General features: G+C 39.5%; 1 protein-coding gene and 1 pseudogene across 4 annotated transcripts; one reads left to right on the forward strand and one right to left on the reverse strand.

Moving 5' to 3' along the window:
* Window positions 1-9,121: 9,121 nt before the first annotated feature.
* sp3 (spermathreecae) lies at window positions 9,122-90,251 on the reverse strand. 4 transcript variants are annotated; one of them, XM_065230053.1, is made up of 10 exons: window positions 89,819-90,251; window positions 88,793-89,728; window positions 88,382-88,574; window positions 87,983-88,310; window positions 87,852-87,922; window positions 79,830-80,057; window positions 79,506-79,745; window positions 44,300-45,361; window positions 44,090-44,231; window positions 9,122-10,757 (listed from the first exon to the last, which is right to left on the reverse strand). In XM_065230053.1, exons 1-10 carry the CDS (start codon window positions 89,913-89,915, stop codon window positions 10,650-10,652), a joined length of 3,405 nt encoding a protein of 1,134 aa, XP_065086125.1. In that variant the 5' UTR covers window positions 89,916-90,251; the 3' UTR covers window positions 9,122-10,649. The 4 variants fall into 4 exon arrangements, with proteins under 4 accessions (XP_065086125.1, XP_065086126.1, XP_065086128.1 ...); XM_065230054.1 differs by lacking the exon at window positions 79,830-80,057 and having other exon boundaries at window positions 89,819-90,250; XM_065230056.1 differs by lacking the exons at window positions 9,122-10,757; window positions 44,090-44,231; window positions 44,300-45,361 and adding an exon at window positions 79,131-79,416 and having other exon boundaries at window positions 89,819-90,250.
* An 11,865-nt stretch (window positions 90,252-102,116) lies between these two features.
* Window positions 102,117-105,042, forward strand: LOC135708101 (uncharacterized; annotated as a pseudogene).
* The last annotated feature ends 3,513 nt before the right edge of the window (window positions 105,043-108,555 follow it).

A 108,555-nucleotide genomic window follows, 5' to 3' on the forward strand; every position in this document is an offset into this window, starting at 1 on the left:
TCTCGGTTTGGCTTCCTCCTTCAACACTATTTCATGCTCAATTAACGTGGTCCTGCCCAAACGGTTCTCCGTAATACATGGAAATATTTTGACTGCTGCCACTAGCTCTACTCGCTCTTCAGGTAATAAATCATGCTCCGTCTCTACCGTTTCGGGGGTCGTCTTTGATGGTTCTGGCAATTCGAGAGCTGGAATATCCAAAGTGTCGTCCGGTTCTGTTCTTTTGATTTGTGGTAGCGTCTGTATTGGTAGCAATGCAAAGTCGATGATTTCTACCTCTGCATGCTCGACATTCACCATGGCTACCTGCTCGAAGCCATTCCCCCCTAGCATCATTAGCTGGATTCCAAACGCCTTCCAGAAGTTGTACACCAGAATCATTTTCCGACAAATCTGTGGAACAACTAAAACCGGAATAACTTTCGTGATCCCGTTAAACTCGATCGGCAGCTGAACGAATCCCAGACACTCATGGACCGTCTTGTCCGCAGTAACTATTCGAAGTGGACTCTTTCGCATAGTCCGACCGTTCTTCGTAGCTATGTCGCTGATGCTGGTTACGCTGAAACTTGCTCCGTAATCCAGTAAAGCGTCGTAGTCCGTTTCAAAGATGCGAACCATCACGTGAGGACACCTCTCCGTGTTCACGCTTTTCTCGCAAATTCTCTCATCAGAATCTTCGTGTTGATTGGGTCTGGGAACCTCCTTCTCTTGTGGAATGTTGTTGTTCCCTTCCCCACATTCCACGTCTAGTTTTCCGACGTGCCCTGACGATCTGCCCTGGGGTGATTTTGGCACGTAGCGGATGTTTTTCCCGGTGAGCCACACAAGTAACAGAACAGCTTTTTGGGTTCCCTACAATCCCTCCACAAGTGCCCCTTTTTGCTACAGTTCCAGCAAAGAGATGTAAAACTGTTCCTAGGGTCTTTTTGGTCAGTGTTAGTCTGTCTTGATGGTGGTTTCTGGCCATCTTTAGACCTTCTGTCTCTACCGAACTTATTGTCAACCGCATTCACCTCTTCTGAGTCCGAATACGAAGACAACGATCCCTGATTATCGTCGTCTGCCTCGATGTTGAGTATATTCGTCGATTTCGCCGTACCTTCTCTATGGTGTCTCAATGTCGGATCATTCGGATCTATACGATAAGCGTAATACTCGAGCATGCGTAGGTTCTCTACATCTCTGCACGCCAGCCTAGACCTGTAATGAGGCCGCATATTGTCCCACACTATCTCATATAGTCTCTCTTGATCCAGAGGACAGCTTAGCAGCTTATTCAGACGCTCTACTTCCATCTTAAACGTTAAGAACGTCTCATTTCTTAGTTGTTTCCTCTCATAGATTTTCTGCCTGTTTCCTTGGTCTTTGTTGGGATTCCCTGACATATATCGGATTTTTCGCTCAAGGATGTCGCCCGAAATCCGATCCATCGTAGCTAACCTGCGAATTTTATGTAGGAAATCTTCCAACGACCTCTGACGTGAATCTCCACTGAACGTTAAGTGCCATTTTTCCATTCGTCGATCTGCATTTATAATGTCCGTTTCGGCTATCCGATGTGGAGGTCGATCTGGCTGATAACCTCGCCTGTTTCTGCCTCCGTAGTCGTCTAACCTATCGATTGGATCAGGCCGATGACCCGGCGGTGGGTAATCTTCTCGGTTCCTGTCTCTGCCATCGTCTAATCGATTACTCGATCTGTTGCCAAAGCTGTCCAATTTATCGAACGAGTCAAGCTGATAGTCAGCTGGTGGATACACTTCTTCCTGCCTGTCTCCACTATCTCTTAATTTATTATAAGGACGATGGGATGCTTGGTTAACGTGATCTCTGAACCTACTACCCCTTTGTTCACGTTGTCGATGATCAGTCTGGTACATTTCGTCTACTTTACGACCTCTGTCCTCTAACTGATTCCATAAGTGTTTTTTCGAGTCTAGAGAACGATCGTCACGCCATCTGTTGCCTTCGTCATAACCGCTTCCAGCCCCGTCAACCCAGCAGTGCTTGTAGTTCCCTGGACCAGTGCCGATCATGCTTTTTGTTTCCTTGGGCTGCCTCAGTGGCTCCGAACGACGGTTGTCTTTCATCGGTTGTTGAAAAGCGGCTAACCCTTTTGGAGTGGCTTCTACCCTATTTTGCTGACAACCACCCCTGGGATCCATTGATTGCTCTCGATTTTCGAGTTTCTTGTCCAAATTTTCTTCTGCTATCTTACAGACACGATACAACTCTCTCTCCAGCTGAGATTCTCTTCCTCAGTTTTTCTGTTTCCTCCTCTTTTCCGGTCAGCGTGGTCTTTGGGATAACTCCTAAATTCTTCTTCACTTGTTTTTGCTGTTTTTCATGCTCCTCTTCTTGTGAGCTCTCCCCTCCTACTGCTCCAGTTTCATCTTCTACCTCATTTTCTTGTTCTTGTTCTTCATGTTCCTTCTCATTTTCATCATCTGTCTTTGTCTGTCTTTCCTCTGATCCTCGCTTACTACCAAATCTGTTCAATAACTTCCTTATTTCTCCTCCAAGCCTATTACGTAATTGCTCTCCCCGTGGGTTTCGAGAAATACTGCCCTCGACCCTAAGAGCGTAATACTTTAACCGTGACATGCATCTCTCATCATGCCCGCCTTCCAATTGCTCCGCTATATTCTCAATTTTAATTGTAATATAATCAAATTCTTGATCGATTATGCATTTTCCTCTATAAGTTTTCTCCTCCCTTACATCTTCATAAAAAAGTTTCCTCAGCAACCTCTGCTTTACATCCAAACCATCCTTAATATCTACTTCCCTGCCCCTAATCATCAGCTCGTAATCAACCTCCTCATTTGTCAGGTAATCAGGACGCGGAAATTTGTAAGCCATTTTTTATTAAGTTATTTCACCCTGTAGGTTACAAATACCAACAAATAGATACTGAATTATCTGCAGAAAAGTTGAATATTTTTAATCAATCCGAAACCACAGCACCTAAAAAACGTAACACCACAAAACCTCACAACTTCATCAAGAAACGGACTCCAAAGAACACATTAATCATAAACAATTTCCAGATTGATTTTTTTTACATTCAACTAGGGGAATTTACGTATTCTCGGCAACCTAAGCAGCAACCTTCTTTCTATAGCCTTTTTCTCTAAGGAACGCACACATATGCAGTATTGGTTTGTATACAATCTTTTGCTGCCAGCTGCTCTAACTATTTCAGTCGAAAGAATTATCAAAAACTGTTTTGAAACGCTTTTACAAAGCTCCAATCTTCTCTAGTGAGAGCGAGTATTGTCGGCAACCAGTTTTTCTTCGGCAACCGTTGCATTTGAACTGCATGTAAATCTGCTGTTCTATTATCGGCAACTCGAAATCAGCTACAATTTGTAGTGCGTGTGTTTCATTTCAAGAAAACCTTGCTAGATTGGTTTTTCGCAGTGGTAAAAATATAGTCAAATTGAAACTGAAAGCATAAAGAATCGTTTGCATGCATTCAGCGAAGTGTTTTCGTAAGAAAATCCAGTGAAAATAGTGTTTCAATTTGGGTTGCCGAAAATAGTCTGGCATGCCGAAGCCGTCATTTCCCCTACCTACACGACAAATAAGAACACAATTTTAAATATTTGCTCCATACATAACGAAATCTACATAAGACCTTTTAGTTGGGCGCCAATTTGTAGCCGACACTGGTTGATCTAGGTTCAGCCTGCGGCTTAAGCGCCACTCCGTTAAAGGAGAACGCAGGCCACGTTGAGTTTGCCCGGATGAGACTGCCTCAGGGCGAGTCCAAGTGAAAATCTTCATAGAAAGAAGAGATCGAGCCAGCTTGACTACTACCGAATTTGATCGAGTAGAAACCCCTATTGCGAAACAGCATAATCTCTCACAACATCGAAATAATTCTGAAAAGCTCCCGGTAAGAAAATACACAAACCCTAAACGACGTTCCACGTCAAGTTCTCCTCATCGGTAGCTTCACTTAAATTCCGCCAGAGGCGCAGCCGCAGCAAAAGAGGTACGCAACATAACAGTCAAATTCCGACCACGCGGAAGACAACAACATAATTACACGGACCCGAAACAACGTAAAAATACTTTCTTCCTCTCATTCTAATATTTGATAGGACTGATCAACAACATAACTTCGATTTCAAATCAAAACATTTATTTACGAACGGAAAACGGTAAGTTGATTTTTATTGTTTTTAAACTAAAGCATGCTTTTGCGGATCTGTTGTGATTGTTTGTATTTCTACTCCTTTTTATTCTACTTCTCTATACTTCTAGCCCTATACTTGTGTGCGTTCGGTACAACTACCTCCTATCTGTGCTGTGCTCTTTTCTGTCTTCTTGGATAATCCCACGACGATGCAGCAAGCGGGAAACGACGAAGCTTGGCACCCGGGTGTCTATTATTAATGGGTTGGGTGGGCGTCCATATCTGACGATACGTGCGCACGATTAATTTGCCTACACCCAACCATTAAATCACACTCAACACAGAAATTGGAACGGACTCACCAGTTGGTTTTCGCCGCTGCTGTTATCGGCAGCGACGATGATGTTCAACCGTTGGACGGCCAACGATTTCCACGTGGGTGGACGGTGATCTCACCAACAATGGCAGTTGGTATCCACCAAGCCCCGATACGCGATGAGAAATTTGATCGCTTTCCACTGCACAAGGTGACGGTTGCCGGGATCTTTCGCCCCGGGAAAGCAGGTGATGTCGTCGAAAGTTGGATGTAGTCGTCGGCTGTTGAAATTAATATTAAGCACAAAGCACAAATGTTGTTCGACGAGCACATTACCTGGCCTAGATTGTTTTTCAATGCACACAAAGTCTAACCTATGCCGCACACTACATTTAGTTTGATTTGCTATAACTAAACAATCTAGTCTAGTCTAGTCTACACATACACAGCCAGTACTTGAAAGAATCCTGGAAAATGATACATCTATCATTTTTCTTGTCATTATTAATGCTTGCTGCACATCAAGGATGTGAAACAAACAATAAAGCGGCCAGGCCTACTGTGTAGCGTTAAGTTAATTTTTGTGGAAGTGAATGTTTACCATGTCTACTTAATAAGTATAGACAGTGGTTAACATTTAATCCACAGGTAATCAAAGAGCGGGGACATACCGTACCAACCGCTCCGTATGCAGGATTTGAAAATAGGCTATATAAATCGTTGGGAGTGACAGAGCTAAGAAAGTTAATGTACACTCCTTGATTGTCCGATCTCCTGGGATGGAACACAGGTATTTACCCCTTGTGTTCGAGCGTACAGTCCTCCCTCCGTACAAGCGTGGACGGCACCGCCAACCCACTGCCATCCCTCAATCGATCCAGCCGACCTCAGTCGAAGGACAACAGAGAGCGGTGTGCGGACGTAACCTACAAGGAGGGAATGCTGTATTCGCCTAGGTTATAGCGCCCTTGCTCGCTACCATTTTCTTCTAGCGGTTGGGACCTGAGCACTAACTCTTGTCCTAGCCCTATATGGCATATGGTTATAGCGCCATTACTCGCTTTCTGAAAAGAGAAGAAGGGAAGGGAAGGAGAGGAAAAGGACTTGGGAAAAGGAAATGCGGAATTCCTTTCCTCATTAGTATTTGTATCGTCAACTTTTATGAAAACTATATAAATCATTCTTCCTTGGTCAGAGGTATTATTACGACATTTGAATAAGATTGTCTTATCATTTCCCTAATAAAAATAACCATAAAAGAGAGCTTAACGACGTGTTCGGGGTATCATCCAAACCCTATGTGGGATGGTTTACCTATCCGAGATACAGTTCGTTTATGGTATTTGTTTATTAGGGTTGTTATTCAAAATTTAATGTTATAATGATCAACATAGCTTTGGATTATCCAATATAAATCGGTAACACTGTCCTGCAACCGATGTAGGAAGCACCAAAGAATATATATAGACAAATCTCAAAAACACAGTTTTAACTGATAGTACTTTATAAACATCAAACTGTCCAATATTGGATCCTGCCAATTATAAGCACCAGAATAAATTGCAACGGACTCACCAAATTGATCCATGAACGATGTCCTGTTACAGTGATCTCCATACTCAAGAGTTGGTTGACTGGGCTCGAAAATAGGTTTTCCTATTCTTAGTATCGGACAAGCGAACCAAAAATCCTGTATGGCCAATCAGTTGATTAGTCAGATGATGAAAGCACAATTGTGGCTGAATGGATTCAGGCTGCTAAACGGAGAATCTGACCCACTTGTAAGGAACACAAAGAGCCCCAAAGAACAACCAATGGTGCTAGGTTCCGAGATGATCAGTGGTTTAAGAACTCTGGGGTGGCAAATAGTTGAAGGAACACTAATTACAACTTCACAAAAGTCTAGAAAAAACGGAGCAAAAATTGACGGCTGAAAATTTTCTAAGTCTCTCTTCGAGCACAGCTCACTACGATCTGATTTGCTATAACTAAACAATCAACGATAAATTAGAATTTAAGTACAAGTAAAACCACGTTGTTTTCACTCACTATACAAAACTATACATTAACGCGAACAAAACGACACACTTCCACTGTAAACTGCGGTTCGGACGAAAGTGAAGCGAAATCGTGACCCTCAGATTAGGGAAGGTGACTCTCTCTTTCCCCAACTTTCTCGAAGGTTTCCCTGGACTCGGCCTTGGGAGAAACTACGCAAGGTCGAGTGGCGTTACTCGCGAGACATTCCAATTTTAACGTAAATCAGCTAGTGTCGTTTCGCTACTGGCATAGATTTTGGCGTATGGATTTGATATATTTCGTGCTAATTTTATTTATGTCTAATTTAATATTTACAGCATGGAGCGACGGCTACAGTATGTTATTGTTGTATGGGCACCCTTTCACGCTATACAAGCAAACAGGATCGAAGCCATCCAACGAAACTTCATAAGATACGCTTTACGTGTACTGCCCTGGAAAAATACGGCTAACTTACCACCTTATGAAAAACGGTGCAAGCTGATTCATCTAGATTCGTTGGCAGCAAAGAGGAAACTACTACAACGACTCGTTTTGTTTGGATTTCTCAACGATGATGTGGATTGCAGCTCTCTTTTATGCCAAATATCCATGTTTCTCGAGACAACTACGCAACTACACGCTGCTGTCGCAACCTGTTAATCGCACCAACTATGGGTTAGTAAAATTAGTAAGTCTATTTATAGACAAAGGATTTGACACTTACCCTAGTAAATTATCTGTAAAACTTTATTTTGAAGATCTAAAAAAATAAATAAATCAGCACCTGGACTAAACGAATACCAGTCAGCTTCCACAACAAACCCATCCTTTGGTCTCCAGGTTCGTGCAGGCTTCGTAAACTGTCTTAATTCTTGAATCAAGGTATAGTTGATTTGGTCAATACTGAGATATATGGTAACAATGGCACATAACGAAAAGTCTTGGTTGACCGCTGCATCTAATGCACTCCAGGATCCCTTGCTATAATTGTCGCTTACACGGACCCTCTCCGCTATGGACAATAATACCAACAATCAATACGACTAACGATTTTAAATTGGCTCACTACTTGACTAGCCTATTGGTCCCAAGCAAATCGATTAACGTATCCCATTCTAGTCAAAATTCTAGTACTACACAGCAAAAAAAGTTATTGAATATTACATCGAAACTGCTGCAACCAGGTCAATCCATCGGTTGTGTAATATCACATTGTACAATGTACATCGATTTTGCGAACAAAATTACATCCATTGATGTAATATTGTATCAGCGTTTTGTTATTACACAGCAAAAAAATAATTTTGATATCACGTCAAAGTGGATGCACTACAATCATGTAGAAAATATGGTGTAATATTACTTGCTAAAAAGGACAAAATTATCATTAATACAATGCATGAACTGACATTACGCTGCTTTTACTGCATTTGTTTATTTATGTGGTCATAAAAATTACATGAAATTTTCGACATGATTGTAGTGCATCCACTTTGATGTGATATCAAAATTATTTTTTTGCTGTGTACATCATTATTTCATACATCAGCTTGAACTACGTTCATCGATATTACATTTTTTTTTGCTGTGTACACAATGTTTGTTTTGATTCGCTATGAAAGTTTGACAAATAAAATGAGGGGTTCGTGGATTTTCCTATGTTTCAAGGGGTGAATCGATTAGCTTGGGACCGAAGAGAGTACCAGAGCTGAGCCAAAAAGTTGAGCTCGTTTCTTCGGGACCTACTAGCATAGAGGTAACTCTAAGACTAGAAGGTCTCGAAATAACGTGCTAAACTTTTTGGCTCAACTCTGGTACTCTCTTCGGTCCCAAGCTAATCGATTCACTCCTCGAAACTAACCCCTCATTTTATCTGTCAAACTTTCATAGCGAATCAAAACCAACATTGTGTAGTAGGAGAATTTCGACTAGAATGGGGTACGTTAATCGTTTGCTTGAGACCAATAGGCTAGTCAAGTAGTGAGCCAATTAAAATCGTTAGTTTCGTATTGATTGTTGCTACTAGTCTTAGAGTTACCTCTATGACAATACTGCGATGGTCAGCACTATGGAAGTCATATGACACAGCGTTTGGAGTGCTGATGAAATCATGAACAATATTATTGTGAACTTAACTTAAATTCCAACGTCCAGGAAAAAATATTTACTATTGTTGAATATCCTTGGGAACGGTAGTTATGAAACCATTCCTAGGCCCATAACCTCTTAGCAAAATGAAAGTCTAGTCTAGCTGGTTATGGGTTTGATTGACTAATGATTATTTATTTCAGAAAATAAAATAATGCTACTACTGTGCGTCAACAGATCTAAAGTCAATTGAACGCCGACTATGAGATCGGGGGTGAGTTGAACATACTCACTTGAACAGTGGACCATTAGGCCAAAATACACGGTTCAAGTGAGTTCCGGTTTACACAGGAAAAATAAAAATAAAAATAAGAAAAGAAGTTACCAACACTGGAGAAGACATAACGAACACAACAAGGAATATCACTTCCAACGCTGCTCGTTAAAATATCAAATGAATGTATTTTTAATCGGGTTGTTTACAAAGAGTTTGAGTACACTCGAAGGATTTCGGATCGTTTTAGACTATAAATCACTAAATATCTCGTCTGCAGCTACGATCTGGGTATTGCTTTTGGATTGAGTTACATACTTAGTTGGTTAACTACATATGATATAGATTTGCTAAAGCGATCGGAATTTACTAAAAAGATTTTCCCTTCATGGATCGGAGATTTGTTTTCATACGGATCCAGTTCCCTTCAGCTTTGTCACATAGGCTTACACAATAATGTCAACATTTTACACGGTTACAATTACGTAGATCAGAAATGGCTGTTCGAATTTGTTTTATATCAAATGGTGCTTCAAAGTGGCAAGTATCTTTTGAAATGTAGCCTAGCCCTATAATGAGTGCATTCCGCAAATTTTACTACTGGTATATGCTACTGGTAACGCCAAATCGGTAATGCCAAAGGTTCCAATTTGCTAATAATTAATCAAGCTGCTAGATTACTACATGCTACATCTGTTATAAAATGGAAATATTATCACATTTTACCATTTCTAACACGTTTATTATTGTTACTATTTTCTGTAGTTGTATAATAATGCGTTTTATAATTGACTTTGGTAAATACTCCATTCTAACGAAGCCATGTCAAGATGTGGATATATTCCTATATTTAATAATAATAAAAAAGAACCTCAAACAACATAAATGAGATATAAACTTTCTTGAGAATATTGCGATAGTAGTTCAGTAAAGATTTATAAACGTATTCAGCTCTAAATTGGCACGCTAAAATGTTGCGCATAGGGTTAAAGCTACTCGTCGTGATGTTCGATACAGATATTAAACAAACTATAAACTCCTTAACTGCCCATGAACAGTTCCATTTTAATAGGAAACCAAGCAAGTATGGGACTAAGTTAGTTAATTAATTAGCAAACTAAAATCTTAATATTTTTTTTGAGCTATTTCGAAATCTCGTTAAGATGCAATAGTTGTGTGTATTTAAATTTCATAATACCTACAATAAATATTGAACGCGCGCGCATAAACTGTCATCTATTTTTTTAAATGAAAATCCTGGAAAAATATCAAACAGGCACAGCAATCAAAAGTACTAATGAAGCCACATAGACATAAGCTGACTTTGATGGATAGGTTGCTGCCATTGATAAGGATACGTGGTAGCGAGTGTCTCACAATTTATCAGAGCTAAATACAAACAGCATGTTTCACTCCTAAATTTTACCAACAGGAATGGTTCAATTTTGTTCATACTAATAGGTTATACAATTTATAATAACAATACGAGTAGTTTAGATCTTTGGTCTAATTTTAAACAATAACACAATGATAACCCGTCTTTGCTAAGATTTTGCTTGTATACACATCTTTGATATACTGTTTCAAATGAAAGATCGAGACAAGAACGCAAAATATGCATTACAGAAAGAGTAAGGTACCATGTAGGAAGGGCGCTCAAATATGAAGATACATACGAGGGATAATTTCATAATACAAAGAATGAAAACAGAAGAATCACTATATACCTAATTAATGCTGAGTAAGCTCTTTTAAAGCGCAATTACTTATTGTTACAATGATTATGGCTACTTCGTGTCTTCTTACAATGCTATCAATTTGGTACGACATAGAGCTTTGTCCCATTTTTCCTCCAATTTTCGGATTTCGGCTGTTGGTGTCTCGGGATTGCGTGCCGGAAGCACTGGTGTCTGCAGAATATGGTTAAGAAGAAAGCATGCTGTACATGAGAAACATTTAAAAAATATGGATGGACCGCCCCTCCGCAGCCCCTTACAAAATCAAAAAATGAAATACAATTTCTGATCGATTGGAAGCCGAAATCGGTTATTAATTGAAGAAGTGGGAGAATATCTATTGCTTAACCCACCGTTGTTGTACTTTGTACATTACATATGAGTTTTACATTGCCATGTTATTGCTGAGTTACCAATCGATCTGAAACCAACGTGTATTCCTCAAAAAACTTGTTTTGAACTTAACAAGCAAAACTTTGATTACAGTAAACCCCCGAAAAATGCGGATAATAGGATAAATTTAAATGGAAACCGCGTAAACGGTGTCCATACTACATGGGATTTGACTTAATTGGCTACAACATGGAGTATCTCGAGATCCTGACCAGATAGAAAGTTGCTGTTTCCAAAAAAGTTGTTCATGAGATCATAACTGTTTCGCTGGTGGACAGTAGTTCAGAATTTTCTCACTACGTAGCTAGCATACACATTTTGAAATTATTACCGTATTCGGTAATTTTTTACCAAACTTTCAATAGGACCCGTACAGAAGGTGGAATCACAAAAGGCTGAAGCACAAAAGGCCGAAAATCGAAAATGCCGAAAACCAAAAAGGCCGAAAATTTATCAAAAACTGTATTTGTAGCGAGTTGCGCAAGCAGTTGAATGTGTGTAACTAGAACGTTCAGCAAAACGGACCAAGAGCAATATCGCTGCTAATGACGATTTCCGATTTAAGAATACCTCCCATATTGAATTTCATCTTGAACGAAGCCATCATCGTCATTGCATACTCAAACATCCGAAAAAGTAAAGCTAGCTATCACTTTCTCTCTCATTCAGCATCCGAAGCACGCTATGTCTGAAGGCAAGTGCAACATTTATGTACCTCAGTTTTTTCTTCACAGGATGTTAGTATTGATCTAACAATCAAAAACTATTACGAATTGAGCAAAAGCAGTTAAACAAGGTTCAGAGTTAATTAAAATAATCTTAATGGCATTAAAGAAGTTCTCTTTGACTCCCAAGTAAGATCCATGTTGATTATGTTGACTTTGCGCAGAGTCAATTAATATTTGTTGGTATCGAAACATCTTTTTTAATTTCTCTTTCCTCATAAGAGTATATTTATAGAATTCCACACATATTTATTGACGAATTTCCATGTAAAATTCCACATGATTTTCATGCAAACACACATGAACAGAACCCACCCAGAAGCACACATGAAAGTTATGAGTCAAATGAAAAGTATGTGTGGTTAAACATGGCTTTTATGTGTATACATATTAAGTATGTGTCCGACACATAGATATCATTTGTTGATCACATTGTAAAAATTCATATGTGGGACACATAAAAACAATATTTTAAATTTTATCAGTGTAAAAAAGAAAGAAACGAGCAGGACAGCCATACGTAATCATTATAGATACTATAGATTCCATAGATAAGCGGAGACACAAAAAGTTGTTTTGGCAGCCATGAAAAATAAAAATGATCTTACTGGCATCCGTGAAAAAAGTTCATGCCATCATAGAGCTCTTCGTTGCCCTAATAAAAATGTTATAATTAATTTGCTTAACGACGTGTTCGGGGTATCATCCAAACCATTAGTGGAATAGTTCAACCATTTGGGTTATCGTTCATTTATGGTATTTTTTTATTAGGGTGGGCAGTTTTGTTTTGTTTCGTGCGTAAAAGTTCAAAATGAAATGCAAAGCAAATCTTTGCAACAATGTATCGAGGAATGATTTGCTTTATCTTTCCTTCTTCCATTGTCCACGAAATAAATCGGAATGTGGAGTGAGGAAAGCGTTTTGTGCTCATAATATTGCAATACTTCTCCCTCAAACAACACCATGATGACGTCATGCTTGTTTGGCTACACTAACTGACAGTTCGTTTGGCTACATTATACTTTTCCTCCGCTTATCTATGGAATCTATAGTATCTATAGTAATCATAGTAGGCATTGATTTTGGTCCTGTTGCGAGCGTTTTTTATGGATGTAGGGGTGAACAGGTGGGGCATAGTGAGCATTCCGTGTACCAGCTTGGACTTCCGGCCGTTCGGAACAAATTGGTTGGTGGTAGGATCAATATCATAATGATATTGAACCTACTGCCAGTTGATTTGTTTCATGCAGCTAGAGATCTAGGGCCAAACTACGGGATGCTCACTATGCCCCTCTTCCCCCTACCGTGTAGAAAATCTGGAAAAAATAAAAAAAAAACTCATGAAGAAAATAGAGAGTTTGATTCTTGTACATCGAAAAAGCGAAACGGTAAAAAAATCAAGCCATTTTAGTAACGACGACTGTAGAAATTTTTTTACCGGAGTTCAATAAAGGTATCCGAGGTTAGCTACTCTTGCCCAGTGAGTTTAGGTAGACTATTAGTAGAATTGCTAAAGCTTCATTGCAGTTCCCATATTTTGTCTAAGGAAACATTGAGGAAGGTTCAGCGACTTTCTAGGAAATTCTACGAGTATGGAAATTCTAAAATTCTGTAGTGAATTTTAGGAAAGTTCTTCAAACTTTAAATAAGTTCCTTCAAAGAAGCACAGAAATTCAAGAACTTTCAGATAAGTTAACTGAACTTCAGGGAAGTTCTACAAACTTCAGGAAAATTCTTCAAACTTTAAAGATGTGCTTCGATCTTCAGAGAAGTTCTATAAACTTCATGAAAATTCTGCAAACTTCAGGGACGTTTTGTGAGCTTCAGGAGAGTTCAATGTCCTCCTGGTAAGTTCTACGAACTATAGCAACATTATATGAATTCAATGATGCTCTGTAAAAAGATCTTTAAACGTGAAGAAATTTTTGCAAACTTTAGGATGATCTGTGAACCACAGGGAAAATTTAATAACATTAGGAAAGTACTAAGAACTTTAAGAAATATCTAAGAATTTCAGGAAAAAAATGCCAAACTCAGAGCCATTCAAAGAACATCAGGAAAGTTTGAAGAATTGCATCGAAGTTCCATGAAATGAAGGAAAAACTTATAAACAGGGCTTTGAATTTGAATGTAACTTCTATAAGCTGCCTCATCGGGTCGTTGGTGGAACAACTGCCAGTCCATGTCTTAGAAAACAGGTATAATAGAGAGAATTTCTTGCGATATCTCTTTCTCTTTTACGCTTCCCTTGTGATCGAGCGCATGAGCAGGCTGGAAGGGCGTAAAAAAGAGAAAAAATTATCGTGTGTACGGCTCACGCATGTTACATTGTCGTTTACCGGTATAAAAAGGAGCAGTTTATAAAAACTGAGGTTCACAAGTATCCAAAAAAATTAAGTTAACAAGAAGTTCAAACCAAACTCGACAGTCAAAGTTGTGCGGGTGTGTAGATATTTGTAAGTAAAAACACCGCAGAAAAAAAAGAAATTCGATGCAGGTTTGTCCTGCATTCTTAGCTACGATTACCTATAATTACCGATAAGTATCGTTACTTTTTACTTTAAATAGGCTATTTAGTACAATCAATTAAGTAATTTTTAACGTTAATTATTGGTAATCGATGATTACCGATAATTTAGGTATTTGCACTTTCTTCGAATATCGGTCATTTCTAACGATATCTAGGTATTCTTTACCAACTTTGAGGTATGTGCATCTTAGCGTGTGGAAAACGTCATGCATGTAGTGAAAACCGGAGACTTCAGAATCTCTACGAATCGGCAGACGAAAGTAAGGATCAACCAGGCAAAACACTAGCCGAGGCGAGGGGGGCGACACATCTAAATCTCAAGTTTAGATGCTCAACAAATCTCACACTAGCGAATCAATCTTCGAAAAATCTTCTTTCATTTGTCGCATCTACTTGCATCGCTCATCATCTTTTGGCAGGAAATCTTCAGAATCGTCATCAATCTTCTTTCTATCTACTCAGCGTGCGCGCAGCTAGCCACAGCAAAACACAATCTTTTTTGCATCGTAGATAGAGTCGTCCCCCTCGAGCCGAGGTTAGTTTTTAAAACATCGCAGTAAGACCAATGGGTTTAAATTTGAAACAGTCAGGAAAAAATAATCTATGATTGCTCACGAAAATTTACTCAGCATTAAGAAAGATCTCAATCTGAGTTTTAATAAGGTCAGTATGTGTTGGGTATCGGCTCTTCTTCTTCTTCTTATTCGCATTTCAAGCTTATTGCTTAGCGCATATTAGCTTCTTGCGTGCTCTCAACTTAGTGTTCTAAATGCACTTCCACAGTTATTAATTGAGAGATTTCGATGCCAATACCAATGCATGAATTTGTATATTGTGTGGCAAGCACAATGATACTCTATGCCCAGGGAAGTCGAGAAAATTTCTAACCCGAAAGATTCCCTCGACCGGACCGGGAATCGAACCCGCCGCCTCCGGCTTGGTAATACCGTGCCTTTACTGACTAGGCTATGAGGCCCCTATCGGCTCTTACCTCCTTCGATTGGCAGTGGATATCATCCGCCGACTCCAACACTGCTTGGGGGGCGAGACCGGTTGGTTAATTACCGCCTGTGTTCTGGTTGGCTGCTGGTAGTTTTCCTTGGGGAAGTGAGGTGCGGGGATACTGGACGTAATGGCGATTGGATTTCCTCTGGTCTCTTCGGAACCATCCGGTTGATGTTTCTCCCAAATTAGTACACTGGGCAATCACTTGGTTTGGCAAACTCGCGACCCAAGTATAAAACTACATTTATTCCCTTTACTACATTTACTACACAGAACAACAACTTAACTCTAACATTTTAAAATGTTCGTCCCCGATGGGAGCATCGACCGTCTTCAACGGCTACCGAAACCAACTAAATTCAAACTCGCTATCTGGTCATCGCTTGACCCATGATCGCGTAGACCAAATCTCCCTCTCGCGCTGTACAAATCTCCGTCCATTCGGTCCATCCTCGCTTCGAACAGTTTTCGCTCGTCTCATCTGCCGCTCTCGATGCCGACCGACCGTAGGTAGCTGGATGATGATGTTGGCTGCTATCCCTTACGTCTGCGCTGCGGAGACCGGACAATAGACCCATCTCGACTCGTAGTCCATTCCCTTTGTTGCCTGCAGATCAGCTGTAGCAGCGACGGTGGTTAACAGCCAGGGATGTAGTGCTCTGGGTGGTTCAGTATCGGACAGTATGTAACAGTTATTTTTATAACTTCCCATTTTACATAAGTTTAGACTATACTATTGTTATATTACAGACGCTAAAATTGGCTAAACCTATGAGACAACAACCTTAAGGCCGTGGAAAAAGCTAGCCTTATGCTCCATGTCCTCTCACGCAAAGGACGACTGTCCTGTTAAGGAAGATCATACGAAATTTAAATGTTCAAATTGTGGTGAAAACCACAAATCCAATTTTTGGGAATGTAACGAAATCCTACAATCTCGTTCTAAGCGACAGGTGGGAAACGCTCCACGTTTCCGACCAGGTACAAATTCCACTGCTGTTAACAACGGTCAGCGAGGAACAAATTCTACATTCGTACCCGTAGGTACAAATATCACCCCTGCTTCAAATTCTTCATCTATACCCACTCTCTTCGCTACTTACAATGTTCAGCGAGTAAATGGAGCTAACTATGCTGCTATTGCAGCTGGTAGAAATCAAAATACTAACCAACGTAATTCTAACGGAAATTTTGAAAATTTTGACTTAGGAAGCATTACTGCTCCTAAAATGGAATGTTTACAGAAATCATTAATAATTGAAATTATTACTGATATGCTTAAATCTTACTCCATGATTCATGCTAATCAAACTGGAGTAAAATTTGCGAACAATATTGTCATGACTTTGAAATGCAGTAATGGATTTTAAATCATTAAATGTTTTTAATTGGAATGCTCGATCTCTTAAAGATAATGAAGACGAGCTATTTAACTTTTTGAGAGTTTATAACGTGCATATTTCCGTTATAACTGAAACGTTCCTAAAACCTGACCATAAGGTTAAAAGGGACGCAAATTATTTCATTTATAGAAATGATCGTCTTGATGGAGCCTGTGGTGGCGTTGCTATCATTTTTCATAGACGAATCAAACATAAAATTCATTCTTCATTTGAAACCAAAGTTTTTGAAACTTTGGGAGTTTCTGTTGAAACAAAATTTGGACAACTTACGTTTATAGCTGCCTATTTGCCATTCCAATGCGTAGGCCAGCAAAAGAATTTTCTCAAGGGTGACCTTCAGAAACATACCCGTCATAGGTCATACCCTTAGTACCAAAAGGCGAGGTTAAATTCGATTCAATTATAATAGACGACGGTCTTCAGCTCTTGATCCGTCTTAAAAATGTCCGTAGGAGACAATATCAAAGAACACGCGATCCTGCCATTAAAGTTAAATAATGTTTCTAAATTAGACCCCAGTTCCAAACCCGATTGATTATCTGAATATTTTTTCTCGGGAAAATATTTTTGATGATTCCTGGGGGACTGATTTGGACGAAGTAAGATCTATAACTAAAAAGTTTCATAACATGAAAGCCCCAGGCGATGATGGAATTTTCTATATCCTCATCAAAAAACTCCCAGAGAGTACCTTGTTTTTCTTGATAAAATTATTGAACAGATATTTCCATTTGGCATACTATCCTAATAAATGGAAAAATTCAAAAGTTGTTCCAATTTTGAAGCCGGATAAAAATCCAGCTGAAGCCTCAAGCTACCGTCCAATAAGTTTGCTTTCTTCAATAAGTAAACTTTTTGAAAAGATAATTTGAAATAGAATGATGCTTCACATCAATACGAACTCAATTTTTGCAGATGAGCAGTTTGGATTTCGCCATGGGCATTCAACTACTCATCAACTCTTAAGAGTTACCAATTTAATTCGTTCGAACAAATCTGAAGGCTGTTCAACTGGAGTTGCTCTTCTAGACATAGAAAAAGCATTCGACAGTGTTTGGCATGAAGGTTTGATTGCTAAATAGAAAAAGTTTAGTTTTCCACTCTACATTATTGAAGAGTCCTGACAATTGCATTGATTATTTGAATCAGTGTATGACTCATGGTATGATTGCAGAATCCATCTATACCGACTAATGTCTGCATCAAGTCGACCCTGCCATAACAGTGTGTGCGTGTAGCACAGTGAATGTGTGAGTATTGTGATACTCGGGTAGATGGTAATGAACGTACGCGAGCATACGAGTCGGGCACTTGGATCAAAGCGTGCGTTGTGAACAGCAGAAACTTAGAGGAACTCTACAATTTGGTGCAGCCGAAAAAGGATTATGGTGAGTATAACTGGAATAAAAGTCGAAACATTTTTTTTTTTCTCGTTCGTGAAAGAAGAATATTTGTACCGAGGCCTCGAAGTAAATAAATTACTGAATTCCGTGCGCGTTTCTTGTGGAGAATAAAATGCCATGTGGAGGCAGTGTTTACCATGAGGAGAAAGTAAAAAGATTTAACTCAAGATGGATTCTGCAATTATGAAATTAGTTCAAAATTATTTAACTGACAGAACTCTGCAGGTAAACTATCAAAATTACAAATCTGAACGACTACCTGTTAGAGAAGGAGTTCCTGGGAGTAGCATTCTTGGGCCTATATTGTATAACATTTTCACTTCGGACCTCCCAATTTTCCTCAGGGTTGCCACAAATCTTTGTTCGCTAATGACACAGGCCTTTCCGCTAAAGGATGAAGTCTTTGTGTTATTTGCAGCAGACTACAGAAAAGTATAGATATTTTGTCTTCTTATTTACAAAAATGGAAGATTTCTCCCAACGCTTCCAAAACTCAACTTATAATATTTCCATATAAGCCTAGAGCTTCCTTTTTGAAACCTAGTAGTAGTCAGATAGTCACTATGAACGGAGTTCCAATTTCCTGGTCAAACCAAGTGAAATATCTTGGATTAGTACTTGACCAAAAATTAACTTTTAAAAATCACATTGAGGGCATTCAAACCAAATGTAACAAATATATAAAATGTGTGTATCCTCTTATAAAGAGTACAATAACGATTACAATACAATTTTCATACTACCGTACTCTAACGGAACTATCAACTATATACTTTCATCTCCTCATCTATAGTATAAAAATTACCACAAGTCTGTTATTTGAAATTAGCATCTTCAACTATGTAATTAAGTGAGTACCGAGCCTCGATCAAGTTCACCACAACGAAGGTCACCCACGCTGCGCGTCGCTTCCCTGTCATCAGTGTAAACACCTACACATATATCGCTCGGTGGTAGTAGTATAGGATTATCAGATAAGTTTTTGTTTTCGCTTCTTTCTTTCCTACATCAGTTAATTTTTCATTTTGTGTTTCTGCACGCAAACCAAAAATCTATTACAAAGAATGTTAGTTCCATTTCCTATCATCCTCTGTTCATGAACATCGCAGCGAATGTTAGACCTTGCAGGCGATGTAATGGTTTTTTGCCTTTTTTATTTCGTGTTCTGTCTGTGCTTTCACCTACACAAGCAAGCATTTGCCTTGATTTTTATGTATAACATTGTAGAACGACGCACACCCTTGCCTCGAATCTCTCCAGCAGAAAAAGCATACTAAGTCGAGTGTGAGAGGAAATGAGCGCTTCTTGTTTGCTTTTAGGCTATCCTTATTCAGAAGCATGGAGAGAGCAGTGGAGAAAGCACAGGTCTGATAATCGCAACGTTCGTTGTTCAAGTCCAGTCGGCAACCTTTTTCCTATTTTTTTTTTCGACATAATTAATTTACCTCACTAATACACTCTACATTTTTCGGTCTCCAATTTTCTTGCATTGGACCGCAGCTAGGTATATCGCATCTTCGGTTCATGCGGTCTCCACTTACATCCTCTGATGATGAATCCCACATAATTGTAAGTGAATCTTACATCCACCGGTTGGGTGTGTGTTTTGTGTATTGTGTCTGTGTGAATTTGATAATTGCTAGTACGACAAAATGGAAGTTTTATCGGAAGACGACATGGATGACCAATCATCTCAGCAAACTGATGATGTTGTCGTCTCAGTCTGTCAATGGGCAGGCTAAGAAATGCTCCCGATTACGGGCCTATCCGAATGACTCGACTGGTCCATGGGTTGTCTACTTTCAGACCAAAAACAAACCTTTGAATGTGGTACAAATTTCAAATGATTTGACAAAGCCATTCTCGGCCGTGATCGAAATCACGAAGGTTAGATACAATAAGCTTCGTGTTTCCGTCTCTAACCTTAAGCAAGCTAATGAGATTGCTGTCTCCCAGCTCTTTACGCTCGAGTATAGAGTGTATATCCCAGCTCGTGATGTGGAGATCGAAGGTGTAGTCACCGAAGCGAGTATGACCCCCGAGATCTTGGAGAAGAAGGCGGTTGGCCGTTTCAAGAACCCCTTGCTTCCCCCAGTGAAGATACTGGATGTCCAAAAACTGGGCTCAGTATCTGTCAGCGAGGGTAAAGAGTTTTACCCCCACAGACTCGTTTCGTGTGACCTTTTCTGGTTCAGCCCATCCTCACTACATCGAGCTGGGAAAACTTCGACTGCTTGTGCGCTTGTTCGTTCCCCGGGTCATGAACTGCCAAAACTGTAAGCAGTTAGAACATACCGCACTGTGGCAGCAAGGCACGCTGTTCCAAATGCGGGTAGAAGCATGAGGATGGCGCCTCTGCAGCTACTGTACTAAAATGCGTGTACTGCAAACGACAAACGCGGGGAGAACCTAGAACGCTCTCTAAAGAAACGTTCCAGGCGGTCTTTTGCAGAAATGCTTAAGACAGCCAAGCCATCGACCAACGATGCAAATCGCTTCGCTCTTTTGTCAGATGACGAGTCTGACTCTGACTTGGCTGAGGAGGGAGTTCCTTTCAGTTTTCTGGAAGTTTCTTCACGGAAACGAAAACGCATTCGTTCACGGATAGTCGCTGATCAGGAACCTCAAATCAGCTTGCACAAATCAAGGAGTGGTCGAAAAAAGAAGACTTCTACTCCTCCTGGGGGAAAAGGATGTTCCTTTTTCCCCACTCCCGGGAACATCCAAAACTCCTGATGTTCCATTTTTAAGAACAGAAGCCCCTTCTTCATCTGGGTTGTTCTCATTTGATGACATTGTGGACGGTATCCTTATAACTTTATTTCCATTTCGTCAAGCCAGTGTAGACTACATACAATGATTATTACAATGTTTACTTACATACTATGCATTCATTCTATTCTGTTTTAGCTTAGTTTTTATTTGCTGCTTGGACATAGTGATGTCAATAGTTCCGCAATGCAAATTATATAGGCGCATCATTCGATTGATTGGGCTATTTTTTACATAGTTTGTTCTGTAAGATTTTTCTGAAAATAAATTCCGTGTTCTAAGATATCGACAAGGTGTGTAAAAGTTTAATTGTGCGAGAATTTCTGCCGAATCTATGCGCATTGAAATAATGTCGTTCATGAAGAAAAGCATTGCAAATTGGCGGCGCTCCTTAAGTGTTTGTATATTGATGAGCAAGCAGCGCGCTTCATAAGATGGTAATGGAAATGCAGTCCAATTCAATTTACGTAAAGCATATAAAAGGAATTGTTTTTGGACAGATTCAATGCGTTCTTCGTGTATGGAAATGTATGGATTCCATACTAGGTGGCAGTATTCCAGAATTGGCCTTACATATGTGGTATATAAAAGCTTAATAGTGTATGGGTCTTTGAAATTATGACTGAACCTTTTGATGAACCTTTTGAGGATTGCAACGATTTTTGCCTGAAATTATTAATTATTTTGTTGGACATTTGTTCTAAAGTCTCAACATTCGAAATTCTCTGTACCTCGGTAGTACTGTACTGTACTTCAAAATCATCTTCAAAACTTTGTTCTGAATCCTCTGAAGTGCTATTTTCCTGGTAGTGCAACAACTAGACCATACTGGCACAGCGTAAAGCATGGCCGGTCTAAAAACTTGTTTAAATATTAGAAGTTTATTCGTCAGGCAAAGTTTGGATTTCCTGTTTATAAGAGGATACTAACATTTTATATATTTGTTACATTTGGCTTGAATGCCATCAATGTGATCTTTAAAAGTTAATTTATAGTCAAGTATTAACCCAAGATATTTAACTTGGTTTGACCAGAAAATTGGAACTCAGTTCATAGTGACTATGTGACTACTACTAGGTTTCAAAAAGGAAGCTCTAGGCTTATATGGAAATATTATAAGTTGAGTTTTTGAAGCGTTGGGAGAGTTCTTCAATTTTTGTAAATAAGAAGAGAAAATATCTATACTATTCTGCAGTCTGCTGCAAATAACACGAAGACTTCATCCTTTAGCGGAAATGCCTGTGTCATCAGCGAACAAAGATGTGTGGCAACCCTGAGGCAAATCAGGGAGGTCCGAAGTGAAAATGTTATACAATATAGGCCCAAGAATGTTACCCTGAGGGACTCCTGATCTTACAGGTAGTCGTTCAGTTTTGGGATTTTGATAATTTACCTGCAGAGTTCTGTCAGTCATCATTTATTGATTTAGTTAAATAATTTGGAACTAATTTCATAATGTAGAATGCAAAATTAAACTTTTTAAATTTAGCAATCAAACCTTCATGCCAAACACTGTCGAATGCTTTTTCTATGTCTAGAAGAGCAACTCCAGTTGAGTGACCTTCAGATTTGTTTGAACGAATTAAATTGGTAACTCTTAAGAGTTGATGAGTAGTTGAATGCCCATGGCGAAATCCAAACTGCTCATCTGCAAAAAATGAGTTCGTATTGATGTGAAGCATCATTCTATTTCAAATTATCTTTTCAAAAAGTTTACTTATTGAAGAAAGCAAACTTATTGGACGGTAGCTAGAAGCTTCAGCCGGATTTTTATCCGGCTTCGAAATTGGAACAAATTTTGCATTTTTCTATTTATCAGGAAAGTATGCCAAATGGAAATATCTGTTCAATAATTTTATCAAGAAATACAAGGTACTCTCTGGGAGTTTTTTGATGAGGTTAAATAAAAATTCACCATCATCTGGAGCTTTCATATTATGAAACTTTTTAGTTATAGATCTTACTTCGTCCAAATCAGTCCCCCAGGAATCATCAAAAATACTTTTTCGAGAGAAAATATTCAGATAATCCCGAGCAACCTGATTTTGAATAGGACTAGTAAGACCCAAACTAAAATTATGGGAACTCTCGAATTGCTTAGCAAGTTTCTGAGCTTTTTCTGAATTTGTGATCAAAATTTTACCACTTTCTTTAAGCGCTTGAATAGGCTTTTGAGGGTTTTTCAAAATTTTTGTTAGTTCCTAAAGGGTTTGGAACTGGGGTCTAATTTAGAAACATTATTTTCAAAAGTTTTGTTCCTCAGGGCAGAGAATCGCTTTTTAATTTGTTTTTGCAAATCCCGCCAGATAACTTTCATGGCAGGATCGCGTGTTGTTTGATATTATCTCCTACGGACATTTTTAAGACGGATCAAGAGCTATTATAATTGAATCGAATTTAACCTCGCATTTTGGTACTGAGGCAGCTCTTGCTTCAACTATAGAAGTAGTCAGAGATTCAAGAGCATAATTAATTTCATCTTTGGTTTAAAAAGGAATGTTTGGATCAAAGCTATATTCCATAAATGTTCGATATTGCTCCCAATCAGTATGGTAATTATATAGAGCTGTTGAGATTAGAAATTATTTCTTAGGATATTTCAAAAGTTACTGGAAGGTGATCAGAACCGAAGTCAGCATGGGTAACCAATTGGCTACAAAGTTGACATGAATCAGTTAAGACCAAATCAATAGTGGAGGGATTTCTTGCAGAAGAAAAGCATGTTGGACTGTTTGGATATTGAATAGTGTAATAACCTGCAGAACAATCATCAAACAGAATATTACCATTGGAATTGCTTTGAGCATTATTCTATGAGCGGTGTTTTGCATTAAAATCACCAATAATGAAGAATTTAGACCTATGACGGGTAAGTTTCTGAAGGTCACCCTTGAGAAAATTCTTTTGCTGGCCTACGCATTGGAATGGCAAATAGGCAGCTATAAACGTAAGTTGTCCAAATTTTGTTTCAACAGAAACTCCCAAAGTTTCAAAAACTTTGGTTTCAAATGAAGAAAGAATTTTATGTTTGATTCGTCTATGAACAATGATGGCAACGCCACCACAGGCTCCATCAAGACGATCATTTCTATAAATGAAATAATTTGCGTCCCTTTTAACCTTATGGTCAGGTTTTAGGAACGTTTCAGTTATAACGGAAATATGCACGTTATAAACTCTCAAAAAGTTAAATAGCTCGTCTTCATTATCTTTAAGAGATCGAGCATTCCAATTAAAAACATTTAATGATTTAAAATCCATTACTGAATTTCAAAGTCATGACAATATTATTCGCAAATTTGAATAGCATGAATCATGGAGTAAGATTTAAGCATATCAGATATTCAATTAATGATTTCTGTAAACATTCCATTTTAGGAGCAGTAATGCTTCCTAAGTTAAAATTTTCGAATGTTCCCTTAGAACTACGTTGGTTAGTATTTTGATTTCTACCAGCTGCAATAGCAGCATAGTTAGCTCCATTTACTCGCTGAACATTGTTAGCAGCGAGGGGAGTAGGTATAGATGAAGAATTTGAAGCAGGGGTGATATTTGTACCTACGGGCAAGCATGGAAAATTATTTGCATTCATTTCATACATTCATTTACATTCATTTGCCTCTAACTTTTTTCATCAACAGCATTCCGCAAAATGATGTATGGAACTTTTATAGGTTTTATTAATAACTACAACTTTTCGTCATAACTTAAATCTGTATCTCTTATGCATCACGAACTAGAGCGGGCAGAACTTGTTACTGTTTTTAAGTGAATGTAAAATATATTCACTGAAAAACAGTAGTGGCTACTGTTCACTCTGGTGCGTCATGCATAAGAGATACGGATTTGAGTTATAAGCAAAAGTTGTAGCTAATATAAAACCTACAAAAGCTCTATACATCATTTTGCGGAATGCTGTTGATGAAAAACGATAGAGGCAAATGAATGTAAATGAATGTATGAAATGAATGCAGGAAATGAATGCAAATTATTTTCCATGCCTGCCTACGGGTACGAATGAAGAATTTGTTGCTCGCTGACCGTTGTTAACAGCAGTGGAATTTGTACCTGGTTGGAAACGTGGAGCGTTTCCTACCTATCGCTTAGAACGAGATCGCTTTGCGAGTCTTAATTCCCAAAAATTGGGTTTGTGGTTTTCACCACAATTTGAACATCTAAATTTCTTACGATCTTCCTTCACAGGACAGTCGAGTATCAATTTTTGGTTCCGTGACATCATCCCTGGCACTTACGGCACTGTGTGAGGTTTTGGAAATTTTCTCCAGTCTTCCTGAAGTGTTCCCACTTCACTTGAACATGGAGCATAAGGCTAGCTTTATCCAAGGCCTTAAGGTTGTTTAGTTCACTAGACTTGAAGTGAACTAAATAAAAATCATTAGAAATCCCGTTGTGCGAATCGCCAGTGCGGGATTTCATTTTCATTTTGATTACTTGGACTGGCACAACTCCAAGTAATTTTGCCAGGTCATTTTTGATATGATCCAGAGATTCACCACTGGGCAGTCTTTTCATGACAACCTTAAACAAGCGTTCAGTTTTGGTGTCGTAAGTAAAAAAAATTATGCTGCTTCTCAGTAAGATAATTGAGAAGTTATTTGAATCCGTCTAAGGTTTCAGCCAATACACGGCATTCACTCCGACGGCCAATTTGCAGTGAGAACTTAAAATTCACGAAGTTCAAAAGTTCCATGCGAAGAGCATGGAAATTGGAAGTCGTTATCACAATAGGGGGAATCTTTTCCTTCTTGGCATTAAGCCGGGAAAGTTTACTAGAATTTTTCCTGGATGGTAGATCATTCTCATCATCCGTGAGCAAATCAAATTGATTGCTCAAATTAATTTAATCAGAAGGGGGATCAAGAGATTGCCCTTTTCTTTTGCGCTTAGGCGCCATGGCGGCAATAATTTTTTTTATCCAAATCGACTTCCAAGCAGATTACTATAAGAATCTAAAGGATCGAAGAAGAATTTTCCAAATCGATATCCGAGAAGGATTACCTCGGGAAGGGTCTAAACAAGGATCGAAGAGGAATAAGAGTCAAACAGGGTAGAAATTTTACAGATATATTGAGCACTGAAAAGTACTGTTTAAATTTGTTGTAGCTTTAGGCAGGGTTGAAAATTCTCTGAGAAGAATCACCCGGGTGCGAGAGATATCATTCTCTGCGGTAAATCTCTGCTTATCTCCTCGGAGATTTTTCGTGGCACCACTGGAGAGATTGTTAGACACAACACGAGAGAGTGAGAGAGTTGACAGTTCACTGTTTGTCTGTTTATACACTCACTTCCGAAAAAGAAGAGAAAGATGGCAGCGCAAATGCGTTATTGTTTCTCCAAAGATTCCGGCAGCGCTTGACGTGAGGGGACGAAGTGCAAACTGTTTTTCACGAAGAAAAAAGTGCGGTTTGACGACAGTACCGGTGGTTGTGAATTTTGTGCTTTGCAGAGCAAATGGAAAAACATTCAAAGTAAACACGGTATTCAACTTGAAGCGGCATCTCGTCAATATTAATCGGGTGTTCTGGTGTTGCTAGATCGTTGCTTCTCTCTCCACTGTCGCTGCAGCTGCTGACGGCATTCCAAGTGCCTTCCTTTCGACGACATTCTCCACGTTAAAGACGTCTCCCTTCGCACTGCCTCGAACCTTTGACAGTCGAAGACCACATGCTCCGGCGTTTCATCCACGTTGCCACGCTCCGAACAGAGGGGTGACGCTGCGTGTTTGAACCGATTCAGGCGCTTTCTGAAGCAGCCGTGGCCAGACAGGAACTGACTGCGGTAGGTGGAAGTTGCCGTCTCCGTGTTTTCTGTTCACCCAGGTCGAAAGAATCGGTATTAGTCTATGTGTCCATCTACCGTTCTCCTTCGTGTTCCACTCCTGTTGCCACTTAGCCAACGACTCCACTCTCACAACTTTCCGTACTCTTCCGGCTTCTCTCCGTGTCTTTTCAACTCATCACCCTGCTTACACTGGGTAGAATGGCATCCCTGACTTTAGGTAGTAGTAACACTTCCTTCAGTTAAAAGCAAATAGATTCACACGGCAAGAGAGCACGATGCGGACTGTGAACCGCTCTACTTTGATATACGACCTCTGTGATAACTTCAATATGACAATTCTTAACAATGGAGAAGTAACACGTTTGGCTGGTCCAGTCTCGAATGGAAGTAAATTAGACCTCACACTTTGCTCTAACTCCCACGGTAGTGATCACTTGCCGATCAAAATTTCGATTACCAGTAGGTTCAATCAGGGTTGCTTCCACTCACTTGGTATAAAACAATGTTTTTCGGAATTATGAAATCATCAGATGATATAATGATATGTTGTACCGTAAAACGGGGTAACATTAATAGTTTTTTAAAGTATATTCGGCGGTATAAATCGGCGGCTAAAACACATATCATCAAACTGGAACGTATCCAGACTCGACTCATACGATGAGTCTTGAAGTGTTGGCGGGCATGTTGCTACTCTCTGATCGGTTTTCGGGCTCCTTACCCGTTGTGAAGTTATGAACCCACTGGTATTCTAAAACTTTGAGAAGCTTCTTGAGCTAAACCCTCAAACTCGTTTTATATAATTGTGCTACGTGTACATAACACAGCATAATCCTCATCGTGTCTGCTTCTCCAACTTCGGCAATTCTGTTCATTTTGATTTATCCATGACGCAAGAGATTCGCGGAATCCCAGAACATCATCGTTCCATGATTGTTCCGTCATTATATACTGCAAAGTTTTGCCAAGTTGATTCCGCTTGATCGTTCTTCGCAGATGGATAACTAATAGAGGCGTCCACTGGATTTGGTATTTTTAACGAATTTCATAGTGCCTCTCGAATGCTTCAAGCTCCTTGTTCCGAATATATTGCTGAGCTGGCGACAATACATTTTACTCTAGAAACTATAGCCTCACTTGCACCAGATCACTATTTCATATTTATGGATAGTCCCAGTTCTGTCGAAGCTATTCGCTCCATGAAAATACGAGAGCTTCTAAGTGCTTTATCTTTAAGATCTTTTGCCATCACCTTTACATGGGTCTCATCTCATTGCTCGATTCCGGACAATGAGAAGGCGGACTCGCTCGCAAAGGTGGGTGCTATGGAAGGCGATACTTACGATCGACAAATCGCCTACAACGAATTTTTCTTCATTTATCATCAAGTGTCACTCGTCAGCTGACAGAATAAATGGAGTGAAGGGAGTTTAGGACAATGGCTACATTCGATCATCCCTAAGGTGTTGATGTTGAAGAGTCCTTGGTTCAAGGGGTCGGAGGTGGGTTGAGACTTCATACGTCTGATGTCTCGCCTCATGTCCAATCACTATTCGTTAAACGCTCACTTGTTCCGTGTTGGGCTGGAGGATAGCAGTCTCTGTGAATGTGGACAAGGTTACCAAGACGCCGATCACATTATTTGATATTGAGCATCGTGGAGTCAGATCTAAGCTGTACGATTCCCTTCGGGCTCGAGGTAGACAACCTAATGTTCCAGTTTGGGATATTTTGGCTCTACGCGATCTGGAGTTTATGAAACTCATGTATGTTTACTTTAAGAATATTAACCTTAGATTGTAAGTTTGATAAACCTTGTGTTTAGTTTGAATTTTGTACGTGTGGGTTGTTCTTTAATGTTTGTTTTCAAGATGAATAGAAATAAGTTCATGTTTTAGGATTAATTAAATATTTGTATCGTAAACCACATTTGAAACCTCCTTCTCCCTTTTCCCATAAAAAAATTGTAAATCTCCACTAACCTCGAGAAAACCGCGAATATTCGGTCCAGTTCCTTTAATTTTAAATATAAAACATTAATAACGTATAACGAAAATGATGACTCGGCTCTGTTAAGTTTATTCAATTGATCATGTACAAATAAAGTAGTTAATAAAAAAAACTTAGAAAAACCCGAATCGGAAAAGCGACTGGACCGGTGTGGGCGCGAGTTTTTTCTCGGCCTTTTGTGTATTCGGCCTTTTGTGATTCGGCCTTTCGTGATGCGGCCTTTTGTGATTTACTAGTATCCAGAATTTAATTGTGGCTCGAGATCCTGAATAGGCAGAAATTTACTGTCTTCAGTAATGTAGGCCTATTCATTGATACACAATAGTTCAGATTTAATAGTTTCACTACGTAGCGCTAGACAGTTAGGGTAGGATGGTGCAAAACGCACCGTTTAAGCAAAATCGTCAATGGCTGGCGAATGGAAGCTAAAATCAAGAAGAAAGTAATGGCGTTTGGTTCATTACCATGTTTTCTACAAAGATCAAGTGATTTAGAACTACAAAAGGATGATTTTCCATGACTTTCAAGGTATTTTTTAAATTGCTTCCAAAATGATATCGGGGCAAAACGCCTGATTCATGATGCAATATGCACCACAACATTGGGACAAGACGCACGACAACAATGGTTAAAACGCACCACAACATTGGGGTAAAATGCACCCCATGGTAAACAAACCATAACCCCTGCAAGTAGATAATGCAAAGGGATGCGGTATTTCAAATGATTATTTCTTTATGTTACATCAGAAATAAGGTCTCAAAATCCCAATAGAATGTTAAACTGTGATTCATCAAGTAAAATATCTAAAAAATATACGAAACGTAAATTTTTTAATTTTTTTTTTTGTGGTACATGATGATAAAAGCTTAATTTACAGTCGATGATTTTAACAACTGTGTCCTGTTTTGCACAAAATGCATTTTTTTTAAGGAATCAGTAGGTCAATACATGATTTTATGATCAAGAATTATTTGTTAAACCTCCAGTTGAAAACAATCACAAACCGTTACCCGGAAAATGCATCTGAGGAAAAGTTATCGCTGTTTTTCTATAAGTGGGCATTTTACCCCAGGGGTGCATTATGGGCTGTTCTCCCTTACTGTATTTGGCAAAGTTGTTAAGGGAGTCAATACCTGCTGGCTGGTGGACAATACTTCAGAATTTTTTCAATACGTAGCGCTAGTATACATGCGCAATTCTCGCATATGCTATAGATCGAGATCCTGACCAGCTAGAAAGTTACTATCTTGGGCAAAGTTGTTCAGTGAGACAAGGTCTTTTCTGGTCGACAGCAGTTCAGAATTTTCTCACTGTGCAGTGATAGTATACAGGTGCCATCCTCATATATGATATAGCTCGAGATCCCGAACAGCTAGATTGCTGTTTTCGCAAAGTTGTTTATGTCAAAGCCTTTTTTTTTTGGTATGCGGCATTTTATGCAAATCTTTTTGGTATGCGGCTCTAGTGTGCATAGAAAATCGGAAGATAAGCTCCAATGACAACTTCACGTTCAGGTCCCAAAAAATTAACAAAAGTTTCACTTCAAAGTGTATGAGCCATTTTGAGGATGCTTTTCACTGATTGAAACGACGCATCTAAACGCACTGAAATAAGGGTTGCCACTGTTAAAACACAAACTGAGTACTTTCTAAACCGGACAGAGGTTTTCAGCCTTTGTCACGGCTACACGAAAGCAACTGGCAATGGGAAACTCACACTGTTGTACAGGAGTCGTGTTACAAAGTTGACGCGAGTAACCAAAGGTTAAGAGAAAAAGGTTGGGTAGGTACCTACGTATGGGTTAATCTTATTTTTTTTTTATAATGCGTTTATTTTTCCAGGCTCATTTGCCATAGCTTTGCGGAGCCGATATTCATTGTTTAGATTACAAAATTTCTTAAAACTAACTTTAGTAAAGCGGGGGCCGATTACTCGCGGCTATCTCGAGGTTAGGGGTAACAAATTGTAACAAATGGATGGCAGGGTAGGGATTGAGAACACAAGGTTTGAAGAACAATGTGCTCTTGATCTCGAACTAAGCGACCAACTGATGAAAAAGACAAACATGGGGGTACACCGATGGGCAGCTAACAACTTGGGGGAACACAAGATGACACTAACTACTAAATCCTCCGATCTATCCGTTTTAAAAACACATAAATTAAATTGCAATAGTCGAGATCTCGGCTCGCCAAGATGTCTCTAACGGGCCGCATAGGTTGTTTTCCTCGGGCCATGAGGGATGCGAATAACTCGGATCTAGCAACACAATGGAGGGTGCATGACCAAAGCACGTGGTCGATATCGTGATAGCCACTACCACAAGCGAACAAATTGCTGCCTGCGAGCCCGATTCAGAAGAAATGCAAGTCTAACGAGTAGTGATTGGACATGAGCCTTGATATGACATGTATAAAGTCACGGCTCATGTCCAATCCTTTGAAACATGGCTTGTTCGATACCTGTGGAAGAATAGAATGTAACCATCTTCCCAGATCACTCTCATTCCATTTTTGTTGCCAGTTGGTGAGGACGTGCTGACGGGTAATTGAGAAAAATTCCGCAAAGGCGATTTGTCGATCAAAAATATCGCCCACCATAGCGCCCACCTTAGCTAGCGAGTCCGCTTTCTCATTACCCGGAATTGAGCAATGAGATGGGACCCAAACTACCCAAGTAACATTGCTAGTTTTATAGAGGTTTTATAGCACTCTACAAGTCTAAATCATGGTCTATAGAACCCTCATAAAGCCGAAATTGTTGCTTGGATAAGGTGATAGTATAGGAGCAGTTAGATAAAGTACTAAATTTTGCTCGGATTTCGGTCAGGAAATACGAGGAGTGCTTCATCGGCCTCATTGATCAAATAGCCTCCAACGAGCTAAGGCTATCTGTAAAAATAAAATAGTGATCAGGTGGTAGTAAGGCAATTTGCTCTACTGCGTAGAATATGGCTGCTAGTTCCGCAACGTATACGGAACAGGATTTTTGCAGTTGATATGAGGCGCTATGAAATTCGTTGAATACTCCAAATCCAGTGGAAGCGTTTATAGTTGACCCATCTGTGAAAAAACTCTTATTGTTACTAACATGGTGGTACTTGTTTGCAAAAATTAAGGGAACAACCATCGACCGATGGTGATCTGGTATTCCACGGATTTCTTGCAACATGGTCAGATCAAAATTTACCGAGAAACTATAAAAGTCTTGGAGGCAAATACGAGAGGAATTGAATGAAGAAGGGCCAATCTCCAGCGTCATAGAGACTCATCAATCTTGTTGAGGATTTCTGTCGAGCAGCTTCTCAAAGTTTTCTATTACCAATGGATTCATTACTTCACAACGGATAAGAAACCGGAAGGACAGTTCAGCGAAACGATCTGTCAGTGGGAGAACACCCGCGCGTACTTCGAGGCTCATCGTATGCGTCGAGTGCATACAGCCAAGCGCGATTCGGAGGCAACGGTATTGAACCCGTTGCAGCTTCAGGATATGTGTTTTTGCCGCGGATTGAAAGTAGAAGCTACCGTTTTCTAGATCCGACAAGATGGTTGTTCGATACAACCTGATCAGATCTTCCGGGTGTGCTCCCCACCAAGTTCCGGTAATTGTACGAAGAAAATTGATTCTTTGTTGGCATTTTTGTTTCACATACGCAATATGTTTTCCCCACGTGCTTTTGGAATCGAACCAGACACCTAAATACTTGAAATATATACTTTGAGTGATTGTTCTACCCTTTAGTTGAAGCTGTAACTGTGCAGGATGATGCTTCCTAGAAAAAACAACCAACTCAGTTTTCTCCGGAGAGAATTCGATACCCAGCTTCATAGCCCAAGTAGACAAATTGTCTAAGGTATCTTGCAATAGTCCTTGCAGGTCCGGTGCACTTGGCCCTATAACGGACACAACCCCGTCATCTGCAAGTTGTCTTAGCGAGCAATTTTCATCAAGACAACCATCAATGCCTTTTACATAAAAATTATAAAGAAGAGGGCTTAAACATGAGCCCTGGGGGAGACCCACGTAACTAATTCGTGAAGTTGTCGAGTTTCCATGAGAAAAGCTCATATATTTCTCAGACAACAAGTTGCTCAAATAGTTGTTCATAATTCGTGAAAGCCCACTATCGTGGAGTTTATCCGAAAGGACATCGATACAAACAGAATCAAAAGCCCCCATAATGTCCAAGAAAACTGAACCCATTTGCTGTTTGTGCGCATAGGGCCCATACATTAATTATGTCACGCAAAATCGAGCAAAAAATTACCCCCTCCCCCTATCGTGACGTTTTTCCTATACCTAATGCATTGCTTGTCACAAAATGATAGACCCCACCCCCCTCTCCCCCCTTAGAGCGTGACATAATATATGCATCAACCCATAGGCCAGTTGAAAGCAACGCAAGACAGTCGCTCGTTCCTTTGCCTCTCCGAAATCCAAATTACGGATCTGAAAGTAAACCATTCGACTCGACTCATTTGTCTAGACGAAAAAGAATCATTTTCTCCAACAATTTCCGTATACAGGGACGGTACGAGTTATAATCCGACGCGGGTTTACCGGGTTTTCGAATGGCAATAACTCTTACTTGCCTCCAGTCATCCGGAACAATGTTGTGCTCCAGAAATTGATTGAATAAGTTCAACAAGCGTCTCTTCGCAACGTCTGGGAGATGTTTAAGCAAGTTGAACTTGATTCTATCCATTCCTGGAGCTGAGTTGTTACATGAGCGGAGAGCAAGTGAAAATTCCACCATCGAAAACGGGGAATCTATTTCGTTAGTACACGACGGACGATCACGAACGTTGGTTTGAACCGACACCGAATCCGGGCAAACTTTTCGCGCGAAGCTGAATAACTGAAACTGTCCGAGTACTCCTTGTCTTCGTTAATCGGTGATGACGCGTTTCGCATTCTCCTGCCGACATTCCAGAGTGTTCTTATGGAAGTCTCTCGCGACAAATCATCGACGAACCGGCGCCAGTAACCGCGTTTTTTGGCTTTAGTCAAGCCCTTAAAGGTTTTCTCGAGGTCGGTGTACCGCTCGAAATCCTCGACCTTACCGTGTTTGCGGAAGCGTTTAAACGCGGCGGCCTTCTCGCTGTTCGCTTCAGTGTATTCCTTATCCCACCACGGGGTGGGAGGTCGCTTGCGGACGGAAACACCCGGAATACGTTTCGTCTGTGCTCGCAGCGCACAATCGATGATGACACGCGCGAGAAAGGAGTACTCGTCCAGCGGAGGAAGTACGTCAACCGATTGACTGGCATCAAGAACCGCGATCGCGAATTTTCGCCAGTCAATGTTTTTCGTAAGATCGTACGCGATGTCGACCGAGCGAGTAGAAGATGAACCATTGGTAATAGAAATTTTGATTGGCAAATGGTCACTACCGTAGGGATCTTGAATTACTTTCCACGAGCAATCCAACGATAGTGAACTCGAGCAAAGTGAGAGGTCTAATCTGCTTATTTTTGCTGGAGGTTTGGCTACTCGTGTTGCTTCCCCGTGTGGTGTCAAGGCCTTTCGACCTAGGAGGGAATACCTCATCGAAAGAATAATGGTTTATTGTTCCATGGCTCACGAATAAACGTTTGGTTCAGTCTTTGTTCATACTCGAAGTTAACCACTGTGTCTCCCTAAAATGATGACATATCAACTGGCGACGAGTGATGGAAATTAGCGTGTAATAAGTGAATAAGTTTGAAATTAAGCACCGGATTTTGAAGTTCACAGTTCTTATAGTGATCATTGCATTGGTATTGCAAAAGTATAATTTTATAACTGTTAAAAGAATACTTTGTGTGAAACAGTAAACCGTACTGGTACTGCGCGCGTTTCTTAAAAAAAGGGAAAATCATATAAGAAGCTTTTATATTTTAATATTTAATGTAATGATCCTGAAAAAAAAAATAAAAAAATAAATAAAAGTTTACATAAAAGTTAACTGGAATCTTTACTGTTCTATACGCCATCTTATTAGTGCAGTGCTATTGTTTAATTTGGAAGATTTTTGAAACAATAGCCATTTTAGTGTTCATCAATATAGCTGTAAATTGGAGATACTCTCTGTGTGCTCAAAGGGTTGTAAGACAGTGTTGTAGTTGCGGTTGCTGTTGTTGTTGGTGTTGCCCCTTGGTACGATACTGAAGTTATTGTTGGTTGAGAATTGGTTAAAAATGAGCACATTTATTGGTAACATTGAGGCTTTCATGCCTGGTAGCTCTTTCTCTAATTATGCTGAGAGGCTGAAATTCGCATTTGATTTCAACAATATTAGTGAAGAAAAGAGAATGTCCTGTTTTATCACTATGGCGGGAGATCATGTTTTGATGAATTAAAATTGTTGTATCCTGGTGTTGAAATCGCAACTTTAAATTATCAACAAATTATTGCCAAATTGAAAGAAAGATTTGACAAAAAGGATTCTGTTTTGATTCAGCATTAAAAGTTTAACGGCGCCGGTGGTGTAGTGGTAAGCGTGATTACCTCTCACCCCAACAGGCCTGGGTTCAATACCAGTCGGCGCCGCCGGGATGTTCTGAGGCATAACATCTCTGATCACGCCTTCCTTCGGATGGGAAGTAAAGCCGTTGGTCCCCGGTTCATGAGTTGATGGGTCGATAGGTAGGGTCCAGGTGTGGGAGCTGCCTTCCTGGCACGTCGGTAGCATTGGTGCTCAGCACGGAAAACAAGATCGACGGAAAAAACAAACCAAAGGAAAAAAAAAGCATTAAAAGTTTTATACGCGTATCCATGGATTTGGTGAATCGGCTGAGGATTTCATATTAGCGCTGAAATTGCAAGCCCAGCAGTGCAAATTTGGAACTTTTAAAGATAAAGCTGTGCGTGATTGTCTCATAATGGGAATATACGATAAATCCCTGCAACAAAAACTCCTGGACGAAGCCAGCAGAGAGAGCGAGTGCTATTCAGCGATTAGGTGCGCGCCCACGATATCGTGAGAATGGAGGCCGAGATGATGATAAATGTGAGCGGAGAATGAGTGCTGATCGTGGTTCGCGTTACAATGTCTCACCAAGCCATTCTCAGTATCGTGGAAAGAATAGTAAACAACATATTTTATGTAGCTATTGTAAGAAACAAGGCCATGTCCGTCGTTTCTGTTACAAATTGAAAAACAGCCGTAATGCGGTTAAGTTTTTGATGATTCTATGGAGGAACCAACGAAACAGGAGTATTTCAAAAGCCTGGGAAGAAAGCTACACAATGCGTCAGAATCTGATGGAGATGACACCGACTATCACTGTATGTCTGTTGCATCCAATTCCAAGGTAATTAATACACGTTTAGTTGATTGTTTGGTGAATGAAGGAGGATTGACCCTGGAAGTGGACACTGGTTCTGCGGTATCAGTTATTGGTAAAAGCGATTTTTGTAAGTATTTCAAGAAACTGTTTTTAAAGCGATGTGATCGTCGCTTGGCTGTTATTGATGGAAAAAAGTTACAATTACTAGGCAAGACTAAATGTTTAGTTGAGCTAAATTGCAAGAAAGCAGAATGTGATTTATACGTGTTGGATACTCAGCATGATTTTATTCCATTGATGGGTCAACATATTTTTTTATGGATGGAGGAATTTTTTCTCCTGCAGCTTAGCTGAGCATCGCCAGTAATGGCAGTAATAAAACGTGATGCTGATATTCGTCTTGTAATCGATTGTAAAGTATCGATAAACCAGCGTATAATTCCAGATGTTTATCCATTACCTTTAGTTCAAGATATTTTTGCTACACTAGCAGGTAGCAAAGTGTTTTGCTCATTAGATTTAGCGGGAGCCTATACTCAAGTACAATTAAAATAGCGTTCCAAAAAGTGTATGACGATAAATACGGTTAAAGGTTTGTATACTTATAATCGTTTGCCACAAGGGGCAGCTTCCCTGCAGTTATTTTAAAAAAAATAATGGACCAAGTTTTAAAAGGAATCAAAGGAGTTACATGTTATTTGGACGACGTGCTAATCGCATGTGAAACAATAGAAGATTGTGCAAACATTTTGGTTGATGTTTTAGCACGACTTGACGCTGGAAACATAAAAGTAAATTTACATAAATGTAAGTTTTTTGTAAATAGTCTTTGTTTTTTCGGACATGTCATTAGTGACAATGGGCTTTCTCCTTCATTGGATAAAATCAAAACAATTCAAAACGCGAAAACACCCGATAATACCACCCAGTTGAAAGCTTTTCTTGGATTGGTAAATTTTTATAATAAATTTATACCGAATTTATCTGCGAAAGTAAGTTGTTTGTATAAGCTTTTAAAGAAGAACACTCAATTTATCTGGAGTGTAGAATGTAGTGAAGCTTTTAAAAACAGCAAAAAATATCTTTTGAAACCCCAAGTGTTAGAATTTTTTGATCCAAAAAAGCCTCTAGTTGTGGTAACCGACGCTTGTAATTATGGTTTGGGAGGAGTATTAGCTCATGTTGTAAATGGTGAAGAGAAGCCTGTGAGTTACCGCTCGTGGGAGTGTTTGGCAAACATAGAAAAAATCTATTAGTTGTTACAAGGCTACAAAGATACCAAATGGAGCTGTCAATATATGATTACGATATTCGATACAGACCTTCTAATAAACGCCGACTTCTGTTCCCGTTTTCCTCTTCCAGTATCAGTGCCTAAACATTTAGATGAAAATTATGTAAATAGCCTCAACTTTTCTTACGAAATGCCTTTGGATTATAAGGTAGTAGCAAAAGAATCTGCTATGAATCCCTTACTTAATCAAATTATCATCTATCAAGCAAAAGGATGGCCTGAAAGAGTAAGTCGTGAGTTGAGAAATGTTCATGCCAATCATGCGGATTTAGAAATTTACAACGGATGTCTGTTTTTTTCAAAACAGAGTAGTGATACCTAAGGTTATGCAAAGGAAAATACTGCAATTGCTTCATAGCAATCACGACGGCATTGTTAAACTGAAATAGCTTGCTCGACGAACTGTATATTGGTTTGGTATCAATAGTGATATCGAGAATTTTGTTAAATGTTGCAATATATGTAGCCGTATGAATATTGTACCAAAAGCAAAAACATATTCACTGTGGCTACCTACTAAGCGACCTTTTAGCAGGCTACATGCAGATTTTTTTGCTTTAAATGGCAAAACTTATTTACTAATCATAGACAGTTTTTCTATATGGTTGGAGTTGGAATATATGCCCCACGGGACCAATTGTACGAAAGTTTTGAAGAAATTTGCGTGCATATTTGCCCGGTTTGGATTACCTGATGTGTTGGTAACTGATGGGGGACCACCATTTAATGCAACTGAATCTAGACAATTTATGGAGAGACAAGGAATAAAAGTACTGAAAAGCCCCCCTTACCATCCGCAAAGCAATGGGCAAGCGGAGCGTGCTGTTCGTTTGGTGAAAGAAGTTCTAAAAAAGTTTTTGTTAGAACCTGATATAAGGCGTTTGGACACTGAAATGCAATTAAGTGCTTTTTTTGATAAATTACCGGAACAGTTGCCTCACAAAAGATACATGTTTGCCCTCGGAAAAAATATTCTCCTATAGACCAAAAGTCTTGTTGGATCTCCTTGACCCTAAAAAGAGTTATAAAGAACAATTAGTTCAATCTGAAAAGGATTTGATCATAAATGCGAATCTGTCGAATAACCTGGTTGACCCATTCGATAAAGTTATAAAAGGAGATAAAATCTGGTATAGAAATGTTCGACCTCGAGAAGGGGAAAGGTGGCTGGAAGTCAAGTTTGTGTGTAGACTTTCTAGAAACACGTTTGGGATTTGCATTGGAACTATAGTAACTACGGCACACAGAAACCAACTCAAAATTAATACACGTTGGCGTAGGAAGACCAAGTTACTGTTCAAACAGAATGTTCCGAAACGGAAGCGAGAAGACGACGCTGACACCAATAGTGCCGACAAATCCGATTTCCTTGGATATCCAGTAGGTCCATCTTCCTTCGAACGTTTTCCAGAAAAAAACGAGACCTAGGGAGCCTTATCAACCGATTACTTCCTTTACAGGTCTCCGACGATCAGGAAGATTGAAGGTGCGTAAGGTAAAATGAGTCAACATATCGAATGGATTGGCGTTCGAGATTTGAAATAAATTAAGTGTATTATGTTTAGTAGATTAAGATAAAACTGAAGAAATGTTAAGATGAATTAATGTGTATTGAATAGCTTATAGGTGAAGGACTGTGGTGTCAAGGCCTTTCAACCTAGGAGGGAATACCTCATCGAAAGAATAATGGTTTATTGTTCCATGGCTTACGAATAAACGTTTGGTTCAGTCTTTGTTCATACTCGAAGTTAACCACTGTGTCTCCCTAAAATGATGACATATCACCCCGGTGTTCAGAATTGTCATTTTGAAGAAGTCGCACATGTCGTATATCAAGGTTGAGCGGTTGTCGTCGTACAGTTCCCCCCAGCCTGTACCGTGAGAGTTAAAATCTCCCAAGATCAACCGTGGCTCCGGCATAGCCGTGCAGATATCAGAGAAACTTTGACGAGAAATCGCAGTTCTCGGTGGAAGATATACTGAGGCAATACTGAGGCATTTACCTCGAATGTTAACCTGACATGCAACTACTTCAATGCCTGTCACCGAAGGCAGATCGATTCTGTAGAAGGAATGGAGCTTGTTGATCCCCAGAAGCACCCCTCCATCCGAATCTGCGCGGTCAAGGCGAGTAATGTTGAAATCGTGGAATGCAAGATCGTTGTCTGAAGAGAGCCATGTTTCACAAAGGTCAAATGCATCAGAAAGTGAGTTGTTAACTAAAAATTTAAATGTGTCAAGTTTTGGCATAAGACTTCTACAGTTCCAATGAAAAACAGAGATCATATCCCCGACCTCATTCGGAGAATTATCCATCAAAGGATATGATCGATGCAAGGAAGGACCACCTAGAAGATAGTTGCTTCAAAAGAGTTTTCACAATTGGCAGCACTAAATCAATAATGCTCCTCGTTGAGTCAACTGAAGAAGCTATCCACAATACCAGAAAACGTGAACATGGGGGCATGTTCTTGCTGATTATTCAGCTGCTGTGATATCTGGGGTTTTAGATGATCCTGGAAGTGACGGAAAGTTCTTGTCATAATTACAAGGTTTAAAACCCGGTGGAATGGTTTTCGGTGCATTTCCGTTACCTCTTGATTTTTGCAAGGTGGAAGGGTGGTCCGTACGAGTGGCCTTACGAGGCTTTTCAGTGGTGTGTTTTTTGCTCGTTTTCTCGTATTGCCTTTAAAGACAAAGTGTCTAGATCATCAACTGGCAAAATGGAGAACGTGTTACTGCTTTTTGGTGTGGTCTGAGAAGATGAAGTGGTATTCTTCAAGAGTTCTGCTATTGTTCTCTTGGAGCGAGCTTGCAGAGACCGCTTAATTTTGTCTCCCTGCTGTTTAAACCTCGGGCAGTCAGTCAGGGTATGCAGGCTCTCCTTGTAGTACACGCATTTTGGAGGAGCACCGCAAGGGCCCTCTTGATGCTGCTCGCCACACTGATCGTAGCGTGGTAGAGCACGGTTTTTAAAAATTCCGAAGGAATCGGGACCCAAGAAATCATCACTAGTCAAACTCGCTTCGGTGACCACTCCTTCAATTTCTACCTCACTACTCCCAAGTAACATTGCTAATTTTATAGAGGTTTTATAGCACTCTACAAGTCTAAATCATGGTCTATAGAACCCCCATAAAACCAAAATTGTTGCTTGGGCTGGGTATGTAGACTCGGTATTCCAATGAAAAAAGCTCGCACGCAACAATTCGGTTAGCCTGCTTTTGGTCATCAACGGTATCGCGCAGTTTTATTGGTGTTACCTTGAAAATATCGGTAACCGGTGACCATCCCCCGCATTTATCATTTTCATCCATTGCGGTTAAATATCGCCGCAATGGTGTTTTTTGTAATTTTTTACAATTAATTACAGTAATTTCAAATTATATAAAAAATAGAAAAATAAAATAATATATATATATATATATATATATATATATATATATATATATATATATATATATATATATATGTATAAACAAGTTGATATAGTTGCACTCTACTAAAGAGTAATACACGGGAAAGAAAAAAAAATCAAGAAAAAAAATAAAAAAAATGATTATATACTATTAACAAAGTTTTGGATCACCCTAAGTGATACGAAAAAAAGAAAAAAAAAATATTTTTTGGATCACCCTAATTAAACACCAGCCTAATATTGGACCAGGGAAACAAGGGAGATGCGATACTGTCGAGAACAAAACAAGCGACACGATTTATACCTATTGCACTGAGGCGGCAGCAGACTGGAGATATATAATTCAAAAGCAGATTTTCATTATGTCGTAAGTAACATTCGCACCAATCCGAGAAAAATAAAGTTTTGTTTTGATGACCGAAAAGTTATTCCTATTCCCAATTAAACACATGTAATCTCATAGTGCTAGCAATGTATAACATATTTAGCAGGGTTTTAATCATACAAATGCAAATCGCTAGCTTTCATGCTAAAAATACTGGTTTTTGAGTCAAAAGTTATTATACGTCGTTTGGTGGCCCCTATTGTTACTTAAGTCGAAGTGTATTTACCAGGATATTCGGGAGAATTATCAATTACGTCTCCTTACGTGCAGCCCATTCATCATTTTAGGACCACCGAAATCATCTTAGCAACAAACAAATCTTCATAGAAAGCGGGTGACTTAAGTAACATCGAAAACTATTTTGATCGGAAGGTGATTACGTCAAAAAGCAATTTGACTGGTAAATAAATTTAAAAATGGGATGTGATCCTACACGGTTGGAAAAAAGTACCCAAAATTAGTTCTCTTCACTCATAAAAAAGTACACAAAATTAAGTTCTTTTCACTCATTTCGGCACTATAGTGCAGGAACCCAAAAGTAGGTAAAGCGGGTTACTACCCCTGTTGGGTGGTTTTGCTCGTCCGTTTTTGACAACATTAGTAGGAGAAAAGGAGACAAACTAGTCAAAAGTAGGTAAAAGTGAACTGGCCGTTGGGTACTTTTTTCTTACCGTGTATATTCGGACAGTATATAGTGTAATAGCAGGAGCATCGATTGACACTGATAGCTCGACTTTGTTTACCTTTGTTACTTTCGACGTAATGAAAATTTGCTCTTGAATTGTTTGATCCAACGGCTGCAGAGTCAATAACCTCGATGCTGGTGTGCCTTGGTCGACTCGGTAGGCAATATGACGCTCTTTCGTTGTTGCTATCGATGGGGTGATGTACCGATAGTGGTGATGATTTTGCTGACGATGTTGCGATGATGCTCGGTTAAAGCTGGACCGTAATGAAAGCACTCGGCATATCATTAACGGCTTTCTCACTCGCGCACTAGTTGTCTTAACACTATGCCAACTAACTTTGGCGAGAAAAAACCCTCGCGTGGGGGAAAACTCGAAACTCAAATGATGGTGTCGTACAACGAGACCGATGCGACTTGACCGGCTCAGTGTGCGAGACGGAATGGGGTTAATCCGAGGGTTAATCTTAAGGGGGTATTCCCAATCTTTTGCCTTTTTTCGGCCTGTTTTTCAATTAATTTTTTTTCAAGGAAAATGAATAGTAATGCGCCTAACTCTTTGGGATTCTTGTTTATTGAACATTAAAGTTTACAAATAAATTTTTTTCGACATAAAAAAAGACATTATTGACGTCACAAAATGGTGGCAAACAGACCCCTGTTCGCCGCAAACGCCTGGACGGGCGAAGACTTTTCTCTGGAACGGCTTCATCTGAAACAGATTTCGTGATGAAATTATAATCTGCATAAGATTCTCTGGAGCTTCTCCCGTTGGCAGCAAAAAATCTTGCAAATTAACAAAATGGCGGCCATATGAAAAAAACAGGCGATTTTTAGCCCGCTTTTTTGCAGCTTTAAGGTGCTTCAAACAATGTTAAATGTTAATATTTTTGGCTGAAAGTGGGAGAAGCTCCAAAGAATTTAATAAGGAACAAAATGCGCAAAGATTCAAGTCAATATCTCTTATAGTTTCTGAGAAAAATCTTCGCCCGATAAAAAAAATGTGGTTTCGAGAAAAACGCGTTTAAAGTTTTGACTTTAGTTAAAACCATTTGGGGGTTCTTACCATTAGTCAGCTATGCCTGCACACCGAATTCGCTGATCGGAAAACGGCTTGGGGGGATGAAAGTATATAGTCTAAAGTACAAAAAAACGTGAAAAAAAAAAAATTGATTTTTTGAAAAAAAAGATCGGGAATACCCCCTTAATATACAGACGAAATAGAATGACGAAGTGAAGATAGTGTTAGTGAGAACAAAGGGAAAGTTTTTTTTTATAAGATTGCGTTGAAACCTGGAATCTCAGTATTGGTTTAGAGAAGAAGGATTCCGGAAATCCCCAAGGGCGATACCGGACAAACCAATGGAAGCCAATAAGAATTTCAGAGAATTCCGATAGAGATTTCGAAGACTTTCATGAGGAATTTCGAAGAATCCCAAGAGAGATACCTGAGAATTCCAAAAGGGATTGAAGAAAATCTGAAGAGATATTCCGATACATCCCAAGCAAGATTAAATAGAATACAATTCCATGGGAAATTCCAGAAATTCTAAAACGAGATTTGGAGAATTCTTATAGAAATTATCGAAATATTAAGAGGGATTCTGAATAATTCCAACAGTAATTTCAAAGAATCACAAATAAGATTCGAAAGAGTATCAAGAGGGATTTCGATGATTCTCAAAAGGGATTCCGGTGAATCCCATCATCACTTCACGGAAATTTCGAAAGAGATTCCGGTGGATCTTAGTCGAAATTCCAAAAAATCCCAAGGAAGAATCTGGAGAATCCAGAAAAAGTTTCTGAAGAATCCCAAAATAAATTCCGGAGAATCCTAATCGTAGATTTTTTATTGTACGATATTAACATATTTTATCGTGACTTGTCCTGGGATAACATTGGAACTTGTAATCAGAGGCAGTAGAACCCAATAATTATTAAGAATTAATCAAGATAATCCTGAGTAGGATTCTAGAGGTTCTCAAATGGGATTCTGGACAATCCCAAAAAAATCCGGAAGACTCTAAGGGAAATTCGCAAGACAGATTCCAGATAATCTCAAGAGGAGTTCTGGAGAATCCTAAGCGGGATTCCAAAGAATCCCAAACGTAATTTTGAAGAATCCCATAAGTGATTCATTTTTACACTGCCGTACTCTAACGGAAAGCGAGCAGGTAGTTTTCCATCCACTGATGCAACAACAAAAGTGATAACAATGAACAACGCAAAAAAAAATAAAGCAAGCTGAAAACTCATCGGTGATTTTTGCGCAGTTTAATTTTGCAAGGCAAAACTCATAGGCGAATAAACTCACACAGTTTTGAGTATTTCCGAACACTTTCTATCGGTAAACTATTCTGTTAGTTAACAAATAAATATATGTAGGTACTACAAAAGAACTTACCTTTACGGAAATTTTCCTTGGATCAAAGTTGGCACTCAAGCTTTGCAGTCCTTTGCCAATATTTGAAAGAGGGCTTGTAAGCTTTTTCAATTGCTTAAAAGCATTCTCACTTTGGTTTCCAGTCAAGTTCAAAGTCAGATCCCTGTTAAACGTAAGCAAATAGATATCAATATGTACTGCTACAATCAATTTGTATAATCTAATACATACTTGCTGGCTCTCCCATCGAGGATTAGTTTCTCCGCTCCCTCGGTAGTACCACCATAAACCCGAATTTCTGGCGTAGGACTGCGGCCACGGATTGGAGATGCGCACTCCAGCATTCCTGCCGGCATATTTATATGATCCGTAACGGATGATATCGACATAGTGGAAACATCAGATGACATTTTGGCAATCCTGTCCTTGTTCGCCAACATCGACGTTGAATTATCTTCGGAGCATCCAGTGCCTCCCATGACAATCCCCACTGAAGGCAGAAATACATTTTCGTTATACAACGGATTTTCTTGTACCAATTCACTTTCATCCGGTTCATAAATACTAGTATCCGCCTCGTCTGATTCTGAACTGGATCCTTCGGATTTCTTTAGACTCGAACTTCGTGATCCCAACGTAAACCTGCTTCGCTCAGCTTCATCAGCTATCTGTCCAGCATGTATGTATGGCATAGGATTCGCAGCCTTAGCCTTCCTTCCAGCGGACGATCGACCTATCTTCGTTGGGTTCAAGCTTTGTCCGATTTTTGAAAACTGTCCAGCTACATTACTTAAAGCTTTCGACCCCATTTGAACCAACTGTGACTCAGAGAGGTTCCTCGGAATACCCTGGGGTACCGAAAGGAGCGTTCGGCTTTTTCTCCGTTGTAAGCTTCCACCACACTGAAAAGCTACATTTGTACGACCTCGATTCTCAAGCGCAATTCGAAACAGATCAACGATGGCCGTTAAAGATTCCGAAATTTCTTCCGTTTTCTTGATCACCACCGCCACGTTGTTGAAAAATCGAATGTTTGGAGACCGGAACATATGGAAATATCCATCCACACCATCCACAGCGTAATTCAAACGGATGCAAAGATAAGCCGGCGCCGGGCCTTGGAACATTTTGTTGTGCTGGAACAAACCTAGCTCGATCAGGGTAATGTTATCCAGGGATACGTTCTCGAAACGGACTATTTTGTCCAAATGTGAATCATACTCGGCCACAATGTAGCAATCATCCGTTAGAATGAGAATAGCGTCAACTTCCGTTTCATTGGGATCACCAGTGCTAGATAAGAGGAAAAGATGTGTGTAGGTTTGTTATTTTCATGTGCACCAGTTTCATTATTTTCATATGCACCAGTTATGGCACTATCAAATAGATGCAATGGATGGCACTGCTTTTCCGTTTTTAGGAGCACACATTTCATCATGTAAAGCAATTAATATGAAACAAACCGTAAGCAAATTGTACGCTTTCAAAATAAACATTCAGAACCAATTCTAGTCACCTCTGGGGTCCCCCAGGGATCTCATTTGGGTTCACTTCTTTTTATTTTGTACGTAAACGACATTTCCTTCACCTTCGCCTCCGGCGCAGAAACATTCTAGAATGAAATAAATCTATTCTACACCTGGTGTAGCAAAAGTCTACTCCAACCAACGTAAAAAAATGTAATGCAATCAGAAACGCAAGTAGAAAAGTTAGAACCCCTTTCATAAACATACATTTGCTAAATTTTAAGAAACTTCAGCGTAATACTGGACACCAAACTTACATTTGTAGAACATTACACTGGAGTCGCTTTTTACGCGGGTGATACGTCCCGCGTAAAAAAAAACCGCGTAAATTCCGGAGTCCGCGTAAATTCCGAAATCCGCGTAAAAAAACCACGTAACAAAATCGCGTAAAAATACCGTGTAAAAAAACCGCGTAAAAAGCAACTATAGTGTATAATGATAAACCGCGTAAATTCTGAAATCCGCGTAAAAAAAACCAAAATCCGCGTAAAAAAACCGCGTAAAAAAAACCGCGTAAATTCCGAAATCCGCGTAAAAAAAAACCGTGTACATTCCGAAATCCGCGTAAAAGCACTATCATATGCAAATCAAAAAGTATGCTGAGCTTCATTAAGAGGTTCAGTTACAATTTTCAGGACCCATACACTGAAAAATTACGGTACACTACAAATGTAAGGCCTATTCTGGAATACTGCTACATAGTATGGAGCCCATACACTGCCACGAAGAACGCATTGAACTTGTCAAAAACCAATTTCTTTTGTATGGTCTTCCACGACTAAATTGGACTACATTTCCTCTACCATCCTATCACAGAACAGAAGTGGAACTTCGGAACACTATTCATTGGCGAATACTAGCGCACCTAATTCGTGATAATTAGCCTTAAATCATTATTTTCATCAAGCCTACGTAAAATCCTTCCAATATAACATTCGAATTGAAGAAGAAAATGTTTTCACGATCAGACTGATGTGCATCTTTGACTTTTCCAGATGAACTTTCATAAGATATATTCATTTCATCCCATATGATGTAAACCAGTGTTGGCAAAATCAGAAATCAATTGATATTTTTCCGCTCTCATGCGCTCGCAATATCACGCGTGATATTGGAACAAAATAGCATGCTTGATATTGATTTTACAAGCTCCTTTGATATTGCGAGACTATTCACAACGCGCAAAAATCAAGCTGAGAGTTGCCTCAACACAAAAATGATTCCATTTCCCATCGTTTTTTAGAAAGAGAAAGCTTAGTTTGCTATCTCTTTTTAATCTTCACAGATGGCAGACGCGAAGGGACTGCTCCAAGCCGTTATGGAAGTTTCGATTGCATTCGGGAGTAAATCAAAAATCATTAAACTCAATTGATGAATCTACGTTACGGTCGGCCAGCAGATGGAAATAATGTAAAAATGATAATGACGTTTTGCTAGCTGTCAAATCGTATGAAATATTTTTTAGTACATCATCACTTTTGTAGTTTTGGACTTCAAACCTAGGTGTCGCATGCACTGGTGCAGTTTAGCGTAGATTCATCAATTAATCATGTTTTGTTGTTTTTTACATCATCCACATCCAGAGGGCCAGTCACTTTCGAATGTATGGGAATGATAGGAAACCATTTGGAAATGCATGAAAATTTTCAGTTTTTATTCATTATCGTCTTTATGGGCAGTTTTAGATGCACAAAAATTGCACGAGTACATTACTATGGTGATAAGGTAAACACTCGCTTATTGTTCCCTTCTGTGAAAGTATGTTTAGTCACAAATAGTGGATTTTCTGATATTCTCCATACTGCAAAAATGATTTTCCTACCACTGAAGGGGCGACATCTCTCGGATCTTCAGTATAGCTACTACTCAAATCATATAATTAATTGATGAATCTACGCTAAACTGCACCAGTGCATGCGACACCTAGGTTTGAAATCCAAAACCGCAAAAGTGATGATGTACTAAAAAATATTCCATACGATTTGACAGCTAGCAAAACGTCATTATCATTTTCACATCATTTCCATCTGCTGGCCGACCGTAACGTAGATTCATCAATCTCACCACAGCGTGATATTTCGAGCTGCGATATCACAGCTTGCAAAATCAACCGCAGTAGTTTGCTTGTTGATTTTTGTCTACGAATTAACATTTATTGAATATTAGCGTCCTATACAACCATTTCTCCATTATTACCAGCATGATACAATCTTTCCTAAGTAAGTTCACTTAATTTCCACTTTCATCCTAGTGGAAATCACAAATATTCATCATTTTCCGAAAAATGCAGCTGCGCAGGAGGTAACCTCTACCTGTGGGTGCAAACTTGTTATGCATAATTTTCCATGAAAACATCTTCGATCCATACCGAAATAATAACAGTTTTTTTTTTTTCCTCTGTTCGGGACATAACACCACTGCGACCAGTAATTTGATCTATTGTAGTATATCCCGTGTCCTTAGTTTAGTGCATGTCGTATTACTCCATCACTATTGAGAAATGATGAAGTATTCGGTTTTGATACAGTTGTCATTCTTGCCTTCATCGCAAGGAATCGATTCTAACTGAAAGGTTCCGCTATTTATACCCTTCGGAGTTGGAACACCCTCCAAAGGCGCGCCCCTTTGTCAGTCAAAATTGGATTCCTTAACAACAAAAACAAGCTATGACACCGATAATGACCATGCATCAGAACCCTAGTCTTAACCACTTCAAACTAGGGAACAACGATTAGAAGATTAAGAATCACATAGATGAAGACTAACTAACTCATTTTTTCCATTGTTTCAAGATCATCCTCGGTCCAGGCAACCCAAGGACTTATCACTATCAACAAGGCATAAAAAGTAACAAGGACTAAGATGTGTTCCTTTGATTACTGAAAAATCCTGTTCCCCTAGTTTGAAGAAGTTAGGACTAGGAATCGGTGGTAGATCTTACATCCCGTAACGTACCACGAAAAGGTGATCTACCCACGTTACGGGGCATAATAACAAGTAGTTTGCAAACACGTTTTCTTACACGATTCAAGCAAAAGTTTCCACCGGAAATTATTAGTTTTTCTTTATGTACCGATTTGCCCCAAAAATCGTCTGTTTTACGAGGAGAATTTGGAAACTATCCTTTTTCTAGTAGTTCTCACTTCGAAATGTAGGTGGCGAAAGCTTGGAAAAGTTTCACTGCAAGACGCCAATAGTGTGAGTGACTGTTTCTATGCACCACCGATGTAGAGAGCGCTAAGCGATTATGAGAGGAAACGTCAACCATACCGTTAGTTTACATCAAAATTACTTTTTTTACATTTCAAATTAATGCATATTGTTTTGCGTATCTTGCATATTTCCATCGGTAGGGGTCTTATTTTAGTATTTTTCACATGTATAAACGGATTTACAGCTCAAATAACACCACATTAAAAATCCGGAAGATCATAACCGCTGGGATAGTTTTATAAGTCTTCACTTTCTTAACAAAAATATGTGGAAGCACCAGCCAGATCACTGCAAAATCGATACAGGAAACAAAATATTCAATGTGGATGATGATTACAAACACCTGCGATGGATAAATTAATCAGAAAAGGTAAAAACATTTTCCTCTTCATATGCTTCACGGCGAAAATTTCAGCCCTCATCACTCTTTTCATGGTTCCGTTATTCACCACCAGAGACTGAAACGATCGCTTAGTTTCTATTGGATTCGCCTATAGAAAGCCGGTGTGGAACGCTACCACAACGCATCGCTTGTTGAGCAGAAAAACGTAGGGGAGAATGGTATACAACGCATCCTGGGCAGAACGCACCAGCTGACTTTCATTTGTGTTTTTCATGGCTTTTGCGTAACTTTTTTGTTGTCTTATCAAGCAGCACTTCTAGCATAGCATCTGAATTCAAAATCCTGCATTATAAATCCTAGAATTGGATTAAAACTTCCAAGAAAAACTCAAAATAAAATGAAAAAGTGCGTCTTACCCCGGGGGTGCGTAATGTACTGTTCTCCCCTACTACTTTTTGATTCACCGATTTATTTACACTTCCCCTTTTGTTCTGAGATCCTATAAAGCACGCTGCATGCTCATCCAAATATAAACACTAAAGGAACGGTGTGAATTTGGAATGCTTTTCTTTATCAATGACATTATTTCTCATCGCATAGAATCTGCAGCAATAATCTTTCAACTAAATTTGCATGCGCCCTTTAGACCCCTTAGAGCACGAAAATTATTCTATGAAAACACATGCAGCACAAATTACGCAAAAATGGTCCCATCGATCGAATGATGCGCATGTATAACATAAATTGCAAAGAAATTGACATGTCCAAAAACCAAATAAAAACTCGACTAAGAGGAAATAGAAATAATGCATAGCATGTAAATAAAACATTGTAAACAGTGTATGTAGTCTACTTTGCTTGACGAAATAAATAAATAAACAAACTTTATCATACAAGCGTTTCGATTTGAGCAATGAGGCCGCTGTACTGTTATACGCCAGCGAGACATAGTGCGTATCAGTGAAGAACACTTAAAAGCTGTAAGTATTCATCAACCACTGCCTACGGTGGCCTCACTACCCGGGCAAAGTCGGCCAGCAAAATACTATCAAAATGATAACAAATAATGTTTTTGAAATCATGTTGATAATATGGAGCCCAAAACGCCAAAAAATATGTTAATTTTGTCTTGACCCCTCCGATTTGAATGAAACATTGCTCACATGTTCGCTGCTATCAATGGTTGCATTTTTCATTTAAATATGATTTTTTTTCTACGCAGTAACTTTGAAAACTATTGACCTATTCAAAATGACATCTGAAAAGAAGTTGAAGATAGTTAAATTATCTTCAAGGAAAATACACTTAAATAAAAAAAACATAGTGAATAAATAATAAAAAAAACGTAAAACGTTGATTATCTCAAAACAATCTTTATATTTTTTATCAAGAAAACTGAAGAAATGTTATAAAATTTGGTGAAGATTTTAGGCTTGTTCAATTCTGCCCCTACAATTTTTTTTTAATGTTTTTGTTAATTTGTAAATTTATGAAATTGGAAATTTTTTAGTAAAATAATAATAACAATTTTCACATTATAACATTTTTTAAAGTCCAGTCGTTTTCAAGTTAATGCGAATTAATAATAATAGTAATAATAATTTTCACATTTTATACCATTTTTAAATATTAGTCATGATGTCCAGCAACTAGATGTTTTTTCCATGATTTTAAATTAAAAAAAAATCATTCTCAGATATGGTAACTGTCATACTTACCCTTTTCTATTTAGATGCAGCAAAAGAGAAACATGTTGATGTTGTCAAATTAAAGATTTGTATTGGTGAGATAAGAAACTTTATTTCTTTCATTTTTTTTTACAACTCATATTATTTGAATACATTGAATATTTTGGGTGTATCGTTAGAACTAGAGAATATTTTTACTGCAATTTGGTTATTTGAAACTGGAATATTGCAATGACATTTTCGAGCTGCAGGAATTGGTTTCACTTTCTTAAAAATCGGATCAAATTCCTTGTCAGCCTTTTTATTCTTCCGTAGGAACAAAATGACATTTTTGTTTGAAGATCCTATTTCCGGCTATTTGCCCAGTCATACAGTTGTTTGGGGTTCGTTATAGGGTGCTCGTGTTGCCTAGCTAAACTTGCTATGGTTGCCAAATGACAATAATTTTTTGTGGCAATAAATTTTGTGGTTATTTCGGACATTTCAAAGCATGACACAGTAGCAGCTCAGTTTGTTTATCTCAAAGTTATTAGAATTTTTAAAGTCGCAAATAACAGTTAAAAAGTGTATTTTTATGTCAGATGGAGCAGCATCGCAATACAAAAACATTAAAAAAAATTTAACTTAGCAGCGGCTGCCACTCGTCGTACGAAACATGTGTTAGACTCCCCTTTTAATTGCACAGTGTTGATCAACTTTCCTCGATGATGTAAGTCCTCGACCCGAAATATCGATCCAATCGTGCAATAGTGTTGGAGAATGGATGGTTCCGTTCATCCGGCATGTCTGTAGTGGACGATGTTCCCTGCATCACCTCCTCAGCCTTTGTGGATTTAAAGATAAGCATAACGTAGAAATTGAATGGCATTTTTTTGCAACTTCACACGGCAAAGGTCCTTGTGATGCAATTGGAGATACCCTTAAGAAAATTCTTCTGCACATAATATTCCATTATCGGCGACCAAATCTTTCACCTGAGAAGAAAGAAAATGAGAATTACTTTTAATATTTCCTTTATGATGTTTGAAAATTGTATAAATCTTACCTGTGCTACAGTATATCTGTTGACACCGAATTCATCCATGATTCTTTGTACATACCAAGATTTGGGTAATACGGATAATACTTGTATCTTTTCGTCTCGAGTGCATTCCGGACCCACGTATTTTTCATTCAGTTGGCTCATCACTTCATCGTAATCCTTACCTTGGCGTTGAGGATTCCTTGGTCATCATCTTCCGAAAGGTCGAATATATGTCGCTTAACCCCAACCATGATTTCTTTGGTTTTCTGTTGAGGATAACACGCACTTCTCAGCCTCTTTGTCGTAATCGGTGATACATGGATACCCATGATGCCTTGGTTGAATGTCTCCATATTATGAGACAAATTGATTATATTGACAACATAATCTGCTGAAGGCGATGAAACCAGAGATGTAACCAATGGGATGATATTCATAATTGATTCACTCTCGATATCTACGGGTGCTATTGACCGTACACCACTGGTAGAAGGTTATTATTTATATTATGTATGTAACAGTAGAAACCAATTATGATACTGAATAAAAAAAAATGGGACGATTCTTCCAGTTTTGAACATAAAGTTTTACTCTTGTTTTTGTGAAGTATAGTTTTATTATTGAACTAAATCTACATTAACGGTATAGCAAGGAAATCCTTCGTTCTGTTCGACGAGCAAATCGATGGATCACATCCTCCATAAAATTGCTGCGACGTTGAAGTTGGAAAAGTAATTTGTTTTCCACTGCCATGAGCATAAGGAATTCGAGTCGTTCCTCTCCCATCGTTGACCTTAAATAGTTCTTGAGTCTGCGGAAAATCGAAAAACTTCTTTCAACAGATGCTGTGGTTGATGGAAGCGTCAGTATAAGCCTGGTGAGCCGAGTAATTTCAGAAAATATATCGTCGATGTTGCTACCTATCAGCGTTTCCACAATGTCCAGTACTTTTCTGTCGGCGAACTCAGGTTTCGTATAGAACACGTGCAATTCATTGCTTAGCTTCACTTTATTAAAATCGGGAAAACGACAGCAGAGTTAATCGATTAGTTGTTTAGGAAAGTCCGTAGTATATAGCTTGAACTTCGAACAGTCAAGTAAACTCAAATAGCATTGCTTATTGAGGCCAGCAAATCGCACGTCTAGCTCATCGAGGATGCGGTCAATCAGTGACATGTAAACTTTAATATATTTCGAAGTAAGATTTTCATAACTCCTACAACCTGCCAACCCCACGCCTGTTTGCCAACCGCACGCATGTTTGCCAACCACACGCATGTACTTGTGAATTTTTGTCCAAGTATTTGATGTTGGCATAAGTATTCTTGACGCTTCTGCCGCATTCGATGTAATCCAGTTCTTTCTGTTGCAGTATCTGGTACAGCATGTCAGTAAATGAGAAAATTTAAGCAAATACTTACAGAAAGAAAATGGTGTCAAGGTCCAGCATTAAACCATGCAACCCTCGTGCAAGAGAGGTTGTGTCACCGTCCCATTCAGTTTCAACCAAATACATCTCTCCCAGAAAAGTTGTGATTTCAGAATGATACGTCTCCACTAGACTGATGCAAAATTTGACTTTTTCGCTCCATAGTGCTTAAATGGTTTCAAATCGGGTCCTGATTAGCCTTCCAAAGTTACAACTCATTTGGTTAGAAACAGACTTCGCACAAGCCATTTAAAGTTTACTTGTAAATTACTATGGGAAATCTCAACTTTTTGTTCATTGCCTTCTAGTCTTTTTCGATATTAAGCTGCGAAACAGTTCGATAGCCATTCTTATAGAAAATTTTCTCAGCTATAACTTTGCTGAAGATTGTTTCTATGTAAAACGAGACAGGAAAAAGTTATTAATTATTTATGACATGATCAAGCAGCAGCTCTGTAGGCAACACTGTATTTTGCAGTGTAACATAGTAGCCATGATCAGGCATACCAAAAGTACCGCCTCATGACAGTATTCCAACGGCTGTCGCTTTCTTTTTCCTACGACAGCCTTGAGATTGAGCTATAAGCGACAGCCCACAGTGAGGCTTTTATACGACATGCAACGTTGCCGTCTTGTGCTGTTTTTTTTTTTTTTTATCTATTTCGTTTATTTGGAAGGCTCAATCGCGTTAGCTTTACGGAGCCGATAATTCATTGTTCACTGTGTGTAACAAAATTCACTTAATTCTATGTCTAGTAGGAGTTGGGCCGATTACTCGCGGCTTACTCGAGGTTAGAAGGGTACATTTTCGAAGGATAGGATCAGGGGAGGAGCTTGGGGTAGGGTTTTGTTGTCTCATCAGAGCGTTGTCGCCAGTATGAACGGTAGTGCTGTTCTAGCTTCGTCCGGAGTTCGACCGGCTATGATGACCAGTGGGCGACGATGAGACTCATCGAGACGGGGGGACAAGACAAACAAAAACTAATAAAGAGAGACAAAAGACAAAAGGAATTAAATTCTTATACTAGACATTTGAAGAAAAACATAAACGGACTGCATATAGCAGAGATCACGGGTTGCCAACACGTCTCTGATAGGAACATAGGGTTGTCTTCCTTGGGCCTCGAGGGTATTCAAAAGTCGCTCTCTGGCGGCGTCATTATCCGTACATTGCCAAACTGCGTGTTCGATGTCATCGTAACCGTTTCCACACCGACAGATGTTGCTGTCCACGAGGTTTATTCTATTGAGATGAGCATCTAGCGAGTAGTGGTTGGACATAAGTCTACTCATCACGCGAATGAAGTCACGACTTAAGCCCAAGCCTTTAAACCACGCTCTCGAAGAAACATTAGGAATAATTGAATGTAACCACCGTCCAAGATTTCCAGTGTCCCAATCGGTTTGCCAACTCGAAAAGGTACTCTGACGCACTAAATGGTAAAATTCATCGTGTGAAATTTGCCTGTCATACAATTCGCCTTCCTGCGCGCCCACCTTTGCGAGATAGTCTGCCTTCTCATTGCCTGGGATTGAGCAATGTGAGGGGACCCATACAAAGGTAATCATATATGATCTTTCGACCAGCACACACATCTGCTCCCTTACCTTTGAAAGGAAATAAGATGAGTGCCTACTTGGTTTCATCGACCGAATAGCCTCAATCGAACTGAGACTATCCGAGAAGATGAAGTAATGGTCTGCGGGCATGTTGGAAATCATCCCCAATGCGAAGTTGATTGCTGCCAGCTCAGCAACAAAAACGGAACAAGGTTCCTGAAGTTTGCGGAAGGCGCTAGAGTTTTCATTGAAGACACCGAAGCCAGTGGATCCATTGAGACGGGACCCGTCTGTAAAATATCTTTTCATGCAATTGACTTGTTGGTACTTTTCAGTAAAAATACGCGGAATAATAATAGGTCGAAGTTGATCGGGAATCCCATGAGTTGCTTGTTTCATGGTCAGATCATATTCAATTGAGGAACTGCGATTGGTGAAGTGAACACGGTCTGGAGTATAACAAGGAAGACACATATCTGATGATATGTAGTGGTGGTAGATTCTCATAAATCGAGATTGTGTGTTCAGCCCAAGAATTTCTTCAAAATTAGCAATTATAAGTGTGTTCGTCACTCCGCATTTGATTAGTATTCTGAGAGAGAGCTCCCAGAAACGGTTCTGGAGAGGTGTTACTCCTGCCAGAACCTCGAGACTCATGTTATGCGTTGAGTGCATACAGCCTAGAGCAATACGCAGACAACGATATTGAATTCGTTCCAATTTGATTAGGTGACTTTTTCTTGCCGAGAGAAAGCAGAAAGAGCCGTACTCTAGAACAGAGAGAATAGTTGTTTTATAAAGCGTTATGAGGTCTCCCGGATGAGCACCCCACCATGTGCCGCAAATTGAACGGAGAAAGTTGATCCTCTGCTGACATTTTTGCTTCAAATACGTAATATGGGCATTCCAAGTGCACTTTGAATCAAACCAGACCCCAAGGTACTTGAAAGACAATGATTGAGTAATGTTTCTGCCCAAAAGATTAAGATGCATTTGGGCTGGGTACCGCTTTCGAGTAAACACTACCAGTTCAGTTTTCTGCGGCGAGAATTCGATCCCTAGATTCATAGCCCAAGAAGACAAGTTATCTAAGGAATTTTGCAATGGTCCTTGCAAGTCCACGGCATGTGGACCTCTTACGGAAACCACACCGTCATCTGCAAGTTGTCTTAGCGTGCATTGTTCTGCCAAACAGTTGTCGATATCTTTGACGTAAAAGTTATAAAGAAGAGGGCTGAGACATGAGCCTTGGGGCAGGCCCATGTAGCTAATTCTGGAAGTTGTCAGTTGTCCAAGGGAAAAGTTCATTTGCTTTTCTGACAACAAATTGTACAAGAAATTATTTAAAATTCCAGAAAGTCCACATCTGTGCAGATTGTCTGACAGAATTTCAATGGAAACTGAATCAAAAGCCCCCTTAATGTCCAAGAATACTGAAGCCAATTGCTCCTTGTGCGCAAAGGCCAGTTGAATATCTGTGGAAAGCAGCGCTAGACAATCGTTTGTTCCTTTGCTCTTGCGGAACCCAAACTGTGTATTTGATAACAAGTTATTTGATTCGACCCAGTGATCGAGTCTCCGAAGGATCATTTTCTCCAACAATTTCCTAATGCACGAAAGCATAGCAATCGGACGGTATGAGTTATGGTCAGACGCTGATTTGCCAGGTTTTTTAATGGCTATTACTTTGACCTGTCTCCATTCAGGCGGTACAATGTTGTTTTCTAGCAAAGAATTGAATAAATCTAGCAAGCGTCTTTTAGCGATATCTGGGAGATTTTTCAGAAGATTGAATTTAATCATATCGCTTCCCGGTGAGGAGTTGTTCGATGAAAGAAGAGCCATAGAGAAATCCAGCATTGTGAATGGTCTATCCAGAGAGCCGCCGCTAGGAGACGCTTCTCGAAGAATATTTTGTGCTGGAACTGAGTCCGGACAGACCTTTTTAGCGAAATCGAATATCCATCGGTTGGAGTATTCTTCACTCTCATTGAAAGATGAGCGGTTACGCATGTTGCGAGCCACCCTCCACAAGGTGTTCATTGAGGTTTCTCGTGAGAGTCCCTCGACGAAATTGCGCCAATAACCGCGTTTTTTTGCTTTGATTAATTGTTTCAGCTTTGTCTCAAGCTTTGAATATTCCTCGAAGTAAGTGGAGGTTTTGTGTCTACGAAAAGCTTTGAAAGCATCAGATTTTTCTACATACAATTTTGTGCATTCTTCGTCCCAACCAGGTGTGGCTGGTCTCCTTTTAAAGGGTGCACTTGGAACTTTTCTTTTTTGTGCTTCCAGTGAGCTTTTGTAAATCAAATCGGCTAGGAATCGATATTCTTCCAATGGTGGAAGCGCATCTATTGATTCGACACCGATTGTCACCGCCGTTGCATATTTCTGCCAGTCGATGTTCCTTGTAAGATCAAATGGAACCCGAGATGGTTCTGCAGAGTGAGGGCCACACTTTATTGAAATGATGATTGGCAAATGATCGCTACCATGGGGATCATTGATAACCTTCCACTGACAATCCAATGATAGCGATCTTGAACACAAAGATAGGTCGAGTCGGCTTTCTTGAGCCGGAGGTTTTGCTATACGTGTCGCTTCACCAGTGTTCAAAATAGTCAAATTGAAATCGTCACATAAATCGTAAAAAATAGCCGCTCTATTGTCGTCATATAGATCGCCCCACCCAGTACCATGGGAGTTCATATCACCCAGAATTAATACTGGGGATGGAAGAATCGAAACTAGATTCCAGAGTTGACTACGGCTAATGGAGGTTCTTGGTGGAACATAAACTGAAGCTATGCAAAGGTCTTTGTTCTTCACATTTATTTGGCAAGCGACGATTTCGACACCTGATAGAGCAGGAAGGGAAATTTTGTAGAAAGGGTAGCACTTTTTGATCCCTAAAAGTACTCCTCCATAAGAATCGTCTCTATCCAGGCGAATAATGTTAAAATCGTGGAAGTTGAGTTCTTTATCGGAAGAAAGCCATGTTTCACAGAGAGCAAATATATCACAATCAGAATTGTGAAGTAAAAATTTGAACGAGTCTAGTTTAGGCACTAGACTACGGCAGTTCCACTGTAGCACAGTGATCATATCTTCAACCTCGTTCGACGAATTATCCATCGAAAGATATGATTGATGCAAGGAGGGGCCATGAAACAGTCAATTGCTTAAGATATGATTCTAACGTTGGAAGCAAGGCAGAAACTAAGCTTCTTAGAGGGTCTTGTATGTTGAACATGTTTAATATGAATTCCACAATGTCCGAAAAAGCTAGCAAACCTCGTTCGGACTTGGATTTCTTTTGAGAAGTTTGAGGAGCAGCTTTTTTATTTTTTTTATCTTTGTTGGGCAATGGCGGAAAATTCTTGCTGCATCCAGGGATTGGATCAGCAGGAGCCTTCGGTTTTGTTTTTTCATCCCCATTACCCTGGGAATTTGGCAATCTTCTGGAGGTGACTTTAGTTTTCTTACGGCGCACTTTCGGGGAGGGGCATTTTCTTTTTGAGGATCCGTCCATTTTTGAAGGTGCGTGTACCACCGTAGAATCACCTTCATCGGATGAGTCAGAGTCCGATTCTTCAACTGACAAAACCGAAAATTGGTTTGCATCTTGGACGGCTGATGCAGCCTTCAACATTTGAGCATATGTCTGCTTGGAGCGTCCAGAGATTGAACGCTGCACTTTATCGGAGTGCTGTTTGTACATCGGGCACTCCTGCAAGGGGTGAGGATTCTCGCCACAGTAAGCGCATTTTACTGATTCTTTGTGGCAAGAATCCTCTTTGTGGTTTTCACCACATTTGCCACAACGAGTTTTGTTGCCGCAATGGCTGGCCGAGTGTCCCAGCCTTTTGCAGTTGGTACAATTATATACCCTCTGTACAAACAGTCGCACCGGAAAAAAAGCACCATCAATTTTAACAAAGTTTGGGAGAACTGAACCTGCGAAAGTCACCCGGAACGAGTCTGAATGTTTATAAACTTTTTTACCGTCTAGCAAAGATGCTGAATGCAGTTGCCTTACATCCAGTATCTTCACTAGCGCGGTAGCGAATGTCGAGTTTTTAAAAGTTCCCGAGGCATGTTTCAAGTCCTCGACAGTCAGACTCGCGTCGGAGACCACGCCTTCTATCTCCACATCTCGAGAAGGGATGTAGATGTTGTACTCAACACTAAACAACTCGTGATCAGCAATTTTATTTGCCACATCATAAGTCGGTGCTTCTACACGCAGTTTGTTGAATCTTTCTTTGTGTACCAAGATTCCCGGATACTTACGCAGCAAATCTCTCGTTATGTCGAGAGTTTTCAAAGGTTTATTTTTGGGCCGAAAAAAGACAACCCATGGTCCTTTCGAAGACGGTTCATAGTATCTGGTTCGCGTAACGTAGGCATCGGAAGATGCCATAAGTGTTGCGCAAAAGCGGTGCGCAACCACTTAAGAAGGAAAAAAAAAATTAAACCTTCACTAATTAATTAATTTTAATTACTAGTAATTAAATTTTTTGCCCGACGTACGAACAAATCAAAAAGAAAAAAAAAATCGAAAAAAAAAAAAAAAGAAAAAAAAAAAACTTATATCTACTTGCAAAAAGTTGTCTCACTATGACCCATACTCCCCTACCAGGGGTGAGAGACAGAGTCACGCGCCACGAGGCAAAATTAAACTACAATAGGGAGGCAATGGACTTGCAAAATGTATTGTCTAATACTTATGCCGGTTGTAAACAACCTATCAGCCGTTGCAGCTAGATGGTCCGTTTGCTGCTGCTGGTGGTGATGATTGGTGTTGGTGGGTCGGCACGATGATGGCTTGACGACCGGATGGATTACCGGGGTGAACTAAAGCTGGATGGCAACTCCAAGGGGCTCGGCCCATGGAATTCCACTTCCTCTGTTGCACACTGGTCACTTGGGGCACCCAATGGGGGGGTGAAAAAACCGCTCGGGCGGAAAAAACACCGAAAAAAACTAGGTGCCGCGCGACTGAGACCGGGACGTTGTTAACCGACTGAGTGTTCAACTAGGAATGTCTTGTGCTGTTCACGACAGCTTGTTCTTAGTCATGTATTTTGTTCGTTCGGCTATGACAGCCTCGGATGGTCATTCGTAACTTTCCTCGTACATACAACAAGCAGTCCGTCAAACTGCCGATTCGTTGCTGCTGTCTTTGAAATTTTGTTTGTATGTCGTAAAACTGCTACTACACTACCAGTGTGGCGCCGGAGCTCGTTCGGTTGCTATCACGTTCGTGCTACCCATTGCAAAATTTTCATCCTATATATTTTTTTTAAACGCACGGTCTCCGGCGAAAAATATAAGCCTACCCGACACCAACCTGACTTCTACCAAACCCCAACCCGATGTTGGCCCGACATTGACCTGACATAAACACAGAATTGACCCGACATCGACCCGACATTTGGCCGACGTCGACCATAAAATGACCTTACATTGATCCGACATCGGGCCGACATATCTGTTCGGGATCATTCTTCTGGGTTTCTTCCATACTCCACTGCCGTATATCAATTGTATATAATGTCTCGTGACAGCCTTTTCGTGACAGCCACTTGGGTAAGCTGAGGGATGTCGTCGGTTTGTGAAGGCTGTTATGACGACAGAAACATTGAGAACCTGGTCATAAAGAAATGCATAAATACAGCCCATTCGGTTCACTACGTTCCAAGCACGATGATTTTAGCAAAGCGGGTTTAGATGCGACTGTTCTAATACAGCTTTCATTCGTTCGTGCGTGCGCTGTTACCAATACACTTCGAATTCAGATCTGAACGTACGGTAGCAAGCGGTAGTAAAGCACACAAAGCAACAGTCAATTCAGGTATAAACCAACTGTCGCGAGGAGGCTGTACTTTTTGGAAGCCTGGCCATGATGTTTGTGTCCTATTCAACGCCCCAGAAACACCAATGTTGCCTGCTGAGCAGTTGATTGAGCATGATCATAAGACATCAGCGCATTGAACCATTGATAACTTTCGATCCTTGCATTTAATTAAAAAATGGTCTTGAGCAAAGTTGTAGCTGGAAAAATGTCCTACAAGTACAATTGAAAGTTTTTGAAGCAGGCCTATATGGTGAATTATTAGATAGACATGAACAAAAATCTTGGTTTTACCATAGTAATTCCCATAGAAACTTCAAATGGTTTGTGCCATCTCAGTTTCTCACCAAATGGGTTAAAATTTTGAAAGGTTAGTCAGGATCCGATTTGGAGTCGTTTAAGTATTGTGGAGCGAAAATTTCAAATTTTGCATCACTCTAGTCTCCACTATATTTATCATCCTGGAACTGTAAGCCCACTTAACTTAAACGAATACCATTTTGTTGCACATCATTCTGCTTGAACCTGAAAAGATATAAATCAGCGCTGCTCTCCTGCCTCTGCTCATTACCGCTTCGGACGGCGTGGCACTAGGTTCTGCAGCAAGCAGGACCAAGTCAGCGCCTAAAGGTGGATCACGGCGTGACCACAATGAGGAATGCGATACAATGAGGAATGAGGAAAAGCAACAACCTCCCCCCCCTTAACAACCTCTCCTCCCCCTCCCCCCTCCCCTCAACAACCTGACGATCACTTTTTTTCCGGGAAATAAATTTTAAACAAACCACAATTATTAGTAAAAACAGAAATTTTCCCCTTAATTTCTTCCTGCACCAAAACTTTCCAATTTGAGAAAAAAAATTGCTTGAAAGACATATTCGATGATATTATGTTGGTGAATAACACACAACTGACTGTAAAACATATCTGGTACCTCTATATAGTTTAATCGCGTAGTGTCAGTCGCTTCGTGTGATGGGAAGACAGCGCTCCCGGAGCAGGCTCCGTGAGAAAGCGGATAACAAGAACAGTGATGAGGGTAGCTTGAGTGTACCTATTTCGAATAGGTACGCTACTCTTCCCACCGATGTTGGGAATACCAACCCATTCCCGGTGAAGCGTACGAAAAAGAGGAAGAAGAATCAAGGACAGTCCGATGGTACGAGCGGACGCGACGATGATACCGCGACGAACGCCAGCGACATTGATGATTTCGGCGACGCCGTCGAAACCGAGAATTCTGCCGGGCCGGGCGGCGAAAGTCAAGCTTCCTCCACTGGTGGTGAAGGTAGTGCCTCTCAAAACGCTCATTGGCGATTTCGCATCGCTGGGCATCGCAGCTGAGTACAAGATCAGCAGGGTCGGCACTAAGGTGATGCTCCGGACGAAAGCGGAATACGAAATCGCCGTCAAATTTCTGAAGGATTCCAATGCGGAATACTTCACGCACGACATCCCCGGTTAGAAGCCCTTCAAGGTTGTCATCAGGGGTCTACCGAATGTTGATCCCAAGGCGATCGAAGAAGAACTCAAGGCCCCAACCGCTGTCTTTCGGATGACGAGGAGAGACGAAAACGTGAAGACGTACCCGGATTGTCTTTTCCTGGTGCACTTCCAGAAGGGATCGGTGACGCTGAATGCGCTGCAGGCTATTCGCTCAATGTACTCCATCATCGTACGATGGGAGCCGTACCGTGGAGGCCATCGCGATGTGACCCAGTGCCAACGATGTCTGAACTTTGGACACGGCACTCGCAACTACAACATCAAGCCACGCTGCAGCAACTGCGCTCACGAACACGCCACTTCTGACTGCCCTGCGGATGGAGCCGTGGCGTTAAAATGCGCCAACTGTGGTGGTGAACATCAAGGTTCTGACAGACAGTGCTTGTAATTATGGTGCTTAACACTTTGTAGCACAGACGGCTGTCATCACTCGGCAGTGGTAAAAATACGTACGTACTCAACTGATGGTTGGTTAAGAATGTTTATTCAATTGTTTTAAGCTACCCTGCTTAGCCTAAGGAGGTAGTGGGAATCAGTTATGTATGTTTCTTATTTACTCGATCACCAATCAGTGATCGATACTATTTTTGAGCGAAGAGAGAGAAAATGAGAGAATGTGGAGAAGGCATTTCGGACGGAGGATTTCCCGCCTCTTCGTGCTCCTAAGCAAAGGCAAGCGAACTCGCGGGTGCATTCCACCCCTGGATTCTGGAGACAACCAACAGCGCAAAACCCCGATCTGTTCTCAGCGGATGAACTGATGGAAATTTTCGTCAACATGTCCGGTGCTCTTCGTAAGTGCCGCAATAAGCCAGAACAGATCCAAGTGCTCGGTAAGTTCATCATCCAGTATGGCGTCTAAACCGCTAACTATCGTCACCTGAAATGCTTGCTCTGTAAGAGCAAAAGAGATTGAGCTTGCCGACTTCCTCCACAAGCACAGCATCGACGTGGGCCTTCTAACCGAGACCCATCTAAAGTCCAGCGACAGCTTCTGGTTGCCTGACCACAACATTATTCGGCTTAATCGCACCAGCTCCAGGGGGGGATGGTGTTGCGGTCGTCGACAAAAAAATTAATAAAATACCACACTCTGTCCCATATCCGCACCTCTATCATCGAGGCCCTTGGTTTGGAGGTGGAGTCGTCGACTGGATACGTCCAGTTCATCGCCGTCTACTGCCCTCGACAGTGTGCCGCCAGCAGTGGACTAGCGGCTAAATTCAAGAAGGACCTGGCCACCATCACCCGTACCGGTTCCCGCTTCGTAGTCGGAGGAGATCTAAATGCTCACCATGAGGCCTGGCGGAACTACCAGCAGAACCACAACGGTCGTCTGCTGTTCAACCACTCGCAGCATGGGCTGTACTCCGTTTGGTTTTCGAATGAGCCAACATTCATCTCACCGGCGGGCAACCCATCGACGCTAGACCTGTTCCTGTCAAATACCAGCTTGTCCAAGCCGGTAGCCTTGAACGAACTCAGCTCCGACCACCAACCGGTGGTGGCTGAACTGGGCTACAACGTGGCCTGCTCCAAGTCTGCACAAGGACTACCACCGCGTAAACTGGGCCCAGTTTGGACGCGTGGTAGACAGACACATCATCGACAACCCACCGCTTAATACCGTGGAGGACATCGACCAAGCGTTGGAGGGACTCCACCAAGCCATAACCGTAGCTGACGAGGCGTGCGTCCGACGAGTTCCTGTGAGGGGTAAGTTTATTGCCATTGATTCCCACACCCAACTTTTGATTCGCCTGAGAAATGTTCGTAGACGCCAGTTTCAGAGGACTGGAACAAAATCCAGGTCGCTCAGAATAGAGTGCTGAGGATGGTTCTTGATCGTCCTTTCGACACTAGAATAACAAATTTACACGAAGAGGCAGGCATTGCCAAAATAGATTCCAAAATTAAAGAAATTAAGACTAAATTTGCACAAAAATGTATTTTATCAGAACATGCTTTGGTAAGCAATTTGTATATAGTAGATTAGGTGTATATAGTAGTTGTACTTTAGTAAGTTGTAAAAAAGTAGTTATAAGTAGTCTCCTTTTTCCAATTCAAATCAAACCAATCCCACCAAGGTGGTCATACTTTAAAAACAGGCCTGATAGGACTAGGAACTGTAAATAATAATTAAAATCTCAAATGTACTAAAGTTGAAAAGACGCATCTGTGTCACTTGAAAATTCATACATGTAAACCACACAAACACAAGAAATAAAGATCACTACGTCATACTGCGGTCGTGTCTAGGACACAACCCTTTAATTTTTTTGTTGCATTAACTTTTTCAGCTCGGAATCTCGCTTTGGGCTTTGGGTGAAGAATGAAGCCAAAGCAGAAAGTGAAGAGGAGAACTTTCTTGTCTTTGGATGGTTTGTACAAGCGTGAAGCAAAACAAGATTGAGAACGTGCACAGAAACAAAATCCATTGGCAAAAATACTATATTGATAGTTTAAATTAAATACTCCCACCAATAGATTTTTGCAGAAACGAAATTCATTTAATTTTACGATATTTTCTATCAAAACTACTATGCCGTTTGAGTACGCATAGTAGTTTTGACAGAATGGTAGTGAATTTGATTAAATTTATAGTCAACTATACTAAAATCATGGTAGATTTAACGATATTAAGCGTAGTTATACTGAAAATAAGTGTTTTCTGCAAAATGCAAAATTCCTAACTATGGTCTTTGTTTCAGTATGTGCTTTGCAATGTATGTAGTCTGCATTTGGAAAAAACTTCTTCACGATTGCTTGTGTTCCTCCTTTATCACCTGACATTACACTAGCTGATTTTCTTTTTAAGTCTCATGTTTATGATGTTTGTCATCGTTACTCACCGTTTCCTAAGTAGTAGCGTAGAGTTAACTAAATAAAACAGCAAAAAAGGTTATCTTCCATTTAATTCCACTTAATTAATTTTGGTATCCATGACAGATACGTATTTAGACTACAATGTGCAGTCTTCATCAGTGTCATTCCCACTAAAGAACTTATCAAAATCTAACCCCCTTAAGTACTCATCCCCATACTTAAATCTTTGGTTTTTATTAGTTAGGTAGGTTCCGATTCAACACATTGTAGTTTCATTTTTATACCTGCACACTTAGATTTATTCGCCGAGATGGGCACCACCGAGCAGCTCGGCATTTTATTTTGCTGGATCTCAGTGAAAAACTTGCCGAGATTCAGCTAACAAATGGGAATTTTGCCGAGATCTCAGCTAACAAACATATTTTTTGCTGATTTTCCAGCAAAATAGAATGCCGAGCTGCTCGGTGGTGCCCATCTCGGCAAAAAAATCTAAGTGTGTGATCTTGACTTTTATACCTAGGGGATGAGTACTTAAGGGGGTTAGTGTAGTAGGCCTAGATGTAGTAGGCCTTGCCTGACTGTCATAAGTTAGAGATTGATTCTTTATCCGACCACCAACCAAGATAGACGTAATAAATAGTAGCTCTTAACAACAGCTTGTTTTTACTTGTTGGCCTTGGTAACGGATATAACAATTGGCGACGAGGAAAATTTTGGAAGCACCTCGAATCTCGAAGCAAGAAAATGTCTGACGAGGATCTTCGGAACGCCATCCTGCAGCTAACGAATCTCATCACGAGGCAGCAGCAGCAGATTGAAAACCTGGAAAATCGGGGAAATCCGACTGCTGGCAGTGAGAAGATTATTGAGTCCTTGGCAAGCGGGATCCAGGATTTCCAGTACGATCCGCACGGAGGAGTAGTTTTTCTTCGATAGCTGGTATGCGAGGTATGAGGATGTCTTTACAAAGGACGGCCAATCCCTGGATGACGCCGCTCGTGTGAGATTGCTTCTTCGCAAGTTAAGCACGCCTCTGCACGAGAAGTACGTCAACACCATTCTTCCCAAGCATCCCCGGGACTTCACCCTGGACGTATGCAAAAAGTGACGCGGATGACTTCACATCGTATGCTGCCATGGTAAACAAACACTGTGAAGCGTTTTAGCTGTCCAAGCTCACACCGGACCAATTCAAAACTCTCCGTTTCGTCTGTGGACTCCAATCGTCATGGGATGCGGACATATGAGCTAGGTTGATCTCGAAATTGGAAGCCGACGAAACCGCAGTCAACGAATTGGGAGAAGCTACCAGCAAAGTAACCCTGGAGAACCTCGTGGAAGAATGCCATCGCGTGGCCAATCTCAAGCAGGACACATTGATGGTGGAGAACAAAGAAGCACGCAACGTCAACATTGTTTCTCGCAACCAGAATAATCCTGCCTCAAAAAAGAACCAAAAAGTGCCGAAAACGCCACGTTGGAAGTGTGGCGACCAGCACTATGTTCGTGAGTGTCCGTTCGCTGCGCACACCTATTCCAGATGCAAGCAACAAAGACACAAGGAAGGTTATTGCAACAGCAACAAGAATGCACCGTCGAAACCGTTCAAACAGGCCAAATCCAAAGAGAACGTGAAGACAAAAAGCATCTACACGGTTCGCAACATCGGAAGCAAGCGGAAGTTCATCCCGGTCGAGCTCAATGGTGTAGTAGTCAAACTTCAACACGATTCGGCGTCCGACATCACCATAATCTCACAAGAATCATGGATCAGCATCGGACAGCCACCCACTCAACCGACGGAAGAATCTGCAGTTACAGCTTCTGGTGTCAATCTCAACCTTCTCGCTGAGTTCCAGACCGAGATCACCATCAAGAATGTTACCAAGACTGGTCGCATTTTCATCTCAAGCAGTGCTGAACTCAACGTTCTAGGAATCGAGACTATGGATCTGTTCGATTTGTGGTCTGTGCCGATAAGCAGCTTGGTCAACGTCGTACACCAACGTTCTGATCAGTTCACCAATCAACTCAAGCAACAGTTTCCGGAAGTTTTTCGAAGCACGCTGGGTAGATGCACAAAACCGCAAGTGAAGTTGTACCTCAAGCCTGACGCACGTCCTGCATATTGCCCGAAACGGCCAGTAGCGTACGCTACACTCGCCAAGGTGGACGCAGAACTTGAGAGGCTCCAGCAAAACGGTATAATTTCTCCAGTTCAATTCTCGGACTGGGCAGCACCAATAGTCGTCGTACGCAAGTCGGACAATGTATCAGTCCGTGTATGTGGCGATTATTCGACGGGGCTGAACAACGCGCTAGAATGTGACCATCATCCACTGCCTCATCCTGACGACCTCTTTGCGGAACTAGCTGGAGCACGTTACTTCACTCATCTCGATTTGTCTGACGCTTACCTACAGGTCGAGGTCGAGGAGAAATCGCGAAAGCTACTCACGGTCAACACGCATCGTGGACTGTTCCAGTATAACCGACTACCCCCCGGATTCAAGTCGGCACCCGGCGCTTTCCAGCGCATCATCGACAGCATGGTGGCCGGCATCCCTGGAGTCAAGCCGTATTTGGACGACATCCTCATCACTGGTCGCACCAAGCAGGAACACAATCGCAGTTTCTACGCTGTTCTCGAGCAGATCCGTGAGTATGGCTTTCACCTACGCCTCGAAAAATGTCGTTTCGCACTCTCCCAGATCAAGTTTCTCGGACACATCGTGGATAAGGACGGTATTCGGCCTGATCCTTCAAAAACAGAAGCCATTTCCAAGATGCAGTCTCCGAAGGATGTCCAGCAACTCCGTTCCTACCTCGGTGCTGTCAACTACTATGGTAGATTCGTTAAGCAGATGAAGCAACTCAGGGCTCCTCTGGACAGCCTCCTCAAGAAAGATGCACGCTGGAACTGGACCAAGGATTGCCAGAAGTCTTTCTACTTTCCGACCGGCTGCTTACACACTACGACCCGTCCAAGGAAATCGTTGTTGCAGCAGATGCATCGAAGTACGGCCTTGGCGCTGTCATCATGCATCGATTCCCGACCGGTGAAGTGAAGGCAATTGCGCACGCCTCGCGCTCACTAACCCCAGCAGAGATGAACTATGGACAAGTGGAGAAGGAAGCATTGGCCCTGATATTCGCTGTCACCCGTTTCCACAAAATGCTGTATGGACGACACTTTCTCCTGCAAACCGATCATCAACCGCTACTCAAGGTTTTCGGCTCAAAGAAAGGTATTCCTGGTTACACAGCAAACCGTTTGCAGCGCTGGGTCCTGACACTTCTGCTGTACGATTTCGACATCCAACACGTTTCATCGACGAATTTTGGCTATGCAGATTTTCTATCCCGGCTAATGTCATCGCAGCATAGACCAGATGAGGATTACGTCATAGCCGCCGTGGGCGTCGAATCTGAAGCAAAAGCAATTCTCGACGACACCATCAGCAACCTTCCAGTCACGCACCAGATGATTGTGGCTGAGACGCGAAAGGATCCAGTTCTTCAGCAAGTGGTGAATTTCCTTAACGAAGGTTGGCCAGCAAATGCGAAGCAAGTTGCTGATCCTAATGTCAAGAAGTTCTTCGCCAGACGAGATGGACTTCAAGTTGTCGACAACTGCGTTATGTTCGGCGATCGAATCGTCGTCCCATCAAAGTTTCGAAAGCGGATCGTTCGTCAACTGCATCGTGGACACCCAGGAATGGACCGAATGAAGTCTCTGGCCCGAAGTTACATCTACTGGCCTAACGTTGACGACGATGTGGAGCAATTTGTCCGTCAGTGCACTGCATGTGCTGAAGCAGCGAAGTCCCCGACAAAAGCAACCTTGGAGTCATGGCCTCTCCCGGACAAGCCATGGCAACGTGTCCATATCGATTTTGCTGGTCCAATCCGTGGATACTAGTATTTCGTCATGGTAGATGCTTTCTCTAAGTGGCCCGAAATTTTTCGCACTCAATCCATTACCACAACTGCAACCCTGAATATGCTGCGTGAAACGTTTTCTCGTTACGGCAACCCAGACACATTGGTCTCAGACAACGGAACGCAATTCACCAGCGAGCCGTTTCAACAGTATTGCCGTGCAAATGGTATCACCCATCTCCGCACTGCTTCCTACCACCCGCAGTCCAACGGCCAAGCGGAGCGATTCGTTGATTCACTCAAGCGTGGCCTCAAGAAGCTAGCCAAGGGGGAAGGATCACCCACACTGGAGCACCTGCAGACATTCCTTTCGGTGTATCGTTCAATCTCAAACCGAAACACACCGCAGTCGACGACTCCAGCAGAAGCATTCCTCGGAAGACCAGTGCGCACCACTTTGGACCTACTGAAGAAACCTGTTCCTGTAACTGAAGCTGTCAAGAACCACAAACAAAACGAACAGTTCAATTGGCGGCATGGAGCAGTCAAGCGCGAGTTTGAAGAAGATTACCTGGTCTACGTTGAACAGCATCGAGTCATCGAACGGAAAGGTTCCGTCAACTATATCGTTGCACTGGACATGAACGGGAGACCAAAGCTGGTGAGGTCGCATGTAAACCAAATGCGCCCTCGTCACACTTCTGATGATCCAGAGCAAGCGACGCAGCAACTACCATGGGAAATCCTGCTTGATGAAATTCAAGATGAAGCTGTACCGTTGGATCCAGAAGTGCCATTCAATCACGATGTCCCTATTCCTGTTGGTTCCGTATCACTCGAAGCTGATGGTCAAGTGGCAAGTACGTCTGGCGAAAATCCTTTTTCGACAATCGATCATGAACCTCCTGCTCAAGATGGAGAACTTCAGTCCGCACAAAAGCCCGTGTCATCTGAAGCAGTTGGAGACTTTATTCGACGTTCTGTACGAGAATCAAGAATTCCAGATGGCTCTCTTCCTATGGCATTTTCTAAAAGGGGGAGATGTAGTAGGCCTTGCCTGACTGTCATAAGTTAGAGATTGATTCTTTATCCGACCACCAACCAAGATAGACGTAATAAATAGTAGCTCTTAACAACAGCTTGTTTTTACTTGTTGGCCTTGGTTACGGATATAACAGTTAGATTTTGATAAGTTCTTTAGTGGGAATGACACTGATGAAGACTGCACATTGTAGTCGAAATACGTAGAGTTAACGCCAATTGCGATTTCCTCGGAATGTCGGTGGTTTCGTCCACCATAACCGCAATCAACAATTTCCACTAACTCATTCTGGATCTTTGCCGATGTACCCGAAAATACTGCGGTAGCATTAGTGAACTCCGAGAACGAAATATGCTTCGAGGCGAGAAAGTCACACATATCCTTGAAATATCCTCTATTTACGGAGGTTGCGCTTTCATCGTGACCTCGAAAGTTTAGACCATGTGAGCCGAGAAAACACACTAATTCAATGAGGGTTTTCATCCCCTCTCTGTTTTTCTTCACAATCAAGTTATGGTTGTTTTTCGCAACTTCAACGGCGTGATCCAATGCATCTTCAATGCGAGTTTTTCCAAACGTACGGTATTCCATGCCATTGTTGATGTGCTCTCTTGCAGCTGAATGAGCTTTGATAGCGGTGGAAAGATGGTTCAGGTCTTCGTATCCGGCTCTGTTCCATACGCAATTGTCTGACGGGTTTTGAAAAATTAAACAAGGCCAACAAAATAGTTTTGACCTTGCGTGTGAGCCACACAGCCACTTAGTGTCGTAAGCCGTAACATAAAAGTTCCGCGTTGATTTTACCATTTCTTTTACAGGTCGTTTTCAAGTTGTCCAACTTTGGTCGTGGGACGTCCATTTTTGCAATAAGCGTTTTTTCCTCCATGGATCTTCTCGCAAAAGGTCTTTTCAGGATGTCATCAACAATATCCTGTTCCATGATTCATATTTAATTTTGCACTACGTCGTGAACAATATTCCATCAATGCGCTGAGGCTACTGAATGAAATGCAGTCAGGTAGTGAGAAAAAAAATTAATTTAAAAATATTATAAAGAAAGAGAGAAAGATTAGTAATTTCCATTTAATTCCACTACCTTATTTGTTTACCTTTGACAGATACGCGTATTTCGTCTACAATGTGCAGTGTCTTGTACTAATACTCGACTCGACACTGAAGAAGTCTGCACATTGTAGACGAGATACGCGTATCTGTCAAGGATAAGCAAATAAGGTAGTGGAATTAAATGGAAATTACTAATCTTTCTCTCTCTCTCTTTATACAGGTATTTCACTAAGACGCCCACATTCGTCAGGATTAAAAATATTGATGTTTGTTTTTTGATTGATTAAATCAATTACTCGCGTAACATTTGAAAAGGGCTTATCCTCGTTGATCGATTATCTTCATCGACTTTCCCTCACGGGACTTCAATACATAAACAACTTATCTGGTTTTTTAAAACGCGCGTTTCCGGTGCACAAGCAAAAGTGCCCAAACCTCGGCCCAGACTGGGAGAACTAAATCTGGGTTTAGACTAGGCAAGTCACTTGATCAACTCAGTTGAATTCAATTGGCTTGAAAAGTTGAGCCTGGTTCAACTTTTTGATCAAGTCAATTGAATGACATGGTTTACGCGTTCAATTCGCAATTCACATGAATGAATGGACGGTTTTTTTTTCACTAATCTGTTTCCCTCTTGCTCGCACTCTTTCGATTTAAATACAGATTTTTACGGCCGGTTGTATTAGTGCGATATGTGAGAGCGTGATAGTGAATATCCGAGGACAATACATAACAAATCGGTGTCAAACTCATTTTGACAGATCTACTTTCATACATTTTTTAGGTTAGCCAGAGGAAAATAATAAACAACTTTACACGGCGTTGCTCCCGCTAGTGTGCGTGCGTTATACGTCACTAATCTCTATGGTGCTATAGTGTGCGCCAATTAAACGTCAAAATGCTCTATGTCTCGCGTCTGTTTTTACGTACTTTTCTTTCAGTGGCGGGTAAAACTAGAAATACTCAGAAAACCAAACTTAGCATTTCACATGACTTTTACTTTTACTTTTGATTCGATTTACGTGCAAATTAATAATTGCTTGCATCGCAATATTTTGCATATTTTTTGGTGCCATTAATTAACCAACTAAGATCAATTAATCAATAGAGTTAGAATATTGCGTTTGATTCCAAAAACTAGTTGAATTTGAGAAGCACACGCAACAAAAAGGTGATTGAATTTCTGTTCGATTACAATACTCTCAAATTCAATCTAGTAAGAATAAGAAATCCTCGGAAAAAATCTAATGGGAATGGTCGTTTGGCTCAGATTTTGACAGTTCATTTGGCTCAAAACATTCTCTCCGCCCATCTCTCCTTCTAGTATTTCTAGGTAAAACGGAGGTTGGGAAGCGATGTGATAAACAGTTCAGCTACTATCCAGTAAATTGGTGGAGAATTCAGTTACCATCCATATGAAACCAATAAGACAAAAATGGTTTTAATTGAGCATTACGTTTTTACCTCTTAAATTTTACGAAACATAAATTTTACTTTTTGAAAATTCAAGACTGTGCAGTGCACAAGGTGACACAAGGTGGACGAGACGCCACTTTTTTTCCCCTTTGGTTTGTTTTCCGTCGATCTTGATTTCCGTGCTGAGCACCAATGCTACCGACGCCAGGAAGGCAGCTCCCACACCTGGACCCTACCTATCGACCCATCAACTCATGAACCGGGGACCAACGGCTTTACTTCCCTTCCGAAGGAAGGCGTGATGCCTCAGAACATCCCGGCGGCGCCGACTGGGATTGAACCCAGGCCTGCTGGGGTGAGAGGCAATCACGCTTACCACTACACCATCGGCGCCGCTACGAGACGCCACTGTCAGAGGTATTTTACAACCAAAACATTTTAATTTTTCTATTACTCCATCTGACCAAATTTCTTGTTTCTGAACAACACTTCTTTGATATAGGTGAAGGTTTACAACACTTGAAATTGTTATCCATAGTCAAAAAATAACTTGCTTTTTGACTTGAAACGCTAAGAGAGATGAACAGAATGGAACAGGTGAAGGACTTGCCAATTTATATGTATCAAAATAATACAATGTTGACATTATATCTGACGCGGTCTTCGTATTCGTTTATCTTTTATTCTATATTATAGACGTTGGACTTGGGTGTTGATGAGATTGTACTAGGAGATCTCTATGGGATGAGCTCCTTAGGCACAATATGGTAAACGTCAGAGAAGTACCGAGAGGATTTATCTCAAATAGAGGTTTAATCTAATATTAGTTTACCTGTTTATATTTTTTATCTCTGTTATTCATCCAATCTACCAATGTATACAACTAATAGAGGACTGAAGGCACGTTAGAGGGTTTGTTGATTATTTGGGTATATTGGAGAGTATTTACTTATAAACTTGTTTCTCTTCCGCTGCGTCTAAAAAGAAACGGGTAAGTCTGACAGCTACCATATCTGAGAATGAATTCTATATAGAGCTGGAATTAGGGCGAAACAGCTTTTGTAAACAATGACTTCTCTCGATGATTTCTAGAAAGCAAAGACTCGCTCACTCAAATCAACGTCGCCATTGGGTAGGGGAAGACTTCCCCTTCCCGGTGGCTATGTTGGTTTGCGTGGGCGTGCCTTGAGTTTCGAGAAATCATCTAGAGAAGTCAAAGCTGTTACGCCCTAATTCCAGCTCTATCAAGAATTGTTTGTTTTGTAATATACAATCATGAAAAACACATCTCATTGCTGGACATCACGACTAACATTTGAAAATGGTATAAAACGTTGAAAATTATTATTACTAATATTATTAATTCGCATTAACTTGAGAACGTCTGGACTTAGGAAAAAGTTAGTAAAAAAAAACTTATTGAAAATTATGCGCAAAACTTAAATAAATTATTATGTTACTAAAAATAATACAATTTCATAAACATTAAAATATAACGAAATATTAAAAAAAAAACTTAAAAGCAAGTTATTTACACTGTAACTTTACAATACTTTTTTTAAACAAATTTACATGTGACACATAAGAACAATATTAAACAAGAGTAACATTATGGTAACAGGTAACCGATAAACGAATAACAAAAAAGTTTCTTAAACTTTATTTTAAAACACCAACAGATTATAATTTGTATTTTTTTCAACACTAACATAAATCACCCATATTTTTTCCAGATGTTTTGCAATACGCAGCATGAGAACATACTATGATTTACATACATTTTTTCAAATATAATTGTCAAAAGATGTGGCCACATGGCCATCTTATCACCGACGAACCGACATGCCACTGGAGCATTTCGTTTGTCCGCAATTCGATTTGTCAAATGAGCGATTTGATCTGTCAAATGAGGTTAATAAAGAAAATACTGCGGTAGCATTAGTGAACTCCGAGAACGAAATATGCTTCGAGGCGAGAAAGTCACACATATCCTTGAAATATCCTCTATTTACGGAGGTTGCGCTTTCATCGTGACCTCGAAAGTTTAGACCATGTGAGCCGAGAAAACACACTAATTCAATGAGGGTTTTCATCCCCTCTCTGTTTTTCTTCACAATCAAGTTATGGTTGTTTTTCGCAACTTCAACGGCGTGATCCAATGCATCTTCAATGCGAGTTTTTCCAAACGTACGGTATTCCATGCCATTGTTGATGTGCTCTCTTGCAGCTGAATGAGCTTTGATAGCGGTGGAAAGATGGTTCAGGTCTTCGTATCCGGCTCTGTTCCATACGCAATTGTCTGACGGGTTTTGAAAAATTAAACAAGGCCAACAAAATAGTTTTGACCTTGCGTGTGAGCCACACAGCCACTTAGTGTCGTAAGCCGTAACATAAAAGTTCCGCGTTGATTTTACCATTTCTTTTACAGGTCGTTTTCAAGTTGTCCAACTTTGGTCGTGGGACGTCCATTTTTGCAATAAGCGTTTTTTCCTCCATGGATCTTCTCGCAAAAGGTCTTTTCAGGATGTCATCAACAATATCCTGTTCCATGATTCATATTTAATTTTGCACTACGTCGTGAACAATATTCCATCAATGCGCTGAGGCTACTGAATGAAATGCAGTCAGGTAGTGAGAAAAAAAATTAATTTAAAAATATTATAAAGAAAGAGAGAAAGATTAGTAATTTCCATTTAATTCCACTACCTTATTTGTTTACCTTTGACAGATACGCGTATTTCGTCTACAATGTGCAGTGTCTTGTACTAATACTCGACTCGACACTGAAGAAGTCTGCACATTGTAGACGAGATACGCGTATCTGTCAAGGATAAGCAAATAAGGTAGTGGAATTAAATGGAAATTACTAATCTTTCTCTCTCTCTCTTTATACAGGTATTTCACTAAGACGCCCACATTCGTCAGGATTAAAAATATTGATGTTTGTTTTTTGATTGATTAAATCAATTACTCGCGTAACATTTGAAAAGGGCTTATCCTCGTTGATCGATTATCTTCATCGACTTTCCCTCACGGGACTTCAATACATAAACAACTTATCTGGTTTTTTAAAACGCGCGTTTCCGGTGCACAAGCAAAAGTGCCCAAACCTCGGCCCAGACTGGGAGAACTAAATCTGGGTTTAGACTAGGCAAGTCACTTGATCAACTCAGTTGAATTCAATTGGCTTGAAAAGTTGAGCCTGGTTCAACTTTTTGATCAAGTCAATTGAATGACATGGTTTACGCGTTCAATTCGCAATTCACATGAATGAATGGACGGTTTTTTTTTCACTAATCTGTTTCCCTCTTGCTCGCACTCTTTCGATTTAAATACAGATTTTTACGGCCGGTTGTATTAGTGCGATATGTGAGAGCGTGATAGTGAATATCCGAGGACAATACATAACAAATCGGTGTCAAACTCATTTTGACAGATCTACTTTCATACATTTTTTAGGTTAGCCAGAGGAAAATAATAAACAACTTTACACGGCGTTGCTCCCGCTAGTGTGCGTGCGTTATACGTCACTAATCTCTATGGTGCTATAGTGTGCGCCAATTAAACGTCAAAATGCTCTATGTCTCGCGTCTGTTTTTACGTACTTTTCTTTCAGTGGCGGGTAAAACTAGAAATACTCAGAAAACCAAACTTAGCATTTCACATGACTTTTACTTTTACTTTTGATTCGATTTACGTGCAAATTAATAATTGCTTGCATCGCAATATTTTGCATATTTTTTGGTGCCATTAATTAACCAACTAAGATCAATTAATCAATAGAGTTAGAATATTGCGTTTGATTCCAAAAACTAGTTGAATTTGAGAAGCACACGCAACAAAAAGGTGATTGAATTTCTGTTCGATTACAATACTCTCAAATTCAATCTAGTAAGAATAAGAAATCCTCGGAAAAAATCTAATGGGAATGGTCGTTTGGCTCAGATTTTGACAGTTCATTTGGCTCAAAACATTCTCTCCGCCCATCTCTCCTTCTAGTATTTCTAGGTAAAACGGAGGTTGGGAAGCGATGTGATAAACAGTTCAGCTACTATCCAGTAAATTGGTGGAGAATTCAGTTATCATCCATATGAAACCAATAAGACAAAAATGGTTTTAATTGAGCATTACGTTTTTACCTCTTAAATTTTACGAAACATAAATTTTACTTTTTGAAAATTCAAGACTGTGCAGTGCACAAGGTGACACAAGGTGGACGAGACGCCACTTTTTTTCCCCTTTGGTTTGTTTTCCGTCGATCTTGATTTCCGTGCTGAGCACCAATGCTACCGACGCCAGGAAGGCAGCTCCCACACCTGGACCCTACCTATCGACCCATCAACTCATGAACCGGGGACCAACGGCTTTACTTCCCTTCCGAAGGAAGGCGTGATGCCTCAGAACATCCCGGCGGCGCCGACTGGGATTGAACCCAGGCCTGCTGGGGTGAGAGGCAATCACGCTTACCACTACACCATCGGCGCCGCTACGAGACGCCACTGTCAGAGGTATTTTACAACCAAAACATTTTAATTTTTCTATTACTCCATCTGACCAAATTTCTTGTTTCTGAACAACACTTCTTTGATATAGGTGAAGGTTTACAACACTTGAAATTGTTATCCATAGTCAAAAAATAACTTGCTTTTTGACTTGAAACGCTAAGAGAGATGAACAGAATGGAACAGGTGAAGGACTTGCCAATTTATATGTATCAAAATAATACAATGTTGACATTATATCTGACGCGGTCTTCGTATTCGTTTATCTTTTATTCTATATTATAGACGTTGGACTTGGGTGTTGATGAGATTGTACTAGGAGATCTCTATGGGATGAGCTCCTTAGGCACAATATGGTAAACGTCAGAGAAGTACCGAGAGGATTTATCTCAAATAGAGGTTTAATCTAATATTAGTTTACCTGTTTATATTTTTTATCTCTGTTATTCATCCAATCTACCAATGTATACAACTAATAGAGGACTGAAGGCACGTTAGAGGGTTTGTTGATTATTTGGGTATATTGGAGAGTATTTACTTATAAACTTGTTTCTCTTCCGCTGCGTCTAAAAAGAAACGGGTAAGTCTGACAGCTACCATATCTGAGAATGAATTCTATATAGAGCTGGAATTAGGGCGAAACAGCTTTTGTAAACAATGACTTCTCTCGATGATTTCTAGAAAGCAAAGACTCGCTCACTCAAATCAACGTCGCCATTGGGTAGGGGAAGACTTCCCCTTCCCGGTGGCTATGTTGGTTTGCGTGGGCGTGCCTTGAGTTTCGAGAAATCATCTAGAGAAGTCAAAGCTGTTACGCCCTAATTCCAGCTCTATCAAGAATTGTTTGTTTTGTAATATACAATCATGAAAAACACATCTCATTGCTGGACATCACGACTAACATTTGAAAATGGTATAAAACGTTGAAAATTATTATTACTAATATTATTAATTCGCATTAACTTGAGAACGTCTGGACTTAGGAAAAAGTTAGTAAAAAAAAACTTATTGAAAATTATGCGCAAAACTTAAATAAATTATTATGTTACTAAAAATAATACAATTTCATAAACATTAAAATATAACGAAATATTAAAAAAAAAACTTAAAAGCAAGTTATTTACACTGTAACTTTACAATACTTTTTTTAAACAAATTTACATGTGACACATAAGAACAATATTAAACAAGAGTAACATTATGGTAACAGGTAACCGATAAACGAATAACAAAAAAGTTTCTTAAACTTTATTTTAAAACACCAACAGATTATAATTTGTATTTTTTTCAACACTAACATAAATCACCCATATTTTTTCCAGATGTTTTGCAATACGCAGCATGAGAACATACTATGATTTACATACATTTTTTCAAATATAATTGTCAAAAGATGTGGCCACATGGCCATCTTATCACCGACGAACCGACATGCCACTGGAGCATTTCGTTTGTCCGCAATTCGATTTGTCAAATGAGCGATTTGATCTGTCAAATGAGGTTAGGCGCAAACCAAGTCAATATAAATTTTACGTGTGTTTGTGTCCTTGCTCATGTAGAGATGAACTAGCCTAAGGCTAAAAATCTCTTTAATAAAGTTTAAAAAAAAAAACTTGCTCATGATATGTCGCGATTGGATGAGTAGATGGCGGTAGTGTTTAACATATTTTAAATATGGCGTTTTGGGCAAGATTTTGAAAGTAGCTTCTATGAGCTGTTACGTCGGTTCGTCGGTGATCTTATCCCACTTTCCCTACGACTGATGAAAGAAGGTCACCGTACCAGCACCATACTTGACGCGGTTCCAAACGATGACACTATTTTTGATCGCATTTGAAGGGAAATTTTTTTAAACGTTGTTACTCTATCATGCCTACACCACGCGCGGGAACTACTTTAGGATACCGAAATACGTACATTCTATTTTGTATTTATTTTGACGTTTTGTATAAAATGTACGGATTTTGATACATTTCTTAGGTGTACCGATTAGTACTTAAACAATAATAAAAATAATAGAAAGTTATTGAGTTCATTGAGTAATATACTGCGTCAAGTAAAGATACAGTCTTAAGTCATGTTTTTGGAAATAAACTTCGTATGGTGACTTCACGAAACCAACAGTGTGCGCATGGACAATAGGCATAATAAGCAAAACAATATTAAATTAAAATACAAAACAGTAAGTATGCACACTGCAGGATTTTATTTTAAATATAAACAATACTGGTAATACATTTTAAACTGATATTAGCACCTTACATTACTACTTCGAGAAGATAATTGACCAAAGAATTTATAAAGTTAAAAAACGGTGGAAATCTAAACTAAAAGTACAACACTCAAAATATAATAACAACAAAGCTATAAATTGGGGCACAATCAACGGTAAACAACTAACATACGTTTAGTGTAAAATATTTTACAAATATTAAATACAATTTATGTATGAGTTACTTTTCCTCTACACTACTGGAAGAAATCATGAAAAATAATAAGAAAACATGTTTTAAACAACTAATCACACAAACTGCAAACAATGAAATTGAAACACTCACCTCGGATCGGCATCAATAAGACCCCAAGCACCCACTGGCAATTGTGTTGTGCCCAATAGCAAGCGCCGACAATCCTCAACGAGCAGCCGAGCATGTTCCGCTCCCTCTAAAGCGTCCGTTTCATCAACGGCACCCGCTTGGCCACCGAGAGCATTCACCGACTCCGCTGACACACTATTCCCGAGCATCATATCAATCGTGGCTTGCCGGTACGTATCTTTGAATCGTGCCAAATAGTAACTGAAACAGCAATGGTACACATAGATTATCTTGTACAGGATTTAATCATTAAATTCAATGAAACATAATAATAAGAGGAGTAACCTGGCACCACAAAGGAACTCTTCGAGTATTACGTGTTCCGCACTCATCAAACCATGGTTGTAGTATCCCAATGGAGCGCCACGCGACGGTACAATCGCGTTTGTCGCAACTCCCACCAACGCTTCGCATAGATCATCTTCTACCAACGGTTCGAAAGCCTCTAGCTTGCCAAGCATCAAATCGATGCAGCTTTGACGAAACGAATCAGCAAAATGTTGAATGAAGTAGCTGATGCGCGTAATTGATGTCGAATGTTTGTACCAGGTGAGCAGTGTAAGGAAACGATTGAAAAGGGGTAACAATTTAGAATTCATAAACTACCTTTTTCGAGAATGCTCACACCTGACAGTAAAGTAAGGGAGGCTGGGCACACTTGATTCCCCGTTTGGTTATTTTTTTTTTCATATGTAATAATCATTACAGGTCATTCCGCGCCAAGTGTGCAAGGCAAGTGATATTGACCTCTTCCGATTTGGACCAAATGTTTATTTTAGTCTTACTTTTAAGAGTACAAATCGTTTAGACGATCGAAGCACCTGTTGGTCTACACGAAACGAAAATCAATTAGGGTATACGTCCCTAACCTCGGTCTAATATGCAGCCATCGATTACGTTTTTAATCATAACTCATCAATGAATTTACCTGCAAACGATATTCTACTGCTAAATGGTATGCTTAGATATGCTTATCATGTCGTTTGCTATCAGAAACCACGAAAAGTTGAAAAACTTACTTTTTTTAAGACAATAACTCACGAGGGAAATGTATGTAATATGGGTCTATTGTCCCCAAATTGGGTCTATTTATGGATGCAACTTCGTCCTATCTTGTTTGATCCTCAAAAAAACGCTCTTGGTAACGTTTTCTGATGTATTTTTTTTTATCACTATCACTGTTAACTTAATGCTCTTCATTCCTCAAAACATTTCTTAGAGAAAATTTTACGAAAACTACATTAAATCACTCAATTTAAAAATTAAAAATTAAAAATTTCGCTTATCGTCTTTTGACCGCAGAATATCTAAATCAGAACATTGTGATGTTCATTATACAGGTTTGGCAGAAAAAATCTCCCTTCCTGTTCGTTCCTTATCATCCAAATGCAAAACAACATTGTTGACGTTACTCTTATTGCTATATGCTGTCAAATGAATTTCATGGGCCATAGTTAGGAACATAGAAAAGAAATGTGTCCCTAAAGTTGGGTCCATGTTTTACTTGTGAAAACGTTGTTAAACAATTAAAATAAACATAAAATATTCAAACAGCAACTGTAAGTTTTACGTCTAGTGTGTATTATCAGGTAATTCCAATCAATAAATGCCATAATCAGGCCATTTGATGATCGTCAGTCAACCTTCCCATCTTAACCTTATAAGTCATGGCGGCTAAAAACTCCGAACATTGTGATATTCTCAACCAGTTTTATTACTTACGAGAGCTGAAAATGTATTGAAATGTTGTGATATAAATTGATTTGTGTGTGGTACACATTTATCAACCATCAGTGATCAATATTTTCCTTATTTTTTGTGTAATATTCCTTAATTAATTATTTATTTGCGTGATAGGCCGAATGAAAGGACTAGACCCACATTACATACCGTAACCCTATTTCATTCATGTGTTTCACTTATACATTTTTGCCAAAGCATCAGCCTTAGGCCACGGCCAGGGTAGACGCGACACGCGACGCGACGCGATGCGACTCATGCAAGGAATAATAATAAATAATAAGATTCTTTTGAATTGGTCGCGTCGCGTCGCGAAACGCGTCTACCCTGGCCGCGGCCTTATACATTCCATAAAACAAACCACATAGAGATTAGTGACGTTTAACGCACGCACACTAGCGGGAGCAACGCCGTGTAAAGTTGTTTATTATTTTCCTCTGGCTAACCTAAAAAATGTATGAAAGTAGATCTGTCAAAATGAGTTTGTCATCGATTTGTTATGCATTTTCCTCGGATATTCACTAACACACTCTCACATATCGCACCAATGCAACCGGACGTGAAAATCTCTATAGGTCCTATTAGAATGCATGAAAGGTATGTGTGACCGCTTATACATTTCATTTGACACATGATCTTTATTAACTTTTTGCAAGGCGTCTGCTTATTAGTTGACTTATACATTTTATGAATAATCAGCAATGGAAATTTGCCAAAAGGTATAAGGAGATTTCTATCTGTATAGGGGGAGCGAAACTAACGATGATGTCAAGCTGTGAAAAACGCTGTCAAAGTTTTCGAAGCGAAAAAATGGATTTATTTTAAATCAGTAAGCAATGCTGGTCTTTTATTTGCACCGTTCAGCTTGAGTTGACCCTTGTTAATCAGTTCATAGAAGTTTAAATTTTTATTTTGTGTTTTTAATGTTAAAAATCCTCAAAATTAGATTTTCAATTTTGATAACGGAGTAGTTCCACACAGATTCGCAAATCGTTTCGGATCGATGTTTATAGAATTACTTGTTATTTTACACAGTTGTTTATTACTGTCCAAAATGTCATTTTACATTTGGTTCCCTAGTTTTGTACACGACTAACACTTGAAAAGGGCTTTTACAAAAATGATACGCATCAATAGAATAAAACATATCTCGCGAACGATTTGTTTGATCGAGATGGTGTCTTCCGCAAAGTTGCGGACAAGTATTGTGCCTTTCAAGAAAAAAAAATATTTTGTTATTTACAAAAAACAATTAAATTACTCAAATTGCATATTTTCTTTTATTTTTTTTTTATATTTATATTGTAGTTTAGAGCTTAAATTGCCCAAAGTTGTTATTTTCTAGATACTCGTAGGTTAAAATTCACTAATCGCATAATTTGAGCAATTTTCACCCTTTTGAGATGTTGTTCGTGAGTGTATAACCTTGAAAATATTTTTAACGAAAAGCCCAATCCATTTCCTTAAACTTTGCAGTCCACAGTTTTTCAATCAGACGCACAAGTCTCTATACAACAAGCGTTGAAAATCAAGCCACTGAATGTCTGGTACCTAATTGCATACTTAGGTACCATCTAATTCTTCATTGATACCAAGCCACTTGGTAAGAATATTTATTTCGGTAGCAAAAACTGATATTTAAAGAGCTACTAAAGCATATCTTCATCAGTCACTAACAGTAAGCAGTCTAAGTCGTTATCTGAGGAAAATAGAAATAGTTTGAAGGACGGTGATTCAGTGCTGTTGTACAAAGTTTCGTTTATGTTAAGGTAAGCTTGTTACTGTAAACATAAGTTAAATGTGATGTAAAAAATAAGTATATTTATATCTTTACGTTTTTTTTTTTCAGGGTTCACCAGTACAAAGATATGGATAACCGATTTGTTATGACCCAATGTATTCAACCGATAAAAAAAGATGATGTAAGGTGTATAAAAAAGGATCTGCGAATTCTTTCAGAAAATACCAAACAGAACTTGAACACGATTTGATATTCCGGAGATACAATGAATTCCACTTTACGCATCTGCGGATCTTGCCGTCGAGAAGTTGAAAGACGGGCTAGAAGAGGTGAAAAACAAATCATCGCTGAAAACTCGGAAACTGTTGTTGGAAGGGTTTTGCCTGAAGTACCCAGCCTGTCAACGATACCATCAACAATATCAGTGGCCAGTAGACTGATGCAAAATTTTAAATTATTGCTCCACAGTGCTCAAACGGTTCCAAATTGTTCCCTGATTAGCCTACCAAAATTTGAACTCATTTAGTGAGAAAGTGACTTGGCACAAACCATTTGAAGTTTATATGGGGATTACTATGGAGAAACCATCATTTCGGTTCATATCTATCTCAAAATTTAGCAGTTCACTCTTCTTTAAAAAATGATTTTTCTATTGAAGCAATGGATAGGAGTAAGACCGTTGAAACCTTGTACACTGATTTAAGTAAGGCCTTTGACAGAGTAGACATTCCCTTACTTCTTCTTAAATTAAACGATGACAAGTACACTTTTAAAATGGGTTGGATCATACTTGACAGAAAGAACACAGATGGTCCGCTTTAATGTTATCTCGGAAGTTCCACCGGGATCTCATTTAGGTCATTTATTATTTATTTAAAAACAATTTTTATTTCTTAGATATTTGTATACTACCCATAATCGCACAGCAGTCCCATTTTTGCTTGATTTCCTATCCATATGGGACTGATATGCGATTACGGGCAGTATATGTAGTCTACATTTATTGACAATTTCAAATAAAACGTATGTATTAAAATAGCATGTAAGGCAACAGCACTTCAGTCAAATTTCGCTCGCTGGGCTATGTTTAAGTGGGCTTCGTTTTAGTTGGGCTCCCGTTAGGTGGGCTGTAGCCAACCTAAATCGAAGTCAAACGTCATTTCTGACAGGGCTGATTCATTTTCGAAGGGCTCATGTATGAACAATTTGGATAGTTGCTAATTTAGGAAAAGGATTGTGATAATAATAAACAATCGGTGTATCCCTCAACCAATTTTCAGCTTGACAGCTCAGCCCAACTAACGAACGCCTTTCACTAACTGGGCTACGGGTTTAGCCCAACGAGCGAAAGTTGACTGTATTGTAAAACGGTCTACACTGATTGACGACAAATAAAAGAAATCATCTCAACGTTAACATCAATTGTACTCAGCGTTTGACCATTTACTGGAATGTTCCTGGTCGCCACTTAATATCTCATTAGTGAATACACTGGCAAACTTGTCCGTAAAAAGGCAGCATATATCCTAAAGGGTGGAAGCAACTTCTCCGTTGAATTCCATAGACGATGGGAGCTCGGACTCCCTGCATGGCTTGTTGTCGTAGTTTCAGAAGGATTAAGGAGGGTTTAGTTTAAATTTGCGGAATGTCTCGTTGAAAACGTAAAAAGTATTGACGACTGACTCGATGGTACATGTAATTCAGCCTCACATAGTGAAGTTTGAGAGGAAGCATGCGATACTTCGTGAATCTTCTCAATGCTGCTCACTTGATTGACTTCAACCTACGTAGCTTACTCGTCAGGGAGGGTGAGAAACTTTGCGGTGAGTTCTTTTCGGGACGTGTTTGTCAATGACACATGTATAACACACAGCACAAAATAAATTTGAATATAACATCCAAGAGGATGCACTTCAATCATGTCGAAAATCTCATGTAATTTTTATGGCCACAACAATAAACAAATGCAGTAAAAGCAGCGTAATGTCAGTTCATGCACTGTATTAATGATATTTTTGTCCTTTTTGGCAAGTAATGTTAAACCATTATTTCGACACGATTGAAGTGCATCCACTTTGATGTGATATTAAAATTGATGTTTTGCTGTGCACTATATGTGTATTAGACTGATGCAAAATTTGACTTTTTCGCTCCACAGTGCTTAAATGGTTTCAAATCGGGTCCTGATTAGCCTCCCAAAGTTACAACTCATTTGGTTAGAAACAGACATCGCACAAGCCATTTGAAGTTTACATGTAAATTACTATGGGAAATCTCAACTTTTTGTTCATTGCCTTCTAGTCTTTTTCCATATTGAGCTGCGAAACAGTTCGATAGCCATTATTAAAGAAAATTTTCTCAGCTACAACTTTGCTCAAGATTGTTTCTATGTAAAACGAGACAGGAAAAAGTTATTAATTATTTAAGAGATTGGTAAACTTATGACATGATCAAGCAGCTGCTCTGTAGGCAACACTGTATTTTGCAGTGTGACATAGTAGCCATGATTTTTGTGTCCTATTCAACGCCCCAGAAACACCAATGTTGCCTGCTGAGCAGTTGATTGAGCATGATCATTACCCAGACAACCAGAAGTCGTATAACAATGTACAGACAGTATCGTAAATTGCTACAGTTTAAGTCAAAATCGCATATTAGAATGGCATACCTCGCATTATGTTTAAGTTAAATCGTATAGAATGCAAATTTCCGACTTATATGCGATGACTCATTTTTCCGTCGTACTGTATCACAAATTTAATCGGATTACATCGTAAGACTTTTCAAAATGGATTTGTTATTACAGATCAAATTGCATATGATGTTAAATCAACTCGTTTAAAATTAAACAAAAATATGCACGTATATGGCCTCCACTTTTGTACGTATAAGCCATTTCTTTGCATTCTATACGACTTGTTCGTTTGTATATATGTTTGTATATCACGAAAACAACTTTGAATATACGTGCATTCTGGTTGTCTGGGTAGACATCAGCGCATTGAACCATTAATAACTTTCGATCCTTGCATTTACTCAAAAAGTGGTCTTGGGCAAAGTTGTAGCTGGGAAAATTTCTTGCAAGTACAATTGAATGTTTTTGAAGCAGACCGATATGGTGAATTATTAGATAGACATGAACAAAAATCTTGGTTTTACCATAGTAATTCCCATACAAACTTCAAATGGTTTGTGCCATCTCAGTTTCTCACCAAAGGGGTTCAAATTTTGAGAGGTTAGTCAGGATCCGATTTGGAATCGTTTAAGTATTGTGGAGCGAAAAAGTCAAATTTTGCATCAGTCTAATGTGTATATATATATATATATGTGTGTGTATATGTGTAGTGTAACACTCAAAAGATAAATGAGATTTCCGATGGAAAATATCCATTAGAATTTCACATATATTCATGTGATCTCATAATTGGGAATCGCAACACGGAATCACATGAACCTTATGTGTCCAATGAAGTTTATGTGATTTATACCATATAATTCATGAGATCATGTGAATGTTATGTGAATTTCAGATAGAAAAATCATTCATTTTGTTATTGGAAAAATATAATTTGCGTTCCCAATGTAAACTATATGAAAACTTTTTTCAGTGTATGCCAAGACATGTGAAAAACGTTTGCGCTGCAGCTTCAACGTCATCAAGATCAAGAATGTTCACTCATAAAATAAATCACATAACCAGTGGAAAATATCCATGTGAATTTCACATACCTTTCATGTGATCCCATAATTGGAAATTGCGCCACTAAATCACATGAATTTTATGTGTCCAATGAAATCTATGTGATTTCTCATATAGAATTTCTAATGCCATGTGATATTCAGGTAAAAATCATTGTTTTTGTTTTTGGAAAAATACTATGTGCGTTCCTAATAGAAACTAAGTGAAACTTTTTTCAGTGTTTTCCCAGTCCATATTAGACACGGTGGTCAGCTTTACGGATAAGAAACCGCAGCAGAATATTCTTAGAAATAACGAACGAGTTTGTCCGCAACAGTGACGATCACATCAGGGTGGTACGGAACTGGCTACAAGGAGCAGTGGAAATGAAAGGAGTGTCGCATATAATTTTATTGCAAAGCAGGGCTTTTATCGGGCTTATTGGTTATTTCGGCTCCCTTTCCGAAATTCTTACTGACTTCAAAATATTCTTGTGGTTGTTTACTGAAAAACGGTCTCTTAAATAAGGTGAGTGCTATTAGGGGAAAAGTTGGCTTCGGCAATACCTTTACCTATTATCGTCAGGGGTAAACAACGTCCTTGAGAGCTCAATTTTGGCATGTGGATACATTGTGTTTCAGAGCAACTATTGGCCAAATTTGAGTGCTATAGGACTTTGTTTACCCCCCTGACGATGATAGGTTAAGGTATTGCCGAAGCCAACTTTTCCCCTAATAGTTTTTAGAAGCTCGAAACAAAAATCACCGAAAAGCAGAATTTGTGAGAAAATTTGTTTCATGTCTAATTAAAAAATACTATTTAAAAAAAAAAGTTTTAGATTTGTTGGGACTGGTTGATATGCGGTTACTTTTCCTGCAAAATAAACTTACTTGATGTTTTCATCTTTTTTAAGAACAAAGTTCTTGACTACTATAAAAATCCCACAATATTAAAGTAGCTGCCAATTGCTAGCTCAAACTTGACAAAAGCGAATATGGAACTGATATGAATGTTTAGACAGTGTAGTACCCAAGGATCAAGTGCCCTCAATCTCTTTTACGAATCATTTGAAAAGTTTTTATTTTGCTACACATCGTTATGCTAAGTTAATCCTCTTTTGCGTGTTATTTGCTATGCTAGTACTCACCGATTGGCAGAGTTCATTCCATCCTTCATTATGCCGCTGATTTTACGTTCACCAGTGCGCGTATAGTCACCCTAATATAACAAAGATTAACATGTTGCTGCCCGTCTCCTGAAATGTCACATAAAACTCACCTTTAGAGCATTGGTCCCAGCATACTGTCTGCTAATCACATCGCCATTGTTGGCCCACAATATCATAAATGGTACTTTCAACTGCTCCGGTAGCTGTGAATATGGTGGAGCTAGGCCAAGTTTAACCAACTGAGATTCCAATACGGCTTTTCCAATGGCTGTTTGCACCACATTTGTGCGGTCCAGGCAATCCATACAATTAACCCGAAAAATACTCTTTTGATTGCATATCGAACCATTGCTGTCCCTCCAGTGAAATCCCATCGATCCGGCTTCCGGAGCCAGTGCTTCGATCAATGAGGAAACGTTTTCAAATCGCATTCCTCGGCTGGAAAGTGAATCAAACGAAATCAATTTAATATATTACCTTACGCTTACAACATTTGAAAAGAGGATTACCAATACTCGTGAAAATCGAACGTCACATAGATGAGCTTGTCGGAGTTATATCGCACCACGTGGTTGGCATAAGCGTCTCCGATTACCTTCTCTTTGCCACTTTGCTCTACTAAGTTGATTATACAAACAGACTGATACATCCGAACTTCTTGTTCGAAATGCTTTTCAAAAGCTAGGTGAGTTTCATTTTCATCTAGAAAAGGAAATAAATTCATTAAAACTGTGCCGCAACATGTCACTATATATTTATCCAATGGTTGATATTAACTAAGGGACAAATATGTAAATGTAAGTGCACCTAGTGATTGAAAATATTAAAACATGATTAAAACAAACCACGTATAAGATTTTCTGATACAAACTTGATAATACGTATAATTGAACATAGTCTGTGAATTTATTAGCACTCACCTTGATCCAACCTAGGCGGCGGCCTATACTTGTAACCCGGTTGACTCCAGTAAATTGGAACAGAACCACGTACTTGCGTAAACGATATTTGGTGTTGCCGCAGAGAAAGAACCTGCTCCGTCTCGACATAATTTGCACAATAGCCATCTTCGTCTACACCCCGACGCTTGTATCGAGTTCCCGCTCGGTACCGAGATCTTCGCGAGACCAAAGCCAGAGTAAAACATTCGTTTCCAATGACACATTGTTCAACCTGGACGAAACCTTGAATGACTGGCAGCACCCAATTTTCGTCGTCAAGTTTGATAATATCCTTCAGCATGTTACGATTCCAATAGAAACGATCATCCGGAGGTTCACCTCGTCGTTGAAGATTATTAGTAATATCACAGTCTAAACTATAGTAGAAACTATCGCTTTCGTCAAATATTCGATGCAACTCGTCCATGACGCGTTTCTCTATTCGAACTGGATCCTTCACGACCATTCCGACAGTGGATTTTACTTGACTCGAGGCGATTGCGGCAGCCTTTTCCGTTGTATTTTTTATGGTGCTTCCTGCACTTTTTACTGCTCCCCAGGTTTTATTGACAAGTGCAGAGCTTTCAAACAAACGATTTCGAGGTGATGCCGATACATTCTGAGCTGATCCACCTGGCATCGACTGTCCAACGGAAATACTAGAGATTGTTTTAATGCTTGTTGACGTATTGTGCTTTGAACATGGAAGTAGTATAGTATCCGGTTCTTCTGCTCCCAGAATGCATATACTTTTAATCTTGTATACTAGATGTGGTGCATATAATACTCCCACCGGTACAGCCTCTTTAATGATGATCAAATGGTGCTCCAGGACACCATGAAGTGAAATAGTACCTACAATTCCATGTGTTATGCCTATACACTCGATATCGTCCACCGAAGATAGATCCCATCCTGATCAAAAATAATTCAACTTTAGCAAGTGCATAGAAATTTTCAAGTTCAATCGATAATAAACAAAGAAAAATCTCTTCCCATACTCACCACATTTGATTTGAAATTCTGATGTTGCTCGATTCCACCACAGACTCTTCTCCTTACGAACAAAGATGTAGTAGCTTTCCGTCTGGAAAATCTCCATGGTCACTATTCGCCTTGACACTATCTGCTTACGATTATTATGAAATTTGATCTACTTGATGATTTCCTCCCATAATTGATTTCCCGGAACTAATCAATAAAATATATTTATCGAGAATGACATTGCTGCCTTTTCCCTACGCCCAGATTTTACATAAATATATGTTGTATTCATTGGTTTCTACTCAAGTCGAACACGACAAGTTTCAGGTTTTATTTATCAAAACCGTAATAATCTTCACAATCTGCCAACAGGATAAAACAATATTCCAGGTGAATTCGTTTCGAAAAGTTTCAAAGTGGTTTTTTTCTCAAACAAAATTTTCAAACACATCTGCAAAAACTATGAGTAATAAAGATTAATGACGTGTATGGTTTGACAGCGGTTTGTTATTAAAGCCTTATACACGCTCCTTCAATGTTTCTCAAAAGTGAGTAAAAATCTACTCTCTTTCGGTAAAAGTCAGTGATAAGGCCTACACTCAAAAATATTACTAATCTAAAATAGATTAAAATTTATTCATTATTTTATTTATACTCCGTTCTCATTACGCTCTATATCAAGTGATATAGCGAGATGATATAGATATCAAGTGGAGGTGTTCACACTACGCTGGCGTGATACAGCATGACGTTTATGCCAGATCATAAACAAAAACAATAATGCCTCAGAATCATTTGTATCAAAACATAAATGTAATAGATGCGATCTTTTACGTATTATTTAACTATAATATTTACCATTTATGAGCTCGTAATAAATATTAAAAGGATGTGCGTGGGACTGTGAAGAATTTATTATTATTCTTGTTCTGTAATACAACCGATTCAACGGAAAAATGTTTCTGAATGAATTAATATTATTATTTAATTGAATCGAATACTAATCATCATCAAATTCAGTTCACCAATTCGAGATATCATCCCAACTCTATGCGATATGGTCGCACCATCTATGATATCGTTTGTGTATGGTACCCGTTTATAAGGGAATACAAACGTCTGTATGTTGTTAACCTGTAAATTTGAACCTAATTTTAAGTTATGGAACGCCAATGACATTTATTTCAAATCGAGTCTTTCAGAGGCCAACCTCACTCAAATATATAAAATGTCTACCCTTTGATCTAATGATGTGGTTTTTTTTTCTAGATACTTTGTATGCCTACAACCAGCTCGCTAAGATCCTTTATTGGATCTAAGGGAATTTTCTGAAGGCCATGTATTAGAGTACCCCAGACCGAATTTTCTAAATTTTGACCTCTGATATCTCATGAATCAGGTGAAAAATTACAAACAATATTCTTTTAAAGTCAAACTTCTCCACGGAATAGAATTGGCTGAGTTGTAGCATTTCTCCTGAAAAAGTACCGGTGGCCTGTTGAAAGATATTTTTACACACATTTTTACTACGGTCTCATACATGAAACACAATCATGCTTCCATACAAACCGTGGCCCAAATGTGCACAAGAGTAAGGTAGCGTGCTGACGGCCTATGAACCATACGTAGAAAGTAGCGAGATTACTCCAGATGATCCCTCTCAGTACGATCTTATCCAATAAACTGTCTGGGACTCCTCCTTCTAACTTACCCAGATTATCCAAGATTTTCATCCGAGAACACACAATCACCACATGGAACGAACGGCTTAAATGTAATGAAAATCTTTGATCAACCTGGTGATGATATTCTGCTGCACTACGATCTGCAACTCAGTCAGGTGGCTTATCCGATAGAGACTGCAGTCTACTTTATAGCTACGCCTTTAGCGACTGAGCTAAGAGAGACCCATATATGTATCCCTATTCGATGTGATCAATTTGCATGTCGAGATGATGATTTTTATACGCAGTTCACTATTAACCCACATTCTTGTTTTCGTCCGAACCATACAAAACAAACATTTGTTTGTGTGGTTCGAACGAAACAAGAATATGGGTGGTTATCTGCATTTGTTTTCAGTCAGGACACGGTCATCAGGAAGGGAACTATGACTTGATTGATGCAATAAATGAATTAAATATCTACGGCTCAATTTTCTCATGTTTTGTTCATTTGAATTGCAAAAGTGACAAACACAAACTTTTTTTTTTGGCATGCAGTAAATCATAATAATCATTAGACAAATAAAACAAAATCGCTCCTACTATAATGTACTCTCGATCTGTCTCGTCCCGTTTATGTACATCGTCTAAGTGTACCCGCAACATTTGCTTCTATCTGCTCATCAGGATACTAATCGGACGCCACCAGTTCTTCAGCAAACTCCTGGTCCGGAATCGAGGCAATTTTATCAGCAGACTCATCTTCGGTTAGACTCCCTCCTTCTAATCGTCTATGTCGGCAATGATCACCTTAATCACGCCGATCTGCAGCTCGAATAAGTGATGTTCAGGGGGAAGAGGAATTACATTCAATGATTCCGCTGCCAGGTAGTAGCGTTCTAGAGGATGAAGAGCTTCAGCTTCGTTCCTTATAGCGAATTTGTTTATTATCCGGGTTGGAACCAGTTCCAACCCAGTGCGAAACCGAACTTTTTGTCAGTGCGAACCTCAACCTGAGCTGGGTTTTAAAAACAAACGATCAAACTGACGTTTGTCAGAAAACAAGCAGACCCAATCTTGATACCTGATCCAGGTTGGAACTGAATAATAAACGAATTCGCTATTAGTTGCACATGGACACTGAAAGTAAAAGTTGATGAGGTGATAATTATCGCTACACTAATTTTAGTTTTGAAATTTACCTACAACATAGCGAATGCTCTTTCTGATTCTAGTAGCATTTTCTAAATCGGTAGACTTGCAATCCAGAAAGTAAGGGCTCGGAATTGCTCACCCTAGAAGTATGATTGCTATTGTTAGAGAGATTTCCAATTCGACAGTGAGCATGCATAAGGGCCTATACGCGATGATCGATTCTCTTCATCGATTTTCTCTTTTGTTAATAACTCGCTAGATTTAACGTTTCTCGGTACGTTTGCTATTGCTTTTGATAGCTAATACAACTTGTTACAACTCTGCATTGAACAAATTCTAGAAAATTGTTTCGCTTAGCTGTAGCAATGCAAAGAGAAATTCGATGAAGAGAATCGATCATCGCGTATACGCCCTTATGAATGCTCACTGTCGAATTGTTTTGTTCTAGAGACGGCTGCGTTGACCGCGTTGACGGAGAATGATAACAATAATTCTGCGAGAAAAAGGAGGACACGTCTTGCATTTTGTATTTTGTTTTGTTTTGTGTATCAATTCGACGGGATGACAAGAAAATGACATTTGATGCCAAAAAATACCGACCAGCTCTATCATAGCCTGGTTGCCAGCCACTGCTTTTCAGATTTTTATCAAGTACACAACATGATATGAGCTATATCATGAACTATTCGTGATATAGGTTGACAGATCGTTTGTATGGGATATCACGTAATATAGAACGTGATATAGCTGGTATATCACGAATCGCTCTATATCACGTGATATTGAGTGTAATGAGAACGGGGTATTAGCTTTGATTAAAAAGTACACTCAAAAATATTACTAACTTGGAAAGATTAAAATTTATTCATTTTATGTTTATCCCATTTTTATACATTGATTCGATTAAAATTTATTTCAAAATTATACTAAATCCGAATAATGGTGCTAAATTCTGTCAGTGTATACCACTGATTAAGGTAATCGTGACGGGGTGATAAACTGGCAAAGCTAGCCATCCATGTATGCTGATCACATTAAAATCCACAATGATGTCAAGGAGCTGGTGAACAAGAGCAACGAGAAACCGGTGCAAAGCGTTTTCCTGGACAGGATTGAGGTCAAGTATCTGTGTGACGTGGAACCGCAGGGAGTCGAATAGCCCTTCTGATAGAAAATCTGATTGCTCAGGTTCTAACCAGTGTTTTTTGTGTTGTTTTTAAAAGCAATAGCAGTTACAACGAGGTTAAAACCTTAACGTTTATCTTTCAGACATTGAGATCCGTCCACTGAAAAGCCAGAATCTCAAGCTGAAGTTGGCGGAGATGAAAAATTTATACTAATTCCGAAACCCACTGCTCAGCCACGATGTGATTCTCAATTGTCGTTACGTGGAATCCGGTATCCGTATCCGTATCAGCAATCAGTATTCAATCTAAGTGGTTGGATCAGTATCGCTTTCATCAAATCGAAGATGTATCGAATGAGAGGTTTGTTTATGCCTGAAGTTATTTTGTAAATATCCATCTAGTGACTATCGCACTTTTTCTTCCAGATTGATACTGATGCTTCTGGTCCCACTTATCACCAACCAGGCGATACTAACGATTGTCGACATGCCGCTTTTTCAGAGCATGTTCATCGTTATGTACGTACCACCCCCCGAGCATCTAGACAGCTCCAGTGTAATGCTAATGTACCCCGAAAATTCTGGTACTCTGGTTCTGTCAAATCGAATAATGGTGGAGTAAATTTACAATTGGTCTTATTTTTTTATCAACTTTTTTTTCCCGGTTTTAAGTTTTTTGTTTTTTTTTTTAACTTTTTATAATAACATTGATATTTTTTCTAATAGTCTTCCAATCGACTCAGCATGACGGGATCGGAAAATGTCTGTCTATTTATGTGTGTGAGAGAGCGCGTAAGACAATTTTCTTATATGTATTTCTCGGCAACCACTCTACCGAATTGAACGCAACAACAACCAAATGAAAGCTACCATGATTCTATAGAATGTTAATTAATAGATTTTCAATCGATTAACTGGTCTCGGACATGTGGACGGAACAAGACCCAAAAATCCGGGAACTAAGTGATGTTTGTCGGCAACCACATAACCGAAATAAACGAAACCCTTTAATCGGGTTACTGCCCAGTGCCCACATAGGAAATAGCCATAAAAAGTGCTTAAAAACCTGTGCAGGTTCCGAACTATGTGTCATATGGTTAAACCATTTGGGTTATGGTTCGTGTATGGAACATTTTTATTAGGGTGGTGCTTTCGGGGTAATTTTTAAAAAGAATATCAGAATTTACAGAAATAAGAAGTGCCAGATCACACCACTGGTGGATTAATAAAGTAATACGTCTCACTCAAAATTTATTCTTGGTTTGCTTTCGAAGTCCACATGAAGTGAAACAAAAACATGTTTTCTGATGTGAAAAAAGTTGTGCCACCAACTTTGGCTGACCCCATTGTTTACGTACGGTGGAGACATCTACAATTTGCAAGTGGGTACGTGAAACTAAGGTTTTCTGTCTAGATGCTCGGGGGGTGGTACGTACAAATTAAACTGCGTCTGCGTTCCGAACATCTGATGAAATTGGCAATCCTCTGGACGACAACCTAGATTGCTACGAAAAGAGTGACGAAGTGATCACCAATCTTGAGATTGCGCGCGTCCAAATCTAGTAACGCTAATTGGTATCAGACGAGAAAATCCATAGCATTGAGGTGCTTTTTGTGGACTACGGTAATCGGGAACGGATCAGACATAACTTGGAAGTCCCCCCAGCATACCACATCGTATGAGATGAAGCTGAGAGTATTAGATTACAGTAATGACATCTAGATCGTTGATTTCCGGGTCCAGTGATTACAGCGCTATGTAGGTGCTGAAGGGCAAACAGCTCACGAAGAACATGGATCACGAAGGGATTGTAAAATAGGAAGACGGCGGTAATTCACAATGCGGAAAATGTCTCATTGGGTGGTCAGATGATTTAAATCGGCTGGATCTAAATTGCTCTTTACTCGGCGTATTTAATAATATTAAATTATGTATGGAGTTTATTTATATTAAAATTAAATGTTATTGATTATTTTAAATTTGTTTAAAAATTCATGAAAAAAGCAACGAATGGCACAGAACTAATACATTTACCAAATAGAGTCACACTATACATCATTCGCATATTTACAGTTTATACTATTGGATGTATAATCAATTTTTCTCTCTTTATACCAAGCTATGCGTCGGTCAGGAGAGTTGCGATTTAGCGTAGCTTTTATACTATTTAGATTTGAATATTTTTTTAGTGTATACACGCTATTTCAAAACACCCAAATTTGGGTAGAATTCACCCAGATACGTCAAAACTGAACCTACCCAAAAATGGGTAAACTGTGTTGGGAGTGACAAGTTGACAAATGAACAACGTCGATCCAAGGGGGGGAGATGGCTGTCAAATACGAACAATCGTCGCCTACCTCGCATGCCTCGCATAACTGGTTCCAAACGTAAACAAGCCATAAGAAACCTACAGCGATTGTTTACGTTTGGAGCCAGTTTCATACAAGAATGATCAGTAGGCTGATTTGACAGCACGTCCCCCCCCAGCGTCGATCGGATTGATGTCAATAGATCAGTGCACGGTCCCTAACCTCACTTTTTGCTCCCTATCATTTTGCTTCTGAGTAAAAGAGATAGCAACGAATGGGAGCCAAAACAAACCACCCAAAACTGTCAAAACTTACGGGTGAGAGAAGAGTGCGGCAAATCTTCGTGAACTGATCAATGTTGTTCATTTGTCAACTTGTCACACGGTGTTCACGGTGTTTCGCGAAAACCCATTAATGGGTATAAAAATACCCATTTCCGCTAAAAGTGCCCCTCCTCATTTAATGGGTAACCCGAGCAGCAGAAAATAACTAATGAATACCTAATTCTGATCGGATACCAAAATTGGGTATTGACCAGCATGACATAAGAGGTAAAATACCAAAGAATAATACCAAAAAATTACATGCAAAATACTTTGTAAATACCAAAAATTGATATTTGGATACCAAAAACATACCTGGGTTGTATTGTTTTGGTATTGCATTATCATAATTTGGTATTGAAATGGCATTGTGGGAACATTTTTTTGGTATTATTTTTTGGTATTTTACCTCTTATGTCAGGCTCATCCATACCAATTTAAGGTATTAAGATATTCGTTCCTGCTCGGGAAACTATGGTTTACTCATAAATGGGTAAATGGGTGGTCTGTCAATAAATGGGTGTTTTTTCACCCATTTTCTTATATTGTGTTTACCGTAAAATGGGTGAAAAAATACCCATTTTTACAAATGGAGGATGCAAGCGCTCGTTGATGTAAAAATGTTTTTAAAACATTGACAATAAATGCAGGTGTTCCGCTCAAATTTTTCACGAAACATTATAATACAAATTATCCATTGTATTGACTTATCCGTAAGCCTCTCCAACGTTTTGGATTCTAACATTTTCCGGAGATCGTTGCTGCGGACAGTAACTGTTTGCATCGAGGTTTGCATTCCCAATGAGCCGGTGACGGAAATGAGACGATAAAATTTCGAAGTGTTTTTTCACCCATTAATGGGTAAAAAATATACCCATTATTCAACCGTGAACTGATTCTTTAAATGGGTATTTTTTCACCCATTTTATGATTTCAAAATTCCCCCATTTTTTGACAGCTGCATACATGGTTTGAAAATGGGTATTTTTTTACCCATTAATGGGTATTCACGAAACACCGTGAATACCCATTAATGGGTAAAAAAATACCCATTTTCAAACCATGTATGCAGCTGTCAAAAAATGGGGGAATTTTGAAATCATAAAATGGGTGAAAAAATACCCATTTAAAGAATCAGTTCACGGTTGAATAATGGGTATATTTTTTACCCATTAATGGGTGAAAAAACACTTCGAAATTTTATCGTCTCATTTCCGTCACCGGCTCATTGGGAATGCAAACCTCGATGCAAACAGTTACTGTCCGCAGCAACGATCTCCGGAAAATGTTAGAATCCAAAACGTTGGAGAGGCTTATGGATAAGTCAATACAATGGATAATTTGTATTATAATGTTTCGTGAAAAATTTGAGCGGAACACCTGCATTTATTGTCAATGTTTTAAAAACATTTTTACATCAACGAGCGCTTGCATCCTCCATTTGTAAAAATGGGTATTTTTTCACCCATTTTACGGTAAACACAATATAAGAAAATGGGTGAAAAAACACCCATTTATTGACAGACCACCCATTTACCCATTTATGAGTAAACCATAGTTTACCCATTAAATGAGGAGGGGCACTTTTAGCGGAAATGGGTATTTTTATACCCATTAATGGGTTTTCGCGAAACACCGTGCACTCCCAACACAGTTTACCCATTTTTGGGTAGGTTCAGTTTTGACGGATCTGGGTGGATTCTACCCAAATTTGGGAGTTTTGAAATAGCGATCTCCAAGCGCAATCTCACGAACACTAAAATCCAACATCCATATATAATAATCAAAAAGAAGAAGAACCAAACAGGTATCGCGATATAACAAATACTTAAAAAGGTAGCGCGTGGTCTCACACACACTTTTGTGCATGTGGAGAACTCTATAGAGATCTCCAAGCGAAATCTCACGAACACTAAACCCGCATAAACGCGAACCATAAATTGACCTTACCCAAAATGGTTAAAAATTGTTTATAATCCCTGCTAAACTTTAACTGAAATGGTTATGGAACTTTACATGAACGTTTAATGATAAAGTTTCAACCTTATGTATTATGGTTTTTTGGAACTGGACCTTACAAATAATGGGTTTTTAAGAACCATTACCGTTCCAAATTCTTGTTTTCTCCATACATTTTCGGAAAGAGAACTATATTAGAACTTTTTAACTTATAGTTTGAGAACTTTAAATGGTTATGGTAATCAGTAAGGTCCACGAATGGTTTTGTAACATCGATCAACTTTATGTGGAATATATCGCGAATTGGTTGCCTGTAATTTACTGATTACCAATTCACGATATATTCCACGTAAAGTTGAGCGATAATACAAAACCATTAATGGACCTTACTGACTACCATAACCATTACCATTAATGTTCTCAAATCATAACTAAAAACGTTCTTATATAGTTCTCTTTCTGAAAATGTATGGAGAAAACAAGAATTTGGAATGGTAATGGTTCTTAACAACCCATTATTTGTAAGGTCCAGTTCCAAAAAACCATAATACATAAGGTTGAAACTTTATCATTAAACGTTCATGTAAAGTTCCATAACCATTTCAGTTAAAGTTTAGCAGGGATTATAAACAATTTTTAACCATTTTGGGTAAGGTCAATTTATGGTTCGCGTTTATGCGGGAAGTCCAACATTCATGTATAAAAATGAAGAAGAAGAAGAACCAAAAAGGTATCGCGATATCACAACTACTTAAAAAGGTAACGCGCGGTCTCACGCACACTTTTTTGCATCTGGAGAACTCTATAGAGATCTCCAAGCGCAATCTCACGAACACTAAAATCCAACATCCATACATAAAAATAAAGAAGAAGAAGAAGAAACAAAAAGGTATCGCGATATCACAACTACTTAAAAAGGTAGCGCGCGGTCTCACGCACACTTTTGTGCATCTGGAGAACTCTATACCACAAACGAAGTGACAGACGACTAACTGGCGAAGAAATTCTCGCCTAACTTTTCAAAAGGTCCTAAGTAACAAATGTAAACAAATTGAGTTTATAAATGCACATTGTAACATTTGTACCTAAGAACATTATACACACACACACACACACACATTCAGATTAATGTCAATTGAATTGAGAAAATTCTAAATTAACAAAACGTCTGAAGTCCAAATAAGCATTAACGATGTTTCACTGTTAACGGCGCCGATGGTGTAGTGGTAAGCGTGATTACCTCTCACCCCAGCAGGCCTGGGTTCAATCCCAGTCGGCGCCGCCGGGATGTTCTGAGGCATAGCATCTCTGTTCACGCCTTCCTTCGGATGGGAAGTAAAGCCGTTGGTCCCCGGTTCATGAGTTGATGGGTCGATAGGTAGGGTCCAGGTGTGGGAGCTGCCTTCCTGGCACGTCGGTAGCATTGGTGCTCAGCACGGAAAACAAGATCGACGGAAAAAACAAAACCAAAGAAAAAAAAAAAAAGATGTTTCACTGTTATACATAAGACGTTTGACTATGTTCATCAAGACAAACGTCTGAAGTATCAGAAAAACCAAAACAATGCAGATCTCTACATCGGTCCTTTGTGTTTATCCGAGTCAAACGTCTAAAATGTCAAGCATTTTTCTACTGTTTCCGCGTGAAATTCTAATTTCCGAAATCGAATAGTTCAACTAGCAATGTCTGACGGGGCATTACACATAATTGATTTGCTTCTTGGTGAGTACTAAAGATAATATTTGTTTGCGATGAGTAAGATTCAGAAAACACTAATGTTAATGTGTTAATTCTAGCCGCGGCTGAAACGGTGAGCCAGCAGGAAGCAGTTCCCTCGGCAGTTCCATCGGTTTCTTATGATACGGGATGCTTTGAGAAGGTGTGGATCGATGATTATCAGCAACGTAGCATGTCTGAAAAGTGCACCGTTACTTCTGAAAACCAAGATCCTCTATTAGAGGATTGTTTCGAGCAAGGTAAGCAAGCAATTTCGAGACCACACGTGACCTTCGATTTTACCCTCGTGCTATACGTTAAACATACCGTCGGACATAGTGCGCTGTATAGCGCATCATCGTGCGAGTATAGCGCACTACACACAAAGAAAAACCGTTGCTAAAATTAAAAATACCATTGGTAGAATTGAAAGTTTGCATTGGTTCTTTTTGGTAGAAAGCGGTTAGCTTTCAAAACAAAAATCAGCTAACTGTCAATTCAAAAGTTCCTCGCATGCTACTTTTAAAAGTTGAAACTTTCAAAACGAATTGTAGAACTGTCAAATGAAAAACATGATAGTATTATAATTAAAAGTGGATTATTTTTGTATCAAATCAAACTTTTGTCATGAAAGTTTGGTAAAGGTGTAATAACATGTGCCGTTTTGAATCTATAATAAAAATATTTTCAATTAAAATACAAGCATTTTCAACATTGCAATATTAATTTTCATTTTAAATTCTAATAAATATTTATTCAATCGATAGTAACAAATGTTTCATAAATTAAAAAAGGACTACAACTATATTTATTACTACTATCCACATGAATACAAATATATTAATTATGCTGGGTTTCGGAAGACATCATCCGCAGGTTTTCAGTGAGTAGAAAATCGTTGTCATCGTATTGCGATATCACAAAGTTGCAGGTGGATTTTTTCGGCTGACTGTTGATTCTTGGGTTGATTCGGATTTATTCATTGGTAGATTTCATCGTCTGAAAAAAAAATCTAAATAACTTCACACAATAACATTGATAATTAAATACTTACAATTTTAACTAATGATGTCACAATGGATTCCGTAACCGACAATCTCGCCGACAATAGTAAAAATATTGCCTGAAATATCCAGCGGATTTAATGTTGATTTTCAGTTTCATTCCACACAAGGAACATGATTTGCGACTTTTGACGTTAAGGTTAAATTTAGCGGCAAATGCTGCCAGTGCTGCCAAAAACGTTACTATGACAAGGTATTTTTGACAGTTAAACAATTTTCATTTTAAAAATATGCGCTTTTAAAAGTACAAGTCAAAAGTGAAAAATACACTTTCAAACCAAACCAAATACTTTTGTTTTATACCCCGTTCACATTACAGCGTATATCACGTGATATACGCTGCCTTGCAATGAGCACTCATACATCTAGTTTTCACTGGAAATTCTATGTATGAGTGCTCATTGCAAGACAGCCTATATTACGTGATATAGGCTGTAATGTGAACGAGGTATTAAAAACTTTCATGGTTAAAACTATCAAAGCTGGGAAACTTTTATTTTGAAAACGCATGATTTTTATTGATACAATTTTTGTTTTTTGTGTGTATGTCCAACGTTATTAAATTCAATTGGCGCGTGTGGGATTTTCCGGTTTTCAACTGAAACGATAATATTTTTCATTTTTTTTCCATTAGCACACAACCGCTCCACTAAGACCGAGCATGGCTCTTCCGGAAATCGTTCAGAGTTAGCAATGCGACAGACAGACTTTTCGATGAATCGCTCAACGGCGTTCAGTTTTTCCGCTCCACGGAATCACGTGACAGTGCCACAAGAGGATGTGACCCAGCATGTCTCGCTTAAACAAAAAAATATAGATTCAAACGTCACCACTGCTCGCTTTGTTGACACTCCATCACGACCTAATCGTGCAATGATTCGTTTCCCTGGTGCGAATTCCGTCCAAAAATCTAACTCAACGGAACGAAGTGTTTGGAAAGCCACATCTCCGCCATATGAAAATCAAAGAAAGGTTGTATCAAGAAAACCACATTCTGAAATGTACGCCACTGTTCCGGTTAATTGTGACCCAAACAAACAGCTGAATAGTAGGTTGAATATTTATTGTATGATTGTAAATATGTTTATAAATATTTTTAGCAGGTAACTGTCCCATTGCAGCCCACCGTAATACTTCCGGGGAACATTCACCGTTACTCGCAGCTCAAAACTTTGAAAGTAATTCAGCTTGCCATGGAAGCTCAATATCAAAGTTAATCCGAGGACCGTGGGCGAACCTAAGTCACACAGGTACTGATTGCGGCATTTTGAAAGACATTTCAAATTATTCGTCAATCCACGAACGAAGACGGCTGAGATCAATAGGAGATAGCTTCGGTAAGTAGATTAAAAATAAATACCGTAAATAAATACAATTCACACACAGATTTTTTACATAAGAAGTAAAAAACATAATGTGTAACCCATATTCGGTATGAATGATTAACACTAAAAACATTACCGAAACTTATGACTCTTATTTTTTTTCTTTTGCAGAATCCTTCATCGATGATCAGTGGGATGAACATCCATCTTTTCGGCGCGTACAAGCTTCCACGCCACTAGCTAATGCTACTTTTGCACTGAACCTTTCGTTGGATGTAAATTCACACTCTGATGCGCCATTAGACTTGGTGGTCAAAAGGTCGACCACGACGGGTTCAGATGATCAGATACGGTCCCCAATGGTGCTTGATCTACGACAGATTCCACCTACATGCCAACTTCCGCCAAAAGAGAACAACGAACCATCATTAAACAGGAAGCATCAAACATCCCTGGAACATTCAGGACTGAATGTCGATGCTCTAGCTAATCCCTCGATCGGTTCATCATTTCGCGCTGCTCATTTCGACGATGTTGAATTTAGAGACGATGACACAGATAACGATAAAGATCCAGATTGGTTTCCCGACGGCGATGCTACATTATTGGATAACTTATCAATCTATGAATATTTTGAAATATTCAAGAATGATAATTTGACTGACCCCGATACTGATGCTTCATCTGCTGGAAAGGACGAAAAAAATGAAAACGTTGAAGAGAATTGCGGAGAACCTCAGTCGAAGAAAAGCAAATCTAATTTGCGAAAGAGGAACAAAAATCTTAAGGAAAAAGGACTCCAATATCAAAGAACAGACGGAACTGTCGTCGCAGCAAGGCGAGTTCAACCGCAATGTAATTGTAGGATGCGGTGCTATGACAAATTCCCTGAATTGGTCCGAAACAAACTATTGGCAGCGCTCCTGGATCTGACTCAATCAGGACAAAACCAGTTCTTATCGAGTCACATAACTGTCATCAACACGGTTCGTCCTAAGGTAAAAAACATCAAATTAAGCATCATTACCTCAATAATAACCCTACTAAAATTTCTAAGCCAACCTTACTAAATTTTCCATTGTTCACCTGTTTAACGATGAATTTAGACAATTTCCAGCCTAAAACGCAAAAAAATCGGTTTTGCCTCGACCCTTTTCAATTTTTATGAATCTTTCGTATATATTCGCTACAACCCAAGGATGCTTTTTACCCTTCTTAAGAAGAAGGGTATACGAACCACTTTTTTCGAGAAAATCAACGTTTTATGTTTTATGCACCCACCGCTGTTTCTCGAGTGTCTCCTTATAAATCGAACTGATTTTTTGTAGGTGACCAGCTTAGGATCAACCCTAACTCCAAACAAAAAAAATCAGCTTGATTGGTTAGAAGACAGCTTATAAATAGTGGTAGGTGGACGGCACCACCCATCATCGTTCTATTCGGGGGATTCCTGTACCTACAATTTCCTGTCAGATATAATTTTGGCCAGATAAATCGGTTTTTCTTTAAATTTCTGCATTTTTATATAAAAAAATTACTTTTGAGAAAAAAAACCATATTCAATTGAAAAATGCAACCTGGCCAACTTTTACGCAAAATGTCATTCAAATTGTAAATAATCGACTTGCGTTCAATGTCCAATCGGGTTGCGTTTTGGTCTGGAAATACTCTTTAATTATTCAATAGTTGATCAACGGAATGACTGCATTTGATAGGATGTCCCTTTCTAGCTGATGGATTCTACCATAGGTTAGAAAGGAAATATCTGTCAACATACATTCAAATCAATACTCAGTTTTTTTTCTATACATAGGTTTTGATTTCACGGCGTACTCGGTCCCGGATCTATAGGCTACCAGGCGTAGGAGGTGCGGTGAAAGTTTGAAGACGTATGTTTATGTCTACGTTTGATATTAAGGAAAGGAAAGTTCGTGTGCTTGCCGATAAGCTAGTTAAGGGTGCCGGGATTTCTAGAGATGACATGCGAAAAAAAAATCACTCGAGAAAACAAATTGACTCTGAACACGCTGAATACATATTCAAGCATATAAGGTCATTCCCAGCTGAGGAAAGTCACTACAGTCGTGAAAAGTCTTCATGCCTGTACTTACCTTCAGAGTTAACGATCAATCGCATGTACGAACTTTATCAGGATCAGCGTGGCCTGGATAACATTATTCCAGTTCACTATAACACTTATAGACTGGCTTTTAATTCATTGAATATCAAATTTCGAAAGCCTAAGATCGATACATGCAACACGTGTGACATGCTCAGAGTGGAGTTACAGGTAGAAAAGGACATTAAAAAACGAGAAGAGATACTAGCTAGGAAGGAAGCGCATCAGTTAGAAGCAGAAGAACTGTATACTGAGAAGAAACAAGATAGACTGCTGGCAAATGAAGATATTTCTGTACGAACAATATCATTTGATTTGCAAAAGCAATTAGCTACACCGTACTTGACTTGTGGCCGCGCTTTTTATAGTCGCCAGATATATACATATAATCTGACAATCTTTGAGATCCAAACAGATGGAAATGTTCCAATATGCTACATATGGGATGAAACCCGTGCTAAAAGAGGATCCAGGGAAATAGGATCGTGCTTGTGGACTTATTTAAAAGCATTACCTGCTTGTGTTGAACAGGTTATTATGTACAGTGATCGTTGCGCTTTACAAAATAACAATCGCACTATCCTTTTTCTGATGGCGTATTTTGTGGAAATGATGGCGATCGAAGGAAGAAAATTTACTATTCATCATAAATTCACGACCAGTGGCCATAGCCACATGGAGTGTGACACAATCCACTCGGCTATAGAACGGGCAAAGAAGAAGACGCATGTCAACATTGAAACACTACGTGATTGGAGTTTGTTTATTGCTTCGATCAAACGAACCACTCCAATTATCGTAAAAGACATGGAACAAAAGCAATTCCTTAATTGGCTTACGCTAGGTGAAAGGTACACATTGCCTAAAACGACAACGGACTATGAACCATTTAAATTCAAAACAGCCAGGATCTCGTGCTCTACGGAGACACCTGGAACCGTCACGTTCAAAAATCATGTTGGCGATGTAAATCCCAAACAGATTCAACTATGCACGTTGAAATCCGTTCCGTTGCAACAGCTACAACAAGAACCAATATTAACTGTACCTATTCAACTACCTACGGCCAAATTAGAAGACCTTCGCCGACTGCTGCCATATGTCACCCAGAAATAGTATTTTGAGGCTTTCCTTAAATCCTTGGCGCCTTCTGGCCGAGGAAGAAAGTTGAAGGTTGCAGAAAATGTAGGGTTCGATGATGACATGGACCTAGCTAATGAGGAGGATTGAAAGCCATGAACTAATAAAACAATGTTACATAAAACAAAACAACTTGTTCAATATAACATCCGATGTACGTGAAAAAAGAAATAAAATGGATAAAACTTAAGCCCTTTAATTTTCTTTAAAATTATACATATCATTGAATTAGTCACTGCAAATGCGGAAATTGCTTCTCGCTCTGAATTCCATCCTCATATTAATCAACGCTACCTTTACAGCAAGTGTAGATTTTTCTTTAATTTCGTTGTGAAATCGCCTTGACGCCTTTCTGCCTCAAGATCGTATGCATCGTACTACGTCAGCAGCTTGTCTGAAATTTCCTATAGTTCGTGTCCGTTTAGAGTTAAGCTTTTCCTTCTGTGCAACGAGCTCCACTTAAGCCCCGACTAGGGTGATTAGGGCTACCCGCTCGTAGAAATACATCTGCAGAGATCCTCACAGGCCATCGAAATGTTTTTTTTTCTGTTTCAAACACCACCATTCATTGCGTCGTAGAGGTGCACAACTTCCTGCTTTTGTTCCATTTGAATGGTTTCGACACATGAAACGATCTTGAACTGTCCCTCATGTACCGACAGCAAGTGGTTGGTGTATTGTTCCTGTGATGGAAGACTCCCAGCAAACAAAACATCTCCATGAAGAAAGTTCGGAGTTGCTGTATTCATTCGACAGTCGTTGCGTAAAATATTTGTTGCCACTTTTTTCAGGAGCTTTACAACCCAGGATTGGTTGTTTTTCTTACGATGAACTCTGAAAGAGAAAATAAAACATGTTACAAGTCGCTTTCACTTAAATACTACTCTGGTTGGTACAATGACCACCCAAAGTGCACCAGTGGCAAAGCATAAGCCAGCGTCTTTTCCATCAAGAAGCTGCGGAATCGTCAGTTTCGGCACCACTGTGAGCAGCAAAAAATGCAACAAGGCCTTCTTTGTCAAAAGGTGCTCATCTGGGAGGCCCACCTTGGACATGTCAGTCTTCGTTTGATTGAAAATGTTCAATTTCCGGTGCTTCTTGACTTCGACGGTTTTTTTTTAATAAAAAATGTCCCGATGCATCTGACTTACCCTTGCTTTTCTTACTGAAGCTTGTTGGCATATTTCCTCTTCCTGCTCAGAGAAGTTTCCGCTTTCCTAACAGCTGGAACTGGTGTTTCCTGGTACACTTTCTGGTTGGTTCTTGTGTGGACTCTTTACCCTATCATGTCACAATAGCCTTCGCCGGTTTACTTTTACTAACGAAGATCGAAAACTTTCCTTCGCCTGGCTCCGTTCCATGGAGTTTCTAAACCTCTTCGGGCAACATGCCTTCATCGGCGAAATTTCTTAAGCGTAACATCCACGATTTATCACAAAAAACAACACTGTTATCAAATAAGCAGCTCACGCGACCACCAACGATCGACCAAAACAATCTGTGCGCAGTGTTGCGATATACCGTTAAAAAAAAGTTGATGCAATTAATTAATTAATTTAGCTTTATTTAGGAGGCTTTCAGCCTTAGGCTGGTTCGCCTCCGAAAAGTTGATGCATTGTCCAATACTCATATTGATCGTTTAACTCGTATAACTTAAATTATGCACTGATATTGCTTAAAAACAAATATATAATGTTGAAAACATAAATGACCTATGTAACTGCGATTATAACTAAACGTCCTATATAACATGTCCAATGTACACCTGACAAGAACAAAATGTCCTATGTGATATTTTTCACGTTTTCATAGAAAAAAATGTTTGAAACGGGTAGTTTATAATTTAAATTTAAATTTTACTATCGCATTTTACTATTAAAGGTCTTAAAAAGGTCAAAAATTGATTTGGTTTAAAATAGTATCAAAAAAGATTCTGTCAATCTTCAACCTCGTTTTTCTCGAAAAGAGTGAAATGTTAGATAGGACCTTTTGAAAAGTTAGGCGAGAAAATCAATTAAAATAATGTGGTTCGCTGTAATAGAATTTTCCAGGTGTTGTAAGCAGAAAGACAAGAGCAGATGAAAGCTTCAAAAACATGGCCGCCAGTCAGGCCCCTGTACAGAACACATCGATTAAATTCCCATCATTTTTAGGTATCTTGTAGTCACGCACATCAAATAATTCAGTGCCAACATTTCAAAGGGGCGTAATTGCATTTGTAAACAATGGCTTTAGTCGTCGATTTCTCGTGAATAAAAGCTCACTCATGAAAAATAATGACACCAGCAGGTAGAAGAATGTTTCCTCTATCAGCAAGCAATGTAATTTTGTAGAGGTAAGATTACATTCACGAGAAATTGACGGTTAAAGTAATTGTTTACAAAAGCAATTACGCCCCTTTGAAATGTTGGCACTGAATTAATGTCAAAAATTTTCGGACACGCTATTTCAAAACTCCCCAAATTGGGGTAGAATCCACCCAGATTGGTCAACACTGAACCTACCCAAAAATGGGTAAACTGTGTTGGGAGTTTTTTTTTTTCCTTGATTTGTTTTCCGTCGATCTTGTTTTCCGTGCTGAGCACCAATGCTACCGACGCCAGGGAGGCAGCTCCTACACCTGGACCCTACCCTATCGACCCATCAACTCATGAACCGGGGACCAACGGCTTTACTTCCCATCCGAAGGAAGGCGTGATCAGAGATGTTATGCCTCAGAACATCCCGGTGGCGCCGACTGGGATTGAACCCAGGCCTGCTGGGGTGAGAGGTAATCACGCTTACCACTACACCACCGGCGCCGCTGTGTTGGGAGTTACAAGTTGACAAATGAACAACGTCGATCACATTTATG

Source organism: Ochlerotatus camptorhynchus, unplaced genomic scaffold (assembly GCF_037179485.1).
Source record: "Ochlerotatus camptorhynchus isolate MF236.1 unplaced genomic scaffold, CSIRO-AGI_Acam_v1.1 ptg000327l, whole genome shotgun sequence".
NCBI classification, from domain to species: Eukaryota; Metazoa; Arthropoda; class Insecta; order Diptera; family Culicidae; genus Ochlerotatus; species Ochlerotatus camptorhynchus.

Excerpts from the sequence above, each read along its gene's own strand:
- sp3 (XM_065230053.1), bottom strand. The coding sequence starts at position 89,915 with ATGGAGATTTTCCAGACGGAAAGCTACTACATCTTTGTTCGTAAGGAG. Across the intron at positions 79,746-79,829 it reads GAGTTCCTTTGTGGTGCCAG|TTACTATTTGGCACGATTCA; the intron begins GTTACTCCTCTT and ends TTGCTGTTTCAG. Across the intron at positions 45,362-79,505 it reads CTTATTGATGCCGATCCGAG|CACTGGTGATCCCAATGAAA; the intron begins GTGAGTGTTTCA and ends CCTCTTATCTAG.